The following is a 144179-nucleotide window of genomic DNA, read 5'->3' as shown; positions in this document are numbered from 1 at the left end:
TGTATTTTGTTTTCTTTCAACCATCTATAGATGAAGGGTTAGTATAGACACTCTGCACATTTAAAAATGGACTTGACTATAACATTTGGTTGCCTTTGGGCTGTCAGCTAGTATGGCTTTTTAAGTCATCCACTGCTGTATGTTAAACATAATTGAAAAAATTATTTTAGAGAGATTACAATGCTCCAGTGAGATTTCTTTCAGTTGACAAACAGTATCTGCAACAGATTCCATTCTGCCCAAGATTTGGTGCTGTAGATACTGCCCTGAACACATCTGAAATGAATTTCCACAGCGGTAGACAATTTGACTTGTCTTTCTTTTCTCCAACAAGGGCACCTCACAGAAGGAAGACTTCTGTCCACAGCCAGCTCTTCAGTCTTTCCTACAGCTAGTTCACATATATAGAAAATATCCATTAGCTATTTCTTCCTCTGAGAGAACAGTCACCTCATGCTTTCCTGAAATTATCATGCAGATTGCTTACAGAGTGACTAATATGATTTTCCTTATTTAGAAGTCAACAGATGTTTAATATTGCATGTTCTGTTTAGCCTGATTTATGTCATGCTTGAGGTGTCAAAGCTGAGAGGCTGGCCACGGAAACAGCTGATGCTACTGAACCTTGCCCAGGACTGCTGCAGTTACATTGCTGGACACCGAACAGTCAGACCACAAGAAACTAGTGGCATTAACAGTTTCAGCTAAGGGCTTCAGGAGATCTTATGGGAACCAAGGTAACGTGGCAGGACTGAAATCCCAAGCTTCATCTCACTTGTATGAAATACTACCTGGAGTAGCATCTAGCATGTGAAGATAAAACAGAAAAAAATATTGAGGCAAAGTTTACTCAGTCTTCTTCTAATGCCTTAACTGGATAATATCACATCTCCCAGACAAAAGAACTGTTTCATTGCCCTTCATTTTCAGTCTATCCCTCTGCTCAGATACCACTGTAACAGAAACCTAACTCAAACAAAAAGCCTGTCTGTACCATCTCAACCTTTCCTGGCACCTGGCACTTAGGAACAGTTTATCATCTGCTTAGGATTAGCCAGTGGAGTCCCTCCTCTCACCACAACCATGTTTTCCCTGTCGTGTTTTCCAGAACAGCTTATGAACATGATGAGTCACACCAGAATGGGACCCAACTGCACTACAACCTCATAGACCGAATTCCTGGCATACTACTGGCTAAGGGCTCCTCTGTCTTCCTGTCCCTTAAAGAATAACAAAAATTATTTACGGTCTCTCTGGGCTATTTGGTTTAAGCCTCTCCAGCTCAAGTATGACACTTTCTGGGACACTATTATGTTTCTTACAGCTCTCTGACTAGCAATCACATCTGTACCTGACTGTCAGGGGACACTCTTGGCTGAGCCAGCCACCTTGGTCGATTGCTGAGAGCTCTGAAATTTCTCAATTGAAACATTTGAAAGTTAATGAACCCTTCTAATACAAAGCTCCCACAGCTCAAGAGTTCTTTTATGAGCCTGACAAATGGCAGATGCAATAGGAAAACCTCACTGCAGACAGGCCTCTCTTTAAAAAAGATTTCACGACAGAAGGTTGGATTCTCAGCCTCTGCAGAGGAAACAGCAGCTAAGTAATTGCAGAGTTCTGTCATAGAACAGTCAAGGCCACAACAAGTGACTGTAGCAATATAGAATCATAAAGGTTGGAAAAGACCTCTAAGATTACCAAGTCATCCCTACCATGCCCACTGACCACATCCCTCAGTGACATATCCCTGCAATTCTTGAACACTGCCAGGGATGGTAACTTCACCACCTCCTATTGCACTCTTGTGATCTAGAAAGTCTGGGTACTGTATTCCCTCTGTAGTTCTATTCCCAATATACCTATAACTTTAAGCTGTTTGCCCGTCCAGTGGTTTTTGTAGGCACTGCAACCCATCAGTATCCCAGCAAAATGCTTCTCATACAAAAAGTGCTAAGAATTTTTACAGATATTTAATAGGTCCTTCAGCAGAAGGCAGCACAATGGAAATCCAATGTCTCACTCCAAACAGTACAACCTGCTTCTGCATTCTGCTCTTTTTAATAAAACCACTGTTATGCAGTGCTGTGGTCCTTACTGAAATAACACTGCTCTGTCCAAGGACAGCACAGCACTGAGCTCTACAGCAGGATCATTCCAGTGCAGAAGAGAGGGACCAGCCCTTTGTCTTTTGGTTTGTGGGGTTTTTTTTTATTTTTTTCCCTTTCCAACTGCTAAGCCTGCAACTGGCATTGGGAATGGGGAGAGGGGGAGGGGAGGAGAATCTGGTGAACAGCTGGGGCCCATCACTTTTCATTGCAGGTCTTGGAGAGATGTGGTTGACAGAGTGATGCACAGAGGCTGTCCCAGTTAATGACTTCACCATTCTCCATCATTATCCCCATCATTAGGAAATTAGGAGGACAGAAGGTATTTACTGTAAACCTGCCACCTCCCAAGGAGAGATAAATAGAAACTGATAAATGGGATCTTCTGGTGCTGTTCGTCTATTAACCTTCTGCTTCCCAGTTTAGGCATATGCATGCTATCCTGCCATTAATATCCAGTAATTGGCATAGCAGTGGGCAACACAATCCTACCTTTAGCACATGAACATCTCCTGCACTGTGTGCAAGAGCAGAACTATACTGACAGCAAAGCTTTGCTGAGCAGGCTAGTGGAGAGATCCTTAGCAACTGCTGACACTGCGGCTCTGAGATCAGAACCACCACTCAGTCACACCTGGTGAGTTGTTAGCAAGAGGCTTAGGTATAGGACAGAATGGGAGAGAGGACCTTGTGTGCATGGGCTTCCTCCACAGAAGCAACAAAACAGCCAGAAGATGCATTCACACCTAGGACTGAGCTGCTGTCCGTTTTGTCAGCCTACCTCTACCCATGGCTCAAAACACCTCCTGGGAAGAGAGTTCTACTTGGTCACAATCTCTGAACACGAAGGAAAGAAGGATTTTCCTCATCAACTTGAAGTGCTATGTTCTGGAAACTTAAAGCAGAATTTAAAAACTGACTTTGCTACTCAGAAAGTATTGAACCCTTCAACTTGTTTGGCAGACACTGTTGGCAGAGCTGCCTCAATGGAGCTCTTTGCATACACTAGCTTGCTTTAGCTCTTTCCAAGATGCAAAGTCCTGAGTGTTCAGTGACCTAACCCTGGGAAGCTGAAGCAAATTCTTATTGAGGCTAACCAGAATTTTTTCCTGATCCAGCCCCCTTGTCCCACAGTCGCAAAGAGAAAGCCTCCTTTCAATTCAAACAAGTAATCTCTCAAATAGTTTCCTGTACCTACAGTGTCACAATTTACCAAAACCTCACCTCAATGCTACCTTCAGATTTGAGGCCAGGCTGGACCAGGTTCTCAGCACCCTGATCTAGGTGGTGTTTGTGTTCATTGCAGGGTGACTGGACTAGATGACCTTTGAAAGTCCCCTCCAACTCAAATAGTTCTATGGTTCTATGATTCACATTATTAATTGCTTATACCACCTCTGGGCATTTTCCTTTCAATCATCATTGTAGTTGCTTTCAACTCACATGACTAAAACTCAACAAGTAAGATAATAGCTGCATTTCTGATGAAGTTAAGCCACAAGTTTCCATCAACTCTAATGTACGTTTTAAAAGACTCCCATATCATTGTGGGAGAAGAAAAATATCTAACTTTTTTTCTCAAGTTGAGGAAAAGTGCAGGGCCTGTTTTTGCATTCATTAAGCTAACAAGTAAGGCATCAGCTCTCAACTGGATGGATACCTCCATTCTCCTTGTTCGCAAGCATTTCTCTCTTCTAAGCTTTGGCAGGATCTGCAGATGCAAACAACCATCCAGGTAACACTTTTTAGGTTTTTACAGTGAGCAAGCCTTCTTACCTGAAAAAGGAAAAGCAGAACTTTTGAAAATACTGAAATTCTAGGGCCTCAAAAAAGTTCAGTATCATGTTTCTTCAAGTTACTCAAAAGACACATTGCTAAATAGGAGCTGAGGGCAAGAATTAGAATCACGTGGCTTCCTGAGTAAACTACCATGCAACATAAGGCCTGGTGAAATACAGATAAAGCATTGGTTTAGGGAAGAAAATTGCACAGAAACAGCCTGTACACAAACGCACCTTATGTATCACCATTGCACTGAAACTTCACTCAGAGTTCATATCTCCAAGCTTCGAGTGATATACAGGACCATTTTTTGTTAACTTTGGTGTTGGAAAGCGTTTGTTTTCCAGTAAATATCTTCAATCCAGCCAGGCATGACAATTCAGTCTTGTTTCATCATCTTTCCCCTTTCATGTACAACAGAGTGAAGTTCTGTCTCCAATAGTAAAACCCACACTACTGCTTTACATTTTAAGATTTTGCACATGCATCAGCTTTAACAGCACTAGTAGAAAAGTTACATGATTCCAGTCTGAGCCCACTTCATGTGGGGCATCATTCAGCACAATATCCCAAACCCACTCTTCCAAAACCAACCTGAACTGCTTGCTCAGCTCTGCGATGATTCAGCCCATGGTTCAGCACCAGAAGTCCATGGCAGGCTGATGCCTCTCATTTGATACAGCCTCACTACTTTTTACCATGGCCCACCAATACACAGCAAGCACCTGCTGGTCTGCAGGTAGGATCTGTGCTGCTCCTTCTTGATGGCTGGACTTGATGATCTTACTGGTCTTTTCTAACCTTAATGACTCTATGATTCTACATGCACCATCGTGCACATATTAATTCAGTGTGGGAGGCTAATAAAAACATGACTGTGAAAGCGAGTTCTAACGGTAACACGAGTATTAATTTCCATCTGTCTGAGCAACTGCCAGTGTCCATCAATTACAGCAATAGCCAACTAACAGTTGCAGCTGCAAAAATAAAATAAATAAATAAATAAAAAAAAGCAGAATTAACATTTCAAGTTACTGTCATTCACCTGAATATTTTACAGTTGTAATTAGCAAGCTGGAGAAGCTGTCAACAATCAACATCAGCCAATCTGTCTGCACCAGGAACTGGACTGCCTGCCAGAAATCATCTTCGACAGCTTTTTTTTCTCCCCTTGCTTCCCCCCATTAAAATTTTTACTTCAAATCTCCCTAATGCTCTCATCTTCTTCACCACCAGTCACTAGAATTGAATGTGTCAAAACAAAGAGAGACAGAGTGACTGACACTTACAGAGTCATAATTATTTCCATTCTACCAACCTCAGCACAAAAATGTGCTACTGTCTTCTCTTTTCCCCAGCTCCGTTTTTCCGAACAATAATCTGCCCCATCACAAAATTTGAACCTCAGCTCACTCCAAAATGTTTCTCACTTACAGTTACAAGGGTGGAAATGAAAAGAAACATTCCTACTCATTGACAAGTATATGCAAACTGTTTCTCATTCCTTAGCTTAAGACCTCACTGGACTCCAAAATCCCCACCTGCTCTGTTCACTTTGGACAGCAGATTCCAAGGCAGCACTCTCAGTGCTCTTCCTTTTTCTGTTGTAGTGCAACAAAGCATGGGTAGCTGTAAATGACTTGGGATAACTTGCTCTCACAGGAGCACTACCTCATGTAATTAACTATTAATTGAAGTCGTTTTACATGGCTGAGCTCTTCTTCCCTACTGGAGTAGTGCTGAGGTCATCTCCAACATCCTGACCAGAGATCCTAGCATGCAGTGCAGTAGTGGATAGCATTTAAAACAAAACACTGCCTCAAAAGGAATGTTCGATCTGCACACATACTTCACCATCTAACCTCTGTTTAATGGATTAATTAAAGTGCCAGTTGAGCAACCAGACAAGGGGTATGGGCACAATAGATAAATAAGAATGCTCTCAACAGCTTTTACATACATAAAAAGCCATGAGTGAGTGTTGGTTTCTTCAGGGACCACTGCAGTAGGGATTTCATATATGTTTTCACATCAAGATTCACAAACCTACTGGAGTTAATTTAGGATTTATGAACTGCAGAGAAACCACTTGAGCACTGAAAAATAACAGTGAGGGAAAAGTCCTCATGAAAACTAAAGACCTGAAGAGCAAGCTTAGAGGATGAACTTCTTTCACACAGATCTTTCCCTCTTATGCCAAAGCACAAAAGAAAAGTGGCAATAAAATGAAAAGCTACTACAGCACAAAACAGAGGGACTTCAAGCCTCTTTGTATGATTAAAGACATTATACAACATCAGACAAAGCTAACCTACTTTGCACTAGGCACAAAACATAAATCACTCACACATGCTGACTTCACTCTCCTCCTTACAGGAGTGTGGGTAAAAACCATCAGGAGCCAGCAAGGCTTCTTCTCCATAACGAAGTAGAAACAATATACAAAACATATTGGCTTGTGTTTTAAGGAAATAATGCTGATTAAAGAACACGTAGAACACACTCTCACCAAAATCAAACATGAAAGCGCTTGGCTTTGTTGACCCTCATTCAGTTCACATGAGCCCACTTCTCAAGCTTATCCAGGTTCCTCTGGTTGGCACCCCTTTCTCCTATCATACCAACTGCACCACTCAGGTTGCTGTTGTCTGCAAACTTGCTGGGAGTGCACTCAATCCCATCATCTGTGCTGTTGATAAAGGGGTAAGAGACTACTGATCCTAAGACTGTGGGACACTGCTCAAAACCAGCCTCCACCTCGACATAGAGCTATTGACAATAACCTTCTAGCTGCTGCCACCTAACCAATTCCTTATCCACCAAATAGCCCAGCCTTCAAATCCATATCTCTTCCATTTAGAGATAAGGATGTGGTGCGGATTAAATTAAAGGCCTTGCATAACTCCAGGTAGATGACATCTGTTGCCCTTCCTTTGTTCTCCAAAGCCATCACTCCACCATAAAGGACTGCATTTCATGTAGCATCTGGCTCTCCCCACAGAAAGAGCCTAAGGTGCCAGGGTTAGGACCAGGCTTAGCTAGGAGCCTCAGCCAAATGTGATTCAGGTGGGAGGGGAAAAGATGTAATGAGAGAAAATTGCAGTAACCACTTCCAAAACAAAATATGACCACAGCCCCACAGCCCAGCCCGGATCTGCCTGAGTTGTTCAGGGGGCTCTGGCACACAGGAACAGAACACTATCAAGAGTTTGTGTGGCTCCAAAACTTTTCAGAGGAGCAGATGAAGGAGGTCAAAATGTGACTCGGCTGGCCAGGCTCTGCTGTGCAAGCCAAGCTGTCGGATTGACTGCAGGGCAGCTGAGCCATCTTGTCTTTCTGGCAGGCAGGAGGCATTTCCAGGTTTGATGGAAAATGCAGAGACAGACGTGTGTGAGTAGCAGAGGGCTGACTGGAGGAATCAAGGGGAAAGGATGGGTAAGAAAACACTGGGTGCTGTGCTAAGGGGTTAGAAGAAATGTCATAATTCCTTTAGAGGTTTCTAATTGACACCCTATTTGAAAATTGAGAAAAAGAAGTGTGCAGTGGTGTTTTTAAAGCATACTGATCCAGAGCCTACTCCCTGCAATTCCTTACTTCTGTCAGATTGTCTCAGTTTTTCGATATTTATCTCTCCCATCAACTGTTTTCTCTGTGCAAAGCCTGAGTGACAAGATACAGGCTATCCTTCACTGGCACAAGAGTGTTGTACACTGTCACAAACAGAATACTTCTGCAAACCCACTGATGCAGTGAGTATGTGAACTCACCTCTTCTATCTAATGCGTATTCCATCCTGTTCAGGGATACGGTATTAATTTAGATTTTAAACAAACAAAAAAAACCACACTTGTGGAAATGCTATTCAGTGTTTAACAGACCATAGGGAAATTCATTCAAAATACTTAACAGCATCATTTAAACTTTATTAAAAAATTACTCACTATCTGATGGGAGAATGTTGTCTGTTAAATTCCTGCGCACTCTTTGTTAATTATAGCAAATCCTAATGTAAGATGTTTGCATATAAGTTAATTTTCAGGAGGGTATTGTTCTTTTTTGCCCCCTGAAAATTACCTAGGATTTTTCTAGAGTGACAGAAATAGGATCATGAATTCCATCTATTAAAACAGGAGGATTAGGATCCAGATTTGAGCAGTAATATAATATGACGCAGTTTCATCTGTGCAGTAAAGGCATTCAAATGCCTACAGTCTCATGTTTTCAAATTAGAGAAAACTAGACTCAAAGATGACCTTCACTGCTAAGGAGGAGTTCCTAACTCTATCCAGTAGGGCAGGAATTGTTTGGCTGGAAAAAAATATATATTCAGTACAGAATTCTGGGAGAAATTGTAGGTTTTTCTTTTTGAACAGCTCGATTTTTACCTTTTAAACAAAGGAGGTTTAACCAGACCTTTCATCTTGTTCTTCATCCGATTGCAAAAATCAGAGGGCATTGTGAAGAGGTCTGTATATAGCAGCATACAGGCTCACTGTCACCATTCAGCAGTCCTTGCTTGCTCACATCAGTTTTTCCTATGCTTGGCTCCAGTGCCTTTGGAGGAGCTCTGTGTTTATCTGCAAAGAAATAATTGTTCTCAGCATTAAGACCTCTTTCTCTCCAGCTTGAAGTTTACATCTAACTCTCATTTATTTGCAGTTCCTGTAGTCTTTGTACTTTACTTCCAAGAGAAAGGACAAGAGCAAATGCAGACCAAACATTTATAGAATACCTGGAAAAGACAATCGACTGACAGGAAAGCGATTTGATTGTTTGGGAGTACAAGACAACACAAAGCTAAAGAGAAAGATAACAGAATCCATTGCTTTTCAGTAAATCACTACATTCCTAGACTAAAAACTAAGAAAACGTAGTTCTAAAGCAAAAAAAGGAGTTCTCCAAGAGGGTTTGAATAATGCAATATGAGACAACCAACTCTTTGGTTCTGTACAGATAAGAATAGCAAGCTGAGAGCTATTGCTTTCCATAGAAGCATTTCCAAGAACCATTTTATGGATACTCAGATTTTTCCACGCCCAAGCAAACTATCAGGCATTTATCATCTTCTTCAGTGTAATTAAACTCTTTGCAGGCAAAGTGGACAAAAGAGCAATGTATAAAAGAGCAATCCTTGGGAAGAGGATCTGACTCGTAGACACTCTTTCCTGCACAGCAGCTGGGGTTTAATTGCTTTATTGGAAAGTGAACATATAAACTAGAGAGAGATCAGATTTCTGATCAAGCATTCAAAATTAATGTGAATAGGATAATAATAAATTTCACATGAAGGATAAAGCAGTGCCAAGCCATTTAAAAGAAAAAAAGAAAAGTAGTATGGAAACTGAACAAGAAAACACGGCTAAACAACACTCTTCTGTCTTGAACATAGTTTCAAGCCATGTTGCTCATTTTAGTTCCTGACCTTCTAACAGGAGCACTTGTCCCTTACTTTTACTGTTGAATATTATCTCTAGAGGGAATAAAAAATTATGAAATTCAAGTGATGGAAAAAAATATTTATGACCCAGCAGAGTATTGCTTGAAAGTTTCCTGCCTGAATCATGAGATCTGTTTCTAGCATTCTTCATCAGGACTGTGGCAGATTGAGACGCACGCACGTCATTTAGAGATTCCAAGATAGCAAGATAGAAAAGGGTTTATGGATGTAACACAACTGGCCATCTAGTGGGAAAGAGCGAAAACGACTAGATGAGTTCAGCATTTCTCCCCCCTTTTTAAATTCTCCACCACAGTCCACTTAGGTAATTTGCCCAAGGTCACATTTTCTGCCCCTGACCAATTTCCCCCTCGAAGAGGAAAATACACAGTTCCTTCCATCACTTTCAGCCCATCCTACAACTGATTGACCCTGAGTTAGAACACATACCCAAACCTCAATATCTTCCTCCTAATACTAAAAAGGAAGACCATTGAAAACCAATCTCACATTATTTTGACTTCTTTATCATCACACAAGGAGACAGAGGAGAGGGATGAGTTCAGCTACTATCAAATCATCCTGGAACATTTTACAATCCAGAGGGGGTAGGAAGGAAAGCAAATATGCACTGTTACTGCCAGCTGTGCTTATCAGTGCTAAGCCCCCCAGTGGAAAGGGTACGTGTCATCAAAGCTGCAGCTATTTGAGAAAAATTACATTACTTGCCTGATATTTGTGATGGCACCTCTGGTCTAAAATCATTTAAATGCTTCTCACAGAAATAATGGGGAACAGAGCCATAAGAAATGTTATTTGAAAAATCAACGTTATCAGCAAACTGTGAAATGCTGAGGGCCGGGGCTGTTTAGCAGTACAAAGTCGTGTCAATGTTTCTTATGTTTCTCCTACAGTAACTGCAGACCTCAGCTGCACACTGATGCCAACAACAGGTAATAATAGAATTTGTGATATTCACCTCCATTTGTTTCCAGAGTTTCTGTACCTGCCAGGCCAAGTCAGTGCGTACTGTAACAGTAGGAGGAGGCTATTGAGGCTTGGGTACATGTTCAAGCTCCTGTTCAGCCAGTCAGGTGGTAATTTATGGAGTAGAGAGGAATTTATTCCAGGGAAGTGCTCACATTAAAACATCTGTGAACTGATGCCCCAGTCTCCTGTATTTATAATGCTTTGCACCAAGTTGGTACCCAAGGACACTATTCTGGCATGCCATCTCTTGCAGAGAGTGGCACTGGGAAGCTTAAACACACTTTCCATCAGGATTGACAGGGAAAATGAGGGGAAGTACATTTAGCAGCATTAAAAGGAAATCGTCAGACATAGAGACCTCAGCCTGAAAAGGGAACAGTAAGCATAGCATTCTCTGTCCTACCTACCATTGCAGTGATCCCCCACACAGTAAGGACAATCCACTCACTTCCCCATCTGAGCTTCATCATCTGTTGCTGAAGCTGTTAGGAAGTGTTCCAAAGATGACAATAGTTTAGCCAAGATGACAGGAGTCACACAAAAAAATACCGTTTTCTTCAGTATCACTTCCCATTTCTACCACTTTTTAAATTTTGAAAAAGGAGGGAGAAGAAAGCAAATAAAATCATTTCAACATCAAGATGAAGCTCAAAGTTACTGCGATCCCAAACAAAAGTTCTGCACAATGTATTTTTGGGAATCAGGGTCCACAGACCTGGCAATAACTCCTGGCATTCTCTAAACACCCTCTTTGTCTGTCAGAATGACTAATGAGTTCCAAAACATCAGATGCCCAAAGGACAGCGGTCCAGATGAGCAAGATATTTGCATTCACTCTGACACCACATGCAACTAGCAGAAGTTTCACAGAAGTGTCACAGACAGCAGTGATTTCAGGATAATTCATTAAGAACTTTGCCTTATTAAGCATACTTCAATCCCCATAGAATTGCAGATTTTTCCATGCTCAAGCAAACCGTAGCATTTCTTTTCAGTGGGACAGTCACTCTTCCACAGCTGTAAATTAATTCTTGCAGGGAAGAAGAGAGAGGCCTAGCAAAAGGAGCACTGTTTGGAATGATGAGCTCTCCTTGCTGCCTCACATTTATTTTCTGCAAAAAAAAAAAAAAAACATCTGATGTGGCAGCTTGTTTAAAACTTGTTTATTGGGAAGAGGTCATAAGCTGCACACTACTCATAGTAGGCCAGGCATCCGATTAAAGGCTGAGTAAACTGAAATGTTGCACATGAATCTCTGAGACAGAAGCTTGATGAGGAGACAGAGCTTGTCTTAGAGAAACGTTGCTGGCTTCTCAGCATCGCAGGCAGCCAGCAGGCTGCACTACTGGTAAAAGGAAGATTAAATAACTCTGGTTGTATACGTTCACAAATATTATTTTTCTGTACTGCAGGACAGGCATTTGCTAGAAGGAAGCCCTTCTTTAAAAGGCATGTTAAGAAATTATGCCAGCCTTGAAGAATTGATGTCAAAAGAGACAGAAGAAATAGGAACATTTGAAAGCATCTGATAAACAAAGCAGAGGAAAGATCAGCTGCTTATCCCAGGGTGTTATACCACCTCAGTGGGAAATGAGAGCTGATTTCACACCTCCCAGGACCCAGCCCACTGACCTAATCCGCAGGTTTTCCTTCCGTCTTCTGTGCCTTTTGCTTTACGTGGGGAAAAACAAAGAGATATTAGGACTTTTCAACGTGTCGTTGCAGTTGCTATTCCACATTCCTGTCAGATCTGATATTTTGAGAAACTAATAGGTTGTTTTCGTTATTTTTTAACCAGAGCTGTAAAGATTCCAAAGATTCAAAGACAGGTAGCAATATGCTTCCCTTCCTCCTCCTCCTCTTACCTTCTACTTCCAACTTCAGCATGAAACTAGTACCGAGAGCAGACAGAAAACAAGAAGTGGGTATCTCCTGTAGTGCCAGAGGTTTCCTCCTGTCATCCCCATAAAATCTCCTGGTCAAGAGATGCAGTCATGCAAGGCAGACCTACACTATTACTCAGCAATTGGGATGAAATGAACAAAATCAATTAGTGCCCTCATTGTAATTGCTTGCTGAATGTTTCCAAACTTTATAAGAGTAAGAAGATGCTTAGGAAACAGACTGGGGAGAACCAAAATAAATGACAAAAATTCAAACTTTTCTGATGAGAAAGAAGCTTCACTGGAGAAAAAAAAAAAAGAAAAAAATAAGAGAACAGGATTAATTTCTCAAGAATGATTTTCTGATCCACAGCTGTATAGAGAAAGAATGGGCAGATTTATCAAGGGCCAGAGTCGGATCCCAGCTCCATCTCAGGCCCAGGAGCTCTGCTGCACTGCACAAGATCCTACAGCTCACAGACATTCTGAGTTTTTTTAGGACAGTTCCCTTCACAGCAGCTGGATTCAACACTGTAATACTGGAGTAATTATGGAATCAGCAAAGATCTTACCGGAGCTTGGACCTGTCATTACTCAAGCCTCTCTCACCCTTGCAAGAAGCCCAAGTAAGACAGTGATTCACACTGTATGTTTTGCACACAGCCTTCAGAACAGTGGGTCTGAAATTTTTAAAAAAAGAAGCCTTATAGCAAAAGACAAAACTTTCTCTCTCAAAAAAAAAAAAAAAAAAAAAAAGAAAGAAAGAAAAAGAGGATTTAGAAATGCTGTGAACGCTGTGATTCCCAATCCCTTTTTCCTACTGTTTGTTAAATACACAACTGGGATTATTTTTTTTTTCCCTGGTTAGGACGTTTCTCTCTCATAGATTCTCACCCTCTCCCTGCCTTTTCATTCTACTCCCTAGCAAAATGTCAGAGGAAGGGAAAAGTGACAAGCTTGTAAGAAAATGAATACCTCATTCTGTTTGAATATTACATTAACCCCCAAGCTCCACTGCTCCATTTGTCAGCTTTTGCAGAGCTCTCTGTCTTGGCAGCACCCCTGACCCGGATGGGCTGATTAGCAGTGATCAATGTGCACATTTGCGGCGGAGCTCTTTGCACACTGCCAGACCCTCGGCCTTCAGTCGCTCATGCAGATAATAACGGCACTTCGAGGCACTTGCCCATAACTCCAAGCTTCATTAAACAGGGGGGGATGTCACCGAAAGTCCCTTAAACTGTCTTTTCGCTTCTCTGCGAGGGAAAAAATTGACAGTGTTGAGGAATGGGATTTGGAATACAAATAATATGATGGCTTGGGTATTGCACGGAGCGGTTGCAGTTGGGCTGTGCCTGCGTGCAGAGTCTCATTGCTTAGCGAGGGTGGGAGGGGAGCAGGCTGTGCATCGCCTGCACAGAAACACGCCTCAGGTCACGAACGGCTTCAAAAGGAATGGCTTCCCAAGCCCTTCAGCCAGCTCTGCAGTGCCACAGGTGGGAAACACCACCGCCGCTGTTTGCTCAGCTGCTCCTGAGGGCTGCCAAGTGCCCCTAAATGTACAGATTAGAATTCAGGTCTGCCACCACTCCCTTCCCCTCCCCCATCTCCTCCCCCACCAGAAATCATCAGCATGAGCTCTGGGAGGAATCAGAAAGATGCTGAGACACCCTGAGGCTTTGACATGATTCAGTGCCTTTTAAATAGGGAAAAAAAATACACGGGGAAAAGTTTTATTTTAAAAAGAGAAGAAATTTAGACAGGTGCACAGTACTGGCTACAGGACAAAAAATATCTATTTTCTCTCCCCATTTTAACATCTAACACTGAAAGATGCAACCTGCAACCTGGATCTCAGCCCAGTGCTTTCCCCAAAGGAACAGTACTGCTGACCCATGGATAAAGGAGAATATTGAAAACAGAGACTAGCCCAACCAAAAAGGGAAACAATTTGAGATAGTAAATGGTTAAGTCCTTTGAAATATGTGAATATTATCACATCACTAATGGGTCAGCCAAGCCTTTTGTATTTGGACACATCTGGATTTCAGTTTTAACTCAAAGTCTATCTTGAGTTTAAGATAAATACATGCATTGTTCTAGAGTGAAAGCATGACCTTCACCTAAAGAAAAGGTTCAAACAACATCTGCAAATATTTAGGTGTCCTTCCCAAACAAGGCACCAGGTAAGACGGCAAGGCACCGTTATGTTTTTATTTATTTTTTTCTTTTTAATATCAAAAAGATCTTTGGTAAAAAAAGCATGTTCTTAAATGTAACATGTCAATTTCCTTTTCCAACCTTGCTATTCAAGAAATGATGCCAATTTAAAAAAAAAAAAAAAAAAAAAAAGTATTAGCTAGAAATAGCCCTTAGTCCAGAGAGTCTTTATACTCTTTGATGTTGCATTGCAGATGTAAACTTTAAAAATAGCAAAGAAGTGACGAATCTGAGGTAGGCAAAAATATTCAGCTGCCAGTGGTGCCTTTTGTGTCATATGCAGGAAGATTTTGCAGCGTAGGGAATGTAATTAGCAATCTAAGAGTTGTTTTTTCAAGCGTGCTTTCCTGGGCCACTTTCTTTCTCACTGTAAAGGACCTTTTCTTAGTAAATACACCGCTTCCACAGTAGAACAACCTGTGTAATGAAGTGTAAAGGGAAAAATCAAGCCTTCCACTGTTTGTTTCCCCTTTAGGAATGACATTCCAAATCATCACTACCACAGGAAACAATCATCAGCATTTCCTAATTACGCTTCAGTTTTTCCTGACAACTCATTCACAGAGGTTTACGAGTTACTCACAGTTCCCACAGTGCAGCATCTGAATCATCCCAGATGCTCACTCAGCACATGATCAGCTCTAGGCATCACTTTTCAACTGAGCCTTTGGAGAGGTTCTATATCAATTTCCCCATATTCTCCAAAAAGATGTTCATCTGTGTTTCAGCTGTGCATGGTTCTTGCCCTATGAAGGCATCTTCCGTGTGTCTGGACAGGCTCCCTCCAGTTCAGCAGACTTCAGAGCAGGCTGATGTAGTGTCACCCCTGCTAAGAGGAGTTACACTTTCAGTGCTAACAGAAGCTGCTTCCTCTGGGAAACTCCTGACCCCAGTCAGAATTTCCCTTGCCTCCACACCATTGCCTACAGAATGTGCTACCGTCTTCAAAACAAACACTCCAACCCTGCACTTCTCATTAGCCCCAAACTTTTGTCCCCTTATTCATGAGAAGGAGTACCTCAGCCATCAAGCAGTCATTTCAGTGGCACTTCACAGAATAGGGCCTTATTTTATGTGTGTATTGTGTGCCTGGAACGAGAATTCTAGCTGAAATAAGGCACAGAGAGCAGCCGGACCAGGCCACAAAGACTTAAATGGAGGAACAAAATAAAGGCACATGACATCTGATCATCACAAAAGGCTGCCCCTACAATCAACGATGTTTGGAAAAGCTTTCATCACTACTCTCCCTGCTTTATCCAAATCCAATCATTCCTCAAAAGTTCAGATGCTTTCTCTGTTTTCTGTCCTTTTCTCCCACTCTACAGTAATGACCCCAGGACAAGGGATGGGGCGATGAAGAGTCTGCTCTTGGCATCCGCAGCAATACCTGCCTCTGTCTGGCATAAAATCAGAGGAGAGCACAAGTAGATGCTGACATTCACAGTCTCAAATAGCACTATTAGATCAAAAGCTCATTAAAACAGATGTTTTATGCAGGCTCGGCATTATTTAATTGACCCTGAGCCAACAAAACAGCCTTGCTGTTCACCCAGTCATGGTCTTCACACTGATAATGCTGTGTCCCCAGCAAACTTTGTAAAGGAACGTATTACAGTTTGGCTATCTGAATCTTGCCCTCTGAATTATGAAAATGGGAATTTGATCCACGTTGCCTCCAAGGCCACGGGCATTTACAGAAAGAAAGGATGGAGGCGAGGAAAAAATAAAAAGAAACATTAAAGAGAAAAAAAAAGAAGAAAAAAAAAAGCAATAAATATGACATGCTTGCCCTGCTTAAGGGAAGGCAGTCTGAACCCCAACACCTGCTGGATGTAATGGACTCTGAAGTGTTGTTTCGAAATTAATCAAGTCATTTAAAATCATAGCTGTAGTCTCCATTCACCACTCCTGTGCATAAATGCGCTGATCCCGATACTAATCCATGTCGGGTGACTTGAACAATATATCACCATAATTGCCGTTTTAGGGCTGCAAATTGGAGCTAAAATAACCAGATGCAAAAGAGATGGCCATATCATACTCTCAAGATGGATCTTCAAAGTTCAAGGAGAGTTCAAGCATGGAAGAGGCAATAGAGAGGGGTCAAGTGTAAGGAGATTGTTCATGTTCAACAGGAATTAACTTTACAAATATATTGTTTCTGAGGAGGTAATTGTACCATCTTACAGCTATTCATACCTCATTTAATCTTTGCATTCTTCTCGGCCATTAGAGTGATTGCCCCTCATTGAAATAAATTTGATTTTGACAAAATATTCTGTTTTAAAACTGCAACTAATTTCACCAAGGTTTTTCCTTTGAAATTATTCTCTTAGAAACCACATAGCCCAGAACCAGCCATGAGGTCTAGAAACTGCATCTCAGAATCCACGCACAAGGCAAAAGTGGTGATACTGCATCATAGAGACAAATAGGCAGCTTTACATCATAAACAAACACGGAGTTGGGGGTTCATCAGAAAGAGCGCTACAAGTGCACAAAATAACACAGAGCATCTGTGGGCCTGGTCTGGAAGCTTCTGTCCAATGGATCTACCATGTTAACGACCTGAGAAATGCCTTTTATGCAAGGTTACTATAAAGGAAATGTACGTGCTGTCAGGAAACAGCAGTAGCAATACACCACTGTGGTCCTGCAAAATGAAAACAAAAAGCGTATTAATAAGCAAGAGCATGAGGAAGTTTTAAGCTGCTCATCAGCATGCTTAAGTAATTCCCTTATCTGATAGGCTTCTCTTTTGTAGAAGTCAGATGAGCTCATTAATTATGTGTTCCCCTTCCTTGCTTCAAATTGCGCCATTAAAGTACGATTTCAGCTTATTGTTGAGCTACCACCAGACCTCTGCATTACCGCTGGCATCTAATAAGTCATCTGCACAGCCGAGAGAGAGAAAACACACGTACCATTGTTTCCGCGAGGCTGGGTCGAAGGAGCCTCCACTGCAAAGCTGTGATTTAAACTTGCTCCCGCTACAACTCCAGCAGACAAAGGGACAGCTTTCAGCCGATGTAAATCAGCGCCGCACCATTGTACCTTGGAGAGCTATGCTAATTCATCCTGGCGAGGATCTGGTGACCTGAGTAGCTCCAAACAATGGCGTTACAAAAGGCTAATGTGCTATGGGTTACTTGATAATTCCTACAGCATAATTGGCCAACATGCAAACGTTTGAGACCATTGAAGTTTATAACTAATTGCAACCATTACCGAGACAACGTTACTTATGATTAACTGTGTGTAATAGGCCTGATTCTGATTACCTTTACACCTCATTTTAGTCATTTTTTTGACAGATATGTTGTGATGTTTGCTGCATGCCCAGCTCTGGCTTACAGAGTAAGAGAACCCTTACAACTTCTTTATATGTATAGGATGAGAGGAAATGGCCTTAAGCTGCACGAGGGAAGGTTCAGGTTGGATATTAGGAAACATCCCTTCTCAGGAGGAGTAGAGAGGTATTGGCACAGGCTGCCCAAGGAGGTGGTGGAGTCACTGTCGCTAGAGGTGCTCAAGAACCACAAAGATGTGGCACTAAAGGACATGGTTAGTGGGCATTGTGGGGATGAGTCAACAGTTGGACTAGATTATCTCAGTGGTCTTTTCCAACCCTAATGATTCTATCATTCTATACTGAGAGCATGAAGAAAGTCAGGTATCAACAGTTTGAACCCTAGGAGTGAGAAAAAAGCCTGAGATGAACTTGTTCTTTGATTTCCCTGCCTGCAGAACTCTAATCATCCACTTGGCAGGTCACTGTACATCCCTGGAGCCTCAGGCTGCCTGGCAAATTGTATTTATGTGGTTGGCTGGCAGGATGGGATCACCGCAGCCTCACTTGCCAGGTTCAGCACTGGCATTGCCCACATTTCAAATACTTGCTAATTCGTACATACCTGGTATGCAAGGGCCAGATTTCCTCAAAAAGCTTGCATTGCATTTATAGTCCAATGTAGATGGTCTAAATTTCCAGTTTTCTCCCACAAGTCTGGCCACTGAGAAGTTTTGGAAGCTGACTTCTTTTGGAAATCTCCTTTCAGGTTTGGGTATTGGCAGGAAGATCATCCAGCTAGCTTGGAAACATTGTACACAGAGAGAAAAGTCAGTGCAAGTGCAACCATTAGTCCTCCAAACATGGACACTCATAAATACACATAACTGCATGAAAATAAAGTCTATGAAAAAGTCTCCTAGTTGAACACACTCATTACATTTGACACAGTCAACTTAGAACTCAGGATCTCTCATGCAGAATGAACATCCATATCTTTATTTTCTTGAGAGCACTAAAAACAGTCATCTGCAAAGTGTAATTTTTTTCCACCTTTCATAAATATCAGCAATAGTGCAGCCCTCTCTCCCCCTCTCTTTTTCTTATTCAGGATATCAGGCAGATAAGAGTTATCAGTAAAGGTCATCCTCAATTTCTGTACAGAAATGATCTGTCTCCGGTATGTAATAAACATTTATCCATGCCTTTATTAGCTATATTGGATCTGACAGTTCTGTTAAACCATTTTCTTTCATTTTGCTAGGTCATGACGGTTAATGCTGCTAAAAAATCTCATCACTGCTTTTGATCACTGTATTGTCTTCTCTGTATTATCAGGATTTTGTAAAGGTAAGCACTGGCTGGAATGACCTATTAAAGTTACAGCCCGTTGAGTTCCTGGCTTTTTTCTCACCACAATAAAAAAGCGAAGAAGTGAAAAGCATAAATTCTACTTTCAGGGTTATATTTAGTTGTTCAGTTGACATTTAGTAGAGCAGTCACTTTAAGCCCACTTTGCATTGGTTTCGCTCCATTTTTTCACATCCTTGAGTTTCCAAAATGGCATTGGAAGCCGCACCATGGCAAATAAGCCCAATTAGAGGGACCAGGAGGTGACGTTCCAGTTAACCCTCAGTTCACCAGCAGTGCAGTAGGCATCTTCTCAAGATTTTGAAACAATTCCCATGATTTATGAAGTAGGCTCTGACTGCAGATTGAGAAGCATTTTACATGTATTCATTCATTTGCAGCAGAGGCGTGTGCTCCAGATCAAAACAATATTCACTAACTACTGAAAGATTTTCATGAAGTTAGGCACCTATGTCACACTAGCTGCAATCCTCATCTCTTTCAATGTTAACAGTTCAACAGCTAGGAAAGACTTACTTTCAGCTTAATATTAGTCAGCTAGATTTAAGGTGCTTTTCTTAGTTCTCCACCATCGCTCTCCATTGGTGCACACAGCAAGTTTATCACTATGGTGTGTGACAATATTATACATTTTTCAGGCTTGCTGTTCTCCGTCATTACTTGGAACAAATAAAATGAAGTGAAAAGTAGAAAGATTTTTGAATGCCACGTTTGGCCCCTCTTGCCATTCACCATAGGCCTGCACTGAATTCAACTATCACTGTTTTCACACTGTTAGAGAATCCAGACGCTGGTACTCTGGCCCACACTGTTACCAGACTTGCATTGTGCCTGCCACTGACTTCCCAAGCTCCTGAGGAGTTCTGCAGCCTTCTGTCAAGACTTTTCTCTTTTCCTAGGTAGAGTTTTTTTCATGGTGTCATTCTCCCTAGCCCACTTTAGTGATGGTAAACCCAGCACAAACTGAATTAAAGACAGAACTTGGCCCAGCATTCCCTTTCCAGGAGTTCCACAGAACTTGGGCTGTGTGATGTTGGCCAAGCAATGAAAGTGAGCCAAAAGTTCACTCCATGCTAGAGTGAGGAGCTGGTATAGCTCTCTTGGGAGTGGAGAAGCATATGTATGAAGTTGGTTTTAATTAAGGCATCACAGCAGCTGTTTGCAGAGGCTGGGCTCTTAGAATCTTCCCAAGACACAGGTTGCTCATGGAGATGCCTATAGACTTAAGGTTAAAAAATAAAAAAAATAATAAAAAAAAAAATCAACAACAAAACCAAAGCACTAATAATTCAGAGTACGAAGTGAAGGCATCCTATCACAACCCACATCCTTCTACAGAGACTTTTTCCAATAGTAGTTTGATGTCTGTTGTGATGAGCATTCAGTAAGGACTTTTTGTTCCTACAGGTGATTTCCAACACTGGCCCAGAGAAAGCACTGATAAAGAATAATGGCTCAGAGAATATCCAAGCCTATGCCCTTCTCACTGCTTGCATCCATTCACAGAACAAGGATCTGCAAAGGCAGAAATGGGAATTCAGCTGACTCCCAAATTACAAGGCATTTTTAATGCAACTTTATGAATTTCCATAGGAAGTTTAATTTAAATGTAACCTGATTATCCATGCTATAAGGATCTGGGAATTGGCAAGCTGGTGCTGAGCAAAGGTCCTTCCAGCTCACTGTACTGACAACCACAGCATCCAGAAACAACAGGCTGCAGAAGGCACACTTGATGGCATGTGCTGGAAACCCATACCCAGCAGGCAACATTCCTTAACCCCAGAGAGTTGTGAGCAGCTCAAACCCAGATTAAGAAACTACAGCTGACTGCAGAACTGGATGATACTGAGATGTTAAAGTCAGATACAGCAACTTTCCTGCAGCTACACTGACTGTCTACGGCTAAAAAACTACTCCTGTCTGAAGCCCTGTTTTCAGTTACTGAAAGGAGCTGGAGGTTAGTGGTATAAAGGGCATGGTCTCTCTTCCTATAAGCAATCTGTTGCTTTTGGATTTTTACAAGCATCCTTGTATTCAGCAGCAATAAGTCATGTTCTTCTGTTCCTCTCCCAGCTGTAGCTTCACTGACTTCCAAAGGAAGACAGGGAGGGAGAAATGGAGCTGCACACAAGAAGAAAAATGTTTTTCCTAGACTCCAGGACAGCAGACACTTCAAAAGACAAACCTCTCTTCATATGCTCTTGGTCCCCCTGTGTCCTGGATGCCTGTGCTCACTGAGGTCTGTGTGATATATACCTGCAGCACGAGAAGAGCTCCCAGTTTTGTGCTAAAAGCAAACGGTGGCCTTGTATACATACAGGCTTGTCTGCTGCCAGGGCTCTGGTAAACTCCACTGAAATGCAGGAATTGCCACCCTGTCTTTGTGTGTGCCAAAAATCCCACCACATTCAACAAAGGAAGATCAAGGGTGTTAACCCCGATGCCTCAGCTAACTTAACCCAAACCTTGCTCCCAGTACCCACTTTGCAGAAAGACACCTCCTCCTTGTCTCTAAATGGCCACCCAGCATAAGCATCTCCCCATAATAATTCATGAACAGGCTTCCAATGGCGCGGGTTTGGAAGCAAAGGTTGGCTCAGACACGATTATCCTTTTCACCAGCCTAAATTGGAAGCGCAGACAAAAGGCACGCAGGCCAATAGCTGCACTCTGACCTTGATGCTTCAGACCACCAGGCTGTTAAACAAGAGGCAGGACCCCTGTGGTCATGGGAATCTCCAGCATGTGTTTAGAAGTGTAACACTATATTTATTAGAAAACTTTCCTCGACCAATTTTTAACATTTTTCAGGTGTAGGACTGCTGGATTTTACAAACTCAGTGTACATGCATACAGACACACAAGTAGAGGTGAGAAATAGAAAGAGAAAATGCCTCCTGACGGCTTTTAAGTGACCACTTACCAGCAGCTATTGTCCGTGATATTTCTGGTATTGCCCCTGCTCCTTTAGTTGCTGCTAAGCTTTCTCATGCTATAAACAGATAAATCCAAGTCTTTTTGAAGACAACAGTTCGTATCCTGGACTCTGTATCCTGAGAGTGACAGAATCATTCATTCCTGTGCTGCAAAAAATCCGTCTCAAGCAGCCTGCTCTGCCTGGCTCAGCTCTCTCTCTGTATAGCTTTTCTTCTACACAAGTCAAAGTGGATATGGAACAAATGGGTTTTGAAAAGCATCTTCCAAGGAAGGCTTGGGACAACCAGTGTCTGACTTCTGTGTGAGCTAGCAGATCTGTGCAAAGAAGCGAGAACAGCCATTAAAGTCACACAATTGTCCAATTTGTGAAGTAATTTGTCTTTAAAATACAACGTTCAATACCTCCTGTTATATATTGAGAAATTTTAGGTGCTCAGAACAAATGCAATCCTAAAAAATAAAAACCATACCCAGTTAATGCAGCTGGTAGTTAATTATTACAATATGTGACACTTCAAATATACTGAGGCGATGACATTTAGCTGATTTGTCTTCGCTATCTTTTGCTAAGCAGGCTGGCAAAAGAAGAAAAACGATTGATCTACTAACAAGTTTAACACAACCTTGAAATAAATTACATTCAGAAGCTAGAAGCCTGACTCTGTTTAATAGTTAAATCATTTATTCCTAGGCGTAGAAAAAAAATAAAATAAAAAAATCCTGCCCTCAAGTCATTATCAGCATGATCCGTTATTTGAAGTCTTGCAAAATGTTCAAGGAACGGCCCTGGTGATTTGGCCAAAAGGAAACAACACACTCAGCAGCTCTATGCAGGCCCAACAAAATGGAGAATCCCAGTATGAGAATATTAAATTATTATGGCTTTTGTGACAGGGGGCACAATTGTTAGTGGCCCCCTTCCTCTGATGGCCAAGTTACGTTCTTCCCTGCCGTGAGCATTCATTGTCACACCTAATATTTGCATGCTTTGATAATAATAAGATTGTCAAGATAATAGCAGGGAAGTTTCACTAGAAACTCAGTTTTCAAAAGCCAGCTGTGCACGGCCCGGGTTGCTTGTTCTAAGAAGATGCCTTTAAAAAGCAAAATTAAGCCTTGCTCATAAGAAAAACAAAATTATTCCCCTCCCAAAAGAAGAAGAAGAAAGGGAAAGGGGTAATTGGATGAGAGAGGGATGGAAACAACTTCCTGAAGAAACTATTTTTTTACGTGAGTTATAACTTCTTTTTTGTTCTCTGCAGTATTTTGGTCAGTGCAAGCAAATAACTTTGCAAATAGAAAAACAGGTTTTAAATCAGAGAGTAATTACCTTAGTGAGCTTCATCGATTGCACAGATCAAGCTGAAAGAATCTGGGGCTTTTCTCTCTCACCCACCTTTTTGCATGACATAACCATTCAACAGCTTAAATGAGTGGGATACAAAGTGATTTTTTGAAAGAATGGCAGTATTGTTGAAATCCACAAAATCTGTATTTCTTATGGTTTAAGCAAACTTGCTCCTTTGTCCACACAAAATAATGGTTTAAAACAGGAAAAGAAAAATGTTCCCTCTCCCCTTTTGCTCTGCATCACTATTCCAGACAGCATCACCCTGAGTTATCAAGGCTCCCTTGCTACCCAAAGGAGAGAGAGAAAAGATCAGAGTCAAAAACAGCCTTCTATGAGGACACTGAGCAATGAAAACCACTGTCAAACAAAGACAGCCAACAACTTCTCATTAGCTCTGCCAGGTTAAACAGGTCTGTATAATGATTTAGTAAAATTAATTAATAGAGCACACTTCATACAGTCCAAAATGGAGGTGATTAAATCACACTCCATTTCAGATCATTTTGGAGTAGCAGAGATCTGTGCTCTAACTCACTGTAGGAAGGAGAGACAAAGTTCAACTGTTGGGCCTGTCACAGAGATTTGTCCACTGAACCCCCTTGGGTTCTCTTTCAATTGTGCAATAGAAAGCAGACTTTACAGAGTAAGTGTCCACAGTCTGCTCTATTCTTGGCAGTTATTTCCACCTTCAAGCAATGATGACTTACTCAGGAGGTGTTGTAGATCAAAACCTTTGATCACAAATTTTACATTTTCTGGCCATTGTAGGCTGCCAAAGGATCAGAAGCAGCTAGAATGCACGCACAGAAACCTGCTTGTCTTTCACACAGGGAGGTGTCTTTTCCTGTAGAGTTCTTTAGACAGCAGGAGTGAACTAAGCATAAATTACCGATAGGTCACATACCTTCACTGACTCACATTTGCTCATATTTGCAGTGCAGTGTAGCCTGAGCAGGAGCAATCACCGAAGACGCAGCGGAGAACAAGGGCAGAAGTGTACAGGGTGTCCCAGCTGGAGCCTCAGCCTCAGGTAAGAGCCACTGGAAAGACACTTCCTAGAAAGTTCACCTCTGTGGCCAGGAAGCTGCCAAGGGAGTAGCAATCTGTAAAAGCAATTGATGACAAGTGCAGAGGTGTTAGCTAACTTGATACTCCTACAATAAATGAGTACTGAAATAAGAATGGAAAGCCATCTCTTTTTTTTTCTGCCAGTGTTGCCTTCTTCAGGAAGGTCTGAAGAGCAGATGACAGTGCCATAATTCATCATTTTCCAACACTGAGTGATCCTGACAATGGTAATCCAGCACCATCTCCCTTGTTAATCAATGACAGATAAAATATTTTTCAAGTACTATCTGAAAATAATTCTACTAGAGATTAGACAGATGTATATTTATGCACACATTTGCTCTACTACCCAGCATCTCTATTCCAAAAAGTGCTAATCCCACACAGTCACTCGGCTGAATGCTCACCTGGTTCTGTCCCTGTTACTTCAATGAATTTGCCAGCAAGCCAACTTTGGTGTGCGATAAAGCTGTTTCTTTGCTTCATTACATACTCATTCACCAATTTGCAGCTTAAGAAATCAGATGTAGTGCCAAAGAATACATATTTGCAGTAACAACTGCGCTACTGCATGAATACATCTTTAATAAAACCAAGCTGAGGTACAGCTGAAAGTGCTTAGGTTAGGAAGGTTATGCTAAATCACATATATTTATAAACACACACACTCAGAGAAACATGCTTACGTGCTGCGAAAAAAAGTAACTGTTCCCAGCTTAGAAAGCTTCCTGTCAATGGGCAGCTAACCCAATGGCACACACTGATGATAGAAAGAACTTTGTGGCCTGAAATTACGATCTGTATCACACTTTTTTCCCATTGCTTAGGTTATGTTTTTTCCCATTGCTTAGGTTACACTTATGGAGTTCCATAAGTATAAGAGACAGCAGAAAAGTAGGTCTTTCACTACATTAAAATTCATATTTTAAACATTGAAACTCAGTAAAATTGAGCTTATATATATTACATAAACAGGATGATTTGATATGCTGTTTTCTTTTCAGAAGAGGAAACATTCAACGTATACTCATTTCCGTGGTACAGGTTCTTGGGGGAAAAAGAAAAAAAAGAATGGGATGTATCTTCAGTGGTGTCAGCTGGAATCCTTGGCCTCCTCCAACAGGAGTGAGGAAAAGGGACATAAATGACAAGTATTGAATGAAAGAATTAGCTGAAGTCAAGATAGAGGAAACAGCTTGAGCTCCCAGACAACTTTATTCTTCCATCCCTCTTGACAGGCCTGTGCTCCAGCTTAGAAATCTTGATGTGACACTGAACTGTCCTTTAGGACCTAGAAAGTTGACATCATCATGCCTTTCAGGAAGAAATCTGTTATTAGAGAATGAGGAAGAAATCAAAAGGGTAGAAAGCAAGGAATGAACACTAATTTTTAGTCAAAAACACGAGAATCTCTTAAATAGCATCTATGAATGAGAGTTTTACTGTGATTTTTTTCCCAGACAAGCAAGACAGCAAATATTTTGATGAGAGCTGCTCAGTCCGAGAGATGATGTTATGACTTCCCTGCAACACAAGTTTATCCTAAAGCAACCTGATCCATTCCTCTGAGAAGGGCAGCATGGGATAGAGAAGGAAAAGGGTGGTGGGGGGAACTAGTGGGAGGGGGGAAAAGAAAAAAAAAAAGCTTTTCTTTACACTTGTGCTGTTCTGAATGTGGACCATCTGTGCCCCCAGCTGGAGTGCTGGAGATGGTCTGGCACTTGAACCACACCATATTTACAGATCTAAACACAAATGGCTACTGCCTGATTGTTTCATGATTCATTAGTCAGACAAGCTCTCCTCTCCCGCCAGCACAGCTGTTACAGAGTAAACCTTTGTCACTTAATAGGCCTGATTATTACTTTCCATCAAAGGTATTGATCTGTGTCATCTCTACTTAAGGGAAAAGGGGAAAAGCAAAAAGGGGACCAAAATGTGTCAGGAAAACAAGAAAAGGGGGGAAAAAATGAAAAACAATGACATTTCTATGGTTATTAGAGACACTGGTCAATACGTTTAATCTCTCCTGGCTGTACTGTATTCATGTATTCATTTAGCACAGTGACAAGGTTACTCATGGAGATGAGGCGTCGCACATGATGTGGCATTCCTTGCACTGCACCAGACTGCTGCAGTCACACAATATGGCCATGCATATAATTGGTCGGCAGAAGACACAAAGTGAATTAACAAATAGCATTTAAAAAAATAGAAATCAATTAAGTCGCACAGGCAGCAGAAGGTAAGAACACAGGTTCATCTGTAAGTGGTATGAGATGAGATAAAGAGATGGAGAGTGAGATTTTAGAGAACTGTCCAGGGTTAAGTCCTCACCCATCGAAGTCGATGGCAGTATCCCAGTTTGCACCCGTTGAAGAGCTGGCCCTTTTTATTCAGCAAATGAGTGCAGGACAGGATGCGCTCTGTTACATAATTGTGATGCAGAGTGTATTTACCACAGCTTGAGAGCTCGTGCTGCTCTAGGAGCCGCCTGACAAGCTGCTACTGCACCAATTGCAGCATTATTGCAAATTCACTCACTCCATTCATGGGATGAGATCTGCAACATCCAAATTGAGAATTTTATTGCCTCTCGGACTCCCATATTGTTATCAGCAGCGTTCTTGCCTGGTGGTGCCTGGTACCCACCGTTCCAGTGACAGTGATGATGGACGTTATACTGTGGATCCAGTTCCCTCATTCTGTTTTCTGTGCGTTTAAGGCATTAACTCCAAATTCTGAAGCCAAATCCCAAAGCCCTCTTTCAGAATAAACAGCAGCAAAGATCACCGAGGAGCACTGGAGATAAAAGGCACCACAGCAGAGACAACTTTGGCATGAGCCCATAGCAGCATAATAGTGTCACTACTCAGGCTTCTCTTCTCAAAGAGAAATAAAAGCTACACATGCATGTTCATGGCCAAAAAAGACATTTAGAACTAGTGCGAGTGCTTTAAGTGCCATTTTTGGTATGGGGAGTGAGCCCAAGAGGACTGCCATCAGATATCCCAGAAGACCCTCTTTCTGGGTGAGTCCACTCCCCTTCTCCTGAGTCTCAGTAGCTTAAGTAGAGGGCAAAGAACAACCTTCCAGCTCTTTGAGATTCTCGTGTTTTCTCCCAGCCCACTGAAATCTCATTTCTACCCACTCACTCACACATCCCACTGCATAATGCATTTTTGCTGGATGGAAAAAAAAAAGAAAAAAAAAGAAAAAAAAAAAAATCAGAAGACTGTGGCACGTGACACCAAGAAAGAGTTGTGGCACACACAATCCATTGGAAAGTGTTGCTTGGCAATACTGTGTGTGCTCAGCTCCCCGCCAAGGGACCAGCATTGTCCCTGTGCCAGGAAATCAGCCATTCAGCTAACAGCCAGTGCAGTAAAGAAGCGGACGCAGAAGACGGAGAAGCAGAAGGGAGCCGTCAAACTCAAAGACATGCGCTTGCTCTCTTCTCCTCATGCACTACAACAAATAGCAAGGGAGTGTGGGTGAGGAGTGAGGAACCAGAGAGATGCTTTCACTTTTAGCTTTGCCCACGTCTCAAGGAAGGAAACTGCTTAGTCAGTGGCAAAGGAGGAGCCAAAAATGACATAGCACAATTATATCTCTACATTTAGGTTATGAGAAGCAACCTTCTCAATTGCGAGTTGTTTTGGAATGGAAAAGGGTGACATTTTGTCACTGAATCATTTAGAAGTAGACTGAATAAAGCAGGCAGGCACAGACTGCTCAGAATAATCCTGCACTAGGCAGGTCGTTGCCATTGTCAGTATCTTGTTTTCTTCCTTTGGAGATAATGTTTGATTCTGGTGACAGGACTACAGCAAGCAGCCAGCAAGGGAAAGAGAAGACGGGAAAAAAAAAGAAAAAGAAAGAAAGAAAAACAAACTTAATCTACAGAATAAACCTTAACTTTCTACAAACTTCCTTCTCTTCTCTGGTGAGTTGATGAGTGAGAGTAAAGTTTTATTATTGGAACTACCAGAAGTACTGCTAATCTGTTGTGTTACCCTTTCAAAGAAGGTGCTGCTGAGACTTGCCAAGATTACTCTTCTTCCTATTCTCACTAGTTCAAATCAGGAGTAATAACAGTTACATCAGACATCACATGGGTGGATAGTGATAGGACAAGGGAGAATGGTTTTAAACTGAGACGGGAAGTTTATGTAAGATATTAGGAGGTAGTTTTCCACCCAGAGGGTGGTGACACACTGGAACAGGTTGCCCAAGGAGATTGTGGATGCCCCATCCCTGGAGGCATTCAAGGCCAGGCTGGATGTGGCTCTGGGCAGCCTGGTCTGGTGGTTGCCAACCCTGCATATAGCAGAGGGTTGAAACTAAATGATCACTGTGGTCCTTTTCAACCCAAGCCATTCTATGATTCTATGATCACACCTACTGCCTATTTAGTCTGGTAAGACCCTGAATAGATAGCATTAACATCTCCAATAGTAACCTCTCTTCAACTTCACAGTAAAATTCAGACAGAAAATCATCTCCTTTAGTACATAACAGAATTGTCCCTAACACCTAAAGTTATATTGTTATAACTTATATAGTTATAACCTGCTTGAGTCAATGGGCACTTAAGATCTGTGTGGATTTCCTACCTGTTCCGAGCACCACGTTCCTCCTTTCTCTTGGTGTTTATAATAAAATCATTTGACAGACACCGATGACAAGACCTACCTACATGACTGAAGTGTGGTTTTGAGTTTTGTGAAAGATGCTCAGTTGCATTATTTTTCTCTGTCATTCCTCCGTTGGTGAGCTCAGAACAAAGCTGAATTGATTCACACCTATACAAAACAGAGGCTTAACAAATCGGAGCCAATAGTGTCAGCTGATGGAGCTTGGCTGAGTCCCAAGGACCTACCTGGCCTGAGTATTGCCTCATAGGAAGAACTTCGTTTCAGAAATAAAACAATCCTTGCAGTGTCACTGAACACCTGTGAGCTATTCTCAACATTCTGCAGGCCACAGATGCCCTCAAGCAATGGGACAGATTGCTCCAAAACCCCTTATGACCACTGATGTGGGGGGAAAGAAGAAACTAGGCATTCTCATTTCATGCTCCCACCTTGCAAGGGGCAGAGGAAAGGCAAAAGTACAACACTCAACCTAGCCACCTCGCCCATCCCCAGGCCTTCATCTATATACTCTGCAGCTGGTGTAAATTGCATCAGACCTGTGTCAGTTTCCTTCTGCAAGCCCTGTGAAGTACTGTACCTTGCAGCTGAGCTGTGTCCTCAGCCGAAGACATCTTCTCTGGAAAGGGAGGAGGGAAAGGAAAAAAGAAAAAGAAAGCTTCAGGTCAAACGATTGATTACAGTTTTGAATTACAGGGGGCTATTGATTTTTCATTAAACACCATGTACTGCTGTAAAGCGGAAAAAAAGTAATTCATTGATCAGAGCTGTGGGCCATGTTCACTTATTGGCTTCCTGCCACATCCCATTATTCCCAGTTCTAAATGTATATTGAAGTCAGTTCATCCTAATCATTGCCTCCTGTCACCAGAAATGTCTCTCAGTAACTATTAGTTTAATCACCCCTTTCTTACAATGGTAATGAGTGATAATATCCAGCATTATGGCAGATTCATGAATATTATTCATTGTGTTACAGCATTGCATTTCACAATCCTACAGTTAAGGGTCTGTCAGCACTTCCATTACAAAGCCCCCAGGCCTGGGACTTTATCAATCACTCCTAAAAATTTGCTCCTGGCAGGAATAAGGAGCTGAGGGTGTCTCAGTTTTGGAGAGAATGTTGTTGGAACTGCTCTCTACAAAATCTTTCTGGCCACAGTTTAGCTGCATTAAATGAGTGCTGGAAGGGGGAGAAAAAAAGAGGGAGAAGCAAGACGAGCTTTGCCAGCTCAAGCTGCTTTTTTTCAATTGATTAAAATGCCATCATTTCACAAACAGAATGATCTTGCTGTTACATTGGACAGAGACTCAGGAGCTAGACATTCTCTTCCCAGAGCTGACACATGTGAACAATACTACCATAGTGCTGTGCTGATCATGACACTTCAAATCCCAGAACGTCTTCTTTGAAACATTCTGACTTTTGCAGTATGTTTTCCTGTATGATGGCTGTTTGCTTCTGTGTTTGACATTCTCCATTTTGAGAAAGCTATATTCTATAGAGCCAAATGTTGAAATGCTCAGATTTTACATAGTATCTGCTTGGGTAAAATCTTGTTCCAGGGATGATGGAGGTGAAGTTTTAGTAATGAGTTTGCATTTGATTCTAGCATTCAGCCTGGAGATCTGAAGGAAGCTGGTCACATTCTGCATTCACACTTACACCTATTGGAAAAACTTTTGATTTCCAGTAACCAGTCATGAAGATGTCACTGGAACTATATGCCCTAAAGCTGAGGGAGGACCTGACTATTCATTTTAAAACTCTGAGGTGATTGAGGTTTACTGAGGTGACAAGTTGTTTTTGCACAACTCTCAATCAAGGAAAGGAAAGGCAGATAACACAGGATCCAAAACCTGTGTTAATACAAGAGAAAGCAAACAGCTAGTGACTCCCAATTGCTTGCACCAGCAGAGAGCCTGGTCTGAAATATATTATCTACCTCTTACACTTAAAAAAAAAAGTTGCAAATTGAAACAACTCAAAGAGAAATAAAACAACAGGAACATCAAATGATTCACACTCTTAACTTACTTGGGGACTTCTCACAACTGCCAATTTTATCTGACATGTATGTAGTTTAGCATGGCACTGGCTATTTGAAATCACTCTTATGGAAAGCAAGAATGAACTTATCACATTCTATAAGGAGTCCCAGATACATACAGAACAAATCACATACACAGAGTAATAAATATGGTTAGTCCACATAAAGCTTTCAGAAAAGTACCAATTGCTATAGGAGAAAACATGGAAACAAAGCAGAAGAGCACCAAACTTAAGCTTAGCCCTAACACTAGTTACCTGGAATTAATATACAATAGATTCTCTTCAGCATCCACAAACTGATGGTGGTACTGATAGGGACTTCTATCTGCCACAATATGGGTATGTCCTAAACCACTTTTCCATCACTATTTCACTACCAGTATTCACCATTTGCATGAAAAGAATTCACTCCAATTAGTATTCAGCGTTACATCTACTGCAGGTAAGAGCTGCTCGAAGACAAAGGGAAGAGCAGGGCAGAGTGCCAAGAGTAGGAGAGAGCCAACTTGCCCACTCAAGGAGCTGGGACCACTCTCAAAGAAAACATTTCTGTGGAACACCTGGGGGAGTTCTCCTTTTCAGCAGGGGTCATTGCACCCTTCAAGCATGCTGGAAGGGGAGCTCAAGATACAGGCAGAAAGTGGCACTTCATTTACTCATCCATGCTTTCTTGCAAGTGTCTTTTGCAATGTGTTCCAATACATCGCCTCTCCCTGAAGCCAACCTCCTGCCGAACCTCTTCACAGTTTGCTGCAAAGGAGAAGATGAAGCCTGCTAATTCCAGCTTTTGAGTCCAGAGCTTGTACTTGAGAGGTCAAGTGGGGCTGCAAGTGGCCATCTGGACAGAAAAGGAACAGCAAATTCCTGCTACAAACTTGCTTTTGTGCACTGGTTCTCTGTAGCTTCAGTGATAGAAAGGAGGATCCTATACACAGTGCAGTGCAGGTGGTGGTGGATTCAGGCCTCTGGAAATGAATTCTATTGAGGCAAAGGGCTAATGGTGGGTTATGATGTGTGGGAGTTAGTGGAAGGCTGCAGGGCTGGCAGCAATCAAGCTGAAGGCATCAGGTGAAGCCCAGGGGAACACTCAGCACTTAGAGGATGCTGTCAGAATAAATAAAGCTTTTCCTTACCAGACACAGGCACAAAAGAACAGCTTATCCATGTCAGGTAGTTATATGGCTCCTATTATCCGGTAAGCACTTTGCAATCTTCACTGTGTTTATCCTCGCAGAAACCACAATTGCAGCAGCAGAAGTCACTGGAGAACAACTCCAGCATTTGTCTGGTTGCATTTTGAGTATGGCAGTGAAAATTGTACTGGTGAAGCCAAAGAGAGCAAGACCTAGGTTGTCAAAGACACTCTCTCCTTTATATCCCACAGGAAATTACCAAGAAGTCATTGAGCAAACACCTCTGAGGATCTTACTTATGTTACTAATCCAAATTCACAGAGTCTCCTGCAGAGCAGAGTACTTACTTGCCGTGCCCTGAAGGAAATACTCAATTCACTTCTACTGGAAGAAGCACATCTTCTGCAGGCAAGAACACTTGCTTGAGCACAATTTTATTCTCTATCTTTCAGAAGCAGAGATGTTCTCCTGGCATCCCAAATTTACATGGCATTCACTTAACCTTACAAAAAGTTAGGGAGAGATCAAAGCAGTTGTTTTGGCTACCTGCACATTTCTTTCCTCCCAGAAAATGTTGTGTCTGCAACATCCAGGTCATTTAGAATGAACTGGTTGATGCTATTAAATTTACACCCTAGGAATGAAGCCCTTACTGGCAAGACCTGTTTTGTGTCTAATGTCTATGCCTTGTGCCAAATAAACAGTGCTCATTTCACATCATTTTCAAAGGACAGAAATCCTCTGCAGAGTTGCAGCAAACAACCCTTCTCCCATGCCAGTATGTACTACAAATATCTTGGGATAATAAAGCCTTCATTTCATGCTTCAACACACCTGATCTAAAGATGGGATACAGCAGTGTATTCAATGAGAGCTGAGATTCAGCTACAGCTCCCATCTAACTTATGAATATGAATGCATCCATGTTTTATTTGCATTTTTACCTTTCAGAAACATCTCCCATGGGAAACAGGAAACAAAAGTCATTCAGACTTTGTATCTCCACTTCTCCAGTAACTTTTTTGTATGTTAATACACTGTACTGAAATTCCAAAGAGCGCTGCTACTCTCAGATAGCAAAGATCCTGGGAGCAGTTTGGGAACAAGTGGCAGTTGGCAGAGAGAGAACTCCAACATCAACAGCAATTTACACCAAATCTTCAGAGCTGACCTCTTCCACTTCATGCTAGCTATTTCTTGCACAGTACCTCATAATCAGTCCACGTGATCAGTCTCAGGGTCTGGGAGGATGCAGAACACCATGAAATATGTGTGTGCTTGTCAGAAGCATAGCCTAAACACTTACAGTGCTGTAAATAAGAAGTCAACAGCTGCTGTACTTTACAGTTCAAGGTAAGAAAGAATAGCTGATGTAAATTGTACCAGCGTGCTATCAACATAAAACAACAGGGCACAACAGATCACTGTAGGCCCCAAGCACTCCACATCTGTCTTGACACCAGCGTAAGTTTGACACTCATCAGTTCCCACAATAAAATACAGCTTGCAAAGGGAATTGTTTCAGCCCTGCATCAGAGACTGCATGTGTACAGCATGGCAGGAGGAGAATAGTCTCTGTTCAGGAAGCACTAGGGGATTCAAGCAGCAAAGGATGAGGCAAGCATGCTGACACGCTCCACAGCAATGTGCCTATCAAGTCCAGTTCCAGTCTAGTTGGATGCTTATGCTGGCATATAACTTCAAGCACTGAGTTGAAGAGAGCTGCTTGCAATCTTTAAGTTATGTACATAATTACACTGCATGTATATACCAAGGCATGCTAAAACAAGACTAGCAGACACTATCTCCACCATTCCCATTTGAAGCAGACTAAATGATACTGCTTGCCTGAGCCAGCTTTGGGCCCAGTCTTTACTGTATCTATTTACCACCTCTACTGAATCACAAACATCAGCTCCCCAGTCCCAGTGTAAAGGCTGCTTACTTGGTGCTGAATATCATAGAATGGCTTGAGCTGAGAAAGACCTTGAGGATCATCAAGTTCCAACTCCTCTGTCACAGGCAGGATTACCAATCACTAGATCAAGTTCTAGATGAGATTGCCCAGGGCCCCATCCACCCTGGTCCTACTGAGTACCAGTAGGTACGAGTAGATTACGAGTTATTTTAAAGCCAGCACAGCTCAAAGAGGGTCTGATAGTGAAAACTCACATGAAAACCTGTCTGTGGAAAGGAGCAATAAGCCATAGTCAATATCCATCCTCCAGGTCCAAGCCTTTCCTCCCCTTGGCATTCCTCAGAGAGAAGGATAAAAGTAAGTCAGTTCCTAACAAAAGTGCTAACGTTCTCTCAATACTTCAGCCTGACATAAACCCCTCCTTATGAAAGCTACTTCTGAAAAACCCCAAAAGTTCCCACTTCCATCCTGTTGTGATAAAATCCTTCAGCTCAGGTGTAACTCAAGATACCTATATGATTCACTTGAGGTCTTAGGTTGTACTTAGACACTGCAAAAAGGATGTCTCTAAGAAACAAGGGCAGGAGACACACATATACACAACCCCCTTCCAACACACATTTGGGTAGAGCACTTGCCTGTATGTGGGAGACAGGAAGAACTTCCAGCTGCCTGCATTCAGCTGAACCTAAAAAGTCAGCATGCTCCCATCAGGCTAATGCTTTAGGGCTGAGCACGATGTGAATCTCAGCTGATATCAAGAATTCAGGACACATTTGGCAGAGCACATTGTTACAGGCCAGCCCTTAAGCACATTAGCCACTGCATAAAAGCCTGGCACACATCTAAGCAGCTGGATCCCAAGTGCAGGAAAATATGATGGGATTATGGTCTTCTCCATATTCACTCTGTGATGACACCATCTATTTTAGATACCACTAGGAAGGAAATTGGTTTCTGCATATAAACCCTGTTGCCTTACTCACACAAGTTTTCAGAAACAAAGTACCACTCAATGAATGGAGTAGAAGTAGAGCAAAACCAGCATTTGTGATTGTTAATGTTACTGTCAACCATCATGAAACACAAGAAAATAACAAGTGAGGGTTTAGTCAGTTTGGATAATTCTGTAGGAAATACTACCAATAGTAACTAATACATATGCAAGCAATAGTGAGCTGCCTGGGAAACAGTGTTTTGCCTTCAGTGTGAAATAAAACGTAACACTTAAATTGCCTTTGGCCTAGCATGAGTGTATTATTTTACACATGCATACTCCTGAAAGCCTGTTCTTGAATATCTACTGAGGTTTTATCCTTTGCTCTTCAAACCTGTAGCATAGGAGGTTGATACTGGGGGTCTGAATTCAGAGCCATCCTTTTTGTCTGTTGGAAACAGTCCAGATTTTTCCCTAAGTCACTGGGAGCAGTTTGTCCACATAGAAGCATCTCCCAGCCCCAAGCATGCCAGCCATCTCTTACGATTTCTGAGCAACACGCAGACTTTCTCTGTTTAACCATCCTGCATGGTGCTGCTGTCTGCGTATTATACCAGACCTGGTCACTCATCCACTGCAGGTATAATCTTGCTTTGTCTGTCCTTCCACAGCCCTCTCCTCCTCTTGTAGGAGGGCCGTACTGCTCCCCATTGTGTGACCATGTTGCATATGCTTGTCAAACACAAATGTCCCAGAGAAGGGGAGAAGGGCGAGGGCCCACAATGGCATTGCAATGCCAAGAACACAATGTCCCCAAGTGAGGGTGGTCAGCAGTGCAAGTGGCTATCAGAAAATCAGAGCAAAATTCAAGAGGCTGAGCACTTCCAATTATGATTGAAATCTGCCATTTAGTTCATCATGTTTATTTAGGCATTAAAAGCAATTTTCCAAGCACATGTCTGTCACATTTAGACACAATGGGCTAGCTTGTAATTAGAAAGTATATGACCTCACTGGCTTTAATTGGGAGAAGCCCACATCCAATCCATTTACCAGATGATAGAAGGCAACTGGCATTGGAAGGGAAGTTTGGCGTCAGCTGTAGGACACATACAATACCTGCTATAATTGCTCCCAATTCATCATCACCCCTTCTACCATCAGGACTTTCTCAATAGGTTGTTCATGAATTTGTTTGTGTACCAATGCAGGAGAACAAGAGACAAATACTGCATCATGGAGAATGATGTTTATCAGAAGCCAGGAGAGAAAAATAAATAAATACCAGAAATGGCAAATTCTGCTTTGGCAAGGAAGCAGGGCAGGCATGGGGCCAAAGCCAGTTCCAGCCTAATGGCTATAAGTCTGCTAACTTTACATCTGCCTATGCTAGGTGAGAATGCAGTCCACACTAGACACTGGGGCAAACTGTAGCTTAAGTAAACAAGAAAGAAGACATTTAGGGCTGAAGCATCCTAGCAGGAGGCTAGAAGTCCATTTGTGGTAGGAACATGCAATAAGGAAACTCCAAATTCATCTATCTGTATGTTATTGCACAGGAAGTACAATTCTGTCCTGGTTAAGAGCTGACAGACGTATCTCTCTGCCTCCTTTGTGTTTCCAGTGATTTCCATAATGCTATACAGATGCTCCTTATTACCGGAAGGTCTCCATAGCTATGACCTGCCCCACACACCAATCCTCAGAGATAAATAAAGCTGTTGGCAGTAGTCTCAAATGCAAACCATCATCCTCCAAAGGGAACCGTGCTCAGGCTCAAAGGAGTCCTGACAAAGGATTTTTTTTCTAAATAGGGAGGAGAGAGGGGAAAAGCTGTTGCATATAAAAACTCTTGTACCACTCTGAGAAGTTCATCTATTAAATGCCACTGCAAATGGCATTATGTCTCCAGAGTGAGCAAGTCCTACGTGAGACATCCAAGCAGTGCTGCAGCAGACAGACATGTTTCTACAGTCTCCTTCCCATGGGGAGGAGAACTGACTTATAAAAAATCAAAGAAAACCACATTATAGAAGAACACCTACTTCCTGAAAGCAATCCTTTCCTATCATTCTGTTTCTTTTGTGATACTTTTTCCCATTATCACAGTGCAGATTTTTTATTGTATTTATTTGTGTGCGTGTGATTGTTATTGCACTTTAAAAAAAGTCATCAGAACATGCAGATCTGCTACATAAAGACGAGGATGAGTTCAAGAGGCAGGAGCAAAGAATATGTAAAAGAAATACTGAAGAGAAGCTCAGATGCATTTCACCAGTGAGAATCTCCACTCATGAAACATACCCTCGAAATGTTACAGGTTGACCTGTCAGCTCCATTTGTGCTTTGGACAACCCAAGGATTTCCTCATCTCTATGAACGGTTCAGTTAATGCACTTATTTCTCTTGGATAGACTGCTTCACCTTGAGTCATAAAGCAGCTCTCCTCCCTGCACCATATGCAGCCCTCCTCCAGCTAACAATATCATACCATTAGGAGATAAGAAGGAAAGTTGAAAATCAAAGATTTCCATGCCTCAGGAAAATGTGTCAGTCTCTGCCCAGCACCACTGTACTGTAGGATAGCTTGGCCATGGGGATGTGGCAACCTCATACACTGGTCATCCTTGCTGCAGACTCTGGATATTGAAGATGTAAAAGCTGGAAGCAGGGTGTGCCTGTGTAGCAGCTTTCTCTCTCTATATTGTCTTCATCTCAAATACCCCATCTTGACCAAAAATTCTTTTGGGTAAATCGTCATAGTTCCGCTGATCAGACATGCGCTGGATTTACTTCACGGAAGGAAATCTCTGCAATGGCAGCCAGATGTCTTTAGGTCAGGTGCAGTGAGAAGTATTTAATGCACTTCCCCTGGAATTTCATTTGGTTGCTCTGCACACTTCTGGTAACCCTTCAGCAGATCAGCAAGACCCAGCATTTAGCAGAGGTTTTATGATGTAGAGCAGAATACTGACAAAGATACTTTTGTGTCTGTTCAGGTAGGCATAAAAAGTGCTGACATATGAACAGTTAGCACTGCTCCCTTAAAAACGTATCTGCTGATGCACTGGAAGCTGCTGGTGGTGAAGTGAGCACAGTGAATAAGAGATTCAGAGGAAGCTGGGATGAAAATGCTTTGTCATTAGCTGGAGTACAGTGTGCCAGTGGATTAGCTGATAGAGAGAAATCTCAAGCTTCTAATGGAAGCATTCTGTACAAAAAATGACCACGCTCTGAGCAGCCTTGCACCTGTTTCTTGGTCTTCTGTGGCTGACAGCTTTTACTGGGGCAAAAGAGCGAATGTGAGCAAAATGAGACAATTATCCAGGTACGAGGAAATCCAGGCAGAAAGAGATCCAGGCCAAAGACAGGTCTGCCACATAAGTAGTCTGATCTGTTCTTAGCACTGTTCATTGGCTCCAACACCAAAGCAGTCAAAAGCCAAAGCTTGTCTTGATGCAGCAAGGCCTCTTGCTTCCTTCTCTTTGCATTTCCCTCCTTCATTTGTCTTTTAAAATAACCTACTTATCCACACCATTTCCATTTCATTTCTGTCTGCTTCAGTTTTTTCCTGGGACTGTAGCTCCCTGTGTCCATTCTGTCATGTCCCAGCCACACTTGGGTTCTCCCTGAAGAGTCTGCCACCAAGCTGGACACTGCATCATGCTGATCTGTGCTCCGGGCATAGCTGGAGGACAGCCTCCAGCCTCCAGCCACAGCTTTAGGGAGGCAGAGCTGGGCCAGTGGGGGTGAGATGGTGGCTGATGGGCCATGCTGCGCACAAGTGTGTGCCCACAGCCTGGGGGCTCAGCAGTGCCAGGAAGGGGTGTTTGTGGATGAGACATGGTGCTTAGCATTGCACACGGTGAAAAGTGGAAGAGTACATCATTTCTTTAAGCTCATCTTGCATTCAGCCAGCTGCATATAAATTTCCCTCTATCTCATCAAGCTCTCACTGTTTGGCCTCCTCTGACTGATATTGGCTCATCATACTTAATCTAGGGTGAAATTTCCTCGTCTGAGCTAAATTACTCGCAGCCATCAAGGGAAACGATATTTATTTTTCGTGGGGCTAATGACCTGTCCCCCGGACCCACCCACTGATGGTTATTTACTAGGGCCCAGATGCTTGGGCTCAAAATGAGTGCTAATGTCAGCGGGGGCCATTTCTCATTCAGGTCTCTGATTGAATTGGAGCGATCCCATTGACATTGACTCTGTGACTTTTAAGGCCATTACCCTCAGCAAGGGATGAACCTCTCATCATTGCTCCAACGCTGACAGCTGATTAGCGACAAATTACAAGGAGGAAGAACCTAAGACTTTGTTGGGTGAGGGTGGGGGGGAAGGGGAGGAGAGACTGGGAGGAGGCAAAGGGAAAGCATGGAGTCAGGGAAAGTAGAATAAGTAGCAGAGGAGCAGGAAGGGTGGGAGGGAAGAGCTCTGCTGAGACCCTGCTGCAGCAAGTTGGCACTGGCAATGCTCCACAAGCTTTCGCTGACTGCTCCAGGAAAGCAAAAAAACTGTTGCTGTGGACTAAGTGCTTCAGGGGTCACATACATCTCTGCAACTGGTTCTCACTGTGACTCCTCTGCCTCCGTTTCTTTACCTGGAGGCTGGGCAGACAGCACTGACAACAAACCAGAAGGCGCCTCCCTGCAGCTCACAACCACTGACTGATGCATAAAGCTTCATCCAGCTGAGGTTAAAGCTGCCTGACCACTCTGCTGCACATTATCCTTGCATTTTCAGGGTTTTCAGTTAGTGGGCAATAAACAACCCACACGCATAACAAAACACACTGTCATTGTGGCATATTTGGTCGAGCACAACAGGACCAAGATTTCTGCTTTCACTGCTATTGCAGTACCTAAGGATAAAGTTTTGAACAACTCCGGGCTGCACTCACCATTTTGTTTCTAGACAAATGCAGTCACTTCTGCAGTGAACCACGGCAGCCAGCCAGTAGCATGCACCAGATTTCTGTATTCATTTCTGCAAGGGAGAGAAGAGTGGGTGTTATTTAAAAGCGACTGGAGGAAGAATCTATGCTTTAAAAATGCTGCCTACTGTGGATATGGTTCTTCTTATCTGGATGATTTGTGAGGCAGACTTGCTACCCTAAGTAAAAGGGAATATTTTTAGTGACACAATTAATATAAATGGAGCAATGCTGAAAGGCATTACAAGGAGTCTTGTTGCTCTGCAGCCCTGCATAAGCAGGCTCGTAGACGTGTTACAGCTCACAAAACACCAGGCACATTGAAAAGAATGAGTGGCGTGAAACACAAACGGAGAAAATGCTGGCGAGGCTGATCTGCCATGGGCACAACTGCGCTCTCAGAATTGCAAACTGGCTTTGGACACTTGGGCAAACAAATGCAGTGTGCCTAAGTACAGTCACGGCTTGCTGTGTGAGCAGCTGAGATGTGATTTCTGTTACCTGAGATCTGAAAATCCAAATGGTGTTTCAACAGCAGCCATGGGTGTCTGAGTCTCACATCCCACATCAGCACCAAAGATATACTGAGGCATGGATGTGAAGCTTCTTGCCAGCATAGCTCTGTGCCTTGTGGGGAGCTCCCATGCTATGGCTCAGGTTTTAAAAGATCCTGGAAGCAAAATTACTACCTGAGAACCAACATCTAAGTAATCACTGAGGTTTTTTTTCCTCATATTGGGAATGTGTACATCAAAGGTTATTCCTTCCTCTAACCCAATTTCCGTGGCCCATTAACGTGCAGAGAACAAATGTAACCGCTTCACCACCAGTCAAAATTGTTACGATAGAAAGAAAGTATCACTAAAACCACCATTTCCCAATGTTGCACTCTTCCCATCTCCCAAGGCAGGGCAGCATGTGCTTGGGACAATCTGCACAGAAATCAAAACTTTCTGTGAAAAGCAGACTAAGTTTGGTGAGGATTTTTTGTTTGTTTGCTTGCTTGCTTGCTTCATCTTGCCTTTTCTTTTCTTTTTAAATGGATGCTAAACAAACTACCCGACCTTCAATAAAGTCTCAAGGTTCACCTGTTTTGTGGAGAGGAACGTTGACATCCTCCAATTAAATCAACCTTTTTTCAAGAGTAGGAGAAAAACAGTATCTTTTCCCTGAGAGTTAAATTACCCAACAATGCAGTCTTGTCAGGGTTTTGTTCTCTTTCAGGACAGAAAAGAAATCTAAGTCACTGAAGAAGACCCAGTTGTAACTTGACAGAACAAAACCATCCATTCACAGATAGACCAAACTACCTATTGATTAATTATAGCACAACGTGTCATAACCAAGCTATACCTCAGAGCATACAGATACTGTAAAAGATCTTGCAGTGTACCATAAAAGGGAAATAAAGAAATAAAGAAGGGGGGAGGGAGAGGGGAGGGGAAGAGATTTCTTACAATACAGTCCACAAAACCTAAACAAGACTTACTAGTCTTTGGATGTTTCATGGAGCTGAAGGGCAGAAGTGGCCCTGATTTCCGGCTGCTGAGCAGCAGTGGGGAAGAAAAGTCCATAAGCACCCACGTGAGCCGCACAGTTGCTGGGGTGGGCCTGCATGGCTGTGCATCCAAACAGGCTAATGTTCCCTTTACCAGCCTGATTGGTCAATTTGGATGACATATTTTGGGCATCTCTGCTCACTCAGTGACTGCAACTTGTACACCGTCCACAGATTCCCATCTGCATCTACAGATGGTCCACTTTTTTTTTTTTTTTTTCCCCTTCCTTTCTTCATTGTGTGTAACAGCTCTTCGAGGTTGCAGAAAAGAGACAGAGATTGCAGTTCTACTGTGTCTTGCTACAGCAGCCAGGTAGACATTAAATTCAGCTGAAGTAAAGAAAGCTCCAATTCCAAATCTGCAATACTGTTTATTCTGTGCTGGAAAAAAAATATTTCTCCAGTTCCAGCTCACACACAAAACACAACAGCAGCTGAAGACTGGCATATGTTTGTTGTGGAACAAAAAGAACAAAAAATCCTTCTGAATTTTTAATTCAATAAAAACCTTCATATTCATGTTAGTGTTTAATGTACTTTAATCCACACATTGTAAAACGTTCTCTTTTTCTGTGTCTTATGAGGAATGATATGATCTATGCAAATCTGGGAAGCTTTACAGATCCTAAATGATCCGATGAAATGCCACGGGGAAATCAAGCTTCAGTTTCATCTATGCTGCAAAATATCTACCTGTCTTTTTGCATTTCCCCAATCCTAACTGTTTACTTTCTTTTTCACTATCAATTCTGAGATGCAGAAGATACAGAAAAACAATTCACCAGTTCTGATCTCCTTAAGCTATAGTGAAAGTCTATCGAAAACATTGGAGACAAATCAAAGACAGGAGATTAAAGATGCCTTTTCTCCGTTTGCATATACTCACACATGCACAACTTCTTCTGAACCAAGGAGTTAATTTACCTCTACGGTAGTATTTAATGTTGAGTAGTTGTGCTGCCAGCCAGATTGTCCTCAAGACTGGGGGCTTCTGCCTAGAAATGTCTTATTGCCAGATGATGTGCTCATTTGTAGAATCGTGGAATTATTTATGTTGGGAAAGACCTTCAAGATCATCAAGTCCAATCATCAACCTGACCAGTGTTTTCAACTATCTTATATGGCACCAGTACAAATGTATCTTTTCCTTCACCATTCCTCAGTATACACTCTCAGAAGAATCCTGCACTTGGAGAGGGCCACCTTGAGTACCCTCAGTGAGATTAAATTTACATCCATTCAATCCTGACAAACATCTCGCGATATTTTGCCAGCTGGGCCCAAAACTATTACTGCATTTTTAAAATGCAGACCATTTTGTTTTTAATCACACATTTCTATTTTGAGTTGGGTGCACTGTAATCCATGGAGTTCTGTAATTTTCCACTTCATTTATTCTGGATTTAATGAGCTGGTAATAATGTATATTTCTAGCAGACTGCCTGAAACACAGAGCAGAAAGTCACAGAACTGAAGAACTTGGGGAGGGAAAATTCCTGCCTGAACTTCTGTGGAAATAAAATAAACCAACACAAAGACACTCAAGATACAAGAGAGATCTGCTAGGCAGCAGAGAGTGAAAGCTGTGGATAAATGCCGATTTGATTTCTTCAAACTACTATTTGCTGTTGAAATCATCACATTCTATCTCAATACAGTATCAGCTACAACCACAATTTTCAACAGCAGAGGGGAAACCTTTTCTTCTTCAAAGCCTTCAGCCAAATTCCCATTGAAATCAACCTGGGAAAACTCAGATGATGAGTATCAAAGTCAGCTCCTGCCTTTACTTGGGAAGCAAGACAAAAGGATCAATTTAATTGTCAAGGGTTCTGTGCAACCAGCAGCTCTCAATGAGAGCTAAAAATTAGGCCTCTTTATATTAGATTTTAAAGTACATGGCACTAGTTTATACATTCATGTACATGAGTTTCCTGAGTTAAGTACATACTTATGTCTGGTGCGTGCTCTTCTGCTCCCTCCAGGCGCATGCAATTGACGCTATCGTGTCATTACACTGTTGAAAACTTTTTTGGTTTTCATCTTGCTCAACTTCAAAACTTGATCAGAAAAGTTGCATCTTCTTGTGTAGCACTGTTTAAAAATCATTCACTCCCAGTTATTTGTCAGTCCCACTGAGTGCTAGAAAAGAGGGAGCATTCACAACAGCTGTGTTAGAGAGCCACACTCACTGCTAGCAAGCACAACCCAAAATTGTGCTCTTCAGAAAGGCTGCTACCATGGATCCAGCCCATTTGGTTCTTTATCATCTGAGTTTCAAGAGAAAACTTGGCAGGAAATCTTGTCTGTGTCTTTAAAAGTGAAACTGCTCTTAAAGATGATGTACAAAATATTCGTGCAAATGCTACATTCACAGTCCTGCTCTGCAAACAGCCAACACAGGCTGATTAGCCAAAGACTTTTTTCCCTGTAATTAGATTCATTCCTCAGTTTATTTAAAAACAACAACAACAACAAAAACAATCGCCCACCAAAACAAACTACCACACACACTTAAGGAAAATCATCATGTGGTGTATTTCCAATGCTCCGCACTGAGCTCTATGAATAATGTGGCTGTGCTAATTGGTACCCATTAGGACACAGAATCAGAATCCCACTGCCCCAAACAGGCCGCCTTTTCCTGATAATTATAATGCTAGGATGCAACCCGCCAACAATTCTGGGACTAATCACAGAGAATACTGCATATAATGTAACGTCGTATTACTCAAAAAGGTAATGAAATTCCAGGAAACATCAGATGCAGGAGGTACATGAAGATAATTTTGTTTTTATAACCAATTTCAGGCAGATAAATACTAGAATCCTTTCCAATTTTCCCCCCATGAAACTAAAGTGTCACTGAGATTTACAGCCCCCTCAAGTTCTCTTTTCAGAGGAACATTCATTTACATAAACAGATAATCCCAGATAAAAATTTCCATTAGACAAAGGTGAAATGGATCAATTTTCTCTGCCAAGACAAATCTTAAATCTTGAACAGATAGGGTCATTATTACACCAGGCCCATTTCAGAAATAATGTATTAAAAAAAAATCATCCGATAGCAGCCATTTCCAGCTTTCCAATTATCTTTAAGAAAAGCTTATTCTGTGGACAATAAAGCACATTACTGCACAATATGATACAGTCCATAAAGATCACAATGTTTTATGAAAGGTTAAAGAAAGCTCAGCACATTTAGGGGAATGTCATAACCCACAAAGTCTTTCAAGACTTAACTGGATCCACGCACAGGCTGCACAGTGCTGTGCTGCAGTTTGCTGCGCCAAGGCAGGAATGGCTCCTGCTGCAGGGACGCTCAACTTCATCAGGCCCCCGTGATGGGGTTTGTGAGGGGTGACAGCAGCAAGGAGGAAGTGCCAGAAATCACTGCCTAATAGATGCGGTCGTCAAAGCAAAAACAAGCAGCGACATACCCGACTTGTGTTTTCATCTGAAAGAAATCAGATTTATTTGCCGTTTAACTACCTGTTCCTTGCAAACATCACGTGCGGAGTGGAGACAGCGGTTACATGGGGCTGAGGGAAGCCTGGCTGGCAGCAAGAAATGGGATCATCTCACGAGAGAGAGCTTGCAGAATTCTTTGTGCCAGGCAGAACTCAACCCAGCCCTACAGTGTGCTCACAATCAAGATGATGAAGCTGCACAGATCCCGATGAGAGCTTCAGAGAGCACAGTGCTTGAGGACTGTGGGTTTTCTGTCACTAATGGTCAAGTACAAGAGACAGGAAAAACGAGGAGAGGGTGTGCATGCTAAAAGTGCGTGTACATTTTACTGATATCAGAAGAATAACCTGATGTTTATAAAAACCACACAGTTATACTGTTCAATGTAGCCATAGATCCACTTCATTAATTAGTTACAGTTCAGAGAGTATGCAAGAAAATAAAAGCCAAATCAGAACCTCACCTCTGTCAACTTGCTTTTGCATATAAGGATTCCGTGATTTAGTGACCAGTAAGCTTTTATAAGAGGTATGTTATAATTGAGAGGGACAAAACATTGAACTTGGTAGCAGGTCTGAACTGGGGAGAACAGATCTCAGAAAGGATACATGAGTTACCGACCATCACATGGAAGTCATTATAGAGCAGGTTCTTGGGCTGCACAAACAGGGGTCACTGGATTATCATTGATCCCTAGATTTGGTTCCATACATTTCCAAGTAAAACAAGGCAACTGCTGTTACCCAGAATACAAACCAAAACAAAACTACAGGCTTATTCTGTAATACAACTATGGAAAACCAAGCTAAGGTCTAATTTACCTCACTGGGCAACGTTTCACCTGAATTTGGATTCACTGATGATTCAGGAATTATGTAGAACGAAAATAATTTTCATTTTTTAATTTGTCTGGTTATGTGATTAAAGCTGTCCAGCACAAAAGTTAGCAGAAGCTGGAGACACCTGTGGCTGTGTATTTTGGTTGGATATCAGGGGGAAGTTCTTTACTATGAGAGTGATGAGGTGCTGGAACAGGCTGCCCAGAGAGGCTGTGGATGCCCCATCCCTGGAGATGTTGAAGGCCCGGTTGGATGAGGCCCTGGGCAGCCTGGTCTAGTATTAAATGTGGAGGTTGGCAGCCCTGCCGGTAGCAGGAGGGGTTAGAGCTTGAGTTCCCTTCCAACCCGGGCCATTCTATGATTCAGTGATTCTACATGGGTCTCCAGAAAACAGTAAAAGCCCATCTTCATAAGTTGAGAAAATAGTTTGATATATAAGGTGAGGAAATCTTCCAAGCAGAGCCGTACTTTGTGTAACTGTTATCTGAAACTTTTTTAGTGCACTGAAATAGTTACACTTACAATAGCTGGAGTATCAGTCATAACATCTAATGATGTGGAGATTGTTGCCTTATAAAATTCACAGCTGGGTAGCTACATGGCTCAAGGCTAAAACCTATGTTAAAATCCAGTGTTTTAGGAGGGAGAGTGTTTATTAAAACATTTTGCCCATTAAAAATAGATGACACATCATCGGTCATTCCATGTGATGCAGTGCCAAACCTTTTTCAGGCAGCCCGCCTGGGAAGACTGCTGAAAACCTGGCAAGCCTGTCTGAAAAGTCCACATCCTAATAATTTACTAGTCCATCAAAAAACAAAACAAAACAAAACAAAAAACAACCAGAAACACAAGAAAAGTATTCCACAGACTGCGAGAAGCTCACCAATCCCTCTCACATGGCATGCCCAGAAACTTGCACTCATACAACCACAGTTGGTCTCTTCCCACTGACAGCCAGACACTGACATTGAAAAAGGGAATCAAGTTTGATCTGTTCATGTCAGAAGTTGCACTGAGATAATGAAGCTCTCATGGGGAGGGGGGAAGGTGGAAGGCAGTTAATGTAATGGAAGGGGAAATACTGATAAATATTCTCTCAGCAATACTGCGGGTATTTGGCATCTGCTTCCACAAACTGACGCATTGCCTTAACTTGAAGAACACAAGGATAATAGCATGTGGCTAAACAAAGCTGAAAACCATTGTCTCTTCTGCTATTTTGTCCTCTGCATTGTACAAAAACAGACTTCAGTACTCCATAGGAAGGATCTCAGCATTCACCAGTGAGCTCCAAAACCAGCACTCCTGCTGAAGCACTGAAGTCAGTGGGACCACTAGGGGAGGATCCATCACTGATTTTAGGGACACAGCTTATCACCTGGTCAATAGTTAAGGTGTCTGCAACTATCATTAGAGAAAATTATCCCACAAACCCTGACATAAAAATCAAGAAGACCCAGATACAGAGAGATGAATGTGTAGTAGAAGTCATAGAATCCTTAGAGTTGGAAGGGAACTTTTAAGATCATCTAGTCCAACTCCCTTGCAATGAACAGGGACCTTTTCACTCAGGGTATTTGTTGCTAAACCTCCAACTCCCTGTCGTGCCAGCTGGAAGCAGCACATTTCCATGTGCTGATGAACATCACAGCTGTTTAGTTTGGACATTCCCTGTTGGAGTAGCACACTCATCTATCTGGGAAGCAACTAAAAGGACTCGCATCTGAACCACTGACACAGCTCCTGGATATGGAAGTATAGCTCAGGAGCATGGGACTGAATGAATGCAGATTAGACTGCAAAAATGCAAGGAGGACAGCACATACTCAAACCAAAAGAGGCAGTGGTGTTATGTTGGATCTTTTTCATGCCACATGCAGCCGCATTTCTAACTGTGAGAGATACCGCTCTCCCTTCTCAGCACAATGTAGAGATGATCAAGCACAGAATAGATAGAACAAACTCAAGAGTTGTACAGTGGCTTTCTTGTAGCAGTGGTATCCTCAGGAAAGTTCACACAGTTATGTCCTAAGGACCCAAGAAAGCACAGCCCACTCAACAGGCCTTTGGTTTTAAAGGATATCACCTGAGCATATGCTTTTGACTAAAAATTCAGCAAAAAAAAAAAAAGAACAGAATGCTTTATACTTCAAACAAAAATGTCACCATTGCCAATATCCAGGAAAATAACCCTGACCTCACTGCATATGCCCTTGCATGGATGCTGTTATTCATATTCATACTGTATGCACGTACCCAAAACGTCAGCCTTCCCTAATGACACTGAAACGATTGAAAATTGAAGTGCAGTTCTGGGCAGAAAAGTGACTCTATTTTAAAAAGAGAGAGACAGAGAGAGACTGTGTCCAATGCCCATAGCTGTTCCTAGTTGTCTTCCAAGTTCTATATATTAACTAAGCTTATGTACCAAAGCCATTTTTTTAACTACTGTCAGCACTGCAGAGCCGATACAGCAGCAATAGAGCAAGCTGTTCAGCCTCATGCCTCATCAACATTTCTCACACTCCGTATCAAAGCACGAACATTAGCAAATTCAGCTGCCCTTCAAACTTCCAGCTCCAGTCAGGAGAAAGCATCTGTGGCTGTTCAGCTCCTTGTGAGGCTGACTGGGGGGGGTGAAAAAAGATGCTCACTGGCCAGAAATGCCCATAACATCCAACCCAGTGTTCTCTGTGATTCATGGCTGTAGGACAAGCGAACGAGCTGTGGAGCTCTACTCACTTTCTATCACTCCATAATATTCATGCTTCACTCCAATTACCACTCAGAATGCCCCCCCCCCCAGCAGCACAGAGCAGTGGGTGAGCTGTAAGCTTTCAGAACTCACTCCTATCACTCAGCATGCCTATGAGAATCAAAAGATGCTGGAAAGGGAAGAGGCATACTTCAAATGTTTGCAAGATCACTTCCTAATGACACAGCAGAAGCTAACAAAACAGTGGCTTTAGTGATATGTCTGTTGTGCAGCAGAAAGCTTTCTATCTCCCAGTACTCAGAGAAAGGCAGGGAAGATTGTCAGAAGGCATCCATCAGTTCTGCAGACTGTAGGAAAAGATGAGAGGGAATAAAGATAAACTTTGAGTGAGAGTAGAAGAATTTAAACTCCTTATGACAGAAATGTAACAGAATTCCAAACATTGGTCAAATTCAAGCATTCTGCAACCACTTCTGGAATAGGTTGTATAACAGACAAGAGAGTGGAAAGCAGGGAACCAATCTCTTTCTCTGCAGAGATCTTTTAGTCCAAGTAATTGCTGAAAAGATGCACTCAAGAGCTTCCAGCTTCACATGGAAATGGGACTGGGCACCTACTTGCCTAACAAGCAGACAAACAAAACACACTCAGAAATAAATATTAACAACAATTTAAATATTTTGCTTCTTTACGCAGTCCTTCTTTTTCCATTGACCTCCCAAGTTTCCGGATAAGTTATCTCCTCTATATGTATTTGCACTAAAAGCTCTTAACTTAAATTAGCCAGGCAGAAAATGAGTATGAGAAGGAGAACATTAATTGCATATTTTTTGGACTATTGCTTTCAGGAGATTCCAATTTTAGTCATCAAGATAACTGAAGAAAAAATAAAATTGCATAAGACCAGCTAATCAACAATAGGAAAACACTGTCCTGGCAGGTAGGCAACAATGCACATAAGACAGTCAGCAAAATGGGAAATTAATTTCCTTCCCATTTCCCAAATTATTCTGTCCAAAACATTTTTGGTGGCAGGGCAAAACTTTCTTTTTTTTTTTACTTCTCAAATTCTCAGACTATACAACCATCACTTAGCAGAGATCTTGGCATTTAGCAGCACAAGCAGGAAAAAATCATGATTTGCATACTCTCAGATTGGTAGTTGTGGAAAAAGCAAGACAGAACAACTTAACTTTTGCAGCTCTGGAGTGATTCACTTCCTTTTGCAGGACAGTATTTCATTTCACCTTGAATTCCTGATAAAGGTTGGCCTGCACTGCACTCAACATTCAGCCATAAAACTGCTGTAAAAAACAAACAAACAAACCTACCACCCACTGCAACAAAGGGCAGCAAAACTTGTGAGTACTGATGCCTTATTACTCACAGCTGTTCAAGACCAAAAGCTGCAACCATATTTCCTTCGACCAATTACTGAACTGTTTGAGGATGAGGAACTCTTTGACCATAGCTACCAGTCTACCTGCCCAGATTGACTGACTGATGCAGATTCAAAACTCTCTCCCAGTCTCAGCTGAGAAGCTGCATTCAGGTATATTCCATACCACAAAAACTGAACAAAATGAATAAGCCCTTGCAGACAGACCGAAGTCACTTCTATTCCTGGCTGGGAGCTAAAAATTGCTCCATCTAAAGGAAGTAGAGTGAGATGATCCCAAATGTGAAGTATCCAGGCCTTACCGAGGATTAAAATGGCTCTTCACAGATCGAACTAAGAGCACATGAAAAGTTTGGAGCTAATTTTGATAAAGGTCAAATAGCTTTACACATACAAATCCTTAACAGAACTGAATGAGAACAAGCCTCCTGTCACATCTACAACACTCAACTACTTCCAGAAGTCATTAGGCAACAGAACGGATTTACAAGTGTTGGAACAAGCACCTTACCCCCACTGACACCAAGAAAGCATCTTGAGTGCCTGCACAGCTCAAAACATCATCAAAAATCAAGTCTGTCTCCTCCTTCATGGTCTCATGAGAAGCCAGGGTAGAGTTAGACTAGAGGACCTTCAGAAGTCCCCTCCAGCTCAGACAATTCTATAAAGCACAACTGTGTCAAACACAGATGGAGGACTACCTGACAGAAAAGCCACTCTGCCTTGCAACTGTGTCTTAGTAACGTGGTTTCCCTCTAGAAAAAATTGTATGAAGGCTCTGGCCAGGTGAGGTGAGACTGAGGCTTTCATGGCAATGACTCCGTTGTTACTTTACTTGAGTCAGAAACCCACACAGTTGTCCAGGAATGAAACTACCACACTGACCAAAGTTCTCGAGTTCTGGAGTTTCATCCTTGTAAATAACTCGGCTAAATTCACAACAGATTGAAACAAAACCTCTGTAGTCAAAATATTTCATCTGTAAATGCCTTCTGTCATGACATAAATTCTGACAGCAACAAAACTTTATGGGCAAGTAGGAGTTAGAAAGACTTTTAAACCTGAAAAAAAACCCAAAACCAATAGCAATACAAAACCCAAAAACCTATGCCTCTAAAATTTAGGACTCCACAGAAAGGAGTTCTTTCCTCACTACCACTCTACCAGTTTCATTAAGAACAAGTTACTGCACTAGGTAACAAACAATCCACATTATTCAGAAACTTTCCACACCTTCTTCCTTTCCATAAACATCTCCTCATTCCCTAAAATAAATACATAAATGAATTCCTTTGTTGTCCCCTTGCCTTCAGAACCTACACAGAAAGAAGGGGAAAAAAAAGAAAAAAAAGAAAAAGCCATTTGTCAATTAATTCCAGTCCTTTAGACTTGGGACTCCATTATGCTGCACAATTGTTCATATGTGCCTGCTTAACATGGATGGAAAAGATGCTGCTACATTGGAGGGAAATAACGGTAGGCTGGGCAGAAGAGGTGCCTTCTTCCATTGTGTGCACAGTGCATTTTTGCTGACTGCAAGCTCTCACACGGCAGGAAAAAGCCCAAATGCCATTCTTGCTCTTGCTATTGGCAGCTGTTCTCTTATCACCAAAGAGAATTTATCGCACCACTGACAGATGCTGAGATTCAGAAGCTGGAACTGAAAGCCAAAGGGATTGAATCAGAAAACAGAAATGCCAAAAAAAAAAAAAAAAAAAGGAAGAAGAAAAAAAAAAAAAAAAAAAAAAAAAAAAAAGGAAGAGCCCTACCAAAGCAAGTCACTTCACTGCACACATTGCACATGCATCTCTCCATGGGGAGAGGAAAAGAGAGCCCGAGCCCCCACGACAGATGTCAGGCGTTCTGTTTCGGGCAGCGCTGGAAGCTGCTCCAGTTCTGTGCTGAGGAGAGTGGTATAGGAGACCACAGAGAACTTTACTGTTCAAACCCTGCAGATGAAATGCAAAGGAGAAAGATGCAACTCCACAGAGGAAGGCCTGGAAAGCAAGCTATCTCAGCAGGGAGATCACTGTAGTTATCATGCGTACAAAGGTACTTGCATTCCTAATGCTCTCTCCTGAAGGCAGCGTGTGGATTAGGGTTATCTGAGTATTTATTTTTTTCCCCCACTCTTTTAAAGACTTCACAAAGCTGTAAACCTTATTTTCCCATATGTAGCTACACCACATACCAACAGGAAATAGTTCATTTGAGGGATACTTTGGCTACTCCCAAGAAAAGATATGGGAGGATATATCTGGTTTAGATAACAAGAGGCTTTAAATAACTTTATCTCCCAGTGTAGCAGTCGGTAAATGCATTCTGCCCATAGCCATTTGCAAGCCTTCTTTGCACATACATTCAGAACTAAAAGTGCTTTATGCACATGGATAAATGCATGACGGCTATGATCATAAACCAGCGCCTATATTTTATTCACAGGCTTTGCACTGAAATGCACGCTCATACACAGACTTTGGGACGAGACGTACCTCCTGCCACCCCCAGGGAAAACATGAATGTATTTATACACAGGCAGATAAGAAGGCGGCTATGCACTGACACAGCAGTGACAAAGTCTCCAAGCTGCGAGTGTTATGCAAAGGAAAGATACTCGATGCCTTCCGCCAGCGCTCCCAAATGCATTTCCTCAGCTAAGGTCAGCCTAATGACAGATCTCATTCGCAGGCACTGAACTGTCTGCTCCGAAGAGCTCAGAGCAAGACGGGCTCTCCCACGGGAGCAGATTCCAACAGTGGGAAAAGCAGCCTCAGGCCGCCTCCCACTTGTTTGCTCACAACAAATTTACAAAGAGCCAGGTCCCCACAACTCACACTTGGGGGATATCGCGCTAAGTATCTAAGAACGGAATCCAAGAGCAAGTCACACTTTCTATCCTGTTCTAGTACTGATCTTACACTAATAGGGGTCTGCAGGATGAGAACCCAAGTCGCTGTACCGGTTATTTGCTAATTAGGAAGTCAATGAAGAGGCAGCTAATTGAGCTGGCGAGTACAGCAAACGCCGTCCCACCAGGATGGAATGCAGATGTTCTACTGATAGCACAGTGCCAGAGTGACACCTGCAGGACGAGCCACGAAACACCTCGCAGAGCGGTACCTGAGTTTTCCGGAGCTACTTGCACCGAACATCTGCCTCGTTCTGCACTGCTCTTTTCAGAGAAAAGCAGGGAGGAAATGACTTGGAAGCAAAGTCCAACCAAAGATATCCACAAACTCTTCTGACAAAATTGTAATCGTCGAATCACGTGATCGTTTGAGTTGGAAGGGGCCCTTAAAGGACACCTAGCCCAACTCCCCTGCAATAAATGGGGATACTCGCAGCTAGGTGGGGTGATCAGAGCCCCTCTGGCCTGACCCTGAATCTCTCCAGGGATGGGGCTTCCATCACCTCTCTGGGCAAACTTTGCCAGTGCCTCATCACCCTCACTGTAAAAATTTCTTCCTTACAATCTAAACTTCCTCTTCTAGCTTAAAACTATTCACAAAAATACAGAGACAGAATAACAGAAACAGAAAAACAGCTTCCGCCATTTGTGACTTCCTCAGGTTTCTCTTTAGAAGCTCACACAGGTGATCTGAGTTTCAGTAGAGAAGCATGGAACTTCTCATGGACGTTTATTGTTACTCCCAATTAAGCTTATCTGCCAGTAGGAGTAGGGCTACAGCATAGGAATTAGGGCAAGCTAGGTATTTACCCCAAAAGGTCAATTTAGGTCAAAGCTATCTTGCCCAGATGGCTAATTTCAATCTCTTACGCATATAACACAATTGTTCAATAAGCTCAAAATAAATAGTCTAAGTAATTAATTTAAAGCTGCCCTAATTGTTTCTCAATATTCCCTATTAACTGAAGCTGTAACATTTCTTCTATCAAAGCTTCAAAGCTTAAACTTCAGAGCCAATTAAAGCTACTTAGAAAGAAAGAAAGAAAGAAAGAAAGAAAGAAAGAAAGAAAGAAAGAAAGAAAGAAAGAAAGAAAGAAAGAAAGAAAGAAAGAAAGAAAGAAAGAAAAAGAAAGTGCTGTCAGCTCTGATTCCCTCTGATTGAATTCTTTGAAGCACTCGGGGTCTAACTTAAATTGCACAAAGCTTGAAAACAGTTTGTTTTGTTTTGTGGTGGTTTTTTTTGTTTTGTTTTTGTTTTCTTTCCCAGGTATAATGTTCTCCATGAGCTAATGATCCAATGGACAATTAAAACTAAATTACACTTTTAACCTGGTAGCAACTTTCTAAGCTGCATTTGGCCTGACAAAAGTGAGTACACTGAGTTCACAACTCAAGTGAACAATGAATCTCCCTTATCAGCAGGAGCTGGGGAGGATGCTGCCTGCCTTCCCTGCTCAGTCCTACAACAGCAGCCGCCTCTCAGCATCATCAAGGTTCTCTCACCCACAGTAATGTGGCAGCTATATCCTTATTCTTTTAAATGCATGTGTGTGCATAAATACAGTCTCCTTTATTCTCTAGGCATTCAAAAGAGAAGAAGGAAGGGGATACTGGTTAGTAAAGATTACCGGTGTCTAGAGGTCATTCTCATTAGCAGGGTCCCACTAGTTCAGACGTTTCAGCTTCCAAGTGCATTTGCTGACCAAAACAGGGTGCTTTCCTATTTTTAGCACAGCTGATGTAGGTCAGATGGAAGTGGAACAATTCTTCCAGCACAGAACAGAATCATCTAGTGCTGGATGAATTACTTCCCTTCCAACCAAGCTGAAAATAACTCCTTTGTGGTTTCCCAAGATTTTGTTTCCAGGAAACTGTGTTTGGATTCTCTTGTCCCTCTGTGACCCCATTACATGTGAGACTCACCGAGCTACCTCCTGAGTGCAGGCAAGCCCAGCTCCTAGCACTGTGTCCCTGCAAGGTGTTATATTACACCATACTTCCTCGGTACCCAATGTGACTATGAAGGGATATCCTGTGCTCCATCCTGCACATAGCTGTCTGTACTATCTTGGTTGCTCTCCTCCAGCCAAAACTATGCTTAGGGATCTTCTTTCAGAATGTACTTTCTCTGTTGGTTTTTTTTTTTGGTTTTTTTTTTGTTTTGTTTTAATAATGTGGGATTAATAATTTAGCTAATAGCAAGCTAGAGAAAAGCCCAAAAGAAAGAAGCCATATGGAAAGGAAGACAAGCTGAAGAGGAATGAGCTTCTTAATTTGTGTGACCAAACAGTGTGACGTGCAGCTTGAGGGGTTATGTATTGCAGTGTTGTATTGCTACTTCTAGGATGGAACACCTGGTCCTTATCATCACTCTCAGGTTTCAAACGCCCATCATCTTGCATCTTTTACTTACCGCGGGGATCTCTCTGCCATGGGAAACATTCCATTCCCACCATAGAATCCTGGTGAGGCACTTCTATGTTTTGTTTAAATCAGATTGTTGTGGATGCTCCATCCCTGGAGATGTTCAAGGCCAGGTTGGATGGCGCCCTGGGCAGCCTGGTCTAGTAGTAAATGGGGAGGTTGGTGACCCTGCATGTGGCAGGGGGAATGGGGATTCATGATCCTCAAGTTCCCTTCCAACCCCGGCCATTCTGTGATTCTGCGAGATGGGAGACATTCATAGGCCACAGAAGGGAGGGGTAGATGATGAGCAAGGATCCCCATTCAGGACTCTTGTCTTCAACCTCAGAAACAGAGCCAGGCATGGGGAGAAGCATCCAGCTGATGCTGCATGATGAACTAAGCCGAGTTCTTTGTTGCACGGAGCCAGCACAATTCCAGCAAGCCGAGGGCTCTCAGCACTTTAAAACTTTGTATTGCCTCTTTTGGGCCCGTTTTGCGTACAGGTCTGCCACGTTCCGATCCTTCTGAAAGGACTGGCTCATCTTAGATAGGAGATACCTCTCTCCCTTCGAAGTGCGACTGCCTGACGCTGACCGACGCCGGCCAGCAGACGGCAGCACCGCGCACCTCAGGGCGCTCCGCCTTGCTCTGACGTCATCTCCCCGCGCCAGCCACCCGTTGCAAAGCGCCGCAACGTGGTGTGCGCGAGCCGGGCCGGCCGGGCTTTGCGCGGTGCCGTGGCGGGGTCGGAGGGCCGCGTGCCGATGCGGGGCGGGCAGGATGCAGCAGAAGCTGCTGCGCAGCGCGCACTACATCGAGCTGGGCGGCTACCAGTACTGGCCCGTGCTGCTGCCGCGCGGCATCCGTCTGTACACCTACGAGCAGATCCCCGTCTTCCTGAGGGACAACCCCTACATCACCGACGGCTACCGCGCCTACCTGCCCTCGCGCCTCTGCCTTCGCAGGTACGGCCGTCCCCGGGGCCGGGTCGGGGCCTCGGAGCCCCGCTCAGCCCCGCCGCGTCTCCCCGCAGCCTCTTTATCCTCTCCAACGAGAGCGTCAACATCTGGAGCCACCTGCTGGGCTTCCTGCTCTTCTTCACGCTGGGAATCCGCGACCTGACCGTCGTGCTGCCCGCCGCTCGCGCCGCCCGCGAGGACTTCGTCATCTGCGCCGTCTGCCTCTTCTGCTTCCAGGTGGGGCGCCGTGCTGTGCGCCGCGCGGCGGATGGGCTCGGGGGCCGAGCTGATTTTGAACCGTTTCTTATAAGAACGAAGCATGGCTAGCATAGGAGAGGCTGCAGAACGCCGGCTGGGCAGGCCGAGGCTTTGTGTTCTGGTTTCTGCTGGGCATTGTGTCGGGCATTGTGTCCAGCGCTGTGCCCGCGGATGGCGATGGTTTGATCACCAGCTCGAGCACAAAAACCAGCTGTGGATTAATGGGGTGAGGCCAGCTGCACGAATATTAACAAGATGAGGTGCTGGGATAGTTTAGTGTGGGAAGAGGAGGCTTAGGGGAGACCTCACTGCTCTCTGCAGCTGCATGAAAGGAGGTTATTGTAATGAGGTAGGGGATCGGCCCCTTCTACATAACAGCAGTAGCACAGGAGGTAATGGCCTCAAGTTGCACCAGGAGAGGTTCAGGTTGGATACTGGGAAACCTTTCTTCTCAGAAACAGTGGTGAGGCATTGGCACTGCGAGGTGGTAGAGTCAGCATCCCTGGTGGTGTTCAAGATATGTGGAGCTGTGATACTGAGCAACTGATAAGGTGGGATAGGGCCAATGGCTGAACTAGATGACCTTAGAGGTCTTTTCCAACCTGGATGATTCTTTGATGTTATTATACAGCTGGACTTGGGGTTCTTGTGCATTTTGCACAGCTGTCAGAGTTCAAGAAGCATCTGAACAATGCTTTCAGACATAGGGTTTGGACTTTTGGTGGTTTTGTGTGGACCCAGGAGTTTGATGTAATGATGTTTATGGATCCCCTTCAACTCTAGATATTCTGTGATTCTGTTTCTCAGGGGGAAAAAAAATTGATGCCAGCCAAGAAGCCAAGTCAGTGTACTGCGTGTCAGAGGTTAGTCACTTCTGTGTACCCTCAGCAAAGCTGCAGAGTGCTGGTATTCAAGGATTTGAGCTTTGGTTTCTGCTTGTTGTAGCTGGACCATACTGAATTCATCTTGGTCATACTTGGGCAGGTGGGGCCCTGCTCCTGTATGCACTGGCACACTTTTGTACCCTCAGTACCCTCGTTTCCTTAGCTGCAGCCTGTGGTTATCAAGTCTTGCAAAGTTTTGTGTTTCATCTGCAAAAGAGGTTATGCTAGTTTCCACTGATTATGAGCAGAAATCATAATTGTCTACACCAAGTAGTTCTGTAGAACATGTAACAGGTTACTTTTGGACTCTTAAGCTTCAGAATTGAAGCTTAATCCCCATTAATCCCCGTCTGTTACCAAGAAATTAATGTGTCCTTGTTTTGATATATTTGTGTAGGTCTGTATGCTTTGCTCAGTAGGATATCATCTCTTCTGTTGTCATCGCTCAGAGAAGACCAGCCGACGATGGATGGCATTAGATTACGCAGGAATTTCCATTGGTATCCTAGGCTGCTACGTATCAGGCGTGTTTTATGCATTTTATTGTAGTAAAGTAAGTCTGAGTCACTTGTTTCTGTGGTCCCATCACCATGGTTTCCACGTGTTGGGAAAGGGCTTTGTCACATGGTGTCCAGGTGGCACATTTGGCAGGGGACAGGTGCAGAACTTTGCTTGCAGAAGTAAAAGATTAAGAGATTCCTTTTAAGCTGTCAATTGCACAAGCCTCAAGACAATATTTAAATCATTATAAAGTCAGTGTAAACTTTACAGGTCCTGTCTTTGTCAAAGGCATGAGGCCCATAATGGGATGTTCCTCCCAGCATTTATATGGGGCAGAAACAAGCTTAAATCGCTTTGGAATTCTAAACTTTTCTAACTTCTGTGCTCCCTGTACAGGAAAGTATTGATCTGGTAGTTAAAGTAGTTGTAACAGAGTTATGTTTAATACATGTTTTGGTGAAGCATGTGAAATAGTTGTGAAGTAAGAGCATCTTCCCCTTCACTGGATTACTAAGAACACACTGATTCAAGCACTGTCATTTGTGGTCACAGAAGTGACGAGAACATTTTAAATCCTTGTGTTTAGTAACATAGATTTTCTACCCAGAGTTTACCTCAGATGAGCAAACATACAAACTTAATTGTGTTTCTTTTTTCTCAGTACTGGCGTCAGGTGTACTTAATCACTGTGCTGGCAATGATCTTGGCAGTATTTTTTGTTCAGATTCATCCCAATTACCTCACACAGCAGTGGCGCAGGCTGCGCTCCATCATCTTTTGCTCAGTGTCTGGATACGGCATTATTCCTACTATCCACTGGGTTTCACTCAACGGTGGCATTGGTGCAGCTATTGTACAGGTAAAAGACAATAATACGGAAATAAGATTTACTTTTGCTTTGCACTTAGCATCTTCCCTCGGTCTCATTTTGGAAATGAGGGAGAAGTAGAGCTAGTGACGATTTCTTGAAGCACAGAATTCCTTTGGAACGCTCAGATTTATGGAAAGCCAATCAACAGGTTGAATAGATGAAATCTGTTTCAGTGATTTAAAGTTGAACTGTGAGAAGACCCACCTGGATGCAAACGTGACCACGACGTTGTGCTTGCCTGAGGGGCAGAGCAGTGTGTGCAGGTCGGACGCACCCTTGCACACCTCAGGGCAAGGAGCAGGAGCAGAGAGCTGAGTCAGCAGGCGAGTGGGAAGCAGTCAGTCAGGATGCACAGGTTGCAGAGGTGAGGTGAACCAGGAGACATGGGTGGGAAGTTCTTCCTCTTCTGTGCCCTGGGTTGGTGGCAAAATCGGCATTTGCCTACACAGCCTTCTGTCTCACGCATAACTTGTTTAATATCACTGTTAAGTTACCAAACTAATTTCCCTCTCTTGCTTTACCACTATGGTAAAGGTTACTCAGCTCTGAAAAACAGGAAGTACAGCACTGTTAAAGGTGAATGTTCCCCAAGGTTTAAAACGTTCCCCCAGGAATCACAGCCATTAGCCAGGGCTCTAATAGAGCTGAAAAAAACCTTTGCTTTCATAGCAAGAACTGCCTGTGAAAGTTCTTAAGATTGGCACTTCAGGAGGACTGTCTTCTAGGATGCTGATTTAGCCTGGTCCAGAGCTACTGCTGAATTTGGAAGAGCAGCATTGATAATAAATGCAGTCTTCAGACAAGGTACTGAAACACTCACTTTGTAAAAGTCAAATAGGCAAGCAATCATTGCTGCCCCTGCTTTTTCCAGTTAGTCAATTAGTCTGTCCTGATAGAGCAGAATGGTAGATGTGATACTCATTTTGCTTCCACACTTCAGAGAAAATGCTCTGCTTCCAGCAATAAAACGTTCTATTATTCAAAACAAACAAACAAACTGGTCAAGTGAGTGGGTTGCTTTCCAGCAGCTAGTTTGGTTACTTACAGTCTAATCTGTAATATTCCTGTGGCCTTCCATTCAGATTTTTTCCAAGTTTTGGCATTTGTTTCTCAATTGGATTCTGTTCTATTCAATAGATAATATGAGCAACAAAATAATATTCCATTTTGTCACACCTTTTGTTTTCTTTTAAATGTATTTTGAAATTATTATTTTAAAATATTTTTTACCTTAGAGCACAGTAAGAAAGCTTCCTTTTCTTTTGCAGGAGTTTGCTCCACGTGTGGTTGTCATGTATTTCATTGCTGCTGTAGCATTTCTCTTCTATATTTCCAAAGTTCCAGAAAGATACTTTCCAGGTATGAAATTCTGTTGTTTTTCTGCAGTTGAGCTTCCTGCAGTGTCACAGTCTTTGCTGTGAGTCCTGAATTTTTGATGAGAGTACAGTTGATTATGTTCTACTTAGTGTGCATTGGCACCAAAAGAACTCAAACTTGATGTGCACTTCAGTCAAAAGAAGTCAGGTGACTTTTGTTGTTCTTCACTAAAGAGCTTAGCTGTCTCCCAGCCAGCTGAACGTGTGACTGAGCTTGGGAATAGACTGCCTGCTGCTTGCCTTTCATGAGTTAATGCAAATGTAACAACTGCTTCCCATTTTTGTTCCCACAGGACAGCTCAACTACCTCGGCTCTAGTCACCAAATATGGCACATCCTTGCAGTAGTGATGTTGTACTGGTGGCACCAGTCTGCAGTGTACATCATGCAGTACCGACACAGCAAGCCCTGTCCTGAGCACAGTGTGGACTTATGAGTGAAGGTATAGCCTTTGTGCTTGTGGGAACATGAGATTTTAACAAGTAGAGAGTTAAGTAATCTTGTTTTCAACATGTCACAATGTTCCATTAGTTGATTCCATTAATTTAATTAGCTCCTCCACAGAAAATGCTTACTAGTGTAATGTTTCCTTGTGAATAAGCAAACAGCTACTTTGATAGCAGGCAGGCTGCTGCTGCTGCGTTATGTGAGTCTGCAGTGCCCTCAAGCAGGGTTTTAGAGCAGGCTGGACAAATCACTGCTAGGTCCCTAACAGCTCTGTCTGACAACAGTTGCAAGCACTTATCAACATTTGTTTATATGTAGCTTTTTCTTAATGTTTTCGTCAGGTTTTTTTTAGTCTAATATGCATGGGATCTGGGGCAGTTAGGTAAGAGTTAATGTTTCCTATGCGTAATAACTGACAATTTTTCTTTCCTCAACTGCCTTTCAGAGGCACTGCAATGAAACTTCTGACTACAGGAGTCTGAACCTTACAAATATGCAGAACCATGAAAGTAAGCACTAAGGCAGTTCCTTTCCAACTTCTGGACTGTTACCCTACTCACTGAGATGATACATTAACAGGAATGCTGGGGGAAAAAAGCAGCATTGCCTGGATCTCAATACAACATCTGAACATCTCCTGAACACCTCCAGGGTCAGTGACTCCACCACCTCCCTGGGCAGCCCATTCCAGCACCTGACCACTGTCTCAGAGAAGAAGTATTTCCTAACATCCAACCTGAATCTCCCCTGGCACAACTTGAGGCCATTCTCTCTGAGATCTGAGATTCATTTCCTTCTCATCATTTCCTGCTCTGCAATCAAGTACAAAGCAGGTCTTTCTTAGAGTGGGACAACAAAAAGGTGGGCTGTAGAACTAAGCATTTGGAGCACTGCATTATTTTCCTGCTTCGTAAATACAAACAACAGAATTGCATACCATTGCTAAGCTAGCAGGCCCATATGCCATGTCTTCAGGTTTTGTAGCAGTACAGAACAAAAGGACACACTCCCAGGAGTAGTGTGCTTTTAGAACTCTGATTAACTGAGTGGCTGGTCTTGGCTCTAAACTGCATTGGTACAGGGTGCTGCATCCTTCAGAATCATTGTCTAAGTGATGTGTGTACACTTCAACATCAGGACAGTAATGTGTAATGTCAAATTCAGTGGAGTATTGTACTTTTCTAGTTGTTTCCCTTTTTCTGGGAGATGGATGTTATCTACCATATCTATCTTGATTTCAAATCCTAAATTGTGTCCTCAAGTATAGGTGGTGCCATTACTTCAGCAAATCTCTCTGCACCACTCTGGTGCTTCTGAATAGTGTTCTGAAATATTTCAGGAGTAGTCTTACACTTGCTGTTACCCTGGAATTAGTAGAAGTGCAAAGGATTTTTTTTTGTAAGTGACATGTTCTTTTAGTAGGTGTAAAAAACAAGCCCAGAGTAGTAAGACTGCTATGACTTCAAGCCACTGAACTTTGGCCTTTTAATGACTCGTGCTGTACTTCCAACACTTCATTAGTCGAAGTGATTTATTGCCATTTGCTTTCTGCAGTAAAGACAACCTTGGGTTTTTATAGTCTGCAGTTAAACCATGTCTTGGTTTAATGTCAACACTAAAGAGATGAGCTATGCAGGTTGTTAGATACCTGGTGCTCAGCATGAAGCTCAGTGGGTGCCAGCCTAGAGGCTGGCAGGGTGCTGTTCGGTCCCACCAAAGTTGCCTCTGTCCTGGGCAAAACATTCCCAGCTCCCCTCAGCCTTCTACACAGGGAACATGCCAAGGGAATAGAGACAGTCATTTACTGACAAGTATTTACCTTGTACCAGGGATGGAGGAGGCAGGACCCTTCCTCTTCTGCTGGTACGCTGGAGAGCAATGCTGTCACCGAATCCTCACTGAGCTTAAGTGTTTTTTATTCCCAGTTCCAGAAACAGTTATTGGAAAGAACTAAATGCATTTGAAGTTCAAATCCCAGTCTTCTGAGCCTTCCAGTATAAACACTGATTTTTTTTTTTTAAACTTGACAGTAAAGCAAATTTGAAGTGCACTAATGACTGCTGCTAAAGTGTGACAAGGATCCTGCAATTGTTAAAGCTTGTTTTCAGTGTTACATGAATAATAACATTTGAGGAATCTGTGACTGTGTACTGAAAACATACTCATTTTACAGTTTGCTATTTTTTTTTTCCCAAACTTACTACTGTAGCAGTTTTCACTGGATAAGATTGTTAAGTTGTACATTTTTATTATCCTGACAAAATTTATTAAACTGCATGATGGCCTTTTCTGTAAATACTGAGCCTGTAAATAAATTTTGGTTCATTGGATGTTTACTTGTAACACTTTTAACAGAGTACTCAGATGACACGTGAATTGCTGCACACAACGTTTGAAATGGGTGACAAGCAGAACAACCATGAATGAGCTACAACTTCGTACCTATGTTCTGTTGCTGCTCCTAGCCGTTCTACAGTGTTGGTTTTCTTCAGCTTAGATATGAAATAAACCAGTAGAAGCAGTTACCAAAAAGCTGCTCTGGCTAGTAGTTGGCAGAGTGAGTCAAATCAAGTGAAAAACATGTCTCTAAGATTAAGTGCAGAACTAAGTTTGGAGTTAGCAATGAAAATTAAAGTTATGGCCCCTGAAAAGGGATAAAGCTTCAGTTAGCAGCTATGAATCTGAGTGTGTCCTTTCAAAAGCATTTTGAAAGCAGGAAGGCTTAAAGGAGTAATAATGAACCTAAGGACATTCTTAATATATTATCAACAAGTTGAACCGAGATGGCAGTAGTGGGCTGCTAATATAACCATCATTAAAAAACATCAACAGGAACCTACAGCCACAAAAAGCAACTAGGAGAAGCAACACTGCTTATAGAATAGCTTACAGCCTAAATGAGAGTACTTAATAATGCCATGTTTAAGGACATCTGCAAAGTGACTGTTATCATGTTTATTTATTTAACAACTGCAATATTTATGACATACATCAGTTTCACAAAACTCTGTTTAGTGGTACACAAAAAAGCTTAGAAACTTGAAGTCTAACAAGAAATGGAAGTGTAGTTCAGGAAAGTGCACTTAAAAGCTGAATGCCAGCAATTTTAAAATAGATTTTATGCTCTTTAATATTAGGTGATGCCTTAGTCACAAACTCAGCTATACACACCACTTCCTCAATTTTTCTTTGAAAAGAAGCGCTGTAGAAAAGTAACTCAGCAGCCACCCCTTGCACTTTTTTCTCTTGCAGGTCTCCCTTATTCACTCCTCCTAGTTTCATCAGAATGATTGTGGCTGCAATGTTACTAAAAACACAGTGCGATGTGTGCGAGCATGTGTATCTTTTATATATATTTCTCATATATAAAAATACACTATATAGTATAAAAAACTCCAGATAAACTCTTATTCTCACAGTAGCAAATATACCAACTTATTTTCACAGTACTTAGTTTTATTAACTGGGACAACCAGAATGATTAAAAATTATCTCCTTGAAAGTTGGTTTTCGCAGGTCCCACATGACACAAGTCAGCAAAAGCAATTCCGCACATCTCACAGCTATTGAGAGTCTGCAGAGAAACTCACCCTCTTATCTTCCTTTCAGTGACCATAACTATGAAAGGCTTCTTAGTACCTTTGACAAAAACTGCCCAAAGCAGCTGATTCTGACAGGTCTATGGTTCAGTCATTCAGCAGACTGAAAGAACTGTTAAAAACCTGTTGCTATTTCCTGGTGAAAGGGAAGTGTGAATTCCTTACCTTGTGATCATCATCTTCACAGACATATGGTTCAAGTCTAAGTGCACATGGTCTTTCCAGTATTTCAGGTAAGGTCACAATACACTCCAGGAATGACAAGCACACAGGTAAAGATATCTACATGCTGAATAAAGGCAAAAGGATACTATGTTCCCCAGCAGTACCATGCTTTGCCTCTGCTGAACCATAGTTGAAGCTTAAACCCAGGCTGCAAACTTAATAGACCACAAAGTTGATGCAGTGAAGCACACTCTTCTCAGACGAGAGAAAAAAATCATTTTAACTCAAGAAACATAAAAACTGCATGTATGCAAAAAGTTGTTTCATAGATGTAAGTACAAAGATCAAGGCTTATTAAGGCCACAAGAAAGCAAGTATCATTGGCTGTAACTCGGAGGCAGCTGGAGGCAAAATGCCAGTTTCAGAGTAACTTGGGTTTAAGGTTTGCTTTCATCTCTCCTATCAGTTATTGTACACAATCCAACTTCAGCTTTCCTGTGCTGTAATAAAACCATGTGTGAGCCCTCTGTCAAAAAAATAAAGTAGTAAAAAATCCACCACACAAAGAAATTCTGCTGTGCTCTTCAACCTGAAACTTCAAGGTCATCAAACAAGAATCAAATGTGATTCTTTCGTCTTGTAATTTACCTTAATTGAAGCCCACACTAAGCACCTAACAGCCATGCCAACCCTCAAGCTGTTCTTCCAGCAGGGAAAGCAGTAACTGCATGGTGCCAATGATGACTGGCCGTATTTAAGACTGCGGGTCAGTTGCTTGTTGCTTTATTCTTGTTTTGTTTCCACCCATCTGTCCCGTTTTCCATAATATTCTGTTCCAACAGCTGTCTTTAGGCCGGAATAGTGACAGTTCAGAAGGAAACTGCAGGAAGGCAGCTAATAAGCACGCACATAGAAACAAAATCGCAGTTAACCTGAGTATCAGAAAATGCTACAGACTCGGCGTGCACTTCTTACAGCCTTTGGCACAAAAAAAAAAAAACCAAAACTGGTGAGAACAGTAGTAATAAAGCCTAAGAAACTCCTGTGCAAATAGAGTTGAAACACTTCTACTCACATACTCCTAAAAGCTTAACTTCTAAGCCTGAAAAAGTCATTCTTAAACAAGCAGAGCTGTAGTTTCTTTTTCACCTTGTCAGAGGAAAGAAAAAAAAAGGGAAGATAATTGCAAGTGTACAGATACATATGAATGAGTTCAAAATCCAGGACCAGGGAGGCAGCATTTTATCAAAACCAGCTCTGAAAGGAGAAAAAGAATTTGTCTTTAACATGCCATTTTCAACAAATATTTCAAGGGATCTACTTCCCACCCTCACCAATTTCAAAACAACTCATTAAACAGCAGTAGAATTTGAAGAAAAAATGCACAACCCTCAATATTTCACTTCACATCCTGTGAGGAGAGGAGGGCAGGAGGAATCAGCCATGAATTCTTACGGTCTCTTTTTATAAACATGGAATGCTCTTCGACATTCAGTGGAGCAGGACGTAAAGCTAAGACAAGCAGAGGAGCTGCCTCCTTCCACTTCCTTAGGATTGCCATAGAAACAAAGCAAAGAGGACCACTCTGATGTACACTCACTCTGCAGCCAGTGTACATGGCTCAGCTCGAGTCGTGAAGCAGTGGAGTTACAAAGCACATGGTGTCACCATCGACACACGGTAACCGCATCTCTCCAACGAGCCGGTTCGCGTTGCCTTCCCATCACTACTGGCACTGCAAGCTCCAAGCTTTCAGCCATGTCTGTGCACCCGATGTCTTAGAGGTACTGTGTGGCAGGACAGCAATCCTGCTGGTAAGGCATTGCGGTGTGAAATGCAGCTTACTGCTGCAGCACAGAACAGCATTCTGCAGACTACTTGCTGCTACTGCTTCTGAAACAAAGCCGGGTCCAGAGAAGTTTCTTCAAAGCTCAGTGCATTTAGCAAAACTTTCATAAAAACAAAAACAACACACATACAGAAACAGGTCCATCAGAAGTTGAAAATGTTAGGTTACAGTCATTTCATAAAATTATCTTTTTATAAAACAACATGAGTTTGGACACAACACACATTTTCTTTGTGGTAGAAATCCAAGAGGAAAAGAAAATGCATCTTCAGACACAACCCCCAATTTGTAATCAGATAAAACCGATGGTGCATTTCAGTCAACTGTACAAGTCATCTGAAATGCTCCACCCATGCCAGATGTCCTTCTCACCAGCCTCTCCCCCAGTGTGCTGAGTAGTCTTCAAAGTGCTGCAAACACTGGCTACATCCCTGCTGGTTTACTCCTCTACATTCAGATTCCATTTCACAAACTGTTATGTTCTCTGCATCTGCATTTTAACTCTAGACTTCCAGTTTGCTATTTTACATTAATGGCACTTACTGTAAAAAACAAAATTGAAGATTTAGGCACACACACAAAAAAAATAATCTGCCTTTCAGCTCTGCAGCTGCATAGATGTCTACCAGGTACAAAGCCACAGCCATGCTTTGAAATTCTGGGCTGCAGCTCCTTGATGACCTGGCTTCATTATTTTATGATTAACAAAGGTAGTTTTCATCTAGGAAGTGAAGACTTGACTACTCCCAGCATATAAGTCTGGATATTAGTATGTTTAGGTTCTTAGGTCTAGTGCAACTGAGACAAAGAAGAACCACAGTTCCTTCAGCCTATCTATAAGTTTGGAAAACTTTTTCATGTTATCTCTGCCTGTTTCCCTTCCCTCCATTTCAGCACATTGCCGAGTGCTGAAAAGGTGATGCAAAAGTGCAGGATGACATTTTCCAGGTCCAAAAGTCAGCAACAGACACCAATTCATGTCCCATTTCTCTTTATGTTCTGGGAGCCATCTTTCATAACAAAAGTTTTCAATTTCTCTCAAAAGAAAATTAAAAACTGCTTTCTTTTGCATTCCATCATGCAAGCCAGCCGTGCCTTCTTTAACTTGAATAAACTGTACAGCCCAGCTCCCTGTCAAAGAGAGAAATGATTCTGCTCATTGAACTCACTACTAAGCAACTCAGAGAGGTGGAAGCAGGGACCCGCTGGAAGCATTTACTGTTTCGAAGGAAATGGAGCTGCTCCAAAGGGATCCAACTCTAGTGCCTGTTGCTGCTGACTCTGTGCACTCTGTACAACCAGTTCTGTAAAGGGGACTGCACCAAAATCATCTGTTTTCAGCCCATCACCAGCATGCACCGGTCCCAGCAAGGAGCTCTGCCGAGGCCTGCTAGCCACTACCACTGCACCATGATCCCCACGGCTGTCACCAAACCCCTGATGCTGAGGATGCCGCATCAATTCCGGTGGGTGGAAGGGTTTGGCTCCAAAGGGATCCAGCAGACTCTCATCTGTCTGCAAAGGGTTGGTTCGGTCTTTGCTGTCCGTCAGTGAAACACTGATGTTCTCTTTGGAGTCAGAGATGGTCAGGAACTCGTTGCTGCTCTGCGAGTCCCTGCGGCCCGCTTTCTTGTGCCTGCGGGCTCTCTCGGGAGTGCGGTAGTTGGGTTTCAAAGTCTTCTTTGTGGTTGTTGGGGTGCCATGGTGACGCTTCCCATTGTTCTTTGGGACCTCCTGCTTCATGCGCCTCTGACGGGATGAAAGCTTCTGCAGGTTGCGCTGTTGCTTTACCTTCTGCTGCTGCTGACTCCCAGCGATCTCTTCAAAAGGAACCAGCCCAAACAGGTCCTCTTTACTCCCACTCATCTTGGGGAGTAGAGAAGGCTGAAATGGGGTGCAACCAAAAACATCAACGCTCCGTGGCGAGGTGGGTGAGAGCTGTGTTTTGGTTCCCACCACCTGGTCATCTTGCTGAGAAACCTTTTTGCTGAACGGAGCTTTGGTGAAAACATCAAAGTCATCCTGCTCTTGGCTCAGGCTGGGAAATGCAGTCTGAGAAGAGACATCTTGGTTGCCCTTCTCTCTTGGCTGAGGCTGAAGAGAAAAAAAGGGCACTGCCCCAAACACATCAAATTCTTGGCCAGGGCTCACTTTGACAACAGTAGTTGGCACCTCAGGTGTTTGCATTAAGCCGGGTTCTTTAACTTCACCGCTGCCCATAACATTTCTGAATCTACTGCTTGGGAGCCCTTCCACAAATTTTTGTTTGGTACGATCGGATTCAGAATCAGAACTTTGCTTCTCCTCCTCCTCTTCTTCCAACTCTTCCTCAGAGTCCATGAGCAGAGGGCGGTGGCCTAAATTCTCTGGTTCCGTATCATTGTCATCATTGAAGTCTCCATTCTCACCTTGCAAGACCTCCTCATCCTCTTGTTCTTCTTCCTCCTCGCTACTCTTAGGAGAGGGAGGATCTGATTCAAAATCACTCTCTGACTCATCACAACCTTTTGTCACTTGTCCCTCTGCAGTCTTCCTTCCTGGACGGGGATCTTTAAAAGCATGACTCAGTCTTCCAGCTTTGTTTGGGGTCCCTAAGTTGTTTCCTTGACTGCTGGCTGAGTTCTCCAATTGTTTTCCAGGGGAATCTGCAAGTCCAAAATAAAAAGAAAAGAAAAACAATTTTAATACACTGCTAAAATCAACACTTACTGACAATAGCCACACATAAGAGCAATCAAAGCAAATTTGTATTCCATAAATACAGAGGGAAAATAACTAAAAACCAGATCTAAGTTTTCAAATGCTAATGAAAGGGGTTAGTAGTCAGAACTTCTAGCTTAACTCCTCAAGCACAGAACCTCTCCAAATCCAATACTAATATATGCACCAGCCAGCCACTTGTCTCCAGGGAAAGATGAGCTGCCTTCTGTAGAGGTTCTCCAAGGCCAACACCTAATACCAAGCAGTCAGATACCTGGGACAACACTGACACACTCAGTACAGTTTCACATGGGGAACAAGTGCATGAAGCTGTCAGTTCTCAGCTTTTCCTTTCTCAAGCATTCATTACTCTAGACAATCCTACTTAATGTCTCCATGATGATTAGTTCTCTGTAAGGCCTATGAATAACAGCAGCTAGGTGAGAATAACCATGTACACATCCCAACTGTAGGGAAGATTGCATGAGATCATCTCTGTCCTACCCTCAGGGTATCCGCTCCTTCCTAGAGCCTACCAACATCCACAAGAATGGATTTTGTTGGCATTTCTCCTCACTCAGTATTATGTTTCAAGGCATCCAAAGAGAAATAGACAAGACAACAGTACCTCTGGGAAAACAGCAAGGCAATCAGTGAAAATAACAGTATGGAATCAACGAAGAAAGGACAAATGTGTTCACAATGTGTCTGAATTTCAAGTACTTCTCCACTAAATCACTAATAAAAAGCATAACTTGGACTCTTCACTGCGAATTGAACTAGATGGCCATGGCCATTGGTGCATCTGAAGAGGCACCCCAAGTACCTGCCCTCTGTGTCAGCTGTGACAGCCTCTCCCAACAGAGCTTGTGTTGCGAAAGCAACATGGGGAGCTTTTACAGTGTTGTGGGGTTTTTTTGGTGGTTTTTTTTTTTTTTTTTTTAGGCAATACTTGTTTGGTGTTTCAAATATATGCTTTGAGCACATCTTTCTGTAGTGATACTGAAGCTCCACATTGAGTCCCTTCTAACTTCTAGTGCAGTAATTTAAGCAAAGAAAAAAAAAAGTTGAAATAAGTTTCAAATAAATGTTTTTTTCTTTTCTTTTGTGAAGTGGTTGGCTTGGGAATACTGGGGGCTGCAAAAACTTTGTCAGCACAAACAGATGGCAACAGTAGATAGTACATGCACTTGTATAGTGCCACTAGTACAGCAATAATCACAGAATGGCCCGGGTTGGAAGGAACCTCAAGCATCATGAATCTCCAACTCCCCCTGCTGCAGGCAGGGCCAGCAACCTCCACAATGAATGCATACATTTCCTTCTTCCTCAAAAAAAAAAAAAACACAACCAAAACCACAATCAAGATCTGGATCTCCTGTTCTTCTAAAACAAAAAGCAATTTCATTTCAGGTTGTATCTTCTTCCACAAAGAAATAAGCATATCACTTTCAGCAGAGAGCCAAGCCATTCTCTCTTTCTGTGCTTAGATTTCAACCAGAATGTTAAGTTTTAGAAGGCAATTTTCTTTTTTTTTTTTTTTTTTTTTTTTAAACTCTCTGGCTTCTATATTCATCAGCCATTTTACTAGTTTGCATTTATACCCAAACTTCTAACAGGAGTTCTGCGGTAATGTATTTTATGTAGATTTAAAACCAAGATGACCAAAATGACTGAAAACATCAGGTGATTAGGGCTTTGAGCTGTTTCTTGTTTGCTTCTGGTGTCAGATTGCTTCTTATCTACTGTGATTTTAAATACTACATATTTGCTTTACCACTAAATTAGAAACTGGATTTGGCTGCTTGCTTTAGATTTCCCTAAGGTATAGTCTTCACGTTGCATTATAAACCCCCATATCTTCCAAATCCTGCTGTTCGCAGTATTTACTGAAACACTGATGTTAACATAAATGTAATTAGATTTAAAAGGAGGGGGAAAAAAAATATATATTTCTAGGTTAGATTGTAGCAACACACACAACAAAAATAACCTACAACCTTTTTAGTGTTTGAGTGTAAACTCACATGGATATTGACAGTGTTATACTTCCATACAATTTCCATGTTCTGAAGGTGTGAAAGGCTTTTTGAACAAGAAGCAAACTAAAATATATCTTAACAAAAGGATTTAAATATTATTCGTTAATTGCTGCCACAGTTATACTCAGTGGAAAACACAGTGCAAAGGACACCAGCAAGAAAAAGGGGACCATATCAACAGTTCACATACACTGCACAAGTAACCAAAGTCACATAATGAAGATGTCTCTCAGCAGACCTCTTCAGGCAGGACAGGACAGACACCAAGCAGGACCCGACAAAGCACAGTCAGACACTGAGATCAGCCTCCCAAGCCATATTTTTATGCACTGGTATCAGTATACAATCCACTCTAGTACATCAGAGGCACACCTCCAGCTGATACTCTGGTTGGAAACGCACCACAAGTAACTTTGGAAATCAGTCACCTGCAGACTACAGGCAGTATAGTTGTTAGGGAATCTTGATCAGCATCCTGATCTTTCTTCTGGAATCTAACTGCAATCTCCAGAATGACTTTATTAAAATTTCAGGGCATATACAACTCTACATGCACAATCCCAACAAGAAAGCAAGCAACCACATCAAATGACACTCAAGGCCACACCTCATTCTCCTATGTACTTTTTGAGAAAGTGCTATTCATTTCAAGTATTTCAAGAGTGGTGACCTGATTGCCCCTCCTCCCTATTTTTGTTTTTTCCAGAAACAGCAAATGTCTTGCTTTATTCTTCAGACTGTGCCGAGGTGTTACAAACAATAAGAGCCATCTGCTCCAAGCACACTTGAGTTTAATATTACTTTTACATACTTTGCAGGCTGACATAGACTGAATTCATGGAAGAAACTGGTTCTGCATGTGCTTTTTCATTGCAATATCCCCAGTTTACTCACAATGATGGAGTAATGGAGAAAATCACAGCAGACCTGTGTCAAAACCAAACAGAAGGAGCAAAAATCTCTTCCATGCAGCCGCTGGCTTTAAACCTATGACAGCAATGTCTTTTAGCCTTTCAAGCTACGATTCACATCTTTCACTTCTAAAGAAGTTAATAAACTGAATACCAAAAGCATTACAAATAGAAACTTAATGCCCCAAAAGGGAAAAATTTCTCAGTTAATGACAATTTAATGCTCTGGTCAAATAGATTTCAAAATTGAAGCATTCCATCATGTTGATTTCATGCAATCTTCTCAAACTAAACTGCTGCATAAACTGTTCAGATAAACGTTTATTAAAAAGCTGAAAAATGTGGAGTAACATCTGTTTGTAATGTACTGTTCAGATTAGCACACTTCTAATCAGGTTTGCATCTTGTAGGAGACGATTGTTCTTCACTCAAATGCGAGCCAGGTGGAACATCTTTAATCATATAAGAAGATCCCAATCTTCAAGGAAATTTTCTGTTCTGATGTTCTTTTTCTAGACATCCGATTATAAGAGGATGAATTCCTCCTAACAACGTCAGTAATTGCACGCCTTCTGCTAGTTCATCATTGGAGGGTATTGCGGGGGTGACCAAAGGGTAGGGCGTAAGGGCTTTCAGCTTTCTTGGAATTGGTAACATACTGCCGCCATCATTTCAGAGCAATTTGCCACATGTCAGGCCCAAGGATTACCAGCACACTGCAACTAAATCTGCACTATTTCTTTGACAACAGCCAGAGCAGCAGCTGCTGAATATTGTAATGGATTTGCACTGCTTACCACTTTTATTTTCAAGAAAAAAAAAATCACTTCTGCCTAGCATCTATTGCTTAGAAATTCTTTCCAATATTTGCAGTCTGCATGTTGAAGTATGTAAAGAAAAAAAAGCAACCATGATTGCTCTAAGATCTGATTAGAAAAAAAAAAGCTAGAAAGCATTAAAGCACACCACTGGCACAGCTGCACATGCCATTTGTTCTTGTGAAGCATGAATAATCTCAAGTTACTTTACAAGTCCTGTTGAGAAAAGTCCAAAGATGACGCATGGAAATACCCTGAACCTGCAGTCAGCAAATAGCACCAATGCCCAAAAGCCATAGCCGAGGAAAGTTTATACAGTAAAAATCACTATTTTAATCAAACACAAAAACTGATATGAACTGATTTGAACTGTTAGATTAAACAGATCTGGCAGACTGTACAACAACCCTATTAAATGCTCAGGTTTGGGTTTCTTTCAACACACAATTCAGGAACAGCTACTGCCAGTTTCAGCCTCTTCATATCCTTCCCAAACATGTGAATACATACCTGATTGCACTTACTTTGCTGGACTTTCAGCATCTTATGTTAAGTGTTATGTCAAAAAAAGATAATACAAGATCTTTGGTTTCTTTGCAAGTATCTTCTATCAGATAATAGAATTATTTAGTCACGCTGTGCTTCCAAATAACATGTAAACCTCCAAAACAAGAAAAATTCTCCAGGTGACTCTATCCTGCTGCAGTCCACACATATTAGCAGTTACGAACCCAAGACTCAAGTCACACAACAGCAACAAAAGCAGACACAGACCATAATTCCAGTCCAAAGCTTGTTAATGCAATAGAACACTTCAATAGGAAGTCTTACTGTTTAGTAACATCAAATTTTCATTCTGCTCTTAATTTTAAGTAATCTGTATTAATAACATGAACATTTCATCACAGTTCAAGAAGTCGACAGTCAGATCTGGCTGAGCAGTGATAATATACTCCTTGTTTGCAATGCAGACAGATACAATAAGGAAATTAAGATGAAGTCAGTCTCACACCACATCCGAGTTTCAGCTAGGACAGTTGAATAAGGCAATACAGAATCATAGAGTATCCTGAGTCGGTAGGGAACCTTAAGGATCATTGAGTCTCCATACAGGATCACACAAAACAGCTCCTCCCAATTTAGTACTATCAGTGACCTTGCTCAAAACTCCTTCTAGTTCTACAACCAACTAATTTATGAAAACATTAGAGAGAACCAGCTCTAAAACAGAGCCCTGGGGAGCTTGATGTAACTCTATTTATTATAACCCTTTGAGCCTGACCTATCAGCCAACTGCTCACCCATCAATTATGTTTTTGTCTAGTCATATGCTAGACATTTTGTTCATTTTGTACTGTGAGAAATAGTATCAAAAGCTTTTTGGATTTCAGTAAAGATAACATCAACTGCCTTCCCATGGTCAACTACATGGGTGACCTTGTCATAAAAGGAGATTAAATCAGCTAAACAGGACCTTCACCTCATTAATATGTACTGGCTGTAGCCAATGACAGCATTGCCTTTCAGGTCTTTTTCAGTAACTTCTAGCATAATTTTCTCTATAAGTTTACCAGGCACTGAAGCAAGACTGACAGGTCTGTAATTATCAGGGTCATGTTTCTTACCCTTCTTGAAAACTGGAACAACATTTGCTAGCTTCCAGTCAACTCAGATCTCTCCAGGTTCCCAAGATGGGTAAAAAATTAATTTAGAGAAGTCTCATGATAACATCAACCAACTCTCTGAGCACCCTGAGATGAATTCTATCAGGTCCCACGGACTCCTGTGCACCCAAGTGGAGCAGCAAATCTTGCACAAGTTTAGGGTTGTCTGGGAGTTTACCATGATTGCAATCACAGTCCTCTAACTCAGGGCACCTGAAGCCCCAAAGTCCATCATCAGTGTTGAAGACAGAGGCAAAGAATGCACTAAACATCTCTGCTTCATCTATGTCCACATTTGTAAGATAATTGCTCTCATCAGGCAACACACCACATTCTCTCTGATCCTCCTTCTACTGTTAACATATTTAGGAAAACTTTTTATTGTCTTCCACAGCTTCAACTCTAGCTGAGCTTTGGCTGCACAAATATTCTCTCTACAAAAACGAGGAACATCCCTGTAGCCTTCTCATGTCACTTGATCTTGCTTCCAGCAGCCATATGTTTTCTTTTTCACCAAAGCTCTGGAATAAGATCACTGTTCAGCCAAGCCAGCCTTCGACCTCACTTGTTTCTGACATTTTGGAATTGCCTTACAGCAATCCTGGCATGCTGCCCCTAGGCTCATGTCTAGCAAGTCTGATTTCACCCCTTTTCCCCTTCAAATCTAGTTTAAAGCCCTCTCAACAAGCCCTGTCAACACATGGGCTAGAATCCTTTCCCCTCTTTAAGACAGGTGGACCAAATCTGTAACCAGCAGGCACTGTGCTCGATAAACCACTCCAGGGCCAAAGAAAACAAAATTCTTCTGATGGCACCAGCCTCTTACAGGCTGTCAAACAGGCGTTGATCAGATGGGTTTTCAGATTCCTCCCAGTACTTACCTCTGCTACTCAAGGGATGGAGGAAAACATCACACGTCCTGGTTTCAGCTGAAGCAGAGTTGATTATTTTTTTTCCTTCAGTGTCTGGTAGGTTGCTATGTTTTGACTCTGAGAGAAAAATAATGTTGATGACACACCAGTGTTTCTAGCTGCTGCTGAACAGTGCTGTATAGAGCCAAGGACATTTCAATTTTTCATCTTCTCATACTGTTCGGTCAGCGAGGGGCTGGGGGGCACAAGTTGCTGGGAGGGGACAGAACCAGGACAGCTCTGAGCTACACAGGCCAAAGGGATATTTCATGCCATAACATCCTGTGAAAAAAAACCTATAAAACAGAGGGGAGTCGGCTGGGGAGGGGGGGGGATTGAAGGGGTCCTGCCTCTACTTGGGACTGGCTAGGCATCAGTCAGCAGGTGGTGAGCAACTGAACGTGCATTATTTGTTTTGTAAATACATGTTATATTCTCAACATAATTATTATTGTTCTTTCTTTTCTGTCTTAGTAAATAGTTTTCACCTCAATTTGAAAGTTCTATTTTATTGGGTTTTTTTGTTTGTTTGTTTGTTTTTGTTTCACCCCCACCCCCAATTCTCTCCCTCATCTCACAGGGACAGGGATAGAGCAAATGACTGTGTAGAGCTTGGCTGCTGCCACAACATACCCAAATACTGGAACTGCTGGAAACGTTAACCATGCTCCACTTTCTATTCAGACACCTTCACACTTATTCCTTGAATAAGGTATACATGTCTAAAAGCTTTTATAATCATAAGAAACAAGCCAGAAAAATAACATTGCACAGCAATGGTAAGAACAAGAGGACATTTCCAAGAACAATTCAGTGGGGGAAAACAATTTAGATTCTTGAAGATATTTTCAGGTGTAAGCATTCATCAGTTAAATGTAAGTCACTGTTAACACTGAATTCAAACACCTTCCTTGAAATCAAGCAAATACACATGCTTGATTAAATTCCAATTTTAACTAGGTAGAAAACACCTACTGAACAAGTTTTGGGGGCTTCTTTGTCTTTTTTTTTTTTTTAATGCAATGAAGTGTCAGTTTTGATGCACAACCAAACCTTTGTACAGTTTTAAAGATTAACCATGGTAAACCGACATAATACAGCAGGGCCGTTCGGTGAAGTCTAACCTATAACGTAACGATCTTAAAAGCAGAAATGAGAAAATAAATTTCAAAGGCCAAGATATGGAAACAAATAAAAGTGATCCTTATACACATGGTTATAAAAATGCAGAAGAATAAGCATCTGACAGTTACTGCTTCAGATTAAAGGTAACTACTGTTTACTTTGCATGGGAACTTAGGCTCATCTATAGCACCTCTTCCATGAAAACTAAAGAATAAATGTTTCCAAACTGGCAACTATTGGGATAGCAAATACTTATACACTTAAGAATTGCCTTCACGTTGTATTGAACTACTAAACTACAAGAACAGAACTACAGAAAACAGCCTTACCTTTAACCAAGCAAGCAGAATCAAAAGACAGACTAAGAACAGAGTAACATATCTAAGGGAATTCATTCCAGTCTTTCTCACAAGAACAGAGGACACAGATATAGAAACATGGTTTTACAATCAACTGTCTTCTAGAATGTAAGAAGTGCTACCCTGTTGTTTCTTCACTGTGTATAGCACCAGAGCCCTTGTGAGTATTAATACCTACAAGCCATCTTTAGGAATTCAAGGTGAAAGCAAAAGTAAACATAGATGTTAATTTTGGTTGACTCTAAGGCAATTTATTTTAAGGCACTTCAAGCTTTTGAACTGAGATAAGAACAGTTAACAGAAGGGTTAACAGAAGGCATATTAAAGCACATTTTTCCCCCAAACAAATACTTGCAGGGATGTGTGTAAGATCCATAAGCAACTGACATTTTTACCATCAATTCTCACAGATTTTCACATTGCCTCAGGTTGTCAAAATTATAAATAAAGTGCTGATCAGGAAAACATTAAAAGATTAAGTTGCAAAGTAACAGATTCACATTCATAGTCAGTGGTCACAAATGTTATTTTTACTTCTAAGGTAAAATAAAAAATAGTCAAAGCTAAAACACGAATCCTTCTCCTTTCAAATTTAGATATGACAAAATATTTGTTTTGAATCAATTTGCTCCAAAAACAATACAATTCAATACACCAGAAATACACATTTTTAACTTGGCTAAAGAACTGAACTAAAGAAACAGCGTAAGTTAGAAGTAGACTAAGAACAGATTTCACATCTGCCCTCCAGTCACTTATCTCCTTTCAGCAGCAGCATTCCTAGTTGTATGCTAGTGATTCACACTGCACTGGTCCAATGTATTTGCACTGTCAAGACTACAGTCTGCACACTGTCCAAGTACCAGGAATTAGATGGAGAGATATTTTTATTTTGGAGGTAGTAGACATGAAAAACCATCATGAGGCAGCCCAAGACTTTAATCTTTGGTCATTTAACTGGACACACATGTTCAACATATATATATACACATATATATTTGTGTGTGTATATGTATGTACACACATACGAGGTAGCAATGTTACAGACGTCACTTGCCTGGGTGAGAAATGAAAGGAACAGAACCAAATGGATCTTCGGGAGGACTTTTCTGTGGAGCAGAATGTAGCTCCACATTCTTATCTGAAGTTGTTCTCCTGTCCACCAGCCTGTCTGTAAAAAATAAAATGAAACAGAACAAAAAATAAAATAAAATAAAAATGGCAGGTCTTACTCCAATGTAATGATATCTACTCTTTGGGGTGAGTGAGCTACACAGTGTTGATTATTTTCCTGTAGGTTTTAAAGATACTGTTCATACTTCTTGAGCATTCTGGAATACTGATCTGCACAGATCCTTTTTTAATACCTTTTGTCTAAGCAAAATCAACATGTATTTCTAATGGAATGGTTTACAGAAAGGTCATAAAAGCAGCCTATGTGCTCTATATCAGAAATTACAACTAGTCATCAGCACTTGAGGTTTTTAAACCAGAACCACTGTGCTAATCTAAAAAGCAAAATCATTCATTTAATCCAAGTTTTGAGTAGCCTTTGCCACAAAGAAAAAAGTTAACAGTCACAGCAGAATTGCTGGGAATACTTTCTATTAAAGATATAAACTGTAATAATTTGAAACAGATAGAGCATAACTATACAGAGAAATGCAGTATTTGTTTTATATGGTTTTCAACTCTGGGGTATTCATTTTTCATTTTATTAAAAGTTTCAGCTTAAGGTTTTTAACATTGCGAAAATTAGAAGCACTAGGAATGGAAAGCGGTTTTTCTGCCTAAGCTCTTGTCTTACAGCAAGGTCACATTGAACTCCAGACTGCCTAGCCCAGCCACCACACTGCATCTCAGGAGGATCCAGGAAGACTCATTATCACCTCCCAACATCACAGTGACAAGGTTTGCCATCCTCAGCTACTGTGCCATAGTCTCAGCACAAGGTGCAGCATCTTGGTCTCCCCCCCTTTCACAGCAGACAGCTGTTCTTCCAAACAATTTGTAGCAGGTCCTTCTTGTCAACTTGCAGCTTTTGAAATGCAGCTGAACTGTGCTTAAGTACCATATCAAGTTCCTTGCACGTGTGCTATTCAGCCCTTCCATACAGGACACAAGAGGCTTTCTTGAGATAATCACCAGGACTAGGACAGCAAGCTTATCTACTTCAGACAGATGCATATTAACTCTGTATACAAAGTACATGAGTTCTGAAATTATATGCCAGTTTTCCACAGACAAGTGCTCTCTTCACATAAAAGCACCCATGGTTTCAGTTGTTTTATTCTTATCTACACTTACATGCTCAAAGAAATAAGAAGCAGGAGCTGTTGCATCACAGGCAATCTCTACTTTAAATTTAAACCCATCTGAGAAACTTCTGGTGGGGAGATAAAGTAGTGATGCAGTCATGTAGAATAAAAATACAAGTTAAGATGCATAGAAGACTAGCTTGAATAGCTTCTGGGTGTACCCAATCTTCAGCTTGCACCTTTAGAGAAGCAGGCTTCTATTATTCCTAGTTTCTGCCTTAGAGGAGAAAGAGCTGAGTGCTGAACCAATCTGCAGGCAGTCAAAACCTAGAAGGACTTCTAAGCATGCAATAACTTGAACTGCTAATGCTGCCTCATAGGACTACAGAAATCTCAATCCTCAGCAGATGATAGTATCTTCCTACTTGAGCAACACAAGGGAAAACAAAATGGATTGAAATGCTAAGCATGCAAGAAGAAATAGGAAGAGATAACTAGGGTTTCATCACCTCCATGGAACCTAGACGTATACATTGCTGAATAAGTTTCTGTGGGAAATAAAGTTTAAAAAGTGTCAATTCAAAGCTAAAGCTATTGAAAAAGAAGTCACTTTGTCCATCTGAAGCACAAGTATGCTTTGCTCATTTTGTATCTCATATAAGATTCATTTCCTTTTATCAAACATTGTTTTGGAGACAACAGCCAGCCATGCTTTCTCCAATTCCAACCAAGCAGAAGCAAAGGACTGCCCACTGGCATTACTGTACTTCACATGCAGCATCCTCGAAGCAGTGACTCAAGACTCATTTCTCAGTGAATGCAGTGAATCCAAGTGCAGCTGAGACTGCAGATACAACAGAGACCTATCAGGTACTAAATGGCACAGATAACCTTTCATGCCAAGTCTATCATTTAAGCCCATGAACAAGAGGTACAGCTGTGCATAACTTTTTACAACAACAATCATCTTTGTACTTTGGAAATCTTCCTGAAGTCTGAACAAGGCATTCTGTTCTAAGAGCTAGCTCTTTTCCATGGATAAAGGTAATCATCACAGCAATACCCACCAGTAAGCACACTAAGACATTATGCTACTATATATATGAAATCATATAGCCAAGTTAGCTTGACAAAAATTTGTCATATCATGATACTCTAACAAGGGCCATGCACATTTAATTATTCATGCATTAGTGTCAGAAGCAATAGATTTTAAAGTATTTTCAAATCATGAGTAACGCATCAGCTCAACAACACAAAGAAGCTTTTGGAAGCAGAAAAAAAGGGTGAGCATGTTGAATGCCATACTCAGCACTATGTAACAGCAAAAAGACAGACTTGTGTAACACCATACAGGAGTTCTACAGCACAGGACAGCCACTGGGTTCAATCACAATACAATTTCTTTAACAAACCCGAATCTTCAATTCTCCTTCTTCCAGAGGGCAAAATGATTCATGGTAAACTCAAGAATTGAAGAAAAAGCACTTGGCAGTAAAACAGCAACTTTCTCTCATAAGAGAGAGCCTACATATAAAGAGAACCAAGCATTGATCCTTGAGATATATCAGAGGAAACTGCAGAAAGCATTACAGAGGGAAAGACACCATTATCTTTAATTGTAATCAAACCTCCCAGCTTCTCATTACTCCATGTAAATTTGAGCAAGTACAAGTAGGCAGAATTAAATATTTCCGTTTTAGATGCAGAAGAGGCAGTCACATTGCAACACAACTATTAAGATCTTCCTGTAACAGCAAACAAGTGAAAGGTCCTTGAAACCTCTGGTGTATGTATCCATGTGTACACAAACACACAGATTGACTGGACCTCTTAACTGAAATCAAGCCCGAGAAAAGCTGCAATCACATCTCATCTGATGCATAAACAAGCCTGCCACCTAGTGCACTGCTGCTCAGGTTGATAATATTCACTGTACTGTGGTCAGTATCTAATTCAGCATTTTGGCACATACAAATTGGGCTGAGCTGTTATGTACTCACTGCAGTGACCAGTTGTGGCTGTTTGGCAAGCAGCAACGGTCAGAGCTTCCATACAACGTTATCACCATCTCAGTAACCCTCTGTTTGGTGTTTGCTTGCTTTTGTGTCAAAGTTTTCTTAGTGCAATCTTAACACAATGTCAGAAGTCTTAAAAATGAAGTACACAGAACAAAATACAAATAACATAGGTGCCAAAGACCATTAGGGAACTTTTTCATTATGCGCCCTTACAGGAAGCTTACAAGAGAAGAAAAAAAGGAAAAAATCTCACTTTTAAAGCCATAAATCAAGTAACATTTTATTGTTACGGAATGTGCCATCAAAATTTGGAAAAAAAGATCATACTGTGCCAAACAGAACCATGGAATTTGGTTGTTTTACTTTCTTATCTAGCACCTTTTATTTCCCCAGCTTGCTAAAAAAGCAGCCTTTCCAGATACTCCAGGCAAGAGCATTTCTTGTGAAGTATCTTCCAGCTTATTCATAAAGCCACTTCAAGTATACCCTTGGTTAGTACATTCTTCTCTACTCGAATCTGTTTATAAGGCATGGCTTTGCCAAACCAAATCCATGGAATTTGACACAACTACAGTCAGCAATCCAGCAGCCAGATCAGGATTCTAGACATGAATAACTGTGCTTTTTGATTCAAGCTCATCTGCTCCAGATTGAAGACTGAGTTGTTACAAAAGTTCTCAAAGGCTTCCACTGGAAAGAGCAAGCCTGAGATATTCAATTCCACTATCAGGAAAAATTCCAATTTTGAAACTTAGATTTTCAAAGAACGTTCACTCTTCAGCCAGTACAATACCTATTCTCCCCAAATGCTCGCAAAGAAGAGTCAGTTTATTGTGGAATGAGTATAAGCTACATTTGCATCTCCAAAATAGAAGTTTTATGAGATCAGCATCAGGATAGAAGTGGAAACCATCTGCTACCATCAGACACTGACAGAAGTAACACCAAATGACATTCCTCAAGGATGAACAGGTCACATGCATTTCTTGATCAGCTATAACCATCCAGAAACCCATGAAGAAAAAGACATCTGAAAGCATCATTTCTTTCCCTCAATTACTTAAAATTTAGCTTTACTGTGTTTTTAAATTGCAGTAAACTTACTGAGAGTCAGTCAAGTACACACAATATATATATATATGTTTTTCTTTTTTGACACTGACACATCTTGTAAGTCTTGCAAACGACAGAGCTAGCTTTCAGGAAAAGCGTCTAACAAACGTGTTAAGCAATTAAAAAAGTAATTCAAGTAAAAACCATTGAGATAACTGACTTCAAGAGAAAAGAGTTTATTCAACTAACGCCATATCAGAACAATAAAGCAGCCCTTACATGTAGCCACTCATCAAAAAGGACATTACAAAACATTAACATAATGTAATAGATCATTTTTCTTTCAGGCATTTTCAAAGGACGTATCAGACCCACAAAATCTTCTGTTCTGGTGTGCAAGAAAAAAGCTGAAGAGGAATGAAGCAAGCAGCCAAATACCTCTGCTAGTCAGAGCTTTTTAACAATCAAGGTGACATAAGCAGGATTTAAAAGCCAAGATAGAGCCATTTCTGCAGTACTTCAGCCAGTAGCTACCAGTTTTAGACAGTCTCATCTTATTGCACACATTTTCAGAAAGGGAAATGAAAGGAGCCAGGCCCAACTCTGCCCTCAAATGCTCAGAAAGAATTCTGTACACAGACTGTATGGCCCTTCAGTTAAACAGGTGACGGTACTGCTGAGACCTTATTTACTGTGAAGCAAAATAAGCCTTCAAGTGTCCCTTACTTGATCTTAGCAGGTCAAATTCTCTGTCCAGCAGCTCCTCCTCTGTCAACTTGGAAAAATTGTCCTCTCCAAATGGGTTCCAGCCTGACATATCAGGTGGGTTATTGATGCTCTGCTTTGGGTAACTGGTAATTGCCTCAGCATCAATAATGCCTGACCTGCAAAGTCAGTCCACAGAAAGAAAATAGAAAGGAACATTACAGGATTGTCTATCAGGATAAAAATTGATAATATGCTTTGTTATGTCAAAATATTGCATACAGGTAACACATATGTATTAACAGCTTAACCAGAACATATCTGAAAACTAAAGATAAAGTGAATCGCTAAGAACACATGGATTGATTGCATTATTTTTGTATGTAACCCTCGTACATTTCAGTAGTTGATCATAGCCAAAGCACAGAAAACTTTGTCAAGACGCAAGATGAAAACCTGTAATTCAGTGTTCATTTCTATACTTACACAGCAGTCCTTTTCTTTCTTTTTTTTTTTTTTTTTTTTTAAGGAAAAAAACCTAGTAAGTATATTCAAAGTTTAATCTTCTCTTTGCTAAGATACTAGAAAACCTCCAATCAGATGAATTTTCCCTTTTAAGCAAGTTTTGGCAAATTAGCTCTATCACTTCTCTCTCCTTACAAGGATCATTCTTAAGCACTGCCAATTGTTGCTAACTCTTTGGTCACTGACTTATAGCTAAGCAGGGGGATACAGATCTTTAGTCTTGCATAACAAGATGATCACTTTTCAGACTTAATTATTTCTTTAAAAAACTATTTGTAATAACATCCAGTAACAAGCTAGATCAGAGAACAGGTGTTAAGTCTCAGATATGGACACAAACATGCAGAAAAACTTTGCTATGTATTATGCTACCTAATTGGTTCCATGAAGCCAAATATGTCACATTGATATTCTGTATCAATAAAGCCAGTAGGGGGAAAAATACTTTGCTTTTCATCTTTCATCATACTGTGAAGTAACTATGAATGACAGCAGCACCTGAAATGTGCAAATCTGAAAAAACACCTGTCAACAAAGGCTGCACCACAGACTGCAGGGATGGAAGAAGTACAAAGAGCTTCTCCTTCAAATGTAGCAATAGCAGTATTTATGAGCTTATGTAGCTAACACTAACTTCGGTCAAAACATCAGTAAAACCTATCAGTGAAACCAGAAGAATTTTTTTTTTGTCTTTTTTAAAAATACTGCTTTGCTCTCATTCCACATACTATTTACAGTGAGAATACATGAAGAAGTCATTTTCCACCACACTTTATTAAGAAATGGTAAATGCATGGGCTTCTACAATCACTGAAATTAAGATACATTCCACTACAGAATACAAGACAGACTACTGGTAATGGATGGAAGAGTTACAATTCTAATTAATTTGGTAGGAGTTCTAACCCCCATCTTAAAACTATATCCTACAAACTGGATTAAAGAGCAAAAAGTGGTAAAAATTACCATCTGTTGAGTGTCATACTCATTACTTCATTAAGTATGTGCTGCTGACCACTGAAAGCAAGGTGGTTAGCAGTCTGTTTCTTGGAAGAAGTCCATGAACAAGAAAAAAAACAAAAGTTCTTTAAAAAGTTTGATTAGGCTCATCTATCCATGGGTTGCATCCTGCCCTCCTCCCTCATGCATGCTTAAAATATCCATTACCACTAACTATTTATTAGTTTTAGCAATACTTGATGATTGAAGCAATTAACTTCCTAGGAAAGAATTTGCTCGTGCCTCTTACAGTTATCAAGCAGATAGTAACCCTTGGTACATTTCTGTCAGAATACTTGCCTGTTTGCAGTATAGGGAGAATCTGCCACTGTTCCAGCATGTACTGGAAGTGATGTAGAATAGGAGATTAAGGCTGGCGAGAAGTCTTGTAGAGAAGGGACATATTCAGGAGATTGCACCTGTTGTGACCGTTGCTGTTGCTGAGCAAGCATCTGCTGCTGTATAAGAGCCTGCTGATATTGCTGTACCTAAATAAGAAGTCAGCACATTATTAACATTCAGATGAGTAAACCTGAAGCTCTTATGCTAAGTAACAGCACTGGCCTCACAGACAGATTCATTAAAAACAGCCATATACCAGAAAAGATTGGTAGCTTAATCTAAAGCGAGAAAGTCTCTCCGACTTCTGAACACCTCCTGCTATATAATTTTCTTGTTTTAACTGTAACTATGATATATGTGTAAATTTCCATTACACTGCAGCAGCATCACAAAGGGCATACAAGAATATTTATATTCTTCTGAAACCACTAATAACTAAATGTTGAAAGACTTCTCCATTTTAAGCGAGAACAGCCAAAATGCTCTTCAATGCAGTTTTAAAACCTTAAAAATAAAGTAACTAGCAGAAAATTTCATTTTCTATCATGCATTCCAGTGTGAAACTATACATCGGAAGGATTTCTCTGGGCTAGTTAGGTTTGTAAACACTATGTATAACCATGGTTGAATTGCATCATTCAAGAACATTACTTCCTTGTGACAAACAATCTGGGTTCTCCCTTTTTCTTTCTTTCTGAAGTACTGAAATGGTCTACAGGTGCCAACTGTATTTTGTTGGTTTAATACTACTTGAGACTCAAATTCTGCATGATTTCCTCAGCAAATGCTGCAGAATACAGCTACATACATACACAACAGTGCCTGTGGAAGTAGTTACTGGCTACTTGTACTTAAATGTTTTAACTAAGTAGACATCCTGGCCTTGAAGTAGAAGTTTGATGCCACTGTGGTTTTATCACTTTGCAGAATAACTTACATTAGCTGCAGTGGTCATTATTGGAAACTTTAAGCATTAAGTATATTTCCAATTAGTACTTTACTGATCAAAGTTTAGATTATATCACATTTAATACTGATGTAACAGATAAGCTTTCTCAACAGAGTTTGGATGAACTATTTTTTTTCCTCTCAAGTGAATACAACTTTAGATATTTACCAAGTCCATAGCTCATTATAACTACTCACAAACTTGTGTTGCTGCAACTTCACATCTTACAATCATAGGACATATTTGAAGACTATCAGTGACATTCCACTGTTGACATACCATAGCAGGATACTGAGATTGGGAAGGTTGCTGCTGGTACACAGACTGCATCAACAGTTGCTGCTGGATCACCTGCTGGTGCACTGCTTGTTGATACTGTATTCAAAAAGAAAAAAAATAGAAATCTTGAAATCATGATTCCCCCATTTAGCATACACAAATATTTAGACTCAGAGGGTCTACCTACACCAGCTCCTACAAGCATACTATTGTCAGCTAGATCATTCCAAATGTTTCTCTGGAGCATGCTTACACAGACAAAACCTTTATTTGAGTCACGAAGAGCTGACTAAAAGCAAGCAGAAATTCTGGGTCAAGAAACAAAAGTAGAACAGCACAAAGCAAACAACTTCCTCGTGTAAGTACTGTAATGCCTAGGCAAGAGACAAATGTGCAAAGCTAAAAAGAAGGGGCAAGAACTACAATCCCTCTCCCTCTCTCCTACCATAAAGAAACTAGGTCATATTGTTTAACTAGCAAATGATTCGAAATACTAACATACACAACATACTGCTCTTTAAGAAACGTATTTTAAGTATGTGACTTGTACCTGCTGAATGTAAGCCTCCTGAATTGTAGGTTGTTTTTGCTGGTGATGTAAGTGGTGTAACTGCTGTAGTCTCCAGTCCCCCTGCTGCAGCTGCTGGAGAACTCTGTTCTGCTGTGGATGGTGCTGATTGGTCCCTTGAGACAGCAACATTTCTTGGCCATTTCCAGGTCTTGGGGTTCCTGTAATATTAAGACAATACTACTCACATGCCAATTTCTAAACTTCAACTGTCCACTTGCCCTGGCAGTTGACATTTAGTATTTCAAGGCAAACAGCTTATAGTCCCCTTTCAAGTCTGACATCTTGCAAGCTAAGTTTACTGTATATTTCACCTTCTGTGAAGATAACCGCAGGCTTATCAACCCATAATGTCTACTTACAAGGCATGAGAAGCTTCCTTTGCTCTCAATACAGTGGAAGCTGGTTTCAAGAGTTCTGCTTTACTAGCAATTCACTTTTATCTTCAGTGTCGCAAACAACACTCATCTATTCTGACTCAAAACTGGGACATAACATTTTTGTCTATATCCTTATTAAAATAAGGTGACAAATCCATCCTTCAGTAAAAAAATGCGGTGCAGACTATGTGCTTTTGGATTTTGCATACTTGGAAGCCAAGTAAATAAAATATCTGAAAGCATTCTTAAAAAACATTCTTTTACACGTGTAATTCCTCAGACTGCCATGTTGTGACATTCAGTTGTTTTTGCAGCCTTTTAATTGAGCAGTTACTAGCATAAATCAAAGTGTCTTGCATGGCTACTACTTGCACAGTTAGAGTCACCCAGAAGGGAGAAAGATTTGGGGCTTTTTTTTTTTTTTTTTTTTTTTTTTTTAAACAAAGTAGCATCTACTTAGTTTTAAGTTTCAAAGGTTATCCTTAAAAGATTAAGGAGGAAAAGAAACTTGGAATGATTGTTTCATTTGCTTCATTCAAACCGCAGACATTGGTACGTTACCTTTTTGCCCACGATTACCAAATACACCAGGAACTTGGACTTTGACTGGTGTTGCTGAACTCTGGATCGTCAGAACGCTTGAAGCAGCAGTGCTTGAATTGGCCTTTGGTCTTTGTCGTGGTGCAATTGAGGTTTCTGTTGGTCCAGTAGGATCTGTTATTCTGAAACAATATTTCCATTGACAAGACTTCATTAAAAGTAACTGCTGTGTATTCAAAATAATTGTCATCTCTTTACGGTTCACTTGCATCTAAAACATACACAGTTAACTTCTGAGCTCAATTCATATACCTCAAGATTTGTTTCCTATGATTCTTTTTACCACAGTCAAAAGAGAAATGACTGCTGCAGAAGACTTTCAGAAAGTTCCTTCTAGAAGGAGCTGTGCAACAGCCTGGCTCACCACGAGAATAAAGCACTAGATTAAATTCCTGTGCAAGTTTTCCTTGAATGAAAAATTACCTGGAAAACTCAAAGCAGCCATTCTGCAACTAGAGATATAGTTACTTCTCACATGCACACAGAGTAAGATTTTTCTTAATCTTATGAGTTAATTCATTTCTGCTTTCATAAGAGATTTAACATCTAGCAGCTCTATTACTTACAAGCCTCCCTAAATATCTGTGTCTTTCAGTAGTACGTTAGCACTGTATCATGTCCCTCCCGGATAAGGAAGATATTCAAAAAGGGACTTTGGAGCTTTAATCCCACTGTGTCCAGTCACAGTATTGGCATCTTTAAAAACTGTCTAGCTGCTTAAAAACACAAATTCACCAGCTAAGTTCCAGCACCTAACACTTCATACTAGTTCTTAGCAAATTATATTTAAATGTTTTCTGCCTTAACCTCTGCATCTTACATAGTCAGAAAAACTTCAGTAGGAAAATTAATGGCTGTTTTCCAGCAGTGCCTAGCAGGTGAAGTTGAAAACATTATTCCGTTAATACTCTATGCCTTCCCTCAACTGTATGTCATCAAGTGACAGTAGGGCCAACAAAACCAAACACTACCTTAAAACAACATAGATATATCTGTACAGCTCAAACACGGCTTAGATGAGCCCAAATGTTAGTTTCTATTTGCAGTAGGCTAATAAAGTCGCAGCTGAGCTGATCATTATGGCTAAAAATTTTAGTAATTAAGCCACATATTGGTAGATTCAGAACTAGAACAATTTTCAGTACTAAGGAATATTAGGATCTCAGTTTTTCTTCAGTGGACTCTCAAAACAATTGAAAAAAAAATTTATCTCAGAGACTTGAAGCACTTAGAAACGTAGCTTATCTACTCTAATGAACTATTTGGGTGATTTTTTTAATAAAAAAAGTTTCAGACAAATGTGCAGTTTAATAATACTAAAAAAAAAAAAAAAAGCCACATCATCTACTCACCTTGCTTTTATTTGGCTTTTTCTAGCAGCTGCCTCACTAGCTGTCATAGGCTCAGGAAGAGTTGAAGGGACAGGAGAATTCTTGGGGAAAAAAAAAGTGCAGAAATTAAAAGCACAAGCTCCTGAAAAAAATCACTACAAATCCAAAAGAAATAATTGAGTTCAAATCCTTCATGCTGTACGGCTTCATGCAGAACCTGGTCACTGGGCTGTAGATTGAAAGTGTTTTTACTGAATACTATTTCTATTTTCTGTTACTTATTACAGAAGTACAAAATGAAAGCACTGCTGGCCTGACTCACTACTATGTCAGCTACTTCAGTTAATTCATGCACTACCAACAATGAGGTAACACACTTCCTTCATACGATTTCTGTTAACTGTAGAGAATAAAGATTCATTTTACCTTTGAGTTTAAGGATTAAAACTAAGCTAAAAAACAGAATGAAATAGTCTTTTAGTCTATTCAGCTCTTCCAGTTCAATGCAGAATCCATAAAACAACACAGCATCCAAGCTCCTTTACTAATTTCTTACCACAAATCACAACCAAATCATGCATATATTCACTGTCATAAATGCACACTCATCTTCTAACACTAGCCCTTATTTGTCTAACCAGAGACACTGTCACTAGAAGTCATTAGAAGCCAGTTTACCTCTCTCAGCTCTCATACTGTGTTTGAATTACATGAAATTTATTGCCCACAACACTAACTGGACATAACCCCACCTCAGAGACAGTAAGCACGCACTAAGATGCAGAGCTCAACAACAGTAAGCTTGTCTTCAATGTTCTACCTTCTCCCTTGCTCTTCAACACGAGCAAGGTCAAGTTTGCCTCTTCCATTCTCAGTGCTCAAGGAAAATACTGGCACGTAAAGCATTCAGAAGCCCCTCCCTTGCTTGCACCAGCTGTCATCATTGTATTACAAGGCTTCAAGTTTTCATCCATTCAGTTCTTGTAAAGCCAAACCTTATCCTGGTCTACCAGCAGCACTGAGCAGGGGAAAGGTCAGACTACTCCATTTTACAAAACCTTCAGGATCAGCAATGAGGGCACCCCTCTAAGCATTCCATTGGCTAAAGGGATGGAATAGATGTGATCAGGCTCTGCTCTCCTCAAAACAGTCACTCCCTAATTTTCATGCTATATCTGAGCCAGTTTTAACACAGTTCTTGCCCTTTGCAGAAGTAACTACTCCTCTTCAAATTATCCTTTTGCAGTTCTCATCTGCCACTTCAAAGCTTAAAGAACCTCAAAATATAATTTCTGAATTAACTGCTTTTCACCTAAGCTGCATTTAATCAAGGAAAATGGCAATTATGGGGGAAAGAGAGAGAGAAAAGATGACCTCATGTAAGCATAATCTTTACACACACTAAAGAAAGCAAATCTAATCCTGGTCACAAACATTTATAACCTAAGGTTATCAATTTTTTCTTCCTTTTTCCTTAGGAAAAGGAATCCAATAAGCAGATATAGCCAAGTCACTTGAACAAGCTGATGGTACTCGTACAGCCTGCAACCTAGTAAATACTCAGTGGTATGTTTTACCACTTAAAATATACCAGTGGTATATTTTAATATAAAAGAGATACACCACCTAACAACATATTTTGAAATAGCAAAAATACAAAAGCCTTCAAAACACTTGAAATTTTGCCTTTCACTACAAAATGGGATCCAGGTTTTTTTTCTTCTTTTCCTTAGTATGCTTAGCATGCTAACCTATGCCAAGTTTCCCAAAAATAACATTCAGTCTTTAATGAGTACCTTCTTCTATGGGACCAAGGATCAACAGTAATACATTTCAAAGGGATCTTGGTAAATTCACTCATCTAACTCTGAAAGCACAGTTTACTTTAGATGACATTTGTTTCAAAATTAATTTTGCCATTTTGACTTTTTCTAATGCCTTAATGCCTATCTTGTGAATCCCCTTATAACGCTGAACATTATTGATGTGTCCTGGAATTCTGTGACATAGCAGCTTGGTCAATGAATTAGGTCATCTTTGAGGGAAGGTTCAGAACTTTAAAGAGAGTTCAGCCTCTCATGAAAAGCAAAGGCACAAAAGTCAGCTAACTAACTTACTGTTTCAATTTACTTTCAGTTCATTGCAGTCCTTTCCAGCATATTGCTATAATTGACAGAGATGATTAAAAAGAAAAAAATACTTTATCTAGAGAACACTCCTGACACTTCACACTAGTAAGATAAAGTTTTCTACATGTGAAGTTCTACAGTACTTGGTATTAATTATACTAGATGTAAGAGACATGTATGGATTAGAAGCACAAGTCAGGTATTGACTGGTGTCATATAAATGCCCTTTATGAAGTTATGCCCCCAAAATGCAAGTGTTTTATTTAGACAGTAAACAGAATCAACAGGAAATGTATTTTGCTTCACATTCTAAACTTTGGAACAAGGCTTAAGAAATTGAAAACTTTTTTCTCAGCTGAGTTGATTGACTTTTATCAATGCTACCTATGAATGCCCCTGAAAGCACAGTAAAAAAAAAAAAAAAAAAGAAAGACTACTTACATTAATATTGGACACTGGACAATCCTTTTTGGCAAGTTTAAAGGCAAAGTAAGATACCTGAAAAATATCAGGTCTCTGTTCTTGATCTGGTTCAAGCATATATCCTGTGAAAATTGATAAGATCAAATTGTCACTGACAGCAGAATGCCTACTGATGCAGTGTGCTAGCAACAAGAACACATTCATTCAACTAACTTTACCAACAAGGCTTACTCCAAAAAGAATGACTGCATTCTTTTTTTAATGCTTTTTGTAAAGTCAAATAGTTTCCAGGGTCAAATATGATTGACAAGGATGCATGCTGCTTTTATGTTTTGAATATCAGCTGCAGAAAGAATAGATAACAGAAGTACTAACTTCAAATAAACAACAATAACATGAATAGCATTAGAATTCTCTAGGGTTACGCAAGATCCCTATGCCAGTATGCCCCATCTATCCAAGTCACTCAACTACAACAACAGCACTGTTTGCGTTTCATTTTATTTACAAGGCCCGAGAATTGCTGTGCTGCCCAATACTCACTTATCAAACAGTGTATACTGTGAGTGTATCGGGAATTGTCCGGAATAGTAAAACTTCCATCGCAAATAGCAACTTGACTTTCTCCAAAGGGAAGTGAAAAGAAACAAAGCTTATACAGCAAACAGCCAAGTGCCTGTAAAAACAAATACAGGCCCCATAAAAGGATGAGAGCACATAAAAGGATGTGATTCTTTACACAATAAAGAAGCACCAATAAGAAACTAATTGCATCCTAGCTACAGCTGATGCTTACAGTGTTATGTAGCAGCTGCATTATGAACTAGGGTTGATGTGACAAGCTGATATACAATGCAGCTCTAAAAAGGCCTTCTTTCCCACTGACTTGTGTGTTAGACAACAAGCTACCAAATCTAGAGCCTAACCTAAGGGCTACATTCACATTCTGGCATCGCTCAGGGATACCACTAGTTTCTTTGCTGAATTTAGTCTTCATTTACTTCACTGTAATGGCTCTTTAAGCACGCTGTCTAACAAAAACACATTTCCTTGTTGTGCTGTGAGCAAATTTCTACGAGAAATCATTGGTGACATTCAGGCAGCAGTCTGAGCCAACAAAATGGAAAGAGTCTATTTTATCTTTCCCTTAACAGGCTCATCACATATTGTATTCTATTTATTTACATGAGACTTAACTACCACAGATACCATTACTATACTCTGAATTATATACTTGCATTGTATATTACCACATTAAATAATTAGTTTTTCAGTTGGTCTACATTACTTCTAGCTAGCTTCTTTATCTCTTAATTAGTTCCATATTTCACAGTACCTGATTTTTTGCTTACCCAAATATCTGCCTTGGTAGTAATTGATTTCCCTCCATAAAGATTGACCATTTCAGGAGCTCTGTACGATAGTGTTGTATACCTAAACGCACATAATTGCAGGAGAACAGATGAAAAGCATGCCTCAGAATCAAAAGAGCCTTTTCTTGCATCTGCCACACACATACCATTCACAGAAACAGGTGCCTAATACACACCAGAAACTGTCTTACGCAAGTAATTTACTGTGTTTACAAAATCACAGAAGGCTTGGAATAGTAACATAACATTTACTGTCCTGGATGACAATCTAAAGTCAGATAAAATGTGCTCTTCACATTAGCTCCCCTGTACTGTGCTTCAGTAACAAAGAGTTGCCCTGCTGTAACACTGCAGTAAGCAGTTACCGCAAAGATTCTGAGCCCTAAAAGGGTCGTCTTCATCTTACACTGAAACATGCAGTACGGAGTATGATCATCACATACAGTACTCCCATCATATGGGATATTATATGATTCTATGCTTTAAAAAACAAAAAAGTTTGACAAAATCATTGCAAAACCAGCAAAGTACTCTGTAGAGACAGAAGAACACATACATGCATCATTTGGTCACTTGAGAACAAGTAATCTGTGTTTATTTCTCTGCAGCAGATGGCCTAAAGTAAACCAAACTAAACATGTTCTCAAGAGTGTGTTTGCAACAAAACAATTTTGTGACCAGTCTTAGGAGGAAGGACACAGCATTCTATAACTAAGACTGTAAGTAAGTTCATTCGAATGCTAATTTATAGCACCTCTTTTCTCCCTCAGACTTTCATAGCTAGCCATATTAACACAGAAGTTAAAATTTAACTCCTAAAATAGCCAGCAGCCAGGCATACATTTATCACCCATTTCATTTCAAAGTCACATGCTTTTTCAAGTTTCATTCTATGTGAGTCTGTTTTGCAAAAATAGCATGTAAATAAACAGAAAAAGCAACATTAATAGACTGTAAAAAAAAAATGGAACTATATTCACATCAACTTGAATTTCTTCACCTTGAACAGTTACACTAAAATCCTTAACAGTAAGGTAAGCATACACTACTCAGAGGTCTTCATCTAATACATCGTAACGCTCAGCTATCTCACAGCACAACCACTGGTTATTGAGGCCACTTAAATGTGAACTTACTTTTTAATTTCTTCTTCAACCACATTAACACCATCTTTTTGAGGATTAAGGAATTTGTTTGTAGCACTGCCAAAATCACAGAGAACATAATTTCCACTGTCATTTAGCAATATATTCTCCACCTTGAAAGGAAGTTAACACAAACAGCAATATTAGATTAAAATAATGGCACTGATTTCCAATGTAAACGTTACTATGCATTCTTGCCCTCACACACAAATGAGGAAGTTACCAGAAAAGCAATCAATAAACACAGCATTACAGTGCTTCTCTAACTACAGGTCAGCCTTAGTGAAATAGCTCCTGCACTTCCAATCATTTTTGAGTGCACCACTGACTTTTACTCAGGTGTTTCTAGGTTTCAGGTTCATACCTTTAAATCTCGGTGAACTATAGGAGTTTTGCACTGATGCAGCCGAGCAACAGCTTCACAGGTATCACAAAATATTCTCATTACTTCTGACTCTGTAAAGCCCGTCTGCAGGCGCTGATTCATCTGATTCACAACTTGCCCAGCTGAAGAAGCAGAAAAGAATTTTATTTTACCTTCTAGTAATTCTCATTATGTATAGAAGTATAAATTTTTCTCACACACAAATAGCCCACAGCATGCAATTTAACTTTCTCATGTCACCAATTAATAATAATAAAACAAACAAACAAACAAACAACACACCAAACCATCCAAGCTGTTTCCAAACTTTCACTGGTATGATCCTAGGCAGAAAGGTTACTGTCTCAAACAAAAACATCGCCAACTGAAACTCTTCTATCAAAGAGGCAGGCAGGAAGAATCATCCATCACACAAACATGCTCCCCCAGAAGTGCCTCCTGCATTTAGAACCACAGCCAAAATGCTGTCAGCCAACAGAGTTCAAAGTAACTCATAATCTAGACATTTCTTTCTGAGAGACTAAGAAAAAAAAAAAAGGGCATAATCCACTCTTAAAGACCTTACATAACCCTTTCACAGTTTCCTTTTTAAGATCAGGAAGCATTATTTCCTTATTTCTTGAAGTTATTTCACAAGGTCATACTTTTATCTTCCTATCATAATGCTCACAGATCTATGGGGTCTTGGAGAGTGCCTCTCCTAAACACAGAAGCTTTCAACAAGAGAACACCATCCAGTCATCTGATGGTTTACACTCTTGTGGCTTCAAAATAATACCGGTAAAACTCAAATCTAGAAGCAAAGTGTAGAAGTGAGTCTGAACAAAAGCTCCACATGCCAATAAGCTATCCATGACACCAAGTTCAGAACAATCCAACCCAGTTAGTTATGTAAGCTGAACACCAAGGAACCAGCTCCCATGAACTAAAGTAGTAGAGGTATTTTTCCAGTATTTACTATTGTAAGTAAGAAAAGAGAACTGCTGATACAGCCTCAAGAATTCCCATACAGAGGGCAGAAACATTCACTCTGACAACTCACAGATAAGTTTATTCTAGTAGGTATGTGTGGTGGGGAGTTAGGGAAGTCAGTTACAATATGGTTTCACAAATTGTTTGAAATAGCTACATTATGAAACCGGACACACAGCTGTTATTTTCATGCCCAGAATCACAAATACTAATTATATTATGCTTACTTAAAACAAGTCACCCATCAGGTTAAAATTAAAGAATCTTTGCTATAATGATCAAAAACAAAAAATAGGAGAGGCAGAGCAGTTGCCAAAAGTATTTTGATATGAAAGGTTGGAAAACATTAGCTATATGTTTAATCAAACAGTAGAGCAGAACCATTTTAATTTCTACTTGAAGTAATTTCCCTACTCCTAATTATACTTAACTAAGCTACATGAAATTGACATCTGCATTTTCTCAGGCTTCAGAAACTCAATGCCTAACTACCAACACAAGCTAAAACAAATGGATTCCAGCTTTGAGATACACAGGCTTTCTGAATTAAAGGGACTCTACCAGGTAAAAATCCCAGGTGATCAAAACATACATTTCCATTCCATTTCCTCTGGAACCAGAAGAGCCATCTCTTACCTCTACAATACTCCATGAGAATGAGGACCTCCCAAACGTTGTCACTTACACTGTTAACAGCACAATCCAAATAGCTCACAATATTCTTGTGCCCAGATAACTCTTTCTGAAAAAGAAAATACACATTACATTTTAGCATAGAAAGATTTTAACAAATAAGTACAAGTGGTTCTCATTAAAACCACTTACGACTTCAAAGTGAGCCCTGGTCCCATACACACTAAACTTTACAAAATACTCAAAACTGAAGGCAAGTTCATCACTGACTGCAAAGTCAGAGACTACCATATACCAAACTCAACACATCTACAATTCAATCAAGAACATTTATGGTATTTGTTCAACAGTGCAAACATCCTCATTACTGCATTCAGAAACATTATTATGTAGTAATAATACATACAATAGTCTTGATACATAGGGGAGAGAGAGGGAAAAATTATGCTACTCATGTCCATTTTAAGGGAAATACCCTATCTCAATACTAAAAATGAAGAAATATCTATGCTGAAGAATACTGTCTCGATAATAACAAAAACTCCACAACCATGCACAGCTGGAAGCAAGTCACAACATTTACACCCTGAACTACTATCAAGTTCAAAACAAGCAATCAAAGACGCCCCTAAGAAAAAAAGACAACAACAAAATCCACACCAACTTTTAAGAGCCATTTCGCAAGTTGCAATTAAGCAAATTCATATTTCACGTCTGACAATACCGGTGGTGTTGAAACTGCAGTGCTGTTTCCACCCATTTATAGTTAACATAAAAGAACTGCTTATAATAGATGATTAAGCAGGTGCTTCTATGATTATAACATGTTTAAACTAGAAGCATATGGAAACGGAGATAAATTACCTTCACAGTATCTACTAGAAGGCAATATAACTGATTTTCTCGTGCCCTGACATCATAAACCCAAGCACATCCAATAAAGCCTTCTGCTTTCTCAATTTCCTAGTCAGCAGCTTAGAAACAATAGAACCTGTGATTATGTCATTGAGTTCAAAGTTCTGAGCTACACCCATATCTGTTACCTCCATATTGGATAGCAACTGCAAGAACGTGCTTCTGCCTAGCGGAGGTAACACTGCTTGTGTAAGAACAGGCAGTTAACAGAACTGTGGCCAGCAGAGGGCTCTAGAACTCGTTATCACTAAAGAAATGGAAAAGACCTTTTTTTTTTTTTTTTTATTTGGGAAGCAAAATTACTGATCAAATTATTGACTGCAAAATCGTATTTTCCTTGTAATTGCTTTAGAAATTAATCACACACAAACTCTATGCTCAGTATGAGCTTATGTAAGGCACCACTGCACAAAAAAGTGAAAAGATGGTCAAGAAGGGATTGTCATTAGAGGACATTTGATACATGCATACTATAAACAAACACATTCTCTCGTTACAATTAATTCATTTCTTACCATAATAGTAATTTCTCTCTTGCATACGTTGAGATCTGGGACATTATTAACATACATTCGTTTGAGTGCACAACGTATCCCACCATGGGTACGTACCAGAAACACAGTTGAGAAGCCACCTGGAAAAAAAAAAACAACACGACAATTACAAGGCAATGAAGCTATCTGAGTTATTCTCTTTTTCTAAGACAATGAAAAAGGAAGTGTGTGCCAGTCATGGAGTGAGAAGTTAAAAACACAGACAGAATTACTAAGGTTTGACATCTGAGTCCATTTCTCCTGCATTAAGCATTCTTGACAAAAGCATAAGGATCTTGGAATTATGCTGCAGCATTAAATAAAAATATCTGCAAAGCACTTCCATATTCAAATAAATGCAGAAGCTAGTATGAACTCTATGCATTCAGGTATCAAACCCACAGTGTTTTCAGTCACCCAAAAACCTGAATAAAGCAAAGATATCCTCCCTATCTTCACAGTTTCTAAATCCTCCAGAGCTTGAAGTTCAGTATTCATTTCTTATACCTACATTTTAAAGTATAAAAAATAAAATAGTAAGATGTACAATAAGTAACTGAATATCTTTCATGACGTTTACGTCACCCATCTCAGCACAGACTGAAGATGAGAAGATTCACCCTGAAATCACTTTGCTACAAGCAAAGTAGGGCTTTTTAAATTATTAAATTATTTAAATACTTGTTAAATGTGCAGATAAGAATTAAGTGTGTTCCCCCAACCAGTACAATCAGGAGCCATCTTCTCCGTTCAACCACATGAACCACAAGGCATACACTTAAGCCCACCTCCAAGCTTCTCATTGTCACTTTTCTTCTCCCTCTTTACTGGTAGAAACATGCAAACAGTAATTACTCACTGAAGCTGAGTGATACAGTCTACTCAGAAAACACTCATAAATGTTCAGGCAGCAAGCCAAGAGGAAAAAAACTTAAAACCCATACTCTTCTATCTGCTTTCAGTTCATCTGAACTACTGGTCAAGACTTCCAGCAGACTGCATTCACATCGCTTGGAGGTTCACAAAGAGCTTTCCCACAGCTTAAAGAACTCTGCCCCAGGGCAGTCCATGCTTTCCTTATTTAACTGCTGTCTGATGGTAAGCCAACTATTGCCATACCAACTTAACTCACGCAAAAACTAAGCTATACAATCAGGACAGAAATACGTGAAGTAAAGGATTTACTCTGATAATCAGGTAGCCCACTGGAACGCATGAAGTACTTCAAGTTTCACAATATAATCTACAACTAGCAGATTATTGCAACGTGCCTCATCTGATACAGGCCTCATGCACTTGAACTGATGTGCACGTTAGAATTTACAGTTGAAGGAAGTTGTGTTCGGATGCCTTCTTTAGGAAAAAACACTTGAAAATTAATTGCATCATCCATCATAGCAGGGATATCACAACATCAAAAGAGAGTTGGTGCCAGTTTCAACACAGCAACCTGAATTCTACAAACTTGCTACACTTCAGCTAGAGCCGATTTACACAGGGTACTCCCAGCACACTGACAGGTGCCCTTGAGTTACTCCAGTTTTAAAAGCCAGACCCTGATGGGGCTGAAGCAATTCCACAGGGAATGCCATCAGCTTTGAGGATAAAATAATGTGGCAATGCATACTGTGGATACTGGAAGATTTTAGCAGCATCCTCTCAAAAAAGACTCCTACATAAAGCACAAATACTTGAGCAACAATATAAAAAATATAAAGCACAACATTCAACTCCTACATAAAGCAGAACATTCTAACTATTGGAAGGCAATCACTTCTTGTCTTTTTAACCAGCTTTACAGCCTTTTAAAATCAGTTTTGTAGTCTTAATATTGTGTCTAGCAGCAGGACAAGGCCAAAATGCTGAATTTCAAATTTCTTTGGCACCTGCTTTCATGCAACCAGATCAGTCACAACTGGGTAAAAAGAGTAGTGAAAAAGTCTCATACAAGGGTTCTTATTGCCATTAGGTGGCAATATTAACTAATACTTAAACTCTGAAGCAGCCACAAAAGCAGAACTATTCCCCATTCTGCAAAGGAGTAAGGTGTGACCTTGAAAGGTTTTCCATTAAGTAAATGCTATCTCCACTATAAAATGCCACTGGGCTCTTTGATAAACAGATCAACCCTGAACAAAGCTTGAATAGGTTTATAAATATTTATAGGATATTTGTCATCAACTTTGTAGCAACCTTTACCAAACCCAATCCTGAAGCATTAAGCTTTCAATCTTTTCAATAGTTTCTTGTTAAACTTGTCACTGAAAGCAAACAACAGTGCTATAAAAACTTCAAATAAACTGTCATTAAACTACATTATTTGGAGAAGCCAGATAGGCACCCTTGTCAAAAGTTGTATGGAAACAACCAAAATGATGAGCAGTTGCTTTGCCCCAAGGCCCACAAACGGAGGCTGAGCAGAGCTACATTTCCATGTGTAGGTCAGCTCAGCAGCTGGCATTTCATCAGCATTTTTAGAAGCTGGAAAAAGAAGGTACTGTTTAATGTCAGTGAAGACAGAGAATGAACTCAGTTTCTCATAACACAACATATCAAAAAAATAAATCACAAAACTAAATTCAGTTGTTGTTGACCACTGTAAGGTCAAGTCCCAAGCCCCCCATGGAATTCCTCCCATTCTCCTCACAGATGAGAAGTACCACCACGTGCCACGACTGGTCTCAAGGCAGGTGTGCAGGAACTAGTTGACTAGCACAAATTCTTCACCAACTAGGCAACCAGCAACAGCTTGGCCTTTGCATCAAAAGGAGACAATTTTGAGTCTTCTCATTTTTTCAAGAGCAGCAAAGTTTCCAGTATCTCTGTTTAAATATTGACCAAAATAACACAATGACCAAATACAACAACCTAGCAAACTGAGTATGTGCTCAAACAGCCTCAAAGTTTGGTAATACAACTACACACACATCACCACTCTTAGCCTTTACAGTATTTTACTGTGGCAAGCCATTTGGTTTACTTATCAGTAAATCATCTCAGATAGCATTATCTATTTCTGGTGATCTTATTAAGAAAATTATCAGACATTGAAAACAACTAAAAAAAAAAAAGAAAAAAACAATTCTCAGATAACATTTTCTGGTTGAGAGTGTCTCTCTTTTTTTCCATGCATATTTTAAGCTTCATTGGTCTCAATTTTCTACTTATGTTTCACCTTGTCACATTCTTGATACTTCAACGAGGAAACTGTAGCTATCAAAATCAAAGTATCTTCCTTTGCTTACTTTGATATAGTAAAGTTGAAGAATCTTCCGCAATTATGTTGTATATTATTATAATATATAATTATAATCTTTCAGACTGCTAACAGTTCCAAGACGACAAACTAAAAGAATACCAAGAAAAACATTCCAAACAAATCTTTGTTCGTTTTAGATATACAGACAACAAGACTGAAAAAAGACATATTTTTTTATTACTATTCTGTTAAAACATATCCGACCACCAAGCGTTGTACCTGCAGCTGGTTCACTAACAGACAACATACTTCAAATCTCAGGCAATTGGAACAGAAGGTCACCAGCAGAAGGAGAGCATATACATTGTAATGGGCAGTAATCACACCTAACACCTGTGAATGTTGAACCATGAATGGTAGAACCAGACACAGTTCCAGAGCCAGCTGTCTAGTTCAGACATGAAATTGTTCCCAAAGAAGCTGAAAGAACTGAAGGATAGTTCATTTCTATTCTGAAGATATGCTCTCAGCCTTGCATGACACTGGCCTACAAGATGGCTACGTGCCCTTCTATCTACAAGGCTGGATCAACAGGCTGAAGGGCAAGTGATTTTCCCCGTGACCCATCCCCAAACACATGTAAGCTCTTTTCTCCGTAGCAAAACGGCAAACCAGACACAGGTCAATATGCTTAAAAATACCCACACAGTTTTTTTCTGAATTTCAGATAATCTAACATACCACACAAAAGTAATTTAATGATTTAGGTGCACTCATTTGTGTTGTGAATTAACAACTTCTACCTTAAGCACTATTTTCACCATCTCACCCAATCACTTTGTCTACATGTGCGCTCTCTAATTCAGGAGCCCCTGGTCATCTAGATACCACCAGTCCCTACCAAAATCAGGCTGACCAGCAGCTAGAGATGCCCTCTTTCCCAACTTACGCACCTTCTAGTACTGCATAGCCTTCTCAGCACTATAATTTGGAAGCCATACGTACAAGAAAGAAACATTTCAGGGGCTATGAACCTGCTCAAAATATGGGATAAGTGCAGCCCCCCTCCCAGGGTGCAGTATGAATGCCCTTCAGGTAGACTCTAAGCAAGAAACTTCCCTGCAAGCCCATAACAAACAGCAGCAATAAGGACTCACTAAATGCACTGAGCACTTGCTGTGTTAGCAAAAAACATCCTTCACTGGAAAAACTACAACTAAAACTAACAACAACCCTGACCTCTATAACCTCCTGAGCTGCAGCAAAAAAAAAGACATAAAACACAAAGAAAACATAATTGCTTCTCCACAAAGAACCACGACATCATGAGAAGCCAGCTCTCATTGCCCACGTGCACATCTCACTGCATACGTGCACATATAGAGCAGTGGGAAGGTCCTTTTTCAGTAAGCATTAAGCAGCATCTAGATGTATTATTTTACTAAAAACTGAAGAAACCCTATCTTGCCATAAATGATCCAATATCAAGTCTTTCCTTGGTGCTCAGTTTTGATTACATCTTTTCACAGTGTTCAAGACAAGCACAGCACATTCTAGGAGTTCAGAGTACTTCTGTGATCGTGACACCCAAAGGCCTCTTCTCCATCCTGCTGAATTTCTGCTCTCCCTGTGCTCTGTGGCAACATGCATTCACTGGCATCCTGTTGGGATAACTACAGTATCAATATCCTGTCAGTATCAGGAACTGCTTCATCCCTGCAGTGAGGGAAGTTCTGCTGGATTACTCCCTTTGGATATCACTATAGACGTAGTCGTGCAGGTACTCTTGCGGGAGTAGTAGACTGAAAGCAAACAAAACAGTACTTCTGTTCACATAGAGAACACTATTTAGTTCTTTAAGATAATAAAATTAACACCTGTTTGTGGCTGAAACACTTAGAGCTTGAACTCCGGAATGTTTTTGTTTTTTTTTTTTTCAGATTCAGTTTTCCAAACACTGTGTGATGTTGAGAAGCTGCATGCTAACAGAAATCTACCACAAAACTTTCAGGCCTTATGAAGAATTTTTGCTACAGCACAGTTTTTGATCACAACCTCCACAGGACCAGGAAGCCACTGACTGTAAATTCCTCAGTAATCTCTGCATGAGTGAATAATGGGACATATTATCACGCAAGCTTTCTGTTTGCCACTGACAGAAGCAATCCTGCAACAGCTGGGATATACCTCACACTGCACGTGGTACTTGTGGAAAAAAGATCAGAGGTCATCCAGCTTTCCTTGACCTGGTCCACCTTACTCACTGAGCACCTTTGCCCTGAGCCCAGTAGCAGCTGCCCAGCTGCTGGGAAGGTGCCACACACTAACCTCAGGGGCTGCACGCTCATTTGCTGGGGAGCGCTGCAAAGCACCCTTCCTGGTGCATAAGGAATCACAGAATGGCCAGGGTTGGAGGGGACCTCAAGGATCATGAATCTCCATCCCCCCTGCCACATGCAGGGTCACCAACCTCCCCATTTAATACTAGACCAGGCTGCCCAGGGCCTCATCCAACCTGGCCTTCAACAACACCTCTAGGGACGGGGCCATCCACAGCCTCTCTGGGCAGCCTGTTTCAAAGCATTAGATGACAGCATTTTTACATATAAATTTAAATGTATATTTATATACATACACAAGTATACATAATATATTGCATATATTCCTAGTAAAATACATTCCACAAGCCTCAGCACAAGGCTCTGAGACATGGCTCCAACTGGAAGGGAAGTTGACAGAGGTCATCTGCAAGCCCAAGAGCTCAGCATTCCTAGAACCAAGAGCAAAAGTAGCTCCACACCCTTAAAATAATCTTCTACACACACACATTGAGTTCAGCATTTCTCCAGTGCATGCAGACAACACATTCAAAGGGACCCATTATAGCTGCTTTCTGCCCTGCCCACACGAATTCCCACTGTAACACCCTCTGAACGCCATGGGTAGTTCAGACCAGAAGCACTCCTTTCTCCAAACCACCATCTGTTCTTAAAGCAGCAGTATAAAAATAGCAGGCATGAATTACACACTGAGCCGCAGGACGTTACCATACCCCAGTCACAGCAGATCTGCCATGAGCACCCCAATACAGTAATGGCACTGATACCTCTACCTATGAGCAGGTATTCTAGGATGTAATTTCTCTCAGCACCAACTGCAGTCCAGCATTAAAATGACGCACACAGGTGCTAAACCAGAATAAAAGAATCTGGTGTTCTTCCTGGAAAAAGAGAAACAGATATGTAACAAAGTCATGTGCCACATGCACAAAGAATTTCACCTTTTACCCATCTGAAACAAAGTGCAGAACTGATAGCTTGCAGTCATAACATGAAACCCACACAACCAGTGACTCTAAGAGGTGCTTTTCTCCCAATCATCAAGCAGCAACAAATCCTTATTTTCAGTGAAGTTCTCACGCTCAGATTTCACTACGCCATTTCCACTCTCTCTTTAGAGCAAGTAGCAAAGGCTTGCTGTCACGCAAAAAAAGTAATTCTGAATAAACCTAAGTGCTACACAGCAACAGCAAACTGCTCAGAAATAATAAAACCAACCCCCCTCAGCACAACAGGAAGCAGGTAAGAAGGTAGAGGGGTAGAAGGCAGAGGAACATAAAAACAGCAGTCCCGGACTGGAATCTTTCTTCTTTTAAATCCAAAGAAGTATTCCTAAAGCCAGACAATTTCTTCCCACGAGAGAAATTACAGCTTCATCAAAAAAGCCCTGACAGGAGTGTTCAGCCACCACCTCTGCTAATGCTGCCCTCACTCCTGGTTTGGAAGACTGTGTTAGTCTCAAGATGGACTACTGCAACTGTTTGTTAATATTTGAAAACCCTCTCCTCTGCAAAACCTCCTCTCCCTCTTCGATCAGGCACCCTTCTCTCAAGGAAAAATCCTTTGAGCAAAATGAGTCAGAGGCAAGCATGTGTTTGTGTGTGAGCAAGCAGCTATTAATTGGCCTGCTAATAGGCAGCCTCCACAGAGCGCAGTGGATGTCATTTTTCTTGCTACAGCTGGCAGTGTGACTGCTTTGTGAGAGCATACACATTTCCCATACACAAAAGACCTTCTCCAGATATTTTCTCTGCCAACCCAGCATTAAAACTCTTCCAGTTTAATGAGGCGATACAGACTTAAGAATATTTTTCTCTATATGGAGCAAACCTGCTCCAGTTAGCTGCAGTCCCGCAGCTCTCTGCTGGCTCGTCAACTACATCGCTACAGACAACTTCCAAATTTCAGCGTAACGCCGAAGTTCTAGATTTTAGCACATTTCATCTGACAGCTGACTGAGATACTTCCAGCTTTGATCTAGCCTACAGCAAAGGAACAAAGCTTGGCGTTTGCATTAAAGATGATCATGCTGTTCCACCGCAATGCTTCTCAGAGCATGCAGGTGACTTGCCAGCCACCGCCAATTCCTTCAATGAGGGCATGGATTTTGTGCTGACTTCTGACTGCCTCTGCTACTTTTCCATAGAAACAAAGAAAAGAAAAAAGAGTCTTCTAGCGCAGATGATTTTGTAAATTATTTTAATTGAACACAGCTCCCAGAAGAGAAGCACTCGCATTTTCTGTGATATGCTGTCAAGCTTGAGGAAGTTGAAACTGCATGAAATAGTTCACTAAACTTAAGTTCAGAAAAACATTTAAAAAAATAAAAACACGGTAAGTACTTGGTATTTCACACAACATCTTGTTCACCCAAGACAAAACAATGTCTTAGGGTAAAAGCCCGTCTCTTTCATTAAAAGAAAGAAATTAAAAGGAAAGCCTCTTTACATCTCAATACTGTCTGAGAACTCAGCTGTCTGAGAATTAGTCACAACTATTCTGTTGCTTTATAGTACTATCTTATCACCTCCTCTTCTATTCACTGAAAGGAAAACCTAATACATTTAGACTGCATTTAACAGATCCTAGTATTTAAGTCAACTAACACTTGTTCCCTTAGTAAGGATGAAAACATGACTAGTAGACCACCAACAGTGCAGTTAATTGAATGTGAAGATCAGAACACTTTGAACTTATTTTCAGCTACAGATTCTGAAATCACACTGACAGTACTCAATGGGTCCATTATCTATACTAACAGAAACTGAAAGCAGGAAATACTAGGGTAAGAACTGGCAACAAGTCACAATCCATTGAGCTTCATTCATTGCAAAAGTCAGCTCTTAAAGCTCTAGAGCTACACCATCATGCAGACACTTGAAGCATCATTTTTTAAACAAAAGCTAACACGAGCTAGATACAACAGAGGTCAGAGTACTGAAGAGGTTTGTTCTTCCTTTCCCCTCCATCTCACTGCAAAAGATCAAGAGCTTTACTCTCACAGAAACAATCCATGTTTTTAATTAAGAAACTAATCCAGCCCACTCCCAGCACTGCTGGGGAATGGAAAGATCTTCAACATAGAGTAAGTTTAGGTGGTTTTGTGTATAAAGACCGTACAACAGTTGGCTCAGTCTTCACAGAACCTCCTTCCAGCCAGGGAACAATGCTATTTTCAAGTGATGCACAGACCTTCGGGTCATTTTTACTTCTGAGATATACAGTAATCCAATCACTCTGCGTTCTCTCCTCAAAGTCTTTCCTGCTTCACGCATGGACTTTTTGTATATGCCAGGATACTCAAATAAGCATGTTTTCCCTTTACACAGCAGGTTAGCATTTTTAACGCGAGTATACACAAACCTAGCACGTTCTGTCAGTGCAGTGCATTATTCACAATTGCTTCCTTTACTAGCTGTTCACTTTTAGAATCTCCCTAGCTGATGTAAAACAGCTCTGGAGTAAAAAACATACAAGTTCAAGCAATATCACCAACATTTCTGAAGCCAAGAAACACTTGTTACCAGTGACAACTGTTTGCAAGAGCAAAAGAAGATTTCTTTCCAAGAGACAAAAAATCTCACATCAGCGCTTCCCTTTCCAAACAGTAAGCTTAAAGCACAAATACAAACTCACACAGCAGAACCCTATTAAACAACCCGAGCTGTGTTTCATTTGTTCAAGGTCAAGACTGTTGACTAAACATTTCTATACACGATTATGCCAACTGTGTAACCCAAGACAGAAGAATTAATTCAATTCCCTTTCACGGCGCCACTGAACCTCGTGACTCTCAAACCTTACGAGGGTAGATGTATCCTGTTACTCAAGATGCAAGTGAGGTGATGCTTTCAGGCAGGATGTGCTTCCTGTTCAACTTTTCACAACAAAGCTACTGAAAATCTCCGAGACATTGATAATAAAAAAAACAAAACTTATAGCCAACATCTGGTAGCATGAGAAACATTACTTTCAACAGCACTCATCTCTCCTACAAATAAAAAAGCTTTTTCTTCATCTCTCCTTGACCAGTGCTTTTCTTCACTGATTTTCTTTTCAATTTGTTTTGAATTCCAATATAGTAAATGAGCAGATGAATAAAGTACAGATACCAAATGGTTGAATTAATGGATACAGATGCATTGAACATACAGTGCACAGCCACAATTGTTCTGGAACCAAACTCCACTTTCATACTGAATGGTTAATATACAGAAAGCTCCTCTCTCATTTGCTCTGTAATTTGCCTTCCATTTTCCTTAAAATCACTATTTTAACTCTGATATAAACATGTAAACAGAAGAATCCAAAGCAGACTAAGTCAGCCAATGAATCCATTACTGCGCAGTTGAATAATTCACCCACTGAATACCACAAATTTACACAAATGACACAGAAACAAGGCAGGGCATAAGGTTCCCAGTTTCAGAAAAATGTCATTTTGTGACATTTTGGACAAGTACCACCTTTTGTTGCATCAGAAACCAAAGAGCCACCAGGCCATGTAGAAAGCAAGCAACACACAGCACTAAAAGCACTTCAGACCAGGGCAGGTGTCACATGAAGATTCTCTTGTTCACAGTGTTGTTTTTTTTTTTTATGGCATCATAAGCACACCAGGCCAGCACAATGAAATTCAGACCTCTTCATTGCTGGATGAGCCTACACTGAGTCTTGCACCATTTTTACATCTCGTTGTAACAGCCAGTGAGCTCACTGATCATTTTTCATACATAAGCATGATCTGACTAGGCTAACTCAATGACATTGTTTAATATTTAGACATTTAAATATGAATATTTAAAGCTATCAGTATAAGGACTCCTTGTTCTCTCTTCTGCAGGTGTCTACAAATACCAGTGTGCATTTCAGCTCTCAACAGCAGATACAGAAATACCTGGATCACGCAGGAGAGGGGACCAATAAACAGCAACGCATTTGAGTTTTTGCTTGCTAACACCAGTAAATGGGACTCCAATGTCTTTTAAGTAATGGTTTTCCTTGGCACCTTAAAGCTCTATCTGGCACATGCTTTATTCTTGAGAACACCCTCATAGGCACAACAAACATCTTTATTATTAAGACCATTACCTCAATTCTCTTACCTTGTGCTTGGGATTCATTATCCAACAGCACTTTCAGACCTTCAGCCATGACATGTGATAATTTAGAAAGAAGGGCTCAAACTTCCAAGTAGTGTGAGCAGCTGGAACGTTTTAAACTATCTAAACAGCCATGGCAACAGAAGTCTAACTATCAGAGTTAGAATTATCAAAGGCATTTAATGTTCTTCATCTATCTACTGTGTTTCAAGAGAAAGGCATTCAACAGCAGTAACTCCAAACAAGACAGTTATTCATGGAGCAATCTGGAAGCGTGCAGATTTTGGGTTAGTCCCTAAAAATGAGAATGCTATGACCAATCTACTGCCTACACCCAAATACACCCTTCAACACGAATCTCCTCTTACAGATGCAGCCATGTAATCCAGTGTCAGTTTAATAACACAGCAAGCCAAAACAATGAAGTAAAACAGTCTGCCTGATGAAGATAATTAAATGGCATATCTCAAGAAAGCACAAAGCTGGCAAGGTAATACTTTGAATTCAAATGCAGATTTGAAGAACTTGACCAAATTAGATGCTGCAGCAGCGTTTTGTTTTGATGAGCGTTTGCATGGTTACACTGTTTATACAACTGCTTTAACAATAAAAAAAATAATCTGTCTTCAGAGTCTTAAGGGACCTCTGGATCTCTCATTCAGAGAATAACAAATGATCTCCCTGATGTTTCATGAATTCTTATGAAGCCAAGAAACTCTACGTAAGCAATAACTGATCTAAACTGAAGGTGAAGGTTTCACTACTGACCAACCTAAGCTCAATGTAGACCACAGGACTACACGTGAAGGATGCAATCACTACTTTAATTATTCTCTTTTTTAAAAAAAGAAAGTCTGTTTTCCTACATTTTATGCACAGAACTGACCCAATGTCTAGCAAAAATCTCATGACAAATTTCATTTAAGCTTCCTGTTTTTTTGTTACACAAACCACACACCACACTCAAGTCAGATCCTTCTACATTTGTAAGGTAGCTAAGTGCCTTATATTCTTTAATGACCTATTTGTTCTGTATCCTAGAAATCAAAACCAAAGCCAAAACACTAAGAGAAATCATTATCTCTGTTTACATCACTGCAATCCAAACAAGTACTTGGCTCTTACTTCTTAAACAGCTCAGGCCAAGACTATGCACATTTAGCAGCTCTATCAGCTCCTAAGTTATTTGTCCACAGCTTGTCTTCCCAAAGAAGTACTGCTTTAATTATGCAAGTCCCTTAGCAATTAATCAAAACCTAAAAGCGTGGTTTAGCAACAGACTTTTTAAGTAACAGCCCATACAATTTTTCATCCTACTGCAAAGATGTAAGAACATGTCATATTAATATTGATTTTTTAGAATTATTTCTTTTACACAGAAAGCAGCAAAATGCTGCAAGAATAACAATTCAGTAGACAATATGCATGTATGGAAATCACAGTCTAAACAAGTAAAAAACTGAGAGCAGAAGTAGTCAGCACAATAATTAATCCAAGCATCACACCAGTCCTGTGTAAGTATGTATCTCTTCAAGACTTGTGCAAGAAAGCTTTCCAGCAGTCTAGGAACAAACCTATTAAAGTAATGTGCAAGTTTATAAGGAAGATTAATATGTATATTATTTAGAATAAAACCTCCTGAAGTCCTAGCATATGAGAATTCCCCTCACGTTTTGTTTGTGGCACTAAAGGTATATTACCAGTATATTACAGCAGCAATTAGGAAGAAACCATCTTAGAGACAGGAAGTTCTTAACTCAGCCCTTATTTCTTGTTCAGACTTGTGTGACTGTGGACCAACCCCCCTCACCTTTCTTTGTTCCTCCACCTACAGGATAAAGATTTCCCCTAAGGGGACGCGATGTTCTTGTGATCAGTACCAACTCTGACACCTCAAAAACAAGACAAAGAAAGACAGAGTCTGCTCTCATATGAGCCTACATAATCACCTATTCAGTATTTTTATCAATTGCAACAGGGGTGGTGAGGCAAATACGACATTATTATGAATTAAGCCCAAAAAAATGCTTTACAGGGAGAACACAAAGTTAACCAGCTTTCAGTTCCTCAACGTAGCCTTCGTGTTTTGTAACATCTGTGTTGATGCTGTTCTGGAACAAAGCAGCAGTAAATGCAAAATATCATTTGCTATTCAAAACACAAGAAATATTTCCCACATCATTAAAACAAATCCCTAGGATCTCATTTATTTCCTTTCATTCCCATTTGTAACTTGTACTTTTCTGAGCTTTCTCCTTCAACTTGCTTCTTGTTTGAGAGCTAGGTTCTCAAGTACATCTAAGATGTCCCACTGCTACTAATACAAACCTAACCAACCTGGACAACCATGAGCAGGGAAAGCATAAATCAGATGAGAGGAAGGGAAAGGTTCCCATCTTCATTACCAACAGAAAAACACTCAAGAAACCAAAATCCATTCTCAAGGCTACCAGAAAAATGGGAAAAGAGGAATTCATTTTCCTTCCTTGTAAGTAGCTAGACAATAATGAGGAGGAAAAAAAACGACAGAACCTGCACCATGCTGGAGAGGAAAATACAGGACAATGACATCTCTACTGCAGCAGAAAGACAACCGGGGATGCCATCAGCTGTGGCAGTGAAGTGTTGCTGCTTGGTATCACTGCGATCTGGAAACCAGACTCAGGCTTTCAGCTTAAGGTATTAGAAGTAGGCAAGTATACTTCAAACATTTCAGGAAGCAGCTGCTCATCTGGGATATTAACAGCTTCTAAGCTAAACCTATAAAAACACTTGAGGAGAAACTTTCCAAAACAGATGTCAGGAAACCCAGCAATTTCTTAGGATAACAACAACATCCTAAGCAATCAATGAGGTGACTGGCTGCATCTATGTCGCTAATTAGCCCCAAATGCAAAATAAAATGTTTACTAGAGCCACTTGTAATCTGACACACCACTGCACACTTTGGCAGGCACAGAGCATTCATAGTGTCAGTTAACACAGCGCTGCTGACAGCTGCAACTCCTTTGACTTACGGTAACCTACTTATCTCAAGTGTTACGGAGGCAGAAAATAGCTACAATAAAATCAATATGGCCCAAGGTTAACAAACTAACAGTTTCAAGAATGAAGGCTTAAAAACAATGCTATAAAACCACAGACAAGAAATACAACCTAGACGATTACACAAAATATTTTCCCTCTCACCTACACTGCAATTTATTTAGCTAAAAGTGAGGTGCTTACCTGACACTGTGTTCACACATCTACAGCTAAAATAAACACACACCTACAGCTAGGAAGATACCCAAGTCCACACAGTTAACATCTGCCTTTGTTAAAGCATGCTCATGTTGCTCCCAGACACAGGACAGGGAGACTAATTAAGCGGCTGGATCGGGACACAGTCTCTGGTGTTTACTTTTCCACACACAGGAAAGCTGTACAAGTACTTCCATAGGGGTAATGTACTAGTTAATGACTTACAACTCTGAAAACCCAAACAAATAAGCACGTCCTCTCCAGAGTCACTAGTTTCTACAGAACACCCACCTAAAAGTTAATCCTGCCTGCATCAGCTAACAAAGTTTTGCTTTTCTATATCGACATGTAAAATACTGACATCTAAACAAAAAGCCTTCAGATGAAAAATGCACGCTCAAAATAAGTCCACATTTTCTCTTTCAAAGAACTACCAAGGCTTTTAACAGATAAAACTATCATATTCCTTAGCATTTCATGCTGCTTTACCACTCAAGGCTATCCAGGAGTTTTACACTGAAAAAAAAAAACAAAACCTGCACACGTACACCCCCATTTTGATCACTGTAACATTAGCATGTTTTACAAAACACATATACAAGAAAAAAAGCAAGTAGATGGCACACTCATCTGTTTGATCTGCCTGCCAACATCTGGCAAAAGAAAGATGGCTTCAGACTGCATCATATTAACGTGATACCACTCCAATCAAGTTGCTTTGCTGTATGACAATCGCACTCTTGGCCACTCTCCCAACAACTTAGCTCAGAACTATCAGATTCCAAAGCACTTGCTCAGTGTTTAACTACTTCTGGGCCCCCAGAAGTTAAACTGATAATTTCCTTGAAAAAGGAACGACTATTTGCAGTCTGAAGAGGCACAGCACTACATGTTCATGTACAGTTAAGTGCAGGAATGAGTGTTCTTAGGGGATGCAAAGTCCAAGGTGACAATAAGAAGAGTATTAGACCAAGTGCCTAGGAGCTAAACAAGCACTGGCTGTACAATACATAACATTGTCAAATTACATGGTCCTTAACCTCCATTTACATGAAACAGCTGTAGAGAGTGGGTGAGCAACAGTGAAGTCCTACTGTTGTACAAAAGCTGTTTGGTACTGTGAGAATGGTACTTCTCCTTGAATGCACCAAGGTAGGTAATGCACTAAGCATGCAAGCTTTCTGCGTGCACAGCACTGCAAATCAGGTTAACAGCACTTCGTTCACTATATTACAAGAAACAGTATTTTCACTTGCACATTCACATAAGACAAGGACCATGTGCTAATATCCAAACTCACTCCTAGTTTGGGCTCCTTTATTACACAAAATATAGCTACAGCCTGTAAAAGGCAGAACAACAATCTGCTTGCAGTTTATCTGCCTGCATTAGGCTTGAAAACACTGAAGATAAATCCCAAGCATTAAAGCATAAGCTCCCTATTTTCTTTACTTATGGATCAAAACTTTTTTCAGCACCTCACCCCTTGCCATTCTGAAAACACATTTGAAATAAGGCAGCCATGCTTACTTTTGGGGCTGTCATAGAATCACCAAGGTTGGAAAAGAAAAGTCCAACTGTCCACTTACCACCAATATTTCCCACTAAACCATGTCTTTCAGTACAACATCTAAATGTTTCTTGAAGACCTCCAGGTTTGGCAACTCCACCATCTCTTTGGGCAGCCTGTCCCAGGGCCTGACCATTCTTTTGGAGAAGTACTTTCTAACAGCCAGTCTCAATCTCCCCAGTGCAATTTGAGGCCATTCCCTCTTGTCCTATCTGTACTTATGCGAGCAAAGAGGTCAACCCCCACTCCACCACAACCTCCTTTCAGGCAGTTGTAGAATGCAAGAAGGCCTCCCTGAGTCTCCACTTCTCCAGACTAAACAAACCCAGCTCCCTCATCTGCTCCCTGTTTGTGCTCCAGACCCCTCAGCAGCTTCACTGCCCTTCTCTAGACATGCTCCAGCGCCTCCATGTCTTTCTTGTAGAGAGGGGCCCAAAATTGAACAGTACTTGAGATGTGGCCTCATCAGTGCTGAATACCGTGGGATAATCACTTACCTGCTCCTACTGGCAACACTTTTTCTGGTACAAGCCAGGATGCCATTGGCCTTCTTGGCCACCTGGGCACTGGTGGCTCATGTTCAGCTGAGCACCAGTCAATACCCCCAGGTCTGTTTCCCCTGCACAGTATTCCAGCTACTTTGCCCTATGCCTGTAAGGTTGCTGCGACCGAAGTGCAGGACCTAGCACTCGGCCTTGTTGAACCTCATCCCATTGGCTTCAGCCCAGTCAATCAGCCCATCCAGATTTCTCTGCAGGGCCTCGCTACCCCAGGCAGATCAACACTTCCAGCCAACATGGTGTCATCCACAAACTTATTTAGGGTGCACTCGATGCCTTCATTCAGCTCATCAATAAAGATACTGAAGAGGACAGGCCCCAGCACCACCCCCCAGGGGAACATCACTTGTGACTGGTGTTATAGCTGCACGCAGCTTTTCTACGCATTCAGTCAAAATCAAAGTCAAGAAGTCCTCATGCTGCTTTCTTCTCTCCATGTACCTCCCGGACTTAAACAAGATGTATCTGCTACTCAAATATTAGCAAAGCAAAGCTGTGTCTGAGACAGAATGAGAAACAGGCACAACCTTTAAGATCATGCGTAAGCACAGATTCAGTAATGTTATACGCTGAAAATTAGACATGACCAATCACAACTCAAAGTCCATAAGTAATATTTCCAGACAACCTTCCAGCTTCTGATCTATCCAAGCAACTGACCTGGATTCCTACTGAAAACTAAATAGCAGTTACAGCAAAAAGCAGCAATGCCACATAAACATGAAACCAATGAAGAATTCCAGTAATTAAAAGTTTCATCTTGCTGCATAAGAGATCACCATGCCACAGAGTCATGACAGAAATGACACTGCATCAGCTACATTCATCACATTGGAGATTAAGCTGCATCTTGCACAGCGCAGAATCAGGACCTCTAAGTTAAGTGGGTTGGTACCCCATACCGCATTTAATCACTTCAAGTACTCAAGTTAACAGATCCATTACAAGGGCACTTCTCCCTGCAGATCAAACAACAAAGTCAAACTTACACATGAGAGAAAGCAGTGAACGATGTACACAGGCACACTTCAGAATCTGCAGCAGCTTCCTCAATTGCAAATCTCCAACAGCATGACAACCTACAAGAGCAGAGCACATGACCTCAAGGAGCAGGAGCATACTCCTCACTAAGGCAGCTTTAGGACTCAGTTTGGACAGTATAAAAATAAATGAAAGACCAACTAAATAACGCAGATCATCAAGTACGTGCATGCTCAGTTGAAGCAGAACAATCCAGCTTGCATGCTCATTGCTTCAAGAGTTTGCCAGCACTGATTCCAGGAAGTTGGAGCATAAGAAAGATTATACAAGAAAGGATGAGTTTCCAATTTTACAGAGGGAAACTTCAACTTTTTGTTTGTCCTCTATGCTCATAGAAACTAATGATTTAACCACCATATTTTAAAAAAATGAAGCAAACATTGTGTGTAATACAAAAACTTAGTAACTTAAAAGCAATAACAATCTCAGATGCTTTTTTGCCCCCAGGTCCTTTGCTCCTAGATATGAAGTCATTCGCAGAAAAGCAGCACTCCGAAAACTTCTGGAAACCAGCTGCACAAGGTATTAACTAGTTTCTCTAAAGCAAGTCACAAATATTCCACCTCCACAAGCTTTCTGGTAGGATGGTCAGAGGGGGAAAAAAAGCATTCAAACCTCATGACAAGAGACTCTTACTCCCTGCAAAAACCATCAGCAGACTCCTTTGCCAGAACCATGGTTTTTGGTAACAGTCACCCCCTTCTTGCACCTTATTCAAGTACACAAACACATTCTTCATCTCTAACCAGGGTCACAGGCAAACAGCACCTACTGGATGATCCTGAGAAATCCACTTCACAGCAGCTTACCCACAGCCAGATTAGCATTCCCACTTTGTGATCATAATGACTGATTGTTGTTTCTAGAACACCATTTCTTACAATTTAAGGCTCTTCGCTGAAGATTGCTCCAGGCCCACCAGTACAAGCCCACTATGGAAGCTTACAACCACTTAGCAGCAGTGCTATTATTTTTTCACAAAATAAGAGTATTTTCCAAATGCAAGTTCCAACCCTCTAACTGCTTTGAAAAAGTATGAACTCCAGATGGTCTAAGCTGCACCAATCCTTTCCATTCTTTCAGCAGGGTCCCAGCTCACTGGCTTGGAGCTTCTGCTTAAAAAACAAGCACAGGCATGGATTCCTGCCTGGTTTGTGCAGCAACTCCAAAGAAACAAACACTTTGTAGCCTAAAAGAAGGGGCTATCATCTGACATGAAGTTAATCCATTTCACTGTTGAACTACATAAATACGGCTTAATTAAGAAATCACAGAGTGGCCAGATTCAACACTTACTGTCCCAGGCAACAGCAGAACTACCAAGCCTGAAGGAGTCATTGAAACAGTGGTACTTGAAATGCCAGTTCAAGGAATGCAAAGTACTGAATGACAGATTATTAACTGTACCACAGAAGAAGAAAAACCAAAGACACAAATCCAAAACCAAGCCAAAAAGGAAAACAAAACAAACAAAAAAAACCTACACAGCAGCTTTAATTTTAAAGATGATCACCTATACCTCATGACAGCACTGATCAATTCTAAATAGGAAATACAATGGAAGCAGTACAGTGAGCATCTTTCTGTGCTTTCAAACTAAGCCTGTTAGAGACTACTGCACATCATCTCTCCTTCCTCCTAATTTATTTTTTTAACATGCTAAAGTGCCTCTCCCTGCTTTATCTGTACTCAGTGAAAAGACGCCAACACATTAACTTTGCACACAGTGCTTACTATGCCCATCTTTGCCTGCTACATCTGAAGGCACGGACAGTCTCTAATCTGGAAAAAGCTTTATTTCCTCGGTTTAACACACAGTTAATTCCAAGACTTCTCAGATAATAATAGAACTGAATAATAGAACTGAATTCTAATTTCAAAATACCTTTCAGTGCCTATCCTTACAGTCTCCAGGAAGATAAGCTTCACTGTTTTCCTTAAATATATTTCTGAATCGTAAGTCAAGGCAAAAAATGAAGTAGTATCACACCCTGCTGCAAAGCCACAACCTTCTACCTCCTTCTTATATAAATCAGAAATATTATGGCAAGTTGCTTGGTTTTACTTTCCTTTTCACTGTTCACAATATTTACTGTTCTGCATTTGACATTTGAGATTGATTTGAAATGATGTTTCATAGTTTCCACGTTCAGTCTGCTGCAGCTGCTGTGCTAGAAAGCCTTTTTCAGTACTGGAGCTACCCCGTAACTAACTTTAGTGTTGCCAGCACATCACCCAATCCTTCAAAAAGACAGACTTCTCCATATTTGCATCAGATTTAATTTCCCAAAGTTCTGCCTCATTGCGTGCACTCTTGTGCAACAAAAAGATCCAAGCAGCAGGCCTTCACTCTGCCTGCATCACTCCACTATCTCTCCGTTTCTGCCTCATACTTTGTGACAATGAGCAACTCACTTCCTCCATCAAAACTTAATCCAAATTGACTGTTTTTCCCTATCTCTGAATAACATACATCAAAAACAAACTCCATCTTACAACACACTGAGCCCAGGGTTACTGAAGGTAAGAAGCATTCAGAAAAGAGATAAGTTTAACACAAAAGAAACAAGATACTACTGAACACAGCTCTTGAACCTTTGTTCCTACTTCACTATGTAAACTTGCAGTGCTTTAGACAGCACTATATAAAATGACTTGTGCAAGAGAACTATGCATAATGCAACACGGCTTTGCCTTTAAAACACTGCAATAAAACAATGCTGTTAAAAACTACAGAAGTGTTTTGTGAGCAACACCTGTACCAACAAAGGAAACACAGCAAAGGTTAAAATTAGTATAGTCTATGACATCAGAACAGTGAACGTAGTTACGACTTGAGCCCTTTGGCATCACTTGTGCTACTTGTTCTAGTTACAGAAAGCCTTCATCACTTAAAAACGTCAGGTCTCAATTTTCCAATTCAGAAGCAAAATAAGGACAGTGTGGGGGTCAACACTTGGAATCCAACAGACATATCATGCTATTAATCCTAACAGCTAGTAAAAGAACCTCTCCATACCATAGAATGTTGCTATGCATCTGTATTGAAAAAGGCTTGTTAAGTTGGTTACAGTTATTAATGTACTAACAATGCTTCTTGTTACACAACCTAAAGCTCTACTATAAATCCCTTAAACTCATAAATTGTATTTCACCAGCACTGAATAACTGGACCTGCCTGACAAGCTCAAGCAGCTCAGCAGAACTGGGTTTCCATAGAATAAAACCAGTAACATGCAGAGGGATTAGAGGAAAAAAAATGCAGTTGTTTCTGTGCCAAAGGAGAGGGGATTATTAATCAGGATTTATAGTAAGTATTAATATTGGACCTTAATATTACCAATACATCACCCCCCAACAATTACTATTAATTGCAACCTGACCGCAGGAAAACACGACTGTCAGGAAGTCACTCCCAGGTAAAAGGAAACTTTTCATTCATGAACTGCTGCAATGTGTCAGGAATAGCAGGGCTGAACAGAAAGCTCACAGCGAGCGTCCCACCAGCCCCCAGCACACACTTCTGTCCCAACAGCTCACCAACAGGAACACTGCTCCTCTGTGGCTTCTTCACCACGACCTTACCCGTGAAACTACAACAGCCACCTGTGTTTTTCTTCTGTTCTGAAGCCCATTCGGGTTGAATACGTCAGGCTTTGAAGACCTTCAACAGATCGGCGCTGCCCTGACTCCTACCAGCTCTTGTCACCCGCCTTGAAGGGGCCACACGAAAGCCGTTCAACTCCTGCTACTTCCGTCCCCAAAAGAAGGAAGCACATTTGCACAACTCTCAACTGTTTCAACTGCAAGCTACAGAACGATCTGCCCCGAGAAAACTTTCAAGAAGACGCTGAACCGAACAAAGCTGCGTGCAACCCTTCAGCTGCGTGCGTTGGGCTCCCGTGCAAAGCGAGGAGCATTTCCACCGCCCTGCAGCAGTACCGCGGGACGGCAGGGCCCGCAGCGGGGCCCACCGCAGCTTTCCGGGCACCCAGATGCCCCTCAGCCCAGCCCAGCCCGTCCCCGGCCCCAGCGTTACCCTCCGCCAGCAGCTCCTCGGCGGTGACCTGGTGCCGCCCGACTGCGAACACCCGGCCCAGGGCGGCCGCGCCGCCCGCTCCTCCGGTTCCGCCGCCCGCTCCGCCGCCGCTCCCCTCGGCCTTGGGCATGCGGGAGAACTTCTTCATGGCGAGCGGGGCCCCGTGGCGGCCGGAGATGGGGAGCTGCCTGCTTCACATGCCTCCGCTCCTCGGCCGCTCCCCGCCACCTCTGCCCGCCGCGGGGAGGAGGAGAAGGAGGAGGGAAGGGAGGAAGGGGGCGGCGCGCCCGAGCCGAGGGAGCCGAGAAGCACAGCCCCGCACCGCGCCGCGAGGGGAGGGAGTGCCTCGGGGGGAGGGAGCGGGGGAGCGCTGCGGCGCATCGCGCAGGCGCAAGCCCGCCTCTCGCAGGCGGGCACGCGGCCGGAAGTGACGTTTTGAGCCTCGGGAGGCGCGTGGAGCGCTGGGGAGGTTCGTTCACGTGTGTGATGCGGGCGGCTGTCTGTCCGTCCTCCCAGCGCCTCGTTGAGGGCTGCACTGTGCTTCCCGTAGGAGGAATAACTGTAAAAAAAAATAATAATAATAAAAAAAAAAGGGTGTGAGGGCGAGAGTGAATTCCTAGCAGTGGATCTCCACGAGTGTCCCAAGCAGTGAGTAGCAGTTCACAGACTAAAAAGGTGTGGTAAAAATATGGATGTGGAAAAAAAAACACCAGCTGTGGATTTCTCTCTGTGAAACTTGTCAAGCGTCGCTGGACATCTGCTCCGTAGACATTGAGGGAGCAAAACTGGGGTTTCCCCAACACAAGTGGAGTTTTGAGAAAAGTTTTTATAGAAAAAAAGCTTCTGGCCTGTAGGAAGCACAGCCACCATCAGTGGTGTTTGTTACAGTTCCCTAAAAACAGCATTGGGGAAGTACCCATTTCCCAATAGTTTGTCTCAAATTTCAAATTCAAGTTTAGAGTAAAACCTGATGTCAATCTGACATGGTCTTCATACTGAAAGTGTTTCTGCTCCTCCCAAAATAGTCACATGAGTCATTGCAAGAAACGTTTGTCATACATTACAAAAGACCTTTAAGATCCCCAAGTCCAACCATGAATTCATCCCCATCATGCTCACTGACCACATCCCCCAGTGCCACATCTCTGCAGTTCTTGAACTACCCCAGGGGCAGCGACTCCACCACTTTCCTGGGCAGCCTGTGCCACTGCATCACCGCTCTTTCTAAAGAGATGAAATTGTTCCTAAATATCCAAGCTGAACTTCCCTACCATCACCTCCCATCCTACTGCTATTACCTGGGAGAAGAGGCTGGTTCCCATATTACTACAACCTCGTTTTTATCCCCAAAGAGGGATAAAGTCTTCCCCTCTCAAGAATCAAATTAGTTTTGGCTTAATCATATGGCTGTACTCCAAGTTAATACCAAATGACAGTATTTCTCTGTTGAAGTGACAACATGTCATACCTTGAAAGCACTGACATACTTATTCCCACTGTAGTCCCTTTCTTCAGTTGTTTCCATCCTCTTTGTAATTGGAGATCAATTTTTCAGCAGCACACAGAGAATCTAATCCACAGTTTTCTTTAGAAGATAAAGGTACTTCGACTGCAGATGAAAGGAACAGAGTACTGAGGAGAACGGCACATCCTCACAGTGATGTGTGCCTAGGCTCCTTAGAAATAAACTTGTAATTGTCTTTGGAAAAAGAAGCAAAGCTGACTTGAAAGTACATACATTTAGTGACAGCAATGAGTACAGCTTTGCTTATCCTCAACCAAAAGTGAAATATTTTCTAAACATTGCTCTGAGAGGGTTGAATTGGGTTTTTGTTTGGGTCATTACTTTTCTTGATTTTGGCTCCTATCCCCATACAATTCTGTGCTTTTTAAGGTAAGAGATTTAATTATTGCCAGAGTTATTTAAAGGCTGGACAAATGAACACTCTTGTTATGCAGGGATTAACACTGCTAATCCTTGCCTTTGCACATGAGAAGATGTAGAGGTCAACTACGTCAGCATAGCCAGCAGATGCGTGCATCACTATTGCTTGCAGAGCTGCAGTGATGGATATGGCAAGTCACTCCAAAATGATGGACATTGCCAGTAACTTCAAAGAGGCACAGCACAGCTAAGTTACGAAGCTCCACAGTTGTTTAATTGGAAACTTGGCACCCAGATGGTCTATTTCTATGAGATGCCAGCTTGTGATGTTTTATGCCAAGAAATGTAGTTGCTTTGACTGGTTATTTAAAAAAAAACGTGCCCGATCCTCCAAATGGCTAAATAAGTGATAATCTGAACACAGAACTAAGCCACTGACTTTGATTTAATTCTTTGTCTGAGCAGAACTGCGTTTTGCTGTTTCTAGAAACTATTTTGATTTCAAGAAAAGGAGAGTTGGGTGAAGCAATGCATTGGCACAGGCTGCCCGGGGAGATGGTGGAGTCACTGTCCCTGAAGGTGTTCAAGAACCGTGGTTTGTGGACATGGTGGGGTTAGATTTGGTGATCTTAAAGGTCTTTTGTAACCTTAATGATTCTGTGATTAAGTCTTTCACTCAGAGTATGAAGCACAAAGTAAACTCTGTTATCCCTTACTGAAATGAAACCTCCTATTTTGTTTCAGGCAGAGAAGAGATGGTTCGGTCTTCCACAGTTGCAAGTAATGAAGTAAAACCAATGTACATACTGCAACATCTGCTCAACACAGAGACAGTACAACAAGGACTTTGCACTAATACCAAAAGTAAAGAAACTGAAAACGTTTTAAGTAATTGAATGTGTGCACAAGTAGTGTTAAGTTCTGGGTAGATGTGCAATAATGGGTGGTCTGAAGAAATAGCCAGGGACAACTAACAGAAAATCAGAAAGTCAGGAGAGATCCACTACAGGGGGAGAGAAATAGGGGAGGGATGTTAGTAAAGAGGCTGGGTCAAAGCCATGAAGGCTTGTTCGTAAAGTTTGGGTTTTTGCTTTTTTTTCTCTTTTTTTTTCTTCTTCTTCTTTTTTTTCTTCTCATACTAAGTAATGGTTATGTTTTTCAACTCTATGATCAGAGTAGATCATCAGCTTTCATTACTGAAAAAAAAAAACCCAACACCCAACTAAGAATAAAGGTCATTTTTACTTTTTATGACTGTGAAATCAGTGGTGAGCTTTCACTACATGAAAACAGAAGAGGAAAAGTCCCAGTGGCATGCTGTGTACATTTGTTTCCATCTCTATTTCAGTAGATTTTAGATTTTTTTTTTTTCTTCTTCTTTTTCGTGCTTGGGGTCTGTAATGCCCCCAATATTTTCTTCCTGTTTCTTTTTCTTTTTTTTTAATAGCATAATGGTAGACCTATAACAGAACATAAGCAGTTCCACATATTGCATTTACTCAGCATCTTGAACACCTTGCATCTTGAATCTTCTCTCACAGGTTCAAAAAAGCAAACTTCAGGTTTTTGTTGGTGTTGTTTGTCTTTCTCAGAGTCACAACAGTGTGTCATGTTTTGTCTCATTAGCTTTATTTCAGAAAGCTGTTGCACCTCAATTACAAAAATAATAAAGCTAAGATAATTATCTACTCCAGTGTAAAACACTTTGAAGATTTATGGATGAAGGCACTAAGTGGGAACAACTTGAAAATGAAACAACAGATACTCTGCACTCATCTCAAGGTTGGTGTTTGAGGAGTGACAATTTAATCCTCTTCAAACTGCTTAACAGTTCAAATGCCTTTTATCATTACTGTTTCTCATGCATTTCTCTTCTTATATCTTCCCCGCTTTTAACTCTTTCCCCCATGCAGTATATAAATTGGTTTTGAATGAATCCCTTAAGAATCAGTTTCCTGTACAAATGTCAAATGTCCCTGACAGCTATTAAGGAGAAAGATGAGTGGAAAACTTTCTTGGTGTAAATACTAATTGCAAATCACTTGCTGTTTCCAGACAAAATCTTTATGTGCTGATTACTCATGCTTAGTATTAGAAAGTAAAGCAAAAATATCATTTTCTGCAAATCTATTCTTATAAAACTCTTATCATTTATTTATTTTTCACTTTCATTGAAAACATTGATCTGTGCCTTTGTCACATAGGTGCTCAACTGCTCAGCATTTATTGCAGTAATTAGGTTTCTGGGTGGGTTGTTTTTTTTTTTTGGCCTTGAGTATATGAGGGTTATTCTCTTTTGTAATTTTTTTAGTCCATCTGAACAAAGCACTGCTGAAGGGGCTTTCCTGATAAGCACTTAGGGCTTTTTTCCCCAGCTCTTTTCAGCATTGCATATTTGTCCCAAGGAAGCCGTAAGAACCACCATTTAATACAGCAGAAGTTATACAATTGTCCTATTTTAATACTATTCCTTAGTTTTGTACTGGTGACCTTGAAGGAGTTTGCTTTAGAGAAAGGCACTAAAACCAGACAAAATGGTTTAAATGAGCTAAGAGCCAGGAAAGCTCTAGGAGACAACTTGTTTAGCTTTGGATTTCTGTTTGTTTTTTCTAGGATCAAGTCATATCGCTCCTCTGAATCAGCAGTGGTACTGAGAGGCTTTCTTTTTTTTTTTTTTTTTTTTGCTTAATGCAATGACAAAAATCACTTGCTGCAGTAGGAAAACACACATTACCTCTGGAGCAATTACATGGCTGAAGATCTGAACATCATTCCAGGCCATTCACAGACCCAGGGCAAAGAGAGGCAAATAAGCATCCTTTTCAGTTTTTACAATTTGTTCCAGTCAGAAAGTGAACAAAAAGGAGTTGTGGAAAAGAAATCATGGATTTCTGACAATAGAACAGAAACAAATCCGTAGGTGATCTGGTGAAGACATACAAGGGCAAGAGAGCAAAATTCAACTTTGGTGACATCTGGTGCAACTCCCATTGACGCTGAGGTCAGCAGTTCCTTATTGCAATGTGAGATTTGGCAACTTGTAATATAGTTGAGTTTGGAAGAGTGTTCTGTGCAACACTGCAGCAGTAAGAAATCATTGAAAAGCCATGGCCCCTTAAGGTACAAAAAGTTGATATTTTGCCTACCATTTTTACTCAATCTGCAGACTTAAGTTTTGATTTCATATTTGTTCTGCGATGAATTTAATGTATTTCTATTCCACACGTAGTTTTCAAAAAGTAGAAAACTGCAAATCTATCACTGGTCAGTTCTTTTGCTACAAATATTTCTGTACATACACTCATAAGCTTGAAGGAGAAATCTGCGTAACTGAGAGCCCAGGAAGGAAGAACATCTTTTTGGTTGAAGTGAATAGTCTGTACTGATGCACACAAACATGGAAACTATGTAATAAGCACAAGAACCATATCATATCTGGTGGACTTGTACTGTAAAAGCTCATGTAAATTCAGAATTGTTGCTCATAATTCAGAAAGATTTTGCAACAGATAACTTCCTTCTGCTAACTGTTATCTAAAAGTGCATTTCAAGTAGTATTGATTATGAACTCTAATTCCATTTCTGCTTAGATAAATCAAGGCTTCTGGCAAGTTGTTTATCCAATATCATGTGCATCCAAGCTTAAGAAAGGAAGTAATTTGACCTACTGCTCATGTAGTAGAAGTTCTATACCACAATATAAATAGTGAAGAGGAGAGAGGAAAATAAAAGAATTGCTTCTTTAGGTCAAATTTAGATAAGCACAGAAAAACTGTGTTATTTCTTTTAATTTTATGGTAGTATTTCTCAAAACACAGTAGGTTGTCAGTTTTACCACTACATACAAATAAAGAGTCAGCGTTATTTCACATCTTAATGACTTATTTAATGCTCCATATTAAATGGGACAGACTAGTCTTTGGCAACAGAACTAGCTATATTTCTGTTCTGCAAAAGAGTTATTAGAGGAAGAACTATGTTCGATCTGAATTTGAATTATATGCTGAAAATTGTAAATCTAGAGGCGAAAAGTGCTTTGAATGAGAGGTCAGAAAGCAATGAAGTTCACTGCATGAAAAAAAAAGGAATAAGAACAACAAAGGAGAGGCAAATGGCTACATAACACTATGCTAAATGTCCTCATGTTTACAGAGGGGAACTTGGAGCATTAATCTAATTAATAAAGGAGAACAGGAATCCTGATGACTTCTGCAAGCTGTGAGAATCATCATTCCAAAGGCTAAGCAGCAATGTACTGATGTAGAGGAGTAATGGGCAGCGTAATAAGGAAATTATCTAAAAGTCTAAGATGGAAACATTTTATGTACTTACCTAGGTACACGTTAAGGCTACCACTGCCATTTTGACTGAACTGGGGCACTGCAGCAGCCTTCCCTGGAGTGGATTTTGAGATTACTGTTAATTGCTTGCATAGTAGCATAGTGTACCCTTCCAGACTGTCTGGATTGCACAATACCTGAAATGAGCTGAAAGTAGTTTGGAAGGGAGAATTTCGAATCAGAGAGCTCTTTAGAGATAAAGAAATGGCCTGAATATACCCAGACTAAATTCAGTAAATTTGAAGGCATTAACTAAGTGCAGCAGAAAAACAGGAATTAAAAGTAGAAAGTTAGAAGTAACTAACAGCAGCAAAAAGGGTCTGAGGGCTACAGGAGCTCTATCTGAACAGATGGCAGGAACAGAGGAGCAAGGATAACATTCAGTACAGCATATTAAAAAAATCACATCCGTAAGACATGAAGGTGAGTCACCTGCTAAGGCTTCATTTGAGGAATCGCATCCCATTTTGGCACTGTGCATTAAGACATTATTTTACATTAGATTTTGAAGACATGCAGCAGATAAAAGAAGTTTGGAAAAGATGTCCCCTGCAGAGAAGTTAAATGAGTCATTCTCGAGAAGAAAGTTAATTTTCCAGGATGGAAATGTTGAATTTGATCAGTGTTTCCTTGTATTTACTACTAGGTACTAGGAAGACAAGTACATTGTTCCTTATTTACAGCGTATAAAACTCGAAATAGATAACGGAAAAGGCTTCCTTATGATGAAGGTGGGGAAGCAGTAGAAGAAGTATCATAAAATATAGCTGAAGTTCTTTAAGCTTCTTTAAGTTCTATTCCTTCAGCACAAACAGACAACTATCAGTTCAGAACAGGTTAAACTCATGATGCTCCTTAATGTATGGTGGTGGAGGACCACAGTAGATTGTTCTCAGCCATATATTTCAGAACAAGGAAACATTAGCTTTATCCAATTTATTATAGTATCTGTGAAAGACATGACAGAACTTAAGGTGGTTTCAGCCAGCAATGCACTGGCTGCTTTTATTTATTCTTGTTCACAATGACCTTAAGATAGCCATAATTTTGATTTTTCTTTATCAACTAAGGCGGGTATTCAAATTTTTATTGGTCTTTAGCAGTACAGATTGGCTTTCAAAAGCCACAAAAAGCAGCTAAACCAGCTTTAGCATAATTGTATGGCACAAACCACTATAGGCCAACAATAAATACAGACTCATGTCCAAATGTGCTTGCAGGGAGAAGCTCTGAGCTAAACTGAGCAAAAGTGTAAAATATGTTTCAAGGGGGTTTTTTTGTTTGTTTATTTGTTTTTAAGCTGGCTAGCAAGCTGAAAGATGATTGAAACAATCTGATTCACTTTCAGGACACACATTCTTTTCAGGGTAAGCATTGGCTTTCCAATTCCGATAAAATTGTGTCATACATTAAAAAAAAATCCCTTCTACATTTTTCTCCATTTCTTACCCTGCCTGAAATTGCAATAATTTTTCTGCAGGATCTTGGCCCATTGCTTACTTCCAGCCTTCTACTAGTCTTTTGAAAATGCCTACCTAGTCATTATTGCTTAGTTGGAGTGCCAGTGACTAATAGCAATGCTTTTAATCTTCACAAAGGGCAGTGAATTAAGACCTGCAGTGTCCTTGAGAGGAGGTGAGTAAAAGCAACCTGACAAGCCATGAACAAAACCCGGGCACTGCCCACATAAGCCTAGATACTGCTGACAAAAGTAGAAAGACACAAGCACTCTAGATACCAGCTACCGGAGCCTGGCTCTCCAGCTGCGTGATTCATCATTTGGAGCTGATTCCTACTCATCTCTAGGTCTTCAAACAGACCAAGCACACCTTTAACTCTTGAAGTCTACCTTTTTTTTTTTTTTTGGTCCTTACAGGCAGATTTGTCAAAAGTTACTTAGCATGATGACTGTGCGTGTCACCACTTTCCAGACTTCCTGCATCACAAGGTTATCTCCAGTTTATTTTAGCCACAGTTATACAGCTGTTCACTTCTGACCATTTATGAAAACATGGAATCAGACAAAAAGTTGCCAGCTACCTGAGAACATTTGTGACAGTCATCTGTATCAACATGCTTCATCAAGGAAAAAGGGAATTCTCTACTTTCTGCACTGAGAAGCTGCAAAAGCAGCTTCTGTTGGACAGCAACTCCCCTATTCATCAGCAAGAATGGCATGCTGGAAAGCAGATAAAACAGAAGAGATTCAGTGTTGACTGTGCTCCTGAATGCATGTATCATCTTTGAAGCATCAGAAGTGTGAGGTGGTTAAGGGAAGAGGGATCAAGGTCTGGCATGGTGATTCATTCCATGGGAACAAGGGGAAAACTCTTGACTCATGTTTGGTCTGTAGTTTGCAATTTTAGGACAACTCAGCTCTGCATTTTGCAAAGTCCGGGTGTGACCATAATTTTTTACTTAATACAGGTTTTATGAATTAGCTGATGGTTGAAACATTTGCCACTGCTTATAGTGACTGAATTCTAGGGGCTCACAGTAGCAGCATTGGCTTAGACATGAACCTAATTAAATCACTGCAGCATGCATGCTGCTTAAGCAGTTCCTAAACTGATTTAATTAAAAGCAACTGAAATCATTATTCAGAATCTTTCTTAAGCTGTTCATCTGTGATTGAAGAGAATATTTTCCCATACCCTCTGCACACTGTTATACCCAGGCTACCTAGGCATTCATGCTTATCTGTAGCTACTCTGCCCTCCTGCATTCACGCTCAGGTAAGTAGAAAACAGGACAGTGAAGTGCCATACCCATGTCTAAAACAATCTTATCGCTATCAACTGCCTTTGCTGGTCTATCAGCATTACTGTAAGAAGCACCACCACAGAAATCTCTCCATGCAAATTACAGTTATAAATGTTGGACTTGGCAACGCCAGCAAGACAAATGATGCTAGTGTTGTGCAAAACAGTGAGTAACATGAGAATATTAGGTTAAATGCTCTGTATTTGTATTCCAAAACTATGAAGGTAGAATCAATTAAACCAAAAAGCAAACAGTTTAAAACTATGGAAAAACCTGTAGACAGGTAAGTAAATATATATATAAATAATAGCATGTATGCACGTGTTACTGGAATAACCTGTAGAACTCTGCCATTAAGGCTATGGATATTAAGAAGTGTATTCAAAGGAGATATCTATTCTGATCATGAGAAAAATCACTATTAAATCAAGCAGCTTGACATATAAATCAAGTAATCAACTTAATGAGTACTACTAGTTTTCATGCTCCATTCCAGATAATTAGAAAAGTGCCTTTGTATGTATATTTTGTACTCTTCCTCCATTTTAAAATCTGATATGGTTTACTTTGCAAGTCTAGATAAATCACTGTCACTTACCCCATTTTCTTTCATATAACAATATTAGAATACTTACCTAAACAGCTCATGTGTCTTCAGAACACATCTCTGCTGGAAGTAATGAGTTGTAAACATTTTTCAAAAAATGACCTATTTAAGTAAAATCTGTTGGGGGAGGAAAGGGGATTTATCTTCTAGTGTGGAGTCTGACATCTTTTTCCTAGCGTTGGTATAACACTTGTAGTTTGAGAAATGAGAAAAAGCATTTCTACTGAAGTTGACTCTTTAAGTGCAGTTTCCAAAAATCATTTTCAAGCCTCCTCATTTGTGGTGTTTATGTGAATAAAATGTGAGATGTTGTACACCTCAGTCACTGTTGCCTCTTTCCAGGAATTATTTTTTCTTCCTTTTTCTGCTACTTTACTCCCGTATGATAGTAAAACCACCTCTGAGATGCTAACTTAAAATTTGTGCAACGATGTAAAATCAGCTTTTCAATAAAAGGGGGAACGTAGTACAGCAGTTCATTACCTGAACATTCCCACATCCACAGGAAACATATGCACATGTTCAGGATAGTTAGAAGTCAGTACGAGCATGTACTGAAAGTCTGCATGACAGAAAGCCAGTGAGAACAGCTGCAGCTCAAGTTTCTTTTTTCCTTGCAACCATGTCTGAGGCTCGGAGTTGCAATCTATTATCAGATACAAACGTCGCTCATCTGAGATGGGAGACACCTTGGTTAACTTGGAGACCCCATGATGCAGTTTTGCTGTTCAGAATCAAATGCTAACCACTATAATAGGAAGCAAATACGGTTTGCTTTGCCCTCCACTCCCACCTTGAAAAAGCACAGGAAGAGTGTTTGCCCACAAGTTACATTGAAGGTTTTTATCACAGCACAAAACTGGTGCTTGCATGCATTGGAATCATTTAGGCAAAGAGGCAATAGCAAGTGTACTCTTCACAGACAATCTATGCCCTTTCCAGGCTGCAGCTTACCCTCTGAAGGATCCCATCAGCTCTGCTGATTGTATACATCTACAAATACTGAAATATTTCCATATACAAATGGAAATGCTAAGCGTGAGTACTCTGAAAGATACCAAGAGACAGAACCGCAATGGTAAATGAGAAACTAAGTCAACCATGGCAGCCTTCTCCATCCCAAGGGCAGAGTACATTCTACATACATACCCATCCATCCCTAAGCACACTGCCATCTCACCTCCCTGTGTCCCAGGAAAGGGAAGAAGGAAAATTGAGCATGGCAGTACCCTAATCTGATGGGAGCATGAGTCTTCTGCTTAACTATGCTCTGCAGTTCTTTCTGAATGTGCTTTGTCTCTTCTGTAAAAACATGAGGCATCATGAGAGCAGGATGCAAGTTTGCTGTCATTGGTGAAGTGGATAAAGAATAGCTTGATGTTCTTTGAAGTACAGAACACACAGCATATCTGAGAGCATAGAACAAATTGCTCAACGTATTGCAGATGAGAAACTATGTCATTAACTTAACACTAACGCACACACACACAAAAATAAATAAACCCACAAAACAGCAACGTTATGGGGACAGGCAACTTGGCATTATCATTTATTTGATTTTCCCACCACCACAAAGTGGAATATGGAATTGTATTATTGTTGCAGAACTCCGTGGGAATTTTAATGTTGACTTCACAATTTATAGACTAAATATTGTAATACATGATTATTTTTAGAAAATAATGAACTTGAACCATCCCTACCCAGTAGTTCCATGACCTTTGTTCATTTACCTCAACAATAGCTGGTTTAATTTATGGGAAGTTAGAAGAAAGTTTCAAATCTGCATAAGACAGGCAAACATGCAGCATGATTTTAAGACATAAACTACTATTTGAACTCCTGTGAACCATTCATACTTGGAAGAATGCAGATTGTTTGTTCTGGTGTCTCTCCCAGCAAGTACCATCACACAAGCTAGCTTCTGTCTTATTGTTTTCTGTTTCTGTAATTGCTCTCCTAGTAACAAGCCAAGCTGTCTTCACTCAGCCTTGCTCACGATGATTTAACCAGGCAGAGCAGCTCTCAGTTCTTCTCTTCCCCTACTGCCTGCTGAAGTGGAGAATTAAGCCACGTTCACAAATCTAATTCCAGCTATTTGTTTTGTAACCTCACACACCACTCAATGTCAGGCAGCTACAGAAAAAAAATGCCCAAACAATAAAACAAAAGTACAAAGAACAGCTTATTACTGCAGCAAGCAATTAAAATGGCTCACTTGCTTTCTCACTTTCATTCCTCAGCAAACATCTCACCAGATTCCAAAAAAAAAACCAAAAACTAAACCTTTGTTACTGCCTTAGTCATCAGGCAGGGCTGGATAAAGGGGACAAACATTTCTTCATTTATTTCCCACTTAAAATTTGATGGGAAAGATTTGTGTTTATTTGCCTTATAAAAAGTAAACATGGTAGCTAAGAAGCCGACACTTCTAATTTGCAGAAATTAATTCCATCAAGTACCAAGCACATGGCATTCAAATAGGAGTTCCTTCAACTAAAGATGAATGAAATACAGTAGATGTGCATGCAAACCTGCTTTAGAGACTGAGTCTAGCTTGCTGCAACTTGTCCAACACCTTCTGTTTATATTTCTCTCTCCCCTAACTTCCATCTCACAGCCTTTTCCCTTGTTTGATGAACTCCTTTATAGAAGGAACATGAGTCCTCTTATGGGGAAAGCACTTAGCGCATTGAGTCATTCTGTAATTGTATGACAACAACACTTACACAGCTGGAAGTCAGAAAGACCATGGGGTTATCAGAACTAATATTGCCAAAACTTGATCCCTGTTGTAAGAGTTCAGTCCAAGCAGCTTGCACTAAAAATGTGGGATAAAACAAAGAAATAATGCTGAGAAGGAATGTACATTATGCATTGCCTCAAAGAAAGGTTAAGGCTCCCACTGGGCTTCACACCATTTTGGTTATTTCCAAATCTGATATTAGCATACAAGTATTCTGCTTGCAGTTCTGCCTCCTAAGGCATATCCCTTCTGCCTGACTTGTCAGTGAACCCCAGCTGGGAAAGCAGCACTGTGGTTGCACTTCTGAGATGCTCTGCACGCTGACACAAGCCTAAACACGACTCCCTGGGTTGGGTGGAGAGGGAGCGACCAAGTTACAAAACACACCCACAGATAAATGTTTGGAATACGTTGATCTTCACGCAACTTTTTCTTAAGAGAAGGTGACAGTAGAGAATTAGCAGGCTTCAGGCACACCTTGAGCCCATGTACACCATACTGGATGTATTGCCCACCATACCGGTGCATTGCTCCACGTGGCCCCCGTAGCACAGAAATTAAGTTAGCATTCAGCATAACACATCGAAAGACAAGCCAAGGAGCACTTCTTCCCCTATAAACTGCACAAAAAGCAAATCAAGAGGCGACAGAAGACCAACTCTCTAAATTTTATCTGTAGCTTCTATTGAATTATCTTACCCCACTAATTTCTGCTGTCTTTGATTTTTAAAAAGGTACAATGAGGGATACACATACTTGGCATCACAAGATAGAATCCCAGAAAGGCTATTATAGTATTAATGAGAACTGGGCTTACCTAGCCTACACAGTTTTCCCTCTAAATAGGTAGCTCCCAAAATAGCCTCGTTTCAAAGGCTCTAAAAAGAAATGCATCCATAGAAGTTGTTTGTTCTCAAAAAGATGAGCTAGACCATTCTCTGCACCCTAATGTCCCTTCCAGAACTGGATTTCTTCCATGCTACCTTCTCATTTAAGCTCATATACTTTATTTTTAAAGTGGAATGTTTGAACGTGCATCTCTTCAGCCTCACAGACCTCAGTGTTGGCACAAGGTATCAAGATACTCTGTGGGATACTGTTGTGAGATATTAGTGCCATGATAAGCACTCTTCTGTGATGTTTTGGTCCAAGACTTCTTCAGCTATTTAATTTCAGCTTTTTAAAATTTGAGCGTCCTTTAAAAGGAAACTGAATTAGAGTGAAAGCAATAAATGCACTCATTCAGCACGCTTGGCCAAAATAGCTCACAGAGGTTTGGAATAAAACGACCCTTGTCCGTAGCAGACTATTACAAGCACAGACAGAATGGTTTTGCCTAGAAGGATAAAATGCCTTTTAATGCTAGGAAAGGGTGAGGGGAATATATTGATGGTCGTGAAAATCAGTTTCATCAGATAAAATAATTAAATGCTTCTCCTAATAGGAAGTAGAGGAAGATAGGAAGTCAGAAGTACATAGAGGCAGAAGCAAAGTGAACCTTCATCATAAGTAAAACACTTAGTGCTCTTTCCTTCCAGTCTCCCTTACGAAAAGTTCAAATAATTTATCACAGAAGGAATTTAGGAGGAAAAAAAACATTACCTATCATCCTCCTCGTCTTCCATTGTTCCCAGTTATACCTCCTTAAATGATATCACAGCCCTTATCAATTTCACCCATTCAGTACTTTTATAATACCCGCATTTTTTTCCCTCTAAAAAAAGTTCTGATTTTGGTCTTCAGATGGACCAAGCTGACAAGCTTTATCAGCTGCCACATCCAGAGCCAAAATCTGCAGCTCAGAAGGCCAACTATATCCTAGGCTGCATTAAAAGAGGATTAGCCAGCAGCGAGAGGGAGGCGATTGCCCCCCTTTACTCATCTCTTGTGAGGCCTCATCTGGAGCTCTCAGCACAAGAAAGATGCAGAGCTTGTGGAATGGGTCCAGAGAAGGGCCACTAAGATGATCAGAGAGCTGGAGCACCTCTCCTATGAAGAATGGTTGAAGGAATTGAACTTGATTAGCTTGGAGAAGAGAAGGCTCCAGGAAGACCTCATTGTGGCCTTCCAGTACTTGAAAGGAGCGTATAAACAAGAGAGAGAAGGACTGTTTACAAGGGTGGATAGTGACAGGACAAGGGGGAATGGTTTTAAATTGAGACAGGGGAAGTTTAGGTTAGATATTAGGAGGAGGTTTTCCACCCAGAGGGTGGTGTCACACTGGAGCAGGTTGCCCAAGGAGGTTGTGGATGCCCCATCCCTGGAGGCATTCAAGGCCAGGCTGGATGTGGCTCTGGGCAGCCTGGTTGGCGACCCTGCGCATAGCAGGGGGGGTTGAAACTGGATGATCATTGTGGTCTTTTTCAACCCAGGCCATTCTATGATTCTATTATAATGAACCAGGATGCACACAGAGTAGGAAATCCTACTCTGGACATCGGCAATTGACTTCTCCTGAATTAAACTTTCAGATGTCACAGCAACTCTGTCCCTTCAGGGAATGTTTCTTTCAGTTCTTCCCTTGATCACAAGTTCTCTGAAAAGACTGCATTAAAAAGTTATGCATGCTTGCGTGTTTTTTCAGACTGCTGTTTTTTTTTCTTGTTTTGTTCTGTTTTGTTTTTCATGCTCAGGATCACTAGACTGCAGACATCTTACATTCACCCCACTTAGCAGAATGCAGGAAATGTAAGGTAGAGATACACATGATGTACTGAGTGGTGCATGTGGCTCCCTGTGAGCAGACCCAGGTGCCCATCCTTAGGCAACCTGCAGAGATGTGCTAGTATGGAACCTGTGATCCTGCTGCATACTCCGAAGAAAGAGAGTATTTTAGCTAGCACTGTACCTCAGCATTAAAAATCAGCCAGCAAAGCGAGGAGTCATATTTTCGTAGAAGGTAATCTCCCAACTCCTGCCACAGGAGCAGCATTTCAGAAGACACTTCACTCTCATACTCCTCTGCTTTTGAGAGCAATAGGATATAATGCATTTCAGGGCAAAGTGCTTTCTGAAGAGGCTGTGGCATGCTTTCCAGATGAGCTGTGCATTATGCCTCCACGCTGTTAGCATACACTTCAGCAGCCTTGCCAGCCACAGAAAGCTGCTGATGCGCTCACTTGCATGTTTTAAGATGTCTTACGGTGAGCTGCCAGATTTCAGACAGAGGTTTTTGTTCTGTGTGCCAAATATTCCTTAAAGAAAACATACTCCATTTTCTCTCATCTGATTCTTGCACTGCTTAAGGGAAATTATGTTCTAGTCTGCTGCAGAGGAAGATTATGGTTTCTGCTTTTTCCTGAACAAAATGCTAAGTTAGACAAACATCTGGTTAAATCACATTTTCACATCAAACACTTGCTTCTCATGTTTGTCTGTTGATACCCTGTCAGCTGATACAGATAATTATCTGTCTGTAGATGTCAGAAGCATGCACTGACCTTGTTTCCAACAGCAGGTTGTCATGGCACATGCCAACTTGGTCTTACACCACTGTCTAGACATAGCCAAAATTAATCTCGGCCTTTTCTGACACTGTTATGGGAACAGTGAGCCTGTAGCACAGCTCTTCAATCCATCCGACCCAGGGCAAAAGAATTGCTTCAGCCTGAACTAAAAATGCACCCAGACAACAGAAGCATGTCACCATCTTGGGCTACTGTTGCCAAGTACAATTATTTTTGCCTTCACATGTCAAAATGATAAGTGTGGGACTGTTGTTTTTATATTGTAAATAGAAGTTTGCTCAAGACTAAAAATGCAAAAAGCCACAGACAAGAGCATTCTCCATCTCCTCCTCCCCCATAGCGAAAAGCCATTGAAGTCTAGTTTAGTCACAGATATAAGTATATCTGCTTAATTCGATCTTTCTTACAGCTTTAATTCCCATCATTTATATTGCCAAATCTCTGTCCTGCTAGGCACAAACACAGTACCAAGATCCTACTTTCCAGCATTGTCTGTGCTCAGAGCTTCTGAGCTAAGCCTCAAATGAAGCAGTACAAGAATTGCCAAAGCAAAAACAATGTAACATGTAGCTGGCTTTTGTGCTCCTGTGCTGAGTTTAGATCTCACATAACCCATCTCCATATACAGGGAAAACTACATTCAAGACCAAAATATTTAAGAGTTGCTTGAAGATTGCTCATTAATGTGATTTCCCTTCCAACACACATTGCATATTTGTAGTAAAAAGTTCCCTTTAATTGCCTTTAAGGTTTTTCCTTCCCTTTATTCTGTTTACATGCATACATACATACAGACAGACAGACAGACGGAAGAAAAGCTACATTTGTTACATAAGTTTACCAGAGAATCTGAAACTAATACTCAAACCCACACAATGTGTGCTGAAACTCCAACAATGTATCGGTGTGCAGCACACATGGTGCTTACATCAGATACAGCTGTAAGGCTGTAAACCTGGCCTCTGCTATTTCATAGGTGACACTGGAGAGTTCTTTGTGCAAGAAAGGGACATCTCCCTCTTTGTAGGATGAAAATGATACACATTTTGAGAGCCCTGCTTACTGAGTTCAGTAGGGATTTTGCTCAATAACAACTTGAATGAGTGAAGGATCCATTCCTGTGTGAGTCATATGATATACAAGTGATCTTATTCATAGGTATCCTTGATTCACCTGTTGCTCAAAACATCTCTTTAGAAGCCCTATAGCATCCCTTTAAGATTAGATGAGGTCTGTGTCATCAAGCAGCACATTTCACTTCTCAGCATTTTCCCTTCCAAACCATACATTTGGCAGTCCTAAGCAGGTGGTTCCTAAGTAGAAACATTCTGCACAGAGCAAAAGCTGACCTCTCATGAGCATCAAGCCAAAGACAAAGACAAGAGTTACTGTGGATTCCCATAGAATAGGAGGGGTGAGATGCCAACTCCAAGTTACCTGCAGCACTGTTCCACAAAGGATTAATCCATCACAAATTTATAGGACAAGAAATCTTTCTACCAAGGTAATGAAGAATGTTCAACTAGCCATTAGCTGCACCATAAGACATTTTGAACTCACTGACAATGGTATGACACCAGCAATGTAAGGAGCACACAACTTAACAAAACAAATCAAACTGAAAAGCTTTGCCCAAAGCTGGAAGTTGGCTTCTCATCATTCCCCTCTCCCACCCATTAGAGTAGACCTTTCTAAAAAATTGCAATTCATTACATTTGGGCTGAAGCATGCAGTGCAAGAGTACAGCTTTTCCCCTAGAGTCCTAGGCTTGATTTTAGAGGAGTTGTGCCTCTTTTACATCAGTCAGAACACGATGAGAATCGGGAATTCCACCCTTACTGCTTTTGTTGCTGAGATAAATAGCCATGGTTTGCTGCTTTCCCCATGGCTTACTGCAGAAATCTGCTGCCAGTTCAGGCTGGCTCCGCACCAAGACCTGACACACAGCAAAAATACTTGATAAACAGCAACGTTGCAACTAATCAGCTAATTTAAAGATTTTTGTGCTCAGAGCTGTAAGCAGTTGGTAGCAGCCCGAAAGCACATTTAGATACCTCTTTCTATTAGTGCTTTGCAACATTTTACTCTGCAGGTTTTTAACAGGAAGGAGATGACTTGGGAAACTGAAGCAGTGAATGGAAAGAAGGGGGTGGGGAGGGAAAAAGAAGAGAAACAGCTAATTGCTGTAGAATGCATAAACTTCAGTGGGCATCTGAGCATGACACATCAACCTGTCATGTTTGCGCAGGAGACCTGGTGGCAGTCAGCTACAGAAGAGATGCAAAGACACTGCTGGCATGCAGTTCAACTCTTCTGTAAAGAAGCCCAGTTGCAGTGTTTAAACTTCCACAAGGATTCAGAGTTTTATGACTGCTCCTAAAAAAAACACTTGGGCCTTTTTCTACTCATTTGTCAGAAGAGCATCTCCATAAACATTTCATACACATTGGTCAAAACATCACAAATCAAATAGACATCTCCATGGGGAAATGTTATTTTACATTGATATCAGCTTGGGCAGTACAGTTCACTTCTTAAGAGAGTATAGACATAGGATAAAGACTTGGAAAAAAGCTAGTTTGGAAGAATGAATATACCAGAAATACTTTCTCAAACTATAAAGCGTGGGAGGCAAAAGCATTCAGCCCTAGCCAGAAACACATCAGCTGTTCACGTCATGTTGGGAAGTGTGTAACTTGAGAAGATGATTTTGGCCTCAGACCTGAGCTTCAGCCGAAAGCCTGCATCCATGTGTAAACACAGTTTCACAGCATCACTCCATACTTTGCCTAAGCAGTCCTAAATGAAAGCTTCTCCTTGAGAAGCAAGTCTGTATAGCTAAACATTTTCTCCTTTTTTTTTTTTTTTTTTTTTGTGAGCATCCAGAATCACTGGCTGATCAAAAGCAGATTCTCTTCTCTTGGAGTGGGAGAGAAAATACGTTAACAGGAGGAGTAAGACTTCATCTCATGCCATCAAGGCAAGGTGTGCAGTGTGGGTACTCGCAGCATGCAGAGCTTCATTCTGCTGTCAGCTCACCTGGGAGAAATGCTCATTAATTTTTAGAAGGATTCTTCATCTTTGAGATGCACACAAACTTGGCTCAGGTGTCAGCCTCCACTTCTCAATGTTGGCAGTTAGAAAAAAAACAAAAGCAAACTTCCTGCTTGTCAGCTGCTGGGGTTTGCTTCAGGGAGATACAAAGGAAATTGCTTTGATTTTTTTTTTTTTTTTTTTTTTTTTTAAAGTTGCCTTCTAGGACCAGAACTGCATTTTAAAACACTTGGAACAAGCGCCTGACTAAAAATAGGCTTTTTGAGAAACTGCTCCATAAAGCATAGTGCCAAAGTCCCACTGTGAATGAGAACACCAGCATGATGGGAGCTCTAGACCCATCGTGATAGAGACATTCCTTGGCCACTCAGCTGCCAATGGAGATGGCATGGAAATACCCCTCCTCAAGGGACAGCTGGAAGCAGCTGTGGGAGAGGGAAGCACTGCCACAGAGCAAACTCAGCCCAGAACCCAGCCCCAGCTATGTGAGTTAGGATTCTCAAATTATCCTAATGGGTGGATGGCATTTTCTACAGTGGCAGAAGAAACATTAAAACCAACAGATGGTTCAGTTCACTGTATTTGAGTGACTTCTTAAGCCATGGTTATGAGAGCACCTCAGCAGCCACCTCTTTTCTTTTAAAACCAAGAAATTGTTTACTCTACATGAAAGCCTTGATGCCACCAATCACTGAAGAACTAGCATGGCACCTTGTTTAAAAATGCTCTTTCCTACAAATTCAGTGGTAACTACTAGCAATGAGCACCAGCAAAATATCAAAGTCTGACAGCTCTGACATGCACAAACTTTTAATATAATCAGCTGAAATGTGTGGTTTCTCAACTAGAATGCACAGTGGTAGACTGATCCATGGGCAAACAGCAATCCATATCAGAGGTCTTCATTTAATACTGCATCTCCCTCCTCCTCTCATTTTGGAATGCCTACATCCTCACTTCAGTGAAGTGAGCATTCTTTTATAAATATCCACATATTCAAGTAGCTGTTTAACCAGGGCTATGCTAGTTTCTAAGTCTGAGTGTATGTCATTAGCATCTCTGCTTTACACTGGTGCATGCAGAAAACTATCAAGACTATGATAAACCATAGAGGTATAAAATCCAGAAGCAGCACAAAAAAGAAACAAAACAGAAGTGTAACAAATTGCTTTCTTATAAAATGGAGAGAGACATTTCTGTAGAAATACATACTCCATTTGGGTTCTGAGTTCAGTACTTCAGAAGACCATAAAGATGCTTCCAACCTGAAACCCCAGTTCTGAAGTGGTTTTAGGACAACTACAGCCATATTTATTGGGACCAGAAACAAGCAAAAGCAAATGGAGTAATAACTGGATACAAAACACATACAAATGTTCCCTAAATAAAACTAGTAAAACTGAATGGCTGAGGATATTTTTCTTCTAAAAAAATAATAATAATAATAATTATAATTATGGAGAAGTTGTCTATAACCACTTGCTAACTCTTCTGAACACAACTGGTTGAAGACAGTGGGAGTCATGATGAAGAAATCAGAGCCACTACAGTGATAAAAGGGACTGACATAGGGCTCCCCTTCTCCAGGTGCACAGATTCTATCACATAAATGGAGCAAAACCAGTTTTTGGGCTTCTGTGATCTCCTTGCTTTAGATGTGCTCATAAGGTCTTCTCTCTCACTGACAGACTGCTAGGAAAAAGACTTCCCTTCCAGAGAAGCTTGAGACACTGGTGAAGAAACACTCCCTGGGTTCTGTAAGACACTAAGCTTATTAATCAGCAGCCATGAGAAGAATTGAGTCTCAGATCCCACTGCTGAAATAATGCTGTGAGCAAAATGATGCTGTCATTTAATTGGGCCAGCCACATAGTGCTTTTTTTTGTTGTTGTTCTAAGCCTTAGAGAAAGAGTAATGCTGACATCACAGCCCAGCAAGAATTCAAATAGCTGTCTCCCTCCTTTTGCAACTCAGGAAAACCTCAAAGGAGCAAAGTCCATGGGCACGTGAAGGTGTATCAATGCAGTGTCAACTGGAGAACAGCAGCTGATTTGATTCATGTCCTAGGAACTCCACAGGGAGGGCAGGGACAAGTGGGGACTGATTAAGGGTATATTTAGCAAGAGAGAAGGATGCAGAGGTGTGAAGTAACCTTTCCCTTGTGTTCCATATCTACAGGAGTGCCGTGTCAGGTTGGCATACCACACTTCAAAACATGCTGTGGACAGACAGGATCCACTCCAGAAGAAATCCATGATAACATCAGTCTGGAAACCACACTGCATGTGAGCATGGAACAGAGGGGTAAGTTCAGTCCAGAGAAGACAGGCAGGAGTCAGCTCTGTAGTGACACAGAGCAAGAGGGCAGGGACAGCCTCTGCACTTACGTTCCCTTTAATCGGGGCAGAAAAAGATGCACCTAAGTCACAGCAAGTGAAATTTAGGTTGAACATCAGACAGATTTTGTAGCTGCAAGAATAATGAAGTATCAAATGAGCTGCCTGGGGAGGTGTCTGTGCTTTAAGAACAGGTTAGGCTTACATGCAGAGTTAATTCTGCTCTGGGGTAGGAGAAGAAACAGGATTGAGCTTGTAATATCCCTCTGAGACTTATCATGCAGTCTGGAGGAAGCACCAAGGAAGGTGAACAGCTTTAATACTGCCTTTCTTCTACAACAGAAAAGCGTCCAACTACGTTTTTAGAACATAGTTCTTTTCACCAGCCCCATATCTGCTGTTGCCTGTTTAATCCAACCTCCTCCTTTCCAGTGTCTCCACAGACAACCATTTTAGGATCTTCCACACTCTGCACATAGTTACTGTTCCCACTGCTCAGTTTCTCCTTACCTTGGAACACAGCTACTCCAACACTGCTCTAACAGCTGAGACACATCAGCTCACATCTGAGATCCCAACAGGTTACACAGCCCATACAACTAGTGGCAGCTTGCTTGGTTTTGCCATTTATTGCTTCCACTTCAGATTGGAGAAAAACCTTGTGTGTGTGTGACAGTTGAAATACCTCTCCACTGAAGTTAGCTGACAAATATGCAACCTATCCTGCACCACACAGCTCAGCCAGATATCAGCCTATCAGCACCACCAGGGCTACCTGCTGTCCTCCCTCTGACACTCCCACCACAATCAGGTCAAATGCCACACAGCTGTTTTTTTTAAATAAACAATAAAAATAAAAGGGAATGGGAAGCAGATGTTTTTTTTGCCTAGGAGACAAGAGCTGGAGTGCAGAGCTTTGCTCAAGGGCAGCTTCCTCTTTACTAAGCGAGTTGCATTATTGTCAGTTGGCAGTTTGCAGCATTTCTGTTCCTGCTTTGGAAGTAGCCCTTCCTCAGCAGTCTGCGGTTGGGCTGTGCCTGGTGCCTCGTAACAGCCTCAGAGACGGCTGCTACAGGAGCAGGAGGAAGCACATGAACAAACTGTGTGTTTTCAACAGCTGCTTTCTGGGGCAGAATGTATAGTAAATACGCTGTACCCAGCTAGAGACTTTCTGTCCCCACAAGATTTGGAAACTTGTTTTGAAGCTAGCTTAACTGATGGATTACCAGTAACCAAACATGCAAATCTGCCAGTTCCATCAAATCATTCTGTTGTTTCTGGTCCTGTTTCTCCTTGAAATTTCAGATTTGGGAATCCTAATCCTCTAGGAAAAAATAAATTGACCCTGCTAATAGGTGCATAAGGATATATTACCTTTAAGGCAGAGAATGCACTCTCCAGACAAAGAAAGCACTTGGATTTGCAAGCATGAAGCCTGCAAGACAGGTTTTCCTTTAACCCACTACCCAATAAGTGGAGAGCTTCACCACTGCTGTCAGAGCTCCCTACAGCAAGGGCTATAAGGAACAGGGATTTGGCAACAGCTTTGTCATCTGCCAGACTACCTCTTTGATCCTCCTTAGCCTCTGCAAGGATGCCAACATCTCTGCAAAACAGAGCAGAGCTGCTGCATAAGGGCAATCTCTTTCTCACTTCCTTTTTGACTGCACTGGATTTATTTATTTTGTTTGGTGACATTTCATACAGAAAGAACAGCCCTGCATCTCCTGCTGCAATCTCTACCACTGCATATCTCCAGGACTTCATTAAAACAAAGGGTGCAGGTAAACAGCAACATTCCATTTCCAATGTACATGCACCAGAGCAGACACTGGTTGCTCCATGCCTCATCACAGGTATTTCCTCTTATTGCTCACTGTATTTTCAGTACTGTATGACATTGCACAACACCTGAAAAAAATAAGAAATTATCTTGTTACTTATGCTTCTCTAAACAATTTTTAAAAGGGAAAAGCAATGTCCAAACTACTGAGCTATACTTATCTGGAGAACACAAAATCAAAGCTTCCCAACATGAGACCTTACAGTTAACATCCACCACATAATTAGCCCTTTCTTTAAGGACATGTGTTTTTAAGTGGGAGCATCTTTGGAACTTCTGAATAGGTATTTTTAGCTTCAAAAACAGTTTGGCCACACAAAGAAATGCCTTTGTTCTGTGTTGGTATAGCAGCCAGCACAAGGGGTTCTAGGACAACCAGAGCTCCCTCCTGTAACTGCCACAGCATTTGTCCTCAAACAAACCAAACTCTTTCATTGTTCTTGACTTGCGTGGGAATGCATCCCTTAGTTGATAGCACATTTTATGTGACTCTAAGTATCCCTTTCTTATGGATAAACAAAGCCTCTCTGCCTAGCAATATTTAAAAGACAGCGTTTAGAGAGGAGACAGCATTAGGCTCCCTTGTACTCGATGTCAGTGGTAGTTTTGTTTTCCAGGATAGAAGTTGGCCACATGTTCTTTAACAGAAATGAACGAGAGCAAGCTACTTACAGAATTCACTGTAAACATATCACAAATTAAGTCTAGAAGTTATTGCTTTGCACGTGACCTCAACAACCAGGATTCCCATTGCTATCTGTATATATATATATATATATATATTTTTTTTTTTTAATTTTTTTTTTTTTACTGTTTTCATTTGTTATATAGCTAAGGGGAACATAAAGCAGCCCCACAGCATTACACTCCTGGTTTAAGTAACAGCATGAGGTTCAGTGGAAGCTCTAGCATACAACATAGTCTATAGCTGGATAGAAATACCATCAACTGGACTGCAGTGAGCACATCTGCCCTTTGAATGTGGACAAACACTGAGTAGATTGACAAGGAGATCAAGTGTTGTTCAATATTTAACTACATGACAACGAGAAACAGAGGAGACAAAAAGAGCTGCTCTGTCCTCCCCCCTCCACCCCCAACATTGCAGGTAAAGGAATAGTCCATCTCATATTTGAGTAACAGGAATTTCAATAGTGAAATTAGATGTCTAATATCGTTTTCATGTTGGGATGCTCTTCACACCAATGCTCTCATAGCAGAAGGAGATAAAGGGAAGCCTTCCGTTCACATCTTTCCAATTTGGAGAAGGATGTGGGAGTCCATGTCAAAGGCCTTACTGAGATCCAGATAGATGACTGACACCAGCAGCTCTACCCTTGTCCACTGACACAGTTATGCTACCATAACAAGTGACAGGGTTTATCATCTGTCCTTGGTGAACTCATGTTAGTTGTCTCATATCACTTCCATATGCCTTAGCACAGCTTCCAGGAAGATCTGTTTCATGATCTTCCCAGCACTCAGGTGAGGCTAACAGGTCAATAGTTCCCTGGGTTATCCTTTCTACCCTTCTTTAAAATCTATACCTTATTTGTTAAGCAGCTTGCTCTTAGAAGCAGAGTAAAAGCAAGGCATATGCTCAGCTGTCCTCATACAACAGGCCCATGAAATCCTGCCTGGCTAAGAGTACACATTATTTCTTCCCAGAAAACATATTTTCAATTATTTTGTCCCAGAGCAGATTCTTCACTTTTAGCATTTTCAGCGTTGCAAAAATTTTGTTACTATTGTTTATTCATTGTGGAAGGAAAGCACACATAAGCTATACAATCAGATCCATTAAATCACACCACTATCTTCTGCACATTGCTTGCTTTAAAACCTTAATCTTGAAGATCTGAAGCATGTTTCCAGCAGAGCAGAAGCTTACTGTGAGTAGATCTCAGCAGCAACTGAATGCTGGGCGTGTATGCTGAAGTGGAAAATAGGAGCCTTGCTCTGCTCCACAGCACCAGAGCAGGAAGTCAGCAATAGTGCTCCTTCAGTTCTCTGGAGCAGCTCACATCAGTGGAGCATACAAGCTGCATGATGCAGGGCTTAATTTCAGACAGGTGGCAGAGCTGAGAAACCCCAAATCTTCCAGGCATAACTCTTAATTAACTTCTGAGTATTTCCAAAGTGAACTGTCATTTCCCTGCTGCTAAGCGTTCATCTGGGCTGCTGCAGACAAGGCATCAAGCGCTCAGCCACTTCCTTGCACACAGCCAGTGATAGGATCAGCAGAGGTCTGGTAAGGCTTTTGACCTCCTGCTGTGCTTAAAGTATGATTTAATGCTGAAAAGTTGGTATGGCAACCAAATGCTTGGCAACCAACTATCATGGCCAAAGAACAGGCCCAGAACTTGGCCAAATAAAAGCACTGCCCAGTTCTTTGCAGGCAGACCCATGCCCTACATACAATTCTGTCAGTGCTTTTCTATGAGTGAGGATGACATCATAAGGAAGCATTATTAATAACCTGGGCAGGTCTGCAGTGAGTGCGTAGCCAAAGTTCTCTGGAACACTCCAAATAGACCCTGGCTCCTCATCCAGGCTCCTTTTGCTCCATCCACCAATTGTGGGAGGTTGCCAGGAGACAGCCTTGCTCCGCACTAGGGCTTGCCTTTAAGTGCCATTGTGCTTTCCCTGTCTCCCTCCTGCTCCCTCAGTGACAGGAGCCTGGCAATGCCCCACTTCTCCTTCCT

General features: G+C 41.1%; 2 protein-coding genes and 1 long non-coding RNA gene across 5 annotated transcripts; 1 reads left to right on the top strand and 2 right to left on the bottom strand.

Moving 5' to 3' along the window:
• Positions 1 to 16771: 16771 nt before the first annotated feature.
• Positions 16772 to 24469, bottom strand: LOC125691770 (uncharacterized). The gene is made up of 5 exons (XR_007376241.1): positions 24279 to 24469; positions 22010 to 22338; positions 18338 to 18514; positions 17348 to 17520; positions 16772 to 17076 (listed from the first exon to the last, which is right to left on the bottom strand). It is a non-coding gene; the product is annotated as an uncharacterized LOC125691770 (long non-coding RNA).
• A 31578-nt stretch (positions 24470 to 56047) lies between these two features.
• PAQR3 (progestin and adipoQ receptor family member 3) lies at positions 56048 to 65459 on the top strand. 2 transcript variants are annotated; one of them, XM_048941096.1, is made up of 8 exons: positions 56048 to 56348; positions 56417 to 56579; positions 57408 to 57463; positions 57882 to 58037; positions 58647 to 58844; positions 60125 to 60215; positions 60526 to 60674; positions 61125 to 65459. In XM_048941096.1, the coding sequence occupies exons 1-7, from the start codon at positions 56148 to 56150 to the stop codon at positions 60666 to 60668; spliced, it is 1008 nt and encodes a 335-aa protein (XP_048797053.1). In that variant the 5' UTR covers positions 56048 to 56147; the 3' UTR covers positions 60669 to 60674; positions 61125 to 65459. The 2 variants fall into 2 exon arrangements, with proteins under 2 accessions (XP_048797053.1, XP_048797054.1); XM_048941097.1 differs by lacking the exon at positions 57408 to 57463 and having other exon boundaries at positions 56062 to 56348.
• Positions 63620 to 118788, bottom strand: BMP2K (BMP2 inducible kinase). 2 transcript variants are annotated; one of them, XM_048941094.1, is made up of 17 exons: positions 118434 to 118788; positions 97323 to 97441; positions 95896 to 96001; positions 94267 to 94409; positions 93894 to 94015; positions 92737 to 92818; positions 91928 to 92060; positions 91403 to 91506; positions 88854 to 88933; positions 87463 to 87623; positions 86504 to 86682; positions 85954 to 86049; positions 84684 to 84871; positions 82881 to 83038; positions 77880 to 77993; positions 75309 to 75416; positions 63620 to 68937 (listed from the first exon to the last, which is right to left on the bottom strand). In XM_048941094.1, the coding sequence occupies exons 1-17, from the start codon at positions 118579 to 118581 to the stop codon at positions 67508 to 67510; spliced, it is 3471 nt and encodes a 1156-aa protein (XP_048797051.1). In that variant the 5' UTR covers positions 118582 to 118788; the 3' UTR covers positions 63620 to 67507. The 2 variants fall into 2 exon arrangements, with proteins under 2 accessions (XP_048797051.1, XP_048797052.1); XM_048941095.1 differs by lacking the exon at positions 75309 to 75416 and having other exon boundaries at positions 118434 to 118787.
• Between the last annotated feature and the right edge of the window lie 25391 nt (positions 118789 to 144179).

Source organism: Lagopus muta, chromosome 4 (assembly GCF_023343835.1).
Source record: "Lagopus muta isolate bLagMut1 chromosome 4, bLagMut1 primary, whole genome shotgun sequence".
Taxonomy (NCBI): domain Eukaryota; kingdom Metazoa; phylum Chordata; class Aves; order Galliformes; family Phasianidae; genus Lagopus; species Lagopus muta.
Note: the sequence above shows the minus strand (reverse complement) of the source record. Positions and strands in the feature narration are given on the sequence as shown.

Excerpts from the sequence above, each read along its gene's own strand:
- BMP2K (XM_048941094.1), bottom strand. The coding sequence starts at position 118,581 with ATGAAGAAGTTCTCCCGCATGCCCAAGGCCGAGGGGAGCGGCGGCGGA. Across the intron at positions 88,934-91,402 it reads GTCCAGTGTCCAATATTAAT|AATTCTCCTGTCCCTTCAAC; the intron begins GTAAGTAGTCTT and ends TTTTTCCCCAAG. Across the intron at positions 86,050-86,503 it reads AGGAGGCTTACATTCAGCAG|TATCAACAAGCAGTGCACCA; the intron begins GTACAAGTCACA and ends TTTTGAATACAG.
- PAQR3 (XM_048941096.1), top strand. The coding sequence starts at position 56,148 with ATGCGGGGCGGGCAGGATGCAGCAGAAGCTGCTGCGCAGCGCGCACTA. Across the intron at positions 57,464-57,881 it reads CAGTGTACTGCGTGTCAGAG|GTCTGTATGCTTTGCTCAGT; the intron begins GTTAGTCACTTC and ends ATATTTGTGTAG. Across the intron at positions 58,845-60,124 it reads TTGGTGCAGCTATTGTACAG|GAGTTTGCTCCACGTGTGGT; the intron begins GTAAAAGACAAT and ends TTTCTTTTGCAG.